Raw genomic sequence first — 144179 nt, forward strand, 5'->3', positions numbered from 1 at the left:
AAAGCTGTAACTCTGTGAGATGATTTCACAGAACACAAAGAAGTTTCTCAGAAAGCTTCTTTCTCTTTGTTATCGGAGGATATTTCCTTTGGCCCTATAGTCTTCAAAGGGATCCGAAATATCTGTTCTCAGATTCCACAGAAATAAGGCTAGCAAAGAGATCCACGAAATACAGATGTAACTCTGTGAGTGGAAGTCACATATCACAGAGCAGTTTCTCAGAAAGCTTCTTTCCAGATTTCATCGGAGGATATTTCCTTTTTCACCGTAGCCCTCTAAGGGCTTCCAAATATCACTTTTCCAATTCCACAAGAACTGTCTTAGCGAAAGGCTTCTTGAGGGGAAAGCTGTAACTCTGTGAGATGATTTCACAGAACACAAAGAAGTTTCTCAGAAAGTTTCTTTCTCTTTGTTATGGGAGGATATTTCCTTTGGCCCTATATTATTCAAAGGGATTCTAAATATCTGCTCTCAGATTCCACAGAAATAAGGCTAGCAAAGAGATCCACGAAATAGAGATGTAACTCTGCGAGTGGAAGTCACATATCCCAGAGCAGTTTCTCAGAAAGCTTCTTTCCAGATTTCATCGGAGGATATTTCCTTTTTCACCATAGCCCTCTATGGGCTTCCAAATATCACTTTGCCAATTCCACAAGAACTGTCTTAGCGAAAGGCTTCTTGAGGGGAAAGCTGTAACTCTGTGAGATGATTTCACAGAACACAAAGAAGTTTCTCAGAAAGCTTCTTTCTCTTTGTTATCGGAGGATATTTCCTTTGGCCCTGTAGTCTTCAAAGGGATCCGAAATATCTGTTCTCAGATTCCACAGAAATAAGGCTAGCAAAGAGATCCACGAAATACAGATGTAACTCTGTGAGTGGAAGTCACATATCAAAGAGCAGTTTCTCAGAAAGCTTCCTTCCAGATTTCATCGGAGGATATTTCCTTTTTCACCATAGCCCTCCATGGGCTTCCAAATATCACTTTGCCAATTCCACAAGAACTGTCTTAGCGAAAGGCTTCTTGAGGGGAAAGCTGTAACTCTGTGAGATGATTTCACAGAACACAAAGAAGTTTCTCAGAAAGCTTCCTTCTCTTTGTTATTGGAGGATATTTCCTTTGGCCCTATAGTCTTCAAAGGGTTCCGAAATATCTGTTCTCAGATTCCACAGAAATAAGGCTAGCAAAGAGATCCACGAAATACAGATATAACTCTGTGAGTGGAAGTCACATATCACAGAGCAGTTTCTCAGAAAGCTTCTTTCCAGATTTCATCGGAGGATATTTCCTTTTTCACCGTAGCCCTCTAAGGGCTTCCAAATATCACTTTGCCAATTCCACAAGAACTGTCTTAGCGAAAGGCTTCTTGAGGGGAAAGCTGTAACTCTGTGAGATGATTTCACAGAACACAAAGAAGTTTCTCAGAAAGCTTCTTTCTCTTTGTTATGGGAGGATATTTCCTTTGGCCCTATATTCTTCAAAGGGATTCTTAATATCTGCTCTCAAATTCCACAGAAATAAGGCTAGCAAAGAGATCCACGAAATACAGATGTAACTCTGTGAGTGGAAGTCACATATCCCAGAGCAGTTTCTCAGAAAGCTTCTTTCCAGATTTCATCGGAGGATATTTCCTTTTTCACCGTAGCCCTCTATGGGCTTCCAAATATCACTTTGCCAATTCCACAAGAACTGTCTGAGCGAAAGGCTTCTTGAGGGGAAAGCTGTAACTCTGTGAGATGATTTCACAGAACACAAAGAAGTTTCTCAGAAAGCTTTTTCTCTTTGTTATCGGAGGATATTTCCTTTGGCCCTATAGTCTTCAAAGGGATCCGAAGTATCTGTTCTCAGATTCCACAGAAATAAGGCTAGCAAAGAGATCCACGAAATACAGATGTAACTCTGTGAGTGGAAGTCACATATCACAGAGCAGTTTCTCAGAAAGCTTCTTTCCAGATTTCATCGGAGGATATTTCCTTTTTCACCATAGCCCTATATGGGCTTCCAAATATCACTTTGCCAATTCCACAAGAACTGTCTTAGCGAAAGGCTTCTTTAGGGGAAAGCTGTAACTCTGTGAGATGATTTCACAGAACACAAAGAAGTTTCTCAGAAAGCTTCTTTCTCTTTGTTATGGGAGGATATATCCTTTGGCCCTATAGTCTTCAAAGGTTTCCGAAATATCTGTTCTCAGATTCCACAGAAATAAGGCTAGCAAAGAGATCCACGAAATACAGATGTAACTCTGTGAGTGGAAGTCACATATCACAGAGCAGTTTCTCAGAAAGCTTCTTTCCAGATTTCATCGGAGGAGATTTCCTTTTTCACCGTAGCCCTCTAATGGCTTCCAAATATCACTTTGCCAATTCCACAAGAACTGTCTTAGCGAAAGGCTTCTTGAGTGGAAAGCTGTAACTCTGTGAGATGATTTCACAGAACACAAAGAAGTTTCTCAGAAAGCTTCTTTCTCTTTGTTATGGGAGGATATTTACTTTGGCCCTATAGTCTTCAAAGGGATTCTAAATATCTGCTCTCAGATTCCACAGAAATAAGGCTAGCAAAGAGATCCACGAAATACAGATGTAACTCTGTGAGTGGAAGTCACATATCCCAGAGCAGTTTCTCAGAAAGCTTCTTTCCAGATTTCATCGGAGGATATTTCCTTTTTCACCGTAGCCCTCTATGGGCTTCCAAATATCACTTTGCAATTCCACAAGAACTGTCTTAGCGAAAGGCTTCTTGAGGGGAAAGCTGTAACTCTGTGAGATGATTTCACAGAACACAAAGAAGTTTCTCAGAAAGCTTCTTTCTCTTTGTTATCGGAGGATATTTCCTTTGGCCCTATAGTCTTCAAAGGGATCCGAAATATCTGTTCTCAGATTCCACAGAAATAAGGCTAGCAAAGAGATCCACGAAATACAGATGTAACTCTGTGAGTGGAAGTCACATATCACAGAGCAGTTTCTCAGAAAGCTTCTTTCCAGATTTCATCGGAGGATATTTCCTTTTTCACCGTAGCCCTCTAAGGGCTTCCAAATATCACTTTGCCAATTCCACAAGAACTGTCTTAGCGAAAGGCTTCTTGAGGGGAAAGCTGTAACTCTGTGAGATGATTTCACAGAACACAAAGAAGTTTCTCAGAAAGCTTCTTTCTCTTTGTTATGGGAGGATATTTCCTTTGGCCCTATATTCTTCAAAGGGATTCTAAATATCTGCTCTCAGATTCCACATAAATAAGGCTAGCAAAGAGATCCACAATATACAGATGTAACTCTGTGAGTGGAAGTCACATATCCCAGAGCAGTTTCTCAGAAAGCTTCTTTCCAGATTTCATCGGAGGATATTTCCTTTTTCACCATAGCCCTCCATGGGCTTCCAAATATCACTTTGCCAATTCCACAAGAACTGTCTTAGCGAAAGGCTTCTTGAGGGGAAAGCTGTAACTCTGTGAGATGATTTCACAGAACACAAAGAAGTTTCTCAGAAAGCTTCCTTCTCTTTGTTATTGGAGGATATTTCCTTTGGCCCTATAGTCTTCAAAGGGTTCCGAAATATCTGTTCTCAGATTCCACAGAAATAAGGCTAGCAAAGAGATCCACGAAATACAGATATAACTCTGTGAGTGGAAGTCACATATCACAGAGCAGTTTCTCAGAAAGCTTCTTTCCAGATTTCATCGGAGGATATTTCCTTTTTCACCATAGCCCTCTAAGGGCTTCCAAATATCACTTTGCCAATTCCACAAGAACTGTCTTAGCGAAAGGCTTCTTTAGGGGAAAGCTGTAACTCTGTGAGATGATTTCACGGAACACAAAGAAGTTTCTCAGAAAGCTTCTTTCTCTTTGTTATGGGAGGATATTTACTTTGGCCCTATAGTCTTCAAAGGGATTCTAAATATCTGCTCTCAGATTCCACAGAAATAAGGCTAGCAAAGAGATCCACGAAATACAGATGTAACTCTGTGAGTGGAAGTCACATATCCCAGAGCAGTTTCTCAGAAAGCTTCTTTCCAGATTTCATCGGAGGATATTTCCTTTTTCACCGTAGCCCTCTATGGGCTTCCAAATATCACTTTGCAATTCCACAAGAACTGTCTTAGCGAAAGGCTTCTTGAGGGGAAAGCTGTAACTCTGTGAGATGATTTCACAGAACACAAAGAAGTTTCTCAGAAAGCTTCTTTCTCTTTGTTATCGGAGGATATTTCCTTTGGCCCTATATTCTTCAAAGGGATTCTAAATATCTGCTCTCAGATTCCACAGAAATAAGGCTAGCAAAGAGATCCACGAAATACAGATGTAACTCTGTGAGTGGAAGTCACATATCCCAGAGCTGTTTCTCAGAAAGCTTCTTTCCAGATTTCATCGGAGGATATTTCCTTTTTCACCGTAGCCCTCTATGGGCTTCCAAATATCACTTTGCCAATTCCACAAGAACTGTCTTAGCGAAAGGCTTCTTGAGGGGAAAGCTGTAACTCTGTGAGATGATTTCACAGAACACAAAGAAGTTTCTCAGAAAGCTTCTTTCTCTTTGTTATCGGAGGATATTTCCTTTGGCCCTATAGTCTCAAAGGGATCCGAAATATCTGTTCTCAGATTCCACAGAAATAAGGCTAACAAAGAGATCCACGAAATACAGATGTAACTCTGTGAGTGGAAGTCACATATCACAGAGCAGTTTCTCAGAAAGCTTCTTTCCATATTTCATCGGAGGATATTTCCTTTTTCACCATAGCCCTCTACGGGCTTCCAAATATCACTTTGCCAAATCCACAAGAACTGTCTTAGTGAAAGGCTTCTTGAGGGGAAAGCTGTAATTCTGTGAGATGATTTCACAGAACACAAAGAAGTTTCTCAGAAAGCTTCTTTCTCTTTGTTATGGGAGGATATTTCCTTTGGCCCTATAGTCTTCAAGGGGATTCTAAATATCTGCTTTCAGATTCCACAGAAATAAGGCTAGCAAAGAGATCCACGAAATACAGATGTAACTCTGTGAGTGGAAGTCACATATCACAGAGCAGTTTCTCAGAAAGCTTCTTTCCAGATTTCATCGGAGGATATTTCCTTTTTCACCATAGCCCTCTATGGGGTTCCAAATATCACTTTGCCAATTCCACAAGAACTGTCTTAGCGAAAGGCTTTTTGAGGGGAAAGCTGTAATTCTGTGAGATGATTTCACAGAACACAAAGAAGTTTCTCAGAAAGCTTCTTTCTCTTTGTTATGGGAGGATATTTCCTTTGGCCCTATAGTCTTCAAGGGGATTCTAAATATCTGCTTTCAGATTCCACAGAAATAAGGCTAGCAAAGAGATCCACGATATACAGATGTAACTCTGTGAGTGGAAGTCACATATCCCAGAGCAGTTTCTCAGAAAGCTTCTTTCCAGATTTCATCGGAGGATATTTCCTTTTTCACCATAGCCCTCTATGGGCTTCCAAATATCACTTTGCCAATTCCACAAGAACTGTCTTAGCGAAAGGCTTCTTGAGGGGAAAGCTGTAACTCTGTGAGATGATTTCACAGAACACAAAGAAGTTTCTCAGAAAGCTTCCTTCTCTTTGTTATTGGAGGATATTTCCTTTGGCCCTATAGTCTTCAAAGGGTTCCGAAATATCTGTTCTCAGATTCCACAGAAATAAGGCTAGCAAAGAGATCCACGAAATACAGATGTAACTCTGTGAGTGGAAGTCACATATCACAGAGCAGTTTCTCAGAAAGCTTCTTTCCAGATTTCATCGGAGGATATTTCCTTTTTCACCGTAGCCCTCTAAGGGCTTCCAAATATCACTTTGCCAATTCCACAAGAACTGTCTTAGCGAAAGGCTTCTTGAGGGGAAAGCTGTAACTCTGTGAGATGATTTCACAGAACACAAAGAAGTTTCTCAGAAAGCTTCTTTCTCTTTGTTATGGGAGGATATTTCCTTTGGCCCTATATTCTTCAAAGGGATTCTAAATATCTGCTCTCAGATTCCACAGAAATAAGGCTAGCAAAGAGATCCACGAAATACAGATGTAACTCTGTGAGTGGAAGTCACATATCCCAGAGCTGTTTCTCAGAAAGCTTCTTTCCAGATTTCATCGGAGGATATTTCCTTTTTCACCGTAGCCCTCTATGGGCTTCCAAATATCACTTTGCCAATTCCACAAGAACTGTCTTAGCGAAAGGCTTCTTGAGGGGAAAGCTGTAACTCTGTGAGATGATTTCACAGAACACAAAGAAGTTTCTCAGAAAGCTTCTTTCTCTTTGTTATCGGAGGATATTTCCTTTGGCCCTATAGTCTCAAAGGGATCCGAAATATCTGTTCTCAGATTCCACAGAAATAAGGCTAACAAAGAGATCCACGAAATACAGATGTAACTCTGTGAGTGGAAGTCACATATCACAGAGCAGTTTCTCAGAAAGCTTCTTTCCATATTTCATCGGAGGATATTTCCTTTTTCACCATAGCCCTCTACGGGCTTCCAAATATCACTTTGCCAAATCCACAAGAACTGTCTTAGTGAAAGGCTTCTTGAGGGGAAAGCTGTAATTCTGTGAGATGATTTCACAGAACACAAAGAAGTTTCTCAGAAAGCTTCTTTCTCTTTGTTATGGCAGGATATTTCCTTTGGCCCTATAGTCTTCAAGGGGATTCTAAATATCTGCTTTCAGATTCCACAGAAATAAGGCTAGCAAAGAGATCCACGAAATACAGATGTAACTCTGTGAGTGGAAGTCACATATCACAGAGCAGTTTCTCAGAAAGCTTCTTTCCAGATTTCATCGGAGGATATTTCCTTTTTCACCATAGCCCTCTATGGGGTTCCAAATATCACTTTGCCAATTCCACAAGAACTGTCTTAGCGAAAGGCTTCTTGAGGGGAAAGCTGTAATTCTGTGAGATGATTTCACAGAACACAAAGAAGTTTCTCAGAAAGCTTCTTTCTCTTTGTTATGGGAGGATATTTCCTTTGGCCCTATAGTCTTCAAGGGGATTCTAAATATCTGCTTTCAGATTCCACAGAAATAAGGCTAGCAAAGAGATCCACGAAATACAGATGTAACTCTGTGAGTGGAAGTCACATATCACAGAGCAGTTTCTCAGAAAGCTTCTTTCCAGATTTCATCTGAGGATATTTCCTTTTTCACCATAGCCCTCTAAGGGCTTCCAAATATCAATTTGCCAATTCCACAAGAACTGACTTAGCGAAAGGCTTCTTGAGGGGAAACCTGTAACTCTGTGAGATGATTTCACACAACACAAAGAAGTTTCTCAGAAAGCTTCTTTCTCTTTGTTATCGGAGGATATTTCCTTTGGCCCTATAGTCTTCAAAGGGATCCGAAATATCTGTTCTCAGATTCCACAGAAATAAGGCTAGCAAAGAGATCCACGAAATACAGATGTAACTCTGTGAGTGGAAGTCACATATCCCAGAGCAGTTTCTCAGAAAGCTTCTTTCCAGATTTCATCGGAGGATATTTCCTTTTTCACTGTAGCCCTCTAGGGCAACCAAATATCACTTTGCCAATTCCACAAGAACTGTCTTAGCGAAAGGCTTCTTGAGGGGAATGCTGTAACTCTGTGAGATGATTTCACAGAACACAAAGAAGTTTCTCAGAAAGCTTCTTTCTCTTTGTTATCGGAGGATATTTCCTTTGGCCCTATATTCTTCAAAGGGATTCTAAATATCTGCTCTCAGATTCCACAGAAATAAGCCTAGCAAAGAGATCCACGAAATACAGATGTAACTCTGTGAGTGGAAGTCACATATCACAGAGCAGTTTCTCAGAAAGCTTCTTTCCAGATTTCCTCTGAGGATATTTCCTTTTTCACCATAGCCCTCTAGGGGCTTCCAAATATCACTTTGCCAATTCCACAAGAACTGTCTTAGCGAAAGGCTTCTTGAGGGGAAAGCTGTAACTCTGTGAGATGATTTCACAGAACACAAAGAAGTTTCTCAGAAAGCTTCTTTCTCTTTGTTATCGTTGTATATTTCCTTTGGTCCTATAGTCTTCAAAGGGATCCGAAATATCTCTTCTCAGATTCCACAGAAATAAGGCTAGCAAAGAGATCCACGAAATACAGATGTAACTCTGTGGGTGGAAGTCACATATCCCAGAGCAGTTTCTCAGAAAGCTTCTTTCCAGATTTCATCTGAGGATATTTCCTTTTTCACCATAGCCCTCTATGGGCAACCAAATATCACTTTGCCAATTCCACAAGAACTGTCTTAGCGAAAGGCTTCTTGAGGGGAAAGCTGTAATTCTGTGAGATGATTTCACAGAACACAAAGAAGTTTCTCAGAAACCTTCTTTCTCTTTGTTATGGGAGGATATTTCCTTTGGCCCTATAGTCTTCAAGGGGATTCAAAATATCTGCTTTCAGATTCCACAGAAATAAGGCTAGCAAAGAGATCCACGAAATACTGATGTAACTCTGTGAGTGGAAGTCACATATCACAGAGCAGTTTCTCAGAAAGCTTCTTTCCAGATTTCATCGGAGGATATTTCCTTTTTCACCGTAGCCCACTAAGGGCTTACAAATATCACTTTGCCAATTCCACAAGAACTGTCTTAGCGAAAGGCTTCTTTAGGGGAAAGCTGTAACTCTGTGAGACGATTTCACAGAACACAAAGAAGTTTCTCAGAAAGCTTCTTTCTCTTTGTTATGGGAGGATATATCCTTTGGCCCTATAGTCTTCAAAGAGATCCGAAATATCTGTTCTCAGATTCCACAGAAATAAGGCTAGCAAAGAGATCCACGAAATACAGATGTAACTCTGTGAGTGGAAGTCACATATCACAGAGCAGTTTCTCAGAAAGCTTCTTTCCAGATTTCATCGGAGGATATTTCCTTTTTCACCATAGCCGTCTATGGGCTTCCAAATATCACTTTGCCAATTCCACAAGAACTGTCTTAGCGAAAGGCTTCTTCAGGGGAAAGCTGTAACTCTGTGAGATGATTTCACAGAACACAAAGAAGTTTCTCAGAAAGCTTCTTTCTCTTTGTTATCGGAGGATATTTCCTTTGGCCCTGTAGTCTTCAAAGGTATCCGAAATATCTGTTCTCAGATTCCACAGAAATAAGGCTAGCAAAGAGATCCACGAAATACAGATGTAACTCTGTGAGTGGAAGTCACATATCAAAGAGCAGTTTCTCAGAAAGCTTCCTTCCAGATTTCATCGGAGGATATTTCCTTTTTCACCATAGCCCTCTATGGGCTTCCAAATATCACTTTGCCAATTCCACAAGAACTGTCTTAGCGAAAGGCTTCTTGAGGGGAAAGCTGTAACTCTGTGAGATGATTTCACAGAACACAAAGAAGTTTCTCAGAAAGCTTCCTTCTCTTTGTTATTGGAGGATATTTCCGTTGGCCCTATAGTCTTCAAAGGGTTCCGAAATATCTGTTCTCAGATTCCACAGAAATAAGGCTAGCAAAGAGATCCACGAAATACAGATGTAACTCTGTGAGTGGAAGTCACATATCACAGAGCAGTTTCTCAGAAAGCTTCTTTCCAGATTTCATCGGAGGATATTTCCTTTTTCACCGTAGCCCTCTAAGGGCTTCCAAATATCACTTTGCCAATTCCACAAGAACTGTCTTAGCGAAAGGCTTCTTGAGGGGAAAGCTGTAACTCTGTGAGATGATTTCACAGAACACAAAGAAGTTTCTCAGAAAGCTTCTTTCTCTTTGTTATGGGAGGATATTTCCTTTGGCCCTATAGTCTTCAAAGGGATTCTAAATATCTGCTCTCAGATTCCACAGAAATAAGGCTAGCAAAGAGATCCACGAAATACAGATGTAACTCTGTGAGTGGAAGTCACATATCAAAGAGCAGTTTCTCAGAAAGCTTCCTTCCAGATTTCATCGGAGGATATTTCCTTTTTCACCATAGCCCTCTATGGGGTTCCAAATATCACTTTGCCAATTCCACAAGAACTGTCTTAGCGAAAGGCTTCTTGAGGGGAAAGCTGTAATTCTGTGAGATGATTTCACAGAACACAAAGAAGTTTCTCAGAAAGCTTCTTTCTCTTTGTTATGGGAGGATATTTCCTTTGGCCCTATAGTCTTCAAGGGGATTCTAAATATCTGCTTTCAGATTCCACAGAAATAAGGCTAGCAAAGAGATCCACGAAATACAGATGTAACTCTGTGAGTGGAAGTCACATATCACAGAGCAGTTTCTCAGAAAGCTTCTTTCCAGATTTCATCTGAGGATATTTCCTTTTTCACCATAGCCCTCTAAGGGCTTCCAAATATCAATTTGCCAATTCCACAAGAACTGACTTAGCGAAAGGCTTCTTGAGGGGAAACCTGTAACTCTGTGAGATGATTTCACAGAACACAAAGAAGTTTCTCAGAAAGCTTCTTTCTCTTTGTTATCGGAGGATATTTCCTTTGGCCCTATAGTCTTCAAAGGGATCCGAAATATCTGTTCTCAGATTCCACAGAAATAAGGCTAGCAAAGAGATCCACGAAATACAGATGTAACTCTGTGAGTGGAAGTCACATATCCCAGAGCAGTTTCTCAGAAAGCTTCTTTCCAGATTTCATCGGAGGATATTTCCTTTTTCACTGTAGCCCTCTAGGGCAACCAAATATCACTTTGCCAATTCCACAAGAACTGTCTTAGCGAAAGGCTTCTTGAGGGGAATGCTGTAACTCTGTGAGATGATTTCACAGAACACAAAGAAGTTTCTCAGAAAGCTTCTTTCTCTTTGTTATCGGAGGATATTTCCTTTGGCCCTATATTCTTCAAAGGGATTCTAAATATCTGCTCTCAGATTCCACAGAAATAAGCCTAGCAAAGAGATCCACGAAATACAGATGTAACTCTGTGAGTGGAAGTCACATATCACAGAGCAGTTTCTCAGAAAGCTTCTTTCCAGATTTCCTCTGAGGATACTTCCTTTTTCACCATAGCCCTCTAGGGGCTTCCAAATATCACTTTGCCAATTCCACAAGAACTGTCTTAGCGAAAGGCTTCTTGAGGGGAAAGCTGTAACTCTGTGAGATGATTTCACAGAACACAAAGAAGTTTCTCAGAAAGCTTCTTTCTCTTTGTTATCGTTGTATATTTCCTTTGGTCCTATAGTCTTCAAAGGGATCCGAAATATCTCTTCTCAGATTCCACAGAAATAAGGCTAGCAAAGAGATCCACGAAATACAGATGTAATTCTGTGGGTGGAAGTCACATATCCCAGAGCAGTTTCTCAGAAAGCTTCTTTCCAGATTTCATCTGAGGATATTTCCTTTTTCACCATAGCCCTCTATGGGCAACCAAATATCACTTTGCCAATTCCACAAGAACTGTCTTAGCGAAAGGCTTCTTGAGGGGAAAGCTGTAATTCTGTGAGATGATTTCACAGAACACAAAGAAGTTTCTCAGAAAGCTTCTTTCTCTTTGTTATGGGAGGATATTTCCTTTGGCCCTTTAGTCTTCAAGGGGATTCAAAATATCTGCTTTCAGATTCCACAGAAATAAGGCTAGCAAAGAGATCCACGAAATACAGATGTAACTCTGTGAGTGGAAGTCACATATCACAGAGCAGTTTCTCAGAAAGCTTCTTTCCAGATTTCATCGGAGGATATTTCCTTTTTCACCGTAGCCCTCTAAGGGCTTACAAATATCACTTTGCCAATTCCACAAGAACTGTCTTAGCGAAAGGCTTCTTTAGGGGAAAGCTGTAACTCTGTGAGACGATTTCACAGAACACAAAGAAGTTTCTCAGAAAGCTTCTTTCTCTTTGTTATGGGAGGATATATCCTTTGGCCCTATAGTCTTCAAAGAGATCCGAAATATCTGTTCTCAGATTCCACAGAAATAAGGCTAGCAAAGAGATCCACGAAATACAGATGTAACTCTGTGAGTGGAAGTCACATATCACAGAGCAGTTTCTCAGAAAGCTTCTTTCCAGATTTCATCGGAGGATATTTCCTTTTTCACCATAGCCGTCTATGGGCTTCCAAATATCACTTTGCCAATTCCACAAGAACTGTCTTAGCGAAAGGCTTCTTCAGGGGAAAGCTGTAACTCTGTGAGATGATTTCACAGAACACAAAGAAGTTTCTCAGAAAGCTTCTTTCTCTTTGTTATCGGAGGATATTTCCTTTGGCCCTGTAGTCTTCAAAGGGATCCGAAATATCTGTTCTCAGATTCCACAGAAATAAGGCTAGCAAAGAGATCCACGAAATACAGATGTAACTCTGTGAGTGGAAGTCACATATCAAAGAGCAGTTTCTCAGAAAGCTTCCTTCCAGATTTCATCGGAGGATATTTCCTTTTTCACCATAGCCCTCTATGGGCTTCCAAATATCACTTTGCCAATTCCACAAGAACTGTCTTAGCGAAAGGCTTCTTGAGGGGAAAGCTGTAACTCTGTGAGATGATTTCACAGAACACAAAGAAGTTTCTCAGAAAGCTTCCTTCTCTTTGTTATTGGAGGATATTTCCGTTGGCCCTATAGTCTTCAAAGGGTTCCGAAATATCTGTTCTCAGATTCCACAGAAATAAGGCTAGCAAAGAGATCCACGAAATACAGATGTAACTCTGTGAGTGGAAGTCACATATCACAGAGCAGTTTCTCAGAAAGCTTCTTTCCAGATTTCATCGGAGGATATTTCCTTTTTCACCGTAGCCCTCTAAGGGCTTCCAAATATCACTTTGCCAATTCCACAAGAACTGTCTTAGCGAAAGGCTTCTTGAGGGGAAAGCTGTAACTCTGTGAGATGATTTCACAGAACACAAAGAAGTTTCTCAGAAAGCTTCTTTCTCTTTGTTATGGGAGGATATTTCCTTTGGCCCTATAGTCTTCAAAGGGATTCTAAATATCTGCTCTCAGATTCCACAGAAATAAGGCTAGCAAAGAGATCCACGAAATACAGATGTAACTCTGTGAGTGGAAGTCACATATCAAAGAGCAGTTTCTCAGAAAGCTTCCTTCCAGATTTCATCGGAGGATATTTCCTTTTTCACCATAGCCCTCTATGGGCTTCCAAATATCACTTTGCCAATTCCACAAGAACTGTCTTAGCGAAAGGCTTCTTGAGGGGAAAGCTGTAACTCTGTGAGATGATTTCACAGAACACAAAGAAGTTTCTCAGAAAGCTTCCTTCTCTTTGTTATTGGAGGATATTTCCGTTGGCCCTATAGTCTTCAAAGGGTTCCGAAATATCTGTTCTCAGATTCCACAGAAATAAGGCTAGCAAAGAGATCCACGAAATACAGATGTAACTCTGTGAGTGGAAGTCACATATCACAGAGCAGTTTCTCAGAAAGCTTCTTTCCAGATTTCATCGGAGGATATTTCCTTTTTCACCGTAGCCCTCTAAGGGCTTCCAAATATCACTTTGCCAATTCCACAAGAACTGTCTTAGCGAAAGGCTTCTTGAGGGGAAAGCTGTAACTCTGTGAGATGATTTCACAGAACACAAAGAAGTTTCTCAGAAAGCTTCTTTCTCTTTGTTATGGGAGGATATTTCCTTTGGCCCTATAGTCTTCAAAGGGATTCTAAATATCTGCTCTCAGATTCCACAGAAATAAGGCTAGCAAAGAGATCCACGATATACAGATGTAACTCTGTGAGTGGAAGTCACATATCACAGAGCAGTTTCTCAGAAAGCTGCTTTCCAGATTTCATCGGAGGATATTTCCTTTTTCACCATAGCCCTCTATGGGCTTCCAAATATCACTTTGCCAATTCCACAAGAACTGTCTTAGCGAAAGGCTTCTTGAGGGGAAAGCTGTAACTCTGTGAGATGATTTCACAGAACACAAAGAAGTTTCTCAGAAAGCTTCCTTCTCTTTGTTTTTGGAGGATATTTCCTTTGGCCCTATAGTCTTCAAAGGGTTCCGAAATATCTGTTCTCAGATTCCACAGAAATAAGGCTAGCAAAGAGATCCACGAAATACAGATGTAACTCTGTGAGTGGAAGTCACATATCACAGAGAAGTTTCTCAGAAAGCTTCTTTCCAGATTTCATCGGAGGATATTTCCTTTTTCACCGTAGCCCTCTAAGGGCTTCCAAATATCACTTTGCCAATTCCACAAGAACTGTCTTAGCGAAAGGCTTCTTGAGGGGAAAGCTGTAACTCTGTGAGATGATTTCACAGAACACAAAGAAGTTTCTCAGAAAGCTTCTTTCTCTTTGTTATGGGAGGATATTTCCTTTGGCCCAATATTCTTCAAAGGGATTCTAAATATCTGCTCTCAGATTCCACAGAAATAAGGCTAGCAAAGAGATCCACGAAATACAGATGTAACTCTGTGAGTGGAAGTCACATATCCCAGAGCTGTTTCTCAGAAAGCTTCTTTCCAGATTTCATCGGAGGATATTTCCTTTTTCACCGTAGCCCTCTATGGGCTTCCAAATATCACTTTGCCAATTCCACAAGAACTGTCTTAGCGAAAGGCTTCTTGAGGGGAAAGCTGTAACTCTGTGAGATGATTTCACAGAACACAAAGAGGTTTCTCAGAAAGCTTCTTTCTCTTTGTTATCGGAGGATATTTCCTTTGGCCCTATAGTCTTCAAAGGGATCCGAAATATCTGGTCTCAGATTCCACAGAAATAAGGCTAGCAAAGAGATCCACGAAATACAGGTGTAACTCTGTGAGTGGAAGTCACATATCACAGAGCAGTTCCTCAGAAAGCTTCTTTCCATATTTCATCGGAGGATATTTCCTTTTTCACCATAGCCCTGTATGGGCTTCCAAATATCACTTTGCCAATTCCACAAGAACTGTCTTAGTGAAAGGCTTATTGAGGGGAAAGCTGTAACTCTGTGAGATGATTTCACAGAACACAAAGAAGTTTCTCAGAAAGCTTTTTTCTCTTTGTTATGGGAGGATATTTCCTTTGGCCCTATAGTCTTCAAGGGGATTCTAAATATCTGCTTTCAGATTCCACAGAAATAAGGCTAGCAAAGAGATCCACGAAATACAGATGTAACTCTGTGAGTGGAAGTCACATATCACAGAGCAGTTTCTCAGAAAGCTTCTTTCCAGATTTCATCGGAGGATATTTCCTTTTTCACCATAGCCCTCTATGGGGTTCCAAATATCACTTTGCCAATTCCACAAGAACTGTCTTAGCGAAAGGCTTCTTGAGGGGAAAGCTGTAATTCTGTGAGATGATTTCACAGAACACAAAGAAGTTTCTCAGAAAGCTTCTTTCTCTTTGTTATGGGAGGATATTTCCTTTGGCCCTATAGTCTTCAAGGGGATTCTAAATATCTGCTTTCAGATTCCACAGAAATAAGGCTAGCAAAGAGATCCACGAAATTCAGATGTAACTCTGTGAGTGGAAGTCACATATCACAGAGCAGTTTCTCAGAAAGCTTCTTTCCAGATTTCATCTGAGGATATTTCCTTTTTCACCATAGCCCTCTAAGGGCTTCCAAATATCAATTTGCCAATTCCACAAGAACTGTCTTAGCGAAAGGCTTCTTGAGGGGAAAGCTGTAACTCTGTGAGATGATTTCACAGAACACAAAGAAGTTTCTCAGAAAGCTTCTTTCTCTTTGTTATCGGAGGACATTTCCTTTGGCCCTATAGTCTTCAAAGGGATCCGAAATATCTGTTCTCAGATTCCACAGAAATAAGGCTGGCAAAGAGATCCACGAAATACAGATGTAACTCTGTGAGTGGAAGTCACATATCACAGAGCAGTTTCTCAGAAAGCTTCTTTCCAGATTTCATCGGAGGATATTTCCTTTTTCACCGTAGCCCTCTAGGGCAACGAAATATCACTTTGCCAATTCCACAAGAACTGTCTTAGCGAAAGGCTTCTTGAGGGGAATGCTGTAACTCTGTGAGATGATTTCTAAAAACACAAAGAAGTTTCTCAGAAAGCTTCTTTCTCTTTGTTATCAGAGGATATTTACTTTGGCCCTATATTCTTCAAAGGGATTCTAAATATCTGCTCTCAGATTCCACAGAAATAAGGCTAGCAAAGAGATCCACGAAATACAGATGTAACTCTGTGAGTGGAAGTCACATATCACAGAGCAGTTTCTCAGAAAGCTTCTTTCCAGATTTCCTCTGAGGATATTTCCTTTTTCACCATAGCCCTCTATGGGCTTCCAAATATCACTTTGCCAATTCCACAAGAACTGTCTTAGCGAAAGGCTTCTTGAGGGGAAAGCTGTAACTCTGTGAGATGATTTCACAGAACACAAAGAAGTTTCTCAGAAAGCTTCTTTCTCTTTGTTATCGGAGGATATTTCCTTTGGCCCTATAGTCTTCAAAGGGATCCGAAATATCTGTTCTCAGATTCCACAGAAATAAGGCTAGCAAAGAGATCCACGAAATACAGATGTAACTCTGTGAGTGGAAGTCACATATCACAGAGCAGTTTCTCAGAAAGCTTCTTTCCAGATTTCATCGGAGGATATTTCCTTTTTCACCGTAGCCCTCTAAGGGCTTCCAAATATCACTTTTCCAATTCCACAAGAACTGTCTTAGCGAAAGGCTTCTTGAGGGGAAAGCTGTAACTCTGTGAGATGATTTCACAGAACACAAAGAACTTTCTCAGAAAGTTTCTTTCTCTTTGTTATGGGAGGATATTTCCTTTGGCCCTATATTATTCAAAGGGATTCTAAATATCTGCTCTCAGATTCCACAGAAATAAGGCTAGCAAAGAGATCCACGAAATAGAGATGTAACTCTGCGAGTGGAAGTCACATATCCCAGAGCAGTTTCTCAGAAAGCTTCTTTCCAGATTTCATCGGAGGATATTTCCTTTTTCACCATAGCCCTCTATGGGCTTCCAAATATCACTTTGCCAATTCCACAAGAACTGTCTTAGCGAAAGGCTTCTTGAGGGGAAAGCTGTAACTCTGTGAGATGATTTCACAGAACACAAAGAAGTTTCTCAGAAAGCTTCCTTCTCTTTGTTATTGGAGGATATTTCCGTTGGCCCTATAGTCTTCAAAGGGTTCCGAAATATCTGTTCTCAGATTCCACAGAAATAAGGCTAGCAAAGAGATCCACGAAATACAGATGTAACTCTGTGAGTGGAAGTCACATATCACAGAGCAGTTTCTCAGAAAGCTTCTTTCCAGATTTCATCGGAGGATATTTCCTTTTTCACCGTAGCCCTCTAAGGGCTTCCAAATATCACTTTGCCAATTCCACAAGAACTGTCTTAGCGAAAGGCTTCTTGAGGGGAAAGCTGTAACTCTGTGAGATGATTTCACAGAACACAAAGAAGTTTCTCAGAAAGCTTCTTTCTCTTTGTTATGGGAGGATATTTCCTTTGGCCCTATAGTCTTCAAAGGGATTCTAAATATCTGCTCTCAGATTCCACAGAAATAAGGCTAGCAAAGAGATCCACGATATACAGATGTAACTCTGTGAGTGGAAGTCACATATCACAGAGCAGTTTCTCAGAAAGCTGCTTTCCAGATTTCATCGGAGGATATTTCCTTTTTCACCATAGCCCTCTATGGGCTTCCAAATATCACTTTGCCAATTCCACAAGAACTGTCTTAGCGAAAGGCTTCTTGAGGGGAAAGCTGTAACTCTGTGAGATGATTTCACAGAACACAAAGAAGTTTCTCAGAAAGCTTCCTTCTCTTTGTTTTTGGAGGATATTTCCTTTGGCCCTATAGTCTTCAAAGGGTTCCGAAATATCTGTTCTCAGATTCCACAGAAATAAGGCTAGCAAAGAGATCCACGAAATACAGATGTAACTCTGTGAGTGGAAGTCACATATCACAGAGAAGTTTCTCAGAAAGCTTCTTTCCAGATTTCATCGGAGGATATTTCCTTTTTCACCGTAGCCCTCTAAGGGCTTCCAAATATCACTTTGCCAATTCCACAAGAACTGTCTTAGCGAAAGGCTTCTTGAGGGGAAAGCTGTAACTCTGTGAGATGATTTCACAGAACACAAAGAAGTTTCTCAGAAAGCTTCTTTCTCTTTGTTATGGGAGGATATTTCCTTTGGCCCAATATTCTTCAAAGGGATTCTAAATATCTGCTCTCAGATTCCACAGAAATAAGGCTAGCAAAGAGATCCACGAAATACAGATGTAACTCTGTGAGTGGAAGTCACATATCCCAGAGCTGTTTCTCAGAAAGCTTCTTTCCAGATTTCATCGGAGGATATTTCCTTTTTCACCGTAGCCCTCTATGGGCTTCCAAATATCACTTTGCCAATTCCACAAGAACTGTCTTAGCGAAAGGCTTCTTGAGGGGAAAGCTGTAACTCTGTGAGATGATTTCACAGAACACAAAGAGGTTTCTCAGAAAGCTTCTTTCTCTTTGTTATCGGAGGATATTTCCTTTGGCCCTATAGTCTTCAAAGGGATCCGAAATATCTGGTCTCAGATTCCACAGAAATAAGGCTAGCAAAGAGATCCACGAAATACAGATGTAACTCTGTGAGTGGAAGTCACATATCACAGAGCAGTTCCTCAGAAAGCTTCTTTCCATATTTCATCGGAGGATATTTCCTTTTTCACCATAGCCCTGTATGGGCTTCCAAATATCACTTTGCCAATTCCACAAGAACTGTCTTAGTGAAAGGCTTATTGAGGGGAAAGCTGTAACTCTGTGAGATGATTTCACAGAACACAAAGAAGTTTCTCAGAAAGCTTTTTTCTCTTTGTTATGGGAGGATATTTCCTTTGGCCCTATAGTCTTCAAGGGGATTCTAAATATCTGCTTTCAGATTCCACAGAAATAAGGCTAGCAAAGAGATCCACGAAATACAGATGTAACTCTGTGAGTGGAAGTCACATATCACAGAGCAGTTTCTCAGAAAGCTTCTTTCCAGATTTCATCGGAGGATATTTCCTTTTTCACCATAGCCCTCTATGGGGTTCCAAATATCACTTTGCCAATTCCACAAGAACTGTCTTAGCGAAAGGCTTCTTGAGGGGAAAGCTGTAATTCTGTGAGATGATTTCACAGAACACAAAGAAGTTTCTCAGAAAGCTTCTTTCTCTTTGTTATGGGAGGATATTTCCTTTGGCCCTATAGTCTTCAAGGGGATTCTAAATATCTGCTTTCAGATTCCACAGAAATAAGGCTAGCAAAGAGATCCACGAAATTCAGATGTAACTCTGTGAGTGGAAGTCACATATCACAGAGCAGTTTCTCAGAAAGCTTCTTTCCAGATTTCATCTGAGGATATTTCCTTTTTCACCATAGCCCTCTAAGGGCTTCCAAATATCAATTTGCCAATTCCACAAGAACTGTCTTAGCGAAAGGCTTCTTGAGGGGAAAGCTGTAACTCTGTGAGATGATTTCACAGAACACAAAGAAGTTTCTCAGAAAGCTTCTTTCTCTTTGTTATCGGAGGACATTTCCTTTGGCCCTATAGTCTTCAAAGGGATCCGAAATATCTGTTCTCAGATTCCACAGAAATAAGGCTGGCAAAGAGATCCACGAAATACAGATGTAACTCTGTGAGTGGAAGTCACATATCACAGAGCAGTTTCTCAGAAAGCTTCTTTCCAGATTTCATCGGAGGATATTTCCTTTTTCACCGTAGCCCTCTAGGGCAACGAAATATCACTTTGCCAATTCCACAAGAACTGTCTTAGCGAAAGGCTTCTTGAGGGGAATGCTGTAACTCTGTGAGATGATTTCTAAAAACACAAAGAAGTTTCTCAGAAAGCTTCTTTCTCTTTGTTATCAGAGGATATTTACTTTGGCCCTATATTCTTCAAAGGGATTCTAAATATCTGCTCTCAGATTCCACAGAAATAAGGCTAGCAAAGAGATCCACGAAATACAGATGTAACTCTGTGAGTGGAAGTCACATATCACAGAGCAGTTTCTCAGAAAGCTTCTTTCCAGATTTCCTCTGAGGATATTTCCTTTTTCACCATAGCCCTCTATGGGCTTCCAAATATCACTTTGCCAATTCCACAAGAACTGTCTTAGCGAAAGGCTTCTTGAGGGGAAAGCTGTAACTCTGTGAGATGATTTCACAGAACACAAAGAAGTTTCTCAGAAAGCTTCTTTCTCTTTGTTATCGGAGGATATTTCCTTTGGCCCTATAGTCTTCAAAGGGATCCGAAATATCTGTTCTCAGATTCCACAGAAATAAGGCTAGCAAAGAGATCCACGAAATACAGATGTAACTCTGTGAGTGGAAGTCACATATCACAGAGCAGTTTCTCAGAAAGCTTCTTTCCAGATTTCATCGGAGGATATTTCCTTTTTCACCGTAGCCCTCTAAGGGCTTCCAAATATCACTTTTCCAATTCCACAAGAACTGTCTTAGCGAAAGGCTTCTTGAGGGGAAAGCTGTAACTCTGTGAGATGATTTCACAGAACACAAAGAACTTTCTCAGAAAGTTTCTTTCTCTTTGTTATGGGAGGATATTTCCTTTGGCCCTATATTATTCAAAGGGATTCTAAATATCTGCTCTCAGATTCCACAGAAATAAGGCTAGCAAAGAGATCCACGAAATAGAGATGTAACTCTGCGAGTGGAAGTCACATATCCCAGAGCAGTTTCTCAGAAAGCTTCTTTCCAGATTTCATCGGAGGATATTTCCTTTTTCACCATAGCCCTCTATGGGCTTCCAAATATCACTTTGCCAATTCCACAAGAACTGTCTTAGCGAAAGGCTTCTTGAGGGGAAAGCTGTAACTCTGTGAGATGATTTCACAGAACACAAAGAAGTTTCTCAGAAACCCTCTTTCTCTTTGTTATTGGAGGATATTTCCTTTGGCCCTGTAGTCTTCAAAGGGATCCGAAATATCTGTTCTCAGATTCCACAGAAATAAGGCTAGCAAAGAGATCCACGAAATACAGATGTAACTCTGTGAGTGGAAGTCACATATCAAAGAGCAGTTTCTCAGAAAGCTTCCTTCCAGATTTCATCGGAGGATATTTCCTTTTTCACCATAGCCCTCCATGGGCTTCCAAATATCACTTTGCCAATTCCACAAGAACTGTCTTAGCGAAAGGCTTCTTGAGGGGAAAGCTGTAACTCTGTGAGATGATTTCACAGAACACAAAGAAGTTTCTCAGAAAGCTTCTTTCTCTTTGTTATGGGAGGATATTTCCTTTGGCCCTATAGTCTTCAAAGGGTTCCGAAATATCTGTTCTCAGATTCCACAGAAATAAGGCTAGCAAAGAGATCCACGAAATACAGATATAACTCTGTGAGTGGAAGTCACATATCACAGAGCAGTTTCTCAGAAAGCTTCTTTCCAGATTTCATCGGAGGATATTTCCTTTTTCACCGTAGCCCTCTAAGGGCTTCCAAATATCACTTTGCCAATTCCACAAGAACTGTCTTAGCGAAAGGCTTCTTGAGGGGAAAGCTGTAACTCTGTGAGATGATTTCACAGAACACAAAGAAGTTTCTCAGAAAGCTTCTTTCTCTTTGTTATGGGAGGATATTTCCTTTGGCCCTATATTCTTCAAAGGGATTCTTAATATCTGCTCTCAAATTCCACAGAAATAAGGCTAGCAAAGAGATCCACGAAATACAGATGTAACTCTGTGAGTGGAAGTCACATATCCCAGAGCAGTTTCTCAGAAAGCTTCTTTCCAGATTTCATCGGAGGATATTTCCTTTTTCACCGTAGCCCTCTATGGGCTTCCAAATATCACTTTGCCAATTCCACAAGAACTGTCTGAGCGAAAGGCTTCTTGAGGGGAAAGCTGTAACTCTGTGAGATGATTTCACAGAACACAAAGAAGTTTCTCAGAAAGCTTTTTCTCTTTGTTATCGGAGGATATTTCCTTTGGCCCTATAGTCTTCAAAGGGATCCGAAGTATCTGTTCTCAGATTCCACAGAAATAAGGCTAGCAAAGAGATCCACGAAATACAGATGTAACTCTGTGAGTGGAAGTCACATATCACAGAGCAGTTTCTCAGAAAGCTTCTTTCCAGATTTCATCGGAGGATATTTCCTTTTTCACCATAGCCCTATATGGGCTTCCAAATATCACTTTGCCAATTCCACAAGAACTGTCTTAGCGAAAGGCTTCTTTAGGGGAAAGCTGTAACTCTGTGAGATGATTTCACAGAACACAAAGAAGTTTCTCAGAAAGCTTCTTTCTCTTTGTTATGGGAGGATATATCCTTTGGCCCTATAGTCTTCAAAGGTTTCCGAAATATCTGTTCTCAGATTCCACAGAAATAAGGCTAGCAAAGAGATCCACGAAATACAGATGTAACTCTGTGAGTGGAAGTCACATATCACAGAGCAGTTTCTCAGAAAGCTTCTTTCCAGATTTCATCGGAGGAGATTTCCTTTTTCACCGTAGCCCTCTAATGGCTTCCAAATATCACTTTGCCAATTCCACAAGAACTGTCTTAGCGAAAGGCTTCTTGAGGGGAAAGCTGTAACTCTGTGAGATGATTTCACAGAACACAAAGAAGTTTCTCAGAAAGCTTCTTTCTCTTTGTTATGGGAGGATATTTCCTTTGGCCCTATATTCTTCAAAGGGATTCTAAATATCTGCTCTCAGATTCCACATAAATAAGGCTAGCAAAGAGATCCACAATATACAGATGTAACTCTGTGAGTGGAAGTCACATATCCCAGAGCAGTTTCTCAGAAAGCTTCTTTCCAGATTTCATCGGAGGATATTTCCTTTTTCACCATAGCCCTCCATGGGCTTCCAAATATCACTTTGCCAATTCCACAAGAACTGTCTTAGCGAAAGGCTTCTTGAGGGGAAAGCTGTAACTCTGTGAGATGATTTCACAGAACACAAAGAAGTTTCTCAGAAAGCTTCCTTCTCTTTGTTATTGGAGGATATTTCCTTTGGCCCTATAGTCTTCAAAGGGTTCCGAAATATCTGTTCTCAGATTCCACAGAAATAAGGCTAGCAAAGAGATCCACGAAATACAGATATAACTCTGTGAGTGGAAGTCACATATCACAGAGCAGTTTCTCAGAAAGCTTCTTTCCAGATTTCATCGGAGGATATTTCCTTTTTCACCATAGCCCTCTAAGGGCTTCCAAATATCACTTTGCCAATTCCACAAGAACTGTCTTAGCGAAAGGCTTCTTTAGGGGAAAGCTGTAACTCTGTGAGATGATTTCACGGAACACAAAGAAGTTTCTCAGAAAGCTTCTTTCTCTTTGTTATGGGAGGATATTTACTTTGGCCCTATAGTCTTCAAAGGGATTCTAAATATCTGCTCTCAGATTCCACAGAAATAAGGCTAGCAAAGAGATCCACGAAATACAGATGTAACTCTGTGAGTGGAAGTCACATATCCCAGAGCAGTTTCTCAGAAAGCTTCTTTCCAGATTTCATCGGAGGATATTTCCTTTTTCACCGTAGCCCTCTATGGGCTTCCAAATATCACTTTGCAATTCCACAAGAACTGTCTTAGCGAAAGGCTTCTTGAGGGGAAAGCTGTAACTCTGTGAGATGATTTCACAGAACACAAAGAAGTTTCTCAGAAAGCTTCTTTCTCTTTGTTATCGGAGGATATTTCCTTTGGCCCTATATTCTTCAAAGGGATTCTAAATATCTGCTCTCAGATTCCACAGAAATAAGGCTAGCAAAGAGATCCACGAAATACAGATGTAACTCTGTGAGTGGAAGTCACATATCCCAGAGCTGTTTCTCAGAAAGCTTCTTTCCAGATTTCATCGGAGGATATTTCCTTTTTCACCGTAGCCCTCTATGGGCTTCCAAATATCACTTTGCCAATTCCACAAGAACTGTCTTAGCGAAAGGCTTCTTGAGGGGAAAGCTGTAACTCTGTGAGATGATTTCACAGAACACAAAGAAGTTTCTCAGAAAGCTTCTTTCTCTTTGTTATCGGAGGATATTTCCTTTGGCCCTATAGTCTCAAAGGGATCCGAAATATCTGTTCTCAGATTCCACAGAAATAAGGCTAACAAAGAGATCCACGAAATACAGATGTAACTCTGTGAGTGGAAGTCACATATCACAGAGCAGTTTCTCAGAAAGCTTCTTTCCATATTTCATCGGTGGATATTTCCTTTTTCACCATAGCCCTCTACGGGCTTCCAAATATCACTTTGCCAAATCCACAAGAACTGTCTTAGTGAAAGGCTTCTTGAGGGGAAAGCTGTAATTCTGTGAGATGATTTCACAGAACACAAAGAAGTTTCTCAGAAAGCTTCTTTCTCTTTGTTATGGGAGGATATTTCCTTTGGCCCTATAGTCTTCAAGGGGATTCTAAATATCTGCTTTCAGATTCCACAGAAATAAGGCTAGCAAAGAGATCCACGAAATACAGATGTAACTCTGTGAGTGGAAGTCACATATCACAGAGCAGTTTCTCAGAAAGCTTCTTTCCAGATTTCATCGGAGGATATTTCCTTTTTCACCATAGCCCTCTATGGGGTTCCAAATATCACTTTGCCAATTCCACAAGAACTGTCTTAGCGAAAGGCTTCTTGAGGGGAAAGCTGTAATTCTGTGAGATGATTTCACAGAACACAAAGAAGTTTCTCAGAAAGCTTCTTTCTCTTTGTTATGGGAGGATATTTCCTTTGGCCCTATAGTCTTCAAGGGGATTCTAAATATCTGCTTTCAGATTCCACAGAAATAAGGCTAGCAAAGAGATCCACGATATACAGATGTAACTCTGTGAGTGGAAGTCACATATCCCAGAGCAGTTTCTCAGAAAGCTTCTTTCCAGATTTCATCGGAGGATATTTCCTTTTTCACCATAGCCCTCTATGGGCTTCCAAATATCACTTTGCCAATTCCACAAGAACTGTCTTAGCGAAAGGCTTCTTGAGGGGAAAGCTGTAACTCTGTGAGATGATTTCACAGAACACAAAGAAGTTTCTCAGAAAGCTTCCTTCTCTTTGTTATTGGAGGATATTTCCTTTGGCCCTATAGTCTTCAAAGGGTTCCGAAATATCTGTTCTCAGATTCCACAGAAATAAGGCTAGCAAAGAGATCCACGAAATACAGATGTAACTCTGTGAGTGGAAGTCACATATCACAGAGCAGTTTCTCAGAAAGCTTCTTTCCAGATTTCATCGGAGGATATTTCCTTTTTCACCGTAGCCCTCTAAGGGCTTCCAAATATCACTTTGCCAATTCCACAAGAACTGTCTTAGCGAAAGGCTTCTTGAGGGGAAAGCTGTAACTCTGTGAGATGATTTCACAGAACACAAAGAAGTTTCTCAGAAAGCTTCTTTCTCTTTGTTATGGGAGGATATTTCCTTTGGCCCTATATTCTTCAAAGGGATTCTAAATATCTGCTCTCAGATTCCACAGAAATAAGGCTAGCAAAGAGATCCACGAAATACAGATGTAACTCTGTGAGTGGAAGTCACATATCCCAGAGCTGTTTCTCAGAAAGCTTCTTTCCAGATTTCATCGGAGGATATTTCCTTTTTCACCGTAGCCCTCTATGGGCTTCCAAATATCACTTTGCCAATTCCACAAGAACTGTCTTAGCGAAAGGCTTCTTGAGGGGAAAGCTGTAACTCTGTGAGATGATTTCACAGAACACAAAGAAGTTTCTCAGAAAGCTTCTTTCTCTTTGTTATCGGAGGATATTTCCTTTGGCCCTATAGTCTTCAAGGGGATTCTAAATATCTGCTTTCAGATTCCACAGAAATAAGGCTAGCAAAGAGATCCACGAAATACAGATGTAACTCTGTGAGTGGAAGTCACATATCACAGAGCAGTTTCTCAGAAAGCTTCTTTCCAGATTTCATCTGAGGATATTTCCTTTTTCACCATAGCCCTCTAAGGGCTTCCAAATATCAATTTGCCAATTCCACAAGAACTGACTTAGCGAAAGGCTTCTTGAGGGGAAACCTGTAACTCTGTGAGATGATTTCACAGAACACAAAGAAGTTTCTCAGAAAGCTTCTTTCTCTTTGTTATCGGAGGATATTTCCTTTGGCCCTATAGTCTTCAAAGGGATCCGAAATATCTGTTCTCAGATTCCACAGAAATAAGGCTAGCAAAGAGATCCACGAAATACAGATGTAACTCTGTGAGTGGAAGTCACATATCCCAGAGCAGTTTCTCAGAAAGCTTCTTTCCAGATTTCATCGGAGGATATTTCCTTTTTCACTGTAGCCCTCTAGGGCAACCAAATATCACTTTGCCAATTCCACAAGAACTGTCTTAGCGAAAGGCTTCTTGAGGGGAATGCTGTAACTCTGTGAGATGATTTCACAGAACACAAAGAAGTTTCTCAGAAAGCTTCTTTCTCTTTGTTATCGGAGGATATTTCCTTTGGCCCTATATTCTTCAAAGGGATTCTAAATATCTGCTCTCAGATTCCACAGAAATAAGCCTAGCAAAGAGATCCACGAAATACAGATGTAACTCTGTGAGTGGAAGTCACATATCACAGAGCAGTTTCTCAGAAAGCTTCTTTCCATATTTCCTCTGAGGATATTTCCTTTTTCACCATAGCCCTCTAGGGGCTTCCAAATATCACTTTGCCAATTCCACAAGAACTGTCTTAGCGAAAGGCTTCTTGAGGGGAAAGCTGTAACTCTGTGAGATGATTTCACAGAACACAAAGAAGTTTCTCAGAAAGCTTCTTTCTCTTTGTTATCGTTGTATATTTCCTTTGGTCCTATAGTCTTCAAAGGGATCCGAAATATCTGTTCTCAGATTCCACAGAAATAAGGCTAGCAAAGAGATCCACGAAATACAGATGTAACTCTGTGAGTGGAAGTCACATATCAAAGAGCAGTTTCTCAGAAAGCTTCCTTCCAGATTTCATCGGAGGATATTTCCTTTTTCACCATAGCCCTCTATGGGCTTCCAAATATCACTTTGCCAATTCCACAAGAACTGTCTTAGCGAAAGGCTTCTTGAGGGGAAAGCTGTAACTCTGTGAGATGATTTCACAGAACACAAAGAAGTTTCTCAGAAAGCTTCCTTCTCTTTGTTATTGGAGGATATTTCCGTTGGCCCTATAGTCTTCAAAGGGTTCTGAAATATCTGTTCTCAGATTCCACAGAAATAAGGCTAGCAAAGAGATCCACGAAATACAGATGTAACTCTGTGAGTGGAAGTCACATATCACAGAGCAGTTTCTCAGAAAGCTTCTTTCCAGATTTCATCGGAGGATATTTCCTTTTTCACCGTAGCCCTCTAAGGGCTTCCAAATATCACTTTGCCAATTCCACAAGAACTGTCTTAGCGAAAGGCTTCTTGAGGGGAAAGCTGTAACTCTGTGAGATGATTTCACAGAACACAAAGAAGTTTCTCAGAAAGCTTCTTTCTCTTTGTTATGGGAGGATATTTCCTTTGGCCCTATAGTCTTCAAAGGGATTCTAAATATCTGCTCTCAGATTCCACAGAAATAAGGCTAGCAAAGAGATCCACGAAATACAGATGTAACTCTGTGAGTGGAAGTCACATATCAAAGAGCAGTTTCTCAGAAAGCTTCCTTCCAGATTTCATCGGAGGATATTTCCTTTTTCACCATAGCCCTCTATGGGGTTCCAAATATCACTTTGCCAATTCCACAAGAACTGTCTTAGCGAAAGGCTTCTTGAGGGGAAAGCTGTAATTCTGTGAGATGATTTCACAGAACACAAAGAAGTTTCTCAGAAAGCTTCTTTCTCTTTGTTATGGGAGGATATTTCCTTTGGCCCTATAGTCTTCAAGGGGATTCTAAATATCTGCTTTCAGATTCCACAGAAATAAGGCTAGCAAAGAGATCCACGAAATACAGATGTAACTCTGTGAGTGGAAGTCACATATCACAGAGCAGTTTCTCAGAAAGCTTCTTTCCAGATTTCATCTGAGGATATTTCCTTTTTCACCATAGCCCTCTAAGGGCTTCCAAATATCAATTTGCCAATTCCACAAGAACTGACTTAGCGAACGGCTTCTTGAGGGGAAACCTGTAACTCTGTGAGATGATTTCACAGAACACAAAGAAGTTTCTCAGAAAGCTTCTTTCTCTTTGTTATCGGAGGATATTTCCTTTGGCCCTATAGTCTTCAAAGGGATCCGAAATATCTGTTCTCAGATTCCACAGAAATAAGGCTAGCAAAGAGATCCACGAAATACAGATGTAACTCTGTGAGTGGAAGTCACATATCCCAGAGCAGTTTCTCAGAAAGCTTCTTTCCAGATTTCATCGGAGGATATTTCCTTTTTCACTGTAGCCCTCTAGGGCAACCAAATATCACTTTGCCAATTCCACAAGAACTGTCTTAGCGAAAGGCTTCTTGAGGGGAATGCTGTAACTCTGTGAGATGATTTCACAGAACACAAAGAAGTTTCTCAGAAAGCTTCTTTCTCTTTGTTATCGGAGGATATTTCCTTTGGCCCTATATTCTTCAAAGGGATTCTAAATATCTGCTCTCAGATTCCACAGAAATAAGCCTAGCAAAGAGATCCACGAAATACAGATGTAACTCTGTGAGTGGAAGTCACATATCACAGAGCAGTTTCTCAGAAAGCTTCTTTCCAGATTTCCTCTGAGGATATTTCCTTTTTCACCATAGCCCTCTAGGGGCTTCCAAATATCACTTTGCCAATTCCACAAGAACTGTCTTAGCGAAAGGCTTCTTGAGGGGAAAGCTGTAACTCTGTGAGATGATTTCACAGAACACAAAGAAGTTTCTCAGAAAGCTTCTTTCTCTTTGTTATCGTTGTATATTTCCTTTGGTCCTATAGTCTTCAAAGGGATCCGAAATATCTCTTCTCAGATTCCACAGAAATAAGGCTAGCAAAGAGATCCACGAAATACAGATGTAACTCTGTGGGTGGAAGTCACATATCCCAGAGCAGTTTCTCAGAAAGCTTCTTTCCAGATTTCATCTGAGGATATTTCCTTTTTCACCATAGCCCTCTATGGGCAACCAAATATCACTTTGCCAATTCCACAAGAACTGTCTTAGCGAAAGGCTTCTTGAGGGGAAAGCTGTAATTCTGTGAGATGATTTCACAGAACACAAAGAAGTTTCTCAGAAAGCTTCTTTCTCTTTGTTATGGGAGGATATTTCCTTTGGCCCTATAGTCTTCAAGGGGATTCAAAATATCTGCTTTCAGATTCCACAGAAATAAGGCTAGCAAAGAGATCCACGAAATACAGATGTAACTCTGTGAGTGGAAGTCACATATAACAGAGCAGTTTCTCAGAAAGCATCTTTCCAGATTTCATCGGAGGATATTTCCTTTTTCACCGTAGCCCTCTAAGGGCTTACAAATATCACTTTGCCAATTCCACAAGAACTGTCTTAGCGAAAGGCTTCTTTAGGGGAAAGCTGTAACTCTGTGAGACGATTTCACAGAACACAAAGAAGTTTCTCAGAAAGCTTCTTTCTCTTTGTTATGGGAGGATATATCCTTTGGCCCTATAGTCTTCAAAGAGATCCGAAATATCTGTTCTCAGATTCCACAGAAATAAGGCTAGCAAAGAGATCCACGAAATACAGATGTAACTCTGTGAGTGGAAGTCACATATCACAGAGCAGTTTCTCAGAAAGCTTCTTTCCAGATTTCATCGGAGGATATTTCCTTTTTCACCATAGCCGTCTATGGGCTTCCAAATATCACTTTGCCAATTCCACAAGAACTGTCTTAGCGAAAGGCTTCTTCAGGGGAAAGCTGTAACTCTGTGAGATGATTTCACAGAACACAAAGAAGTTTCTCAGAAAGCTTCTTTCTCTTTGTTATCGGAGGATATTTCCTTTGGCCCTGTAGTCTTCAAAGGGATCCGAAATATCTGTTCTCAGATTCCACAGAAATAAGGCTAGCAAAGAGATCCACGAAATACAGATGTAACTCTGTGAGTGGAAGTCACATATCAAAGAGCAGTTTCTCAGAAAGCTTCCTTCCAGATTTCATCGGAGGATATTTCCTTTTTCACCATAGCCCTCTATGGGCTTCCAAATATCACTTTGCCAATTCCACAAGAACTGTCTTAGCGAAAGGCTTCTTGAGGGGAAAGCTGTAACTCTGTGAGATGATTTCACAGAACACAAAGAAGTTTCTCAGAAAGCTTCCTTCTCTTTGTTATTGGAGGATATTTCCGTTGGCCCTATAGTCTTCAAAGGGTTCCGAAATATCTGGTCTCAGATTCCACAGAAATAAGGCTAGCAAAGAGATCCACGAAATACAGATGTAACTCTGTGAGTGGAAGTCACATATCACAGAGCAGTTTCTCAGAAAGCTTCTTTCCAGATTTCATCGGAGGATATTTCCTTTTTCACCGTAGCCCTCTAAGGGCTTCCAAATATCACTTTGCCAATTCCACAAGAACTGTCTTAGCGAAAGGCTTCTTGAGGGGAAAGCTGTAACTCTGTGAGATGATTTCACAGAACACAAAGAAGTTTCTCAGAAAGCTTCTTTCTCTTTGTTATGGGAGGATATTTCCTTTGGCCCTATAGTCTTCAAAGGGATTCTAAATATCTGCTCTCAGATTCCACAGAAATAAGGCTAGCAAAGAGATCCACGAAATACAGATGTAACTCTGTGAGTGGAAGTCACATATCAAAGAGCAGTTTCTCAGAAAGCTTCCTTCCAGATTTCATCGGAGGATATTTCCTTTTTCACCATAGCCCTCTATGGGCTTCCAAATATCACTTTGCCAATTCCACAAGAACTGTCTTAGCGAAAGGCTTCTTGAGGGGAAAGCTGTAACTCTGTGAGATGATTTCACAGAACACAAAGAAGTTTCTCAGAAAGCTTCCTTCTCTTTGTTATTGGAGGATATTTCCGTTGGCCCTATAGTCTTCAAAGGGTTCCGAAATATCTGTTCTCAGATTCCACAGAAATAAGGCTAGCAAAGAGATCCACGAAATACAGATGTAACTCTGTGAGTGGAAGTCACATATCACAGAGCAGTTTCTCAGAAAGCTTCTTTCCAGATTTCATCGGAGGATATTTCCTTTTTCACCGTAGCCCTCTAAGGGCTTCCAAATATCACTTTGCCAATTCCACAAGAACTGTCTTAGCGAAAGGCTTCTTGAGGGGAAAGCTGTAACTCTGTGAGATGATTTCACAGAACACAAAGAAGTTTCTCAGAAAGCTTCTTTCTCTTTGTTATGGGAGGATATTTCCTTTGGCCCTATAGTCTTCAAAGGGATTCTAAATATCTGCTCTCAGATTCCACAGAAATAAGGCTAGCAAAGAGATCCACGATATACAGATGTAACTCTGTGAGTGGAAGTCACATATCACAGAGCAGTTTCTCAGAAAGCTGCTTTCCAGATTTCATCGGAGGATATTTCCTTTTTCACCATAGCCCTCTATGGGCTTCCAAATATCACTTTGCCAATTCCACAAGAACTGTCTTAGCGAAAGGCTTCTTGAGGGGAAAGCTGTAACTCTGTGAGATGATTTCACAGAACACAAAGAAGTTTCTCAGAAAGCTTCCTTCTCTTTGTTTTTGGAGGATATTTCCTTTGGCCCTATAGTCTTCAAAGGGTTCCGAAATATCTGTTCTCAGATTCCACAGAAATAAGGCTAGCAAAGAGATCCACGAAATACAGATGTAACTCTGTGAGTGGAAGTCACATATCCCAGAGCAGTTTCTCAGAAAGCTTCTTTCCAGATTTCATCGGAGGATATTTCCTTTTTCACCGTAGCCCTCTAAGGGCTTCCAAATATCACTTTGCCAATTCCACAAGAACTGTCTTAGCGAAAGGCTTCTTGAGGGGAAAGCTGTAACTCTGTGAGATGATTTCACAGAACACAAAGAAGTTTCTCAGAAAGCTTCTTTCTCTTTGTTATGGGAGGATATTTCCTTTGGCCCAATATTCTTCAAAGGGATTCTAAATATCTGCTCTCAGATTCCACAGAAATAAGGCTAGCAAAGAGATCCACGAAATACAGATGTAACTCTGTGAGTGGAAGTCACATATCCCAGAGCTGTTTCTCAGAAAGCTTCTTTCCAGATTTCATCGGAGGATATTTCCTTTTTCACCGTAGCCCTCTATGGGCTTCCAAATATCACTTTGCCAATTCCACAAGAACTGTCTTAGCGAAAGGCTTCTTGAGGGGAAAGCTGTAACTCTGTGAGATGATTTCACAGAACACAAAGAAGTTTCTCAGAAAGCTTCTTTCTCTTTGTTATCGGAGGATATTTCCTTTGGCCCTATAGTCTTCAAAGGGATCCGAAATATCTGGTCTCAGATTCCACAGAAATAAGGCTAGCAAAGAGATCCACGAAATACAGATGTAACTCTGTGAGTGGAAGTCACATATCACAGAGCAGTTCCTCAGAAAGCTTCTTTCCATATTTCATCGGAGGATATTTCCTTTTTCACCATAGCCCTGTATGGGCTTCCAAATATCACTTTGCCAATTCCACAAGAACTGTCTTAGTGAAAGGCTTATTGAGGGGAAAGCTGTAACTCTGTGAGATGATTTCACAGAACACAAAGAAGTTTCTCAGAAAGCTTTTTTCTCTTTGTTATGGGAGGATATTTCCTTTGGCCCTATAGTCTTCAAGGGGATTCTAAATATCTGCTTTCAGATTCCACAGAAATAAGGCTAGCAAAGAGATCCACGAAATACAGATGTAACTCTGTGAGTGGAAGTCACATATCACAGAGCAGTTTCTCAGAAAGCTTCTTTCCAGATTTCATCGGAGGATATTTCCTTTTTCACCATAGCCCTCTATGGGGTTCCAAATATCACTTTGCCAATTCCACAAGAACTGTCTTAGCGAAAGGCTTCTTGAGGGGAAAGCTGTAATTCTGTGAGATGATTTCACAGAACACAAAGAAGTTTCTCAGAAAGCTTCTTTCTCTTTGTTATGGGAGGATATTTCCTTTGGCCCTATAGTCTTCAAGGGGATTCTAAATATCTGCTTTCAGATTCCACAGAAATAAGGCTAGCAAAGAGATCCACGAAATTCAGATGTAACTCTGTGAGTGGAAGTCACATATCACAGAGCAGTTTCTCAGAAAGCTTCTTTCCAGATTTCATCTGAGGATATTTCCTTTTTCACCATAGCCCTCTAAGGGCTTCCAAATATCAATTTGCCAATTCCACAAGAACTGACTTAGCGAAAGGCTTCTTGAGGGGAAACCTGTAACTCTGTGAGATGATTTCACAGAACACAAAGAAGTTTCTCAGAAAGCTTCTTTCTCTTTGTTATCGGAGGATATTTCCTTTGGCCCTATAGTCTTCAAAGGGATCCGAAATATCTGTTCTCAGATTCCACAGAAATAAGGCTAGCAAAGAGATCCACGAAATACAGATGTAACTCTGTGAGTGGAAGTCACATATCACAGAGCAGTTTCTCAGAAAGCTTCTTTCCAGATTTCATCGGAGGATATTTCCTTTTTCACTGTAGCCCTCTAGGGCAACCAAATATCACTTTGCCAATTCCACAAGAACTGTCTTAGCGAAAGGCTTCTTGAGGGGAATGCTGTAACTCTGTGAGATGATTTCAAAGAACACAAAGAAGTTTCTCAGAAAGCTTCTTTCTCTTTGTTATCGGAGGATATTTCCTTTGGCCCTATATTCTTCAAAGGGATTCTTAATATCTGCTCTCAGATTCCACAGAAATAAGCCTAGCAAAGAGATCCACGAAATACAGATGTAACTCTGTGAGTGGAAGTCACATATCACAGAGCAGTTTCTCAGAAAGCTTCTTTCCAGATTTCCTCTGAGGATATTTCCTTTTTCACCATAGCCCTCTAGGGGCTTCCAAATATCACTTTGCCAATTCCACAAGAACTGTCTTAGCGAAAGGCTTCTTGAGGGGAAAGCTGTAACTCTGTGAGATGATTTCACAGAACACAAAGAAGTTTCTCAGAAAGCTTCTTTCTCTTTGTTATCGTTGGATATTTCCTTTGGTCCTATAGTCTTCAAAGGGATCCGAAATATCTGTTCTCAGATTCCACAGAAATAAGGCTAGCAAAGAGATCCACGAAATACAGATGTAACTCTGTGGGTGGAAGTCACATATCCCAGAGCAGTTTCTCAGAAAGCTTCTTTCCAGATTTCATCTGAGGATATTTCCTTTTTCACCATAGCCCTCTATGGGCTTCCAAATATCACTTTGCCAATTCCACAAGAACTGTCTTAGCGAAAGGCTTCTTGAGGGGAAAGCTGTAATTCTGTGAGATGATTTCACAGAACACAAAGAAGTTTCTCAGAAAGCTTCTTTCTCTTTGTTATGGGAAGATATTTCGTTTGGCCCTATAGTCTTCAAGGGGATTCAAAATATCTGCTTTCAGATTCCACAGAAATAAGGCTAGCAAAGAGATCCACGAAATACAGATGTAACTCTGTGAGTGGAAGTCACATATCACAGAGCAGTTTCTCAGAAAGCTTCTTTCCAGATTTCATCGGAGGATATTTCCTTTTTCACCATAGCCCTCTATGGGCTTCCAAATATCACTTTGCCAATTCCACAAGAACTGTCTTAGCGAAAGGCTTCTTGAGGGGAAAGCTGTAACTCTGTGAGATGATTTCACAGAACACAAAGAAGTTTCTCAGAAAGCTTCTTTCTCTTTGTTATCGGAGGATATTTCCTTTGGCCCTATAGTCTTCAAAGGGATCCGAAATATCTGTTCTCAGATTCCACAGAAATAAGGCTAGCAAAGAGATCCACGAAATACAGATGTAACTCTGTGAGTGGAAGTCACATATCACAGAGCAGTTTCTCAGAAAGCTTCTTTCCAGATTTCATCAGAGGAGATTTCCTTTTTCACCGTAGCCCTCTAATGGCTTCCAAATATCACTTTGCCAATTCCACAAGAACTGTCTTAGCGAAAGGCTTCTTGAGGGGAAAGCTGTAACTCTGTGAGATGATTTCACAGAACACAAAGAAGTTTCTCAGAAAGCTTCTTTCTCTTTGTTATCGGAGGATATTTCCTTTGGCCCTATAGTCTTCAAAGGGATCCGAAATATCTGTTCTCAGATTCCACAGAAATAAGGCTAGCAAAGAGATCCACGAAATACAGATGTAACTCTGTGAGTGGAAGTCACATATCACAGAGCAGTTTCTCAGAAAGCTTCTTTCCAGATTTCATCAGAGGAGATTTCCTTTTTCACCGTAGCCCTCTAATGGCTTCCAAATATCACTTTGCCAATTCCACAAGAACTGTCTTAGCGAAAGGCTTCTTGAGGGGAAAGCTGTAACTCTGTGAGATGATTTCACAGAACACAAAGAAGTTTCTCAGAAAGCTTCTTTCTCTTTGTTATGGGAGGATATTTCCTTTGGCCCTATAGTCTTCAAAGGGATTCTAAATATCTGCTCTCAGATTCCACAGAAATAAGGCTAGCAAAGAGATCCACGAAATACAGATGTAACTCTGTGAGTGGAAGTCACATATCCCAGAGCAGTTTCTCAGAAAGCTTCTTTCCAGATTTCATCGGAGGATATTTCCTTTTTCACCGTAGCCCTCTATGGGCTTCCAAATATCACTTTGCAATTCCACAAGTACTGTCTTAGCGAAAGGCTTCTTGAGGGGAAAGCTGTAACTCTGTGAGATGATTTCACAGAACACAAAGAAGTTTCTCAGAAAGCTTCTTTCTCTTTGTTATCGGAGGATATTTCCTTTGGCCCTATAGTCTTCAAAGGGATGCGAAATATCTGTTCTCAGATTCCACAGAAATAAGGCTAGCAAAGAGATCCACGAAATACAGATGTAACTCTGTGAGTGGAAGTCACATATCACAGAGCAGTTTCTCAGAAAGCTTCTTTCCAGATTTCATCGGAGGATATTTCCTTTTTCACCGTAGCCCTCTAAGGGCTTCCAAATATCACTTTGCCAATTCCACAAGAACTGTCTTAGCGAAAGGCTTCTTGAGGGGAAAGCTGTAACTCTGTGAGATGATTTCACAGAACACAAAGAAGTTTCTCAGAAAGCTTCTTTCTCTTTGTTATGGGAGGATATTTCCTTTGGCCCTATATTCTTCAAAGGGATTCTAAATATCTGCTCTCAGATTCCACAGAAATAAGGCTAGCAAAAAGATCCACGATATACAGATGTAACTCTGTGAGTGGAAGTCACATATCCCAGAGCAGTTTCTCAGAAAGCTTCTTTCCAGATTTCATCGGAGGATATTTCCTTTTTCACCATAGCCCTCTATGGGCTTCCAAATATCACTTTGCCAATTCCACAAGAACTGTCTTAGCGAAAGGCTTCTTGAGGGGAAAGCTGTAACTCTGTGAGATGATTTCACAGAACACAAAGAAGTTTCTCAGAAAGCTTCCTTCTCTTTGTTATTGGAGGATATTTCCTTTGGCCCTATAGTCTTCAAAGGGTTCCGAAATATCTGTTCTCAGACTCCATAGAAATAAGGCTAGCAAAGAGATCCACGAAATACAGATGTAACTCTGTGAGTGGAAGTCACATATCACAGAGCAGTTTCTCAGAAAGCTTCTTTCCAGATTTCATCGGAGGATATTTCCTTTTTCACCGTAGCCCTCTAAGGGCTTCCAAATATCACTTTGCCAATTCCACAAGAACTGTCTTAGCGAAAGGCTTCTTGAGGGGAAAGCTGTAACTCTGTGAGATGATTTCACAGAACACAAAGAAGTTTCTCAGAAAGCTTCTTTCTCTTTGTTATGGGAGGATATTTCCTTTGGCCCTATATTCTTCAAAGGGATTCTAAATATCTGCTCTCAGATTCCACAGAAATAAGGCTAGCAAAGAGATCCACGAAATACAGATGTAACTCTGTGAGTGGAAGTCACATATCCCAGAGCTGTTTCTCAGAAAGCTTCTTTCCAGATTTCATCGGAGAATATTTCCTTTTTCACCGTAGCCCTCTATGGGCTTCCAAATATCACTTTGCCAATTCCACAAGAACTGTCTTAGCGAAAGGCTTCTTGAGGGGAAAGCTGTAACTCTGTGAGATGATTTCACAGAACACAAAGAAGTTTCTCAGAAAGCTTCTTTCTCTTTGTTATCGGAGGATATTTCCTTTGGCCATATAGTCTCAAAGGGATCCGAAATATCTGTTCTCAGATTCCACAGAAAAAAGGCTAACAAAGAGATCCACGAAATACAGATGTAACTCTGTGAGTGGAAGTCACATATCACAGAGCAGTTTCTCAGAAAGCTTCTTTCCATATTTCATCGGAGGATATTTCCTTTTTCACCATAGCCCTCTATGGGCTTCCAAATATCACTTTGCCAATTCCACAAGAACTGTCTTAGTGAAAGGCTTCTTGAGGGGAAAGCTGTAACTCTGTGAGATGATTTCACAGAACACAAAGAAGTTTCTCAGAAAGCTTCTTTCTCTTTGTTATGGGAGGATATTTCCTTTGGCCCTATAGTCTTCAAGGGGATTCTAAATATCTGCTTTCAGATTCCACAGAAATAAGGCTAGCAAAGAGATCCACGAAATACAGATGTAACTCTGTGAGTGGAAGTCACATATCACAGAGCAGTTTCTCAGAAAGCTTCTTTCCAGATTTCATCGGAGGATATTTCCTTTTTCACCATAGCCCTCTATGGGGTTCCAAATATCACTTTGCCAATTCCACAAGAACTGTCTTAGCGAAAGGCTTCTTGAGGGGAAAGCTGTAATTCTGTGAGATGATTTCACAGAACACAAAGAAGTTTCTCAGAAAGCTTCTTTCTCTTTGCTATGGGAGGATATTTCCTTTGGCCCTATAGTCTTCAAGGGGATTCTAAATATCTGCTTTCAGATTCCACAGAAATAAGGCTAGCAAAGAGATCCACGAAATACAGATGTAACTCTGTGAGTGGTAGTCACATATCACAGAGCAGTTTCTCAGAAAGCTTCTTTCCAGATTTCATCTGAGGATATTTCCTTTTTCACCATAGCCCTCTAAGGGCTTCCAAATATCAATTTGCCAATTCCACAAGAACTGACTTAGCGAAAGGCTTCTTGAGGGGAAACCTGTAACTCTGTGAGATGATTTCACAGAACACAAAGAAGTTTCTCAGAAAGCTTCTTTCTCTTTGTTATCGGAGGATATTTCCTTTGGCCCTATAGTCTTCAAAGGGATCCGAAATATCTGTTCTCAGATTCCACAGAAATAAGGCTAGCAAAGAGATCCACGAAATACAGATGTAACTCTGTGAGTGGAAGTCACATATCACAGAGCAGTTTCTCAGAAAGCTTCTTTCCAGATTTCATCGGAGGATATTTCCTTTTTCACTGTAGCCCTCTAGGGCAACCAAATATCACTTTGCCAATTCCACAAGAACTGTCTTAGCGAAAGGCTTCTTGAGGGGAATGCTGTAACTCTGTGAGATGATTTCACAGAACACAAAGAAGTTTCTCAGAAAGCTTCTTTCTCTTTGTTATCGGAGGATATTTCCTTTGGCCCTATATTCTTCAAAGGGATTCTAAATATCTGCTCTCAGATTCCACAGAAATAAGCCTAGCAAAGAGATCCACGAAATACAGATGTAACTCTGTGAGTGGAAGTCACATATCACAGAGCAGTTTCTCAGAAAGCTTCTTTCCAGATTTCCTCTGAGGATATTTCCTGTTTCACCATAGACCTCTAGGGGCTTCCAAATATCACTTTGCCAATTCCACAAGAACTGTCTTAGCGAAAGGCTTCTTGAGGGGAAAGCTGTAACTCTGTGAGATGATTTCACAGAACACAAAGAAGTTTCTCAGAAAGCTTCTTTCTCTTTGTTATCGTTGTATATTTCCTTTGGTCATATAGTCTTCAAAGGGATCCGAAATATCTGTTCTCAGATTCCACAGAAATAAGGCTAGCAAAGAGATCCACGAAATACAGATGTAACTCTGTGGGTGGAAGTCACATATCCCAGAGCAGTTTCTCAGAAAGCTTCTTTCCAGATTTCATCTGAGGATATTTCCTTTTTCACCATAGCCCTCTATGGGCTTCCAAATATCACTTTGCCAATTCCACAAGAACTGTCTTAGCGAAAGGCTTCTTGAGGGGAAAGCTGTAATTCTGTGAGATGATTTCACAGAACACAAAGAAGTTTCACAGAAAGCTTCTTTCTCTTTGTTATGGGAGGATATTTCCTTTAGCCCTATAGTCTTCAAGGGGATTCAAAATATCTGCTTTCAGATTCCACAGAAATAAGGCTAGCAAAGAGATCCACGAAATACAGATGTAACTCTGTGAGTGGAAGTCACATATCACAGAGCAGTTTCTCATAAAGCTTCTTTCCAGATTTCATCGGAGGATATTTCCTTTTTCACCGTAGCCCTCTAAGGGCTTCCAAATATCACTTTGCCAATTCCACAAGAACTGTCTTAGCGAAAGGCTTCTTTAGGGGAAAGCTGTAACTCTGTGAGACGATTTCACAGAACACAAAGAAGTTTCTCAGAAAGCTTCTTTCTCTTTGTTATGGGAGGATATATCCTTTGGCCCTATAGTCTTCAAAGAGATCCGAAATATCTGTTCTCAGATTCCACAGAAATAAGGCTAGCAAAGAGATCCACGAAATACAGATGTAACTCTGTGAGTGGAAGTCACATATCACAGAGCAGTTTCTCAGAAAGCTTCTTTCCAGATTTCATCGGAGGATATTTCCTTTTTCACCATAGCCGTCTATGGGCTTCCAAATATCCCTTTGCCAATTCCACAAGAACTGTCTTAGCGAAAGGCTTCTTCAGGGGAAAGCTGTAACTCTGTGAGATGATTTCACAGAACACAAATAAGTTTCTCAGAAAGCTTCCTTCTCTTTGTTATCGGAGGATATTTCCTTTGGCCCTGTAGTCTTCAAAGGGATCCGAAATATCTGTTCTCAGATTCCACAGAAATAAGGCTAGCAAAGAGATCCACGAAATACAGATGTAACTCTGTGAGTGGAAGTCACATATCAAAGAGCAGTTTCTCAGAAAGCTTCCTTCCAGATTTCATCGGAGGATATTTCCTTTTTCACCATAGCCCTCTATGGGCTTCCAAATATCACTTTGCCAATTCCACAAGAACTGTCTTAGCGAAAGGCTTCTTGAGGGGAAAGCTGTAACTCTGTGAGATGATTTCACAGAACACAAAGAAGTTTCTCAGAAAGCTTCCTTCTCTTTGTTATTGGAGGATATTTCCGTTGGCCCTATAGTCTTCAAAGGGTTCCGAAATATCTGTTCTCAGATTCCACAGAAATAAGGCTAGCAAAGAGATCCACGAAATACAGATGTAACTCTGTGAGTGGAAGTCACATATCACAGAGCAGTTTCTCAGAAAGCTTCTTTCCAGATTTCATCGGAGGATATTTCCTTTTTCACCGTAGCCCTCTAAGGGCTTCCAAATATCACTTTGCCAATTCCACAAGAACTGTCTTAGCGAAAGGCTTCTTGAGGGGAAAGCTGTAACTCTGTGAGATGATTTCACAGAACACAAAGAAGTTTCTCAGAAAGCTTCTTTCTCTTTGTTATGGGAGGATATTTCCTTTGGCCCAATATTCTTCAAAGGGATTCTAAATATCTGCTCTCAGATTCCACAGAAATAAGGCTAGCAAAGAGATCCACGAAATACAGATGTAACTCTGTGAGTGGAAGTCACATATCCCAGAGCTGTTTCTCAGAAAGCTTCTTTCCAGATTTCATCGGAGGATATTTCCTTTTTCACCGTAGTCCTCTATGGGCTTCCAAATATCACTTTGCCAATTCCACAAGAACTGTCTTAGCGAAAGGCTTCTTGAGGGGAAAGCTGTAACTCTGTGAGATGATTTCACAGAACACAAAGAAGTTTCTCAGAAAGCTTCTTTCTCTTTGTTATCGGAGGATATTTCCTTTGGCCCTATAGTCTTCAAAGGGATCCGAAATATCTGTTCTCAGATTCCACAGAAATAAGGCTAGCAGAGAGATCCACGAAATACAGATGTAACTCTGTGAGTGGAAGTCACATATCACAGAGCAGTTTCTCAGAAAGCTTCTTTCCAGATTTCATCGGAGGATATTTCCTTTTTCACTGTAGCCCTCTAGGGCAACCAAATATCACTTTGCCAATTCCACAAGAATTGTCTTAGCGAAAGGCTTCTTGAGGGGAATGCTGTAACTCTGTGAGATGATTTCACAGAACACAAAGAAGTTTCTCAGAAAGCTTCTTTCTCTTTGTTATCGGAGGATATTTCCTTTGGCCCTATATTCTTCAAAGGGATTCTAAATATCTGCTCTCAGATTCCACAGAAATAAGCCTAGCAAAGAGATCCACGAAATACAGATGTAACTCTGTGAGTGGAAGTCACATATCACAGAGCAGTTTCTCAGAAAGCTTCTTTCCATATTTCCTCTGAGGATATTTCCTTTTTCACCATAGCCCTCTAGGGGTTTCCAAATATCATTTTGCCAATTACACAAGAACTGTCTTAGCGAAAGGCTTCTTGAGGGGAAAGCTGTAACTCTGTGAGATGATTTCACAGAACACAAAGAAGTTTCTCAGAAACCTTCTTTCTCTTTGTTATCTTTGGATATTTCCTTTGGTCCTATAGTCTTCAAAGGGATCCGAAATATCTGTTCTCAGATTCCACAGAAATAAGGCTAGCAAAGAGATCCACGAAATACAGATGTAACTCTGTGGGTGGAAGTCACATATCCCAGAGCAGTTTCTCAGAAACCTTCTTGCCAGATTTCATCTGAGGATATTTCCTTTTTCACCATAGCCCTCTAAGGGGTTCCAAATATCACTTTGCCAATTCCACAAGAACTGTCTTAGCGAAAGGCTTCTTGAGGGGAAAGCTGTAATTCTGTGAGATGATTTCACAGAACACAAAGAAGTTTCTCAGAAAGCTTCTTTCTCTTTGTTATGGGAGGATATTTCGTTTGGCCGTATAGTCTTCAAGGGGATTCAAAATATCTGCTTTCAGAATCCACAGAAATAAGGCTAGCAAAGAGATCCATGAAATACAGATGTAACTCTGTGAGTGGAAGTCACATATCACAGAGCAGTTTCTCAGAAAGCTTCTTTCCAGATTTCATCGGAGGATATTTCCTTTTTCACCATAGCCCTCTATGGGCTTCCAAATATCACTTTGCCAATTCCACAAGAACTGTCTTAGCGAAAGGCTTCTTGAGGGGAAAGCTGTAACTCTGTGAGATGATTTCACAGAACACAAAGAAGTTTCTCAGAAAGCTTCTTTCTCTTTGTTATCGGAGGATATTTCCTTTGGACCTATATTCTTCAAAGGGATTCTAAATATCTGCTCTCAGATTCCACAGAAATAAGGCTAGCAAAGAGATCCACGACATACAGATGTAACTCTGTGAGTGGAAGTCACATATCACAGAGCAGTTTCTCAGAAAGCTTCTTTCCAGATTTCCTCTGAGGATATTTCCATTTTCACCATAGCCCTCTATGGGCTTCCAAATATCACTTTGCCAATTCCACAAGAACTGTCTTAGCGAAAGGCTTCTTGAGGGGAAAGCTGTAACTCTGTGAGACGATTTCACAGAACACAAAGAAGTTTCTCAGAAAGCTTTTTTCTCTTTGTTATCGTTGGATATTTCCTTTGGTCCTATAGTCTTCAAAGGGATCCGAAATATCTCTTCTCAGATTCCACAGAAATAAGGCTAGCAAAGAGATCCACGAAATACAGATGTAACTCTGTGAGTGGAAGTCAAATATCCCAGAGCAGTTTCTCAGAAAGCTTCTTTCCAGATTTCATCTGAGGATATTTCCTTTTTCACCATAGCCCTCTATGGGCTTCCAAATATCACTTTGCCAATTCCACAAGAACTGTCTTAGCGAAAGGCTTCTTGAGGGGAAAGCTGTAACTCTGTGAGATGATTTCACAGAACACAAAGAAGTTTCTCAGAAAGCTTCTTTCTCTTTGCTATCGGAGGATATTTCCTTTGGCCCTATAGTCTTCAAAGGGATCCGAAATATCTGTTCTCAGATTCCACAGAAATAAGGCTAGCAAAGACATCCACGAAATACAGATGTAACTCTGTGAGTGGAAGTCACATATCACAGAGCAGTTTCTCAGAAAGCTTCTTTCCAGATTTCATCGGAGGATATTTCCTTTTTCACCGTAGCCCTCTAAGGGCTTCCAAATATCACTTTGCCAATTCCACAAGAAGTGTCTTAGCGAAAGGCTTCTTGAGGGGAAAGCTGTAACTCTGTGAGATGATTTCACAGAACAAAAAGAAGTTTCTCAGAAAGCTTCTTTCTCTTTGTTATGGGAGGATATTTCCTTTGGCCCTATATTCTTCAAAGGGATTCTAAATATCTGCTCTCAGATTCCACAGAAATAAGCCTAGCAAAGAGATCCACGAAATACAGATGTAACTCTGTGAGTGGAAGTCACATATCACAGAGCAGTTTCTCAGAAAGCTTCTTTCCAGATTTCCTCTGAGGATATTTCCTTTTTCACCATAGACCTCTAGGGGCTTCCAAATATCACTTTGCCAATTCCACAAGAACTGTCTTAGCGAAAGGCTTCTTGAGGGGAAAGCTGTAACTCTGGGAGATGATTTCACAGAACACAAAGAAGTTTCTCAGAAAGCTTCTTTCTCTTTGTTATCGTTGTATATTTCCTTTGGTCCTATAGTCTTCAAAGGGATCCGAAATATCTGTTCTCAGATTCCACAGAAATAAGGCTAGCAAAGAGATCCACGAAATACAGATGTAACTCTGTGGGTGGAAGTCACATATCCCAGAGCAGTTTCTCAGAAAGCTTCTTTCCAGATTTCATCTGAGGATATTTCCTTTTTCACCATAGCCCTCTATGGGCTTCCAAATATCACTTTGCCAATTCCACAAGAACTGTCTTAGCGAAAGGCTTCTTGAGGGGAAAGCTGTAATTCTGTGAGATGATTTCACAGAACACAAAGAAGTTTCACAGAAAGCTTCTTTCTCTTTGTTATGGGAGGATATTTCCTTTGGCCCTATAGTCTTCAAGGTGATTCAAAATATCTGCTTTCAGATTCCACAGAAATAAGGCTAGCAAAGAGATCCACGAAATACAGATGTAACTCTGTGAGTGGAAGTCACATATCACAGAGCAGTTTCTCATAAAGCTTCTTTCCAGATTTCATCGGAGGATATTTCCTTTTTCACCGTAGCCCTCTAAGGGCTTCCAAATATCACTTTGCCAATTCCACAAGAACTGTCTTAGCGAAAGGCTTCTTTAGGGGAAAGCTGTAACTCTGTGAGACGATTTCACAGAACACAAAGAAGTTTCTCAGAAAGCTTCTTTCGCTTTGTTATGGGAGGATATATCCTTTGGCCCTATAGTCTTCAAAGAGATCCGAAATATCTGTTCTCAGATTCCACAGAAATAAGGCTAGCAAAGAGATCCACGAAATACAGATGTAACTCTGTGAGTGGAAGTCACATATCACAGAGCAGTTTCTCAGAAAGCTTCTTTCCAGATTTCATCGGAGGATATTTCCTTTTTCACCGTAGCCCTCTAAGGGCTTCCAAATATCACTTTGCCAATTCCACAAGAACTGTCTTAGCGAAAGGCTTCTTGAGGGGAAAGCTGTAACTCTGTGAGATGATTTCACAGAACACAAAGAAGTTTCTCAGAAAGCTTCTTTCTCTTTGTTATGGGAGGATATTTCCTTTGGCCCTATAGTCTTCAAAGGGATTCTAAATATCTGCTCTCAGATTCCACAGAAATAAGGCTAGCAAAGAGATCCACGATATACAGATGTAACTCTGTGAGTGGAAGTCACATATCACAGAGCAGTTTCTCAGAAAGCTGCTTTCCAGATTTCATCGGAGGATATTTCCTTTTTCACCATAGCCCTCTATGGGCTTCCAAATATCACTTTGCCAATTCCACAAGAACTGTCTTAGCGAAAGGCTTCTTGAGGGGAAAGCTGTAACTCTGTGAGATGATTTCACAGAACACAAAGAAGTTTCTCAGAAAGCTTCCTTCTCTTTGTTTTTGGAGGATATTTCCTTTGGCCCTATAGTCTTCAAAGGGTTCCGAAATATCTGTTCTCAGATTCCACAGAAATAAGGCTAGCAAAGAGATCCACGAAATACAGATGTAACTCTGTGAGTGGAAGTCACATATCACAGAGAAGTTTCTCAGAAAGCTTCTTTCCAGATTTCATCGGAGGATATTTCCTTTTTCACCGTAGCCCTCTAAGGGCTTCCAAATATCACTTTGCCAATTCCACAAGAACTGTCTTAGCGAAAGGCTTCTTGAGGGGAAAGCTGTAACTCTGTGAGATGATTTCACAGAACACAAAGAAGTTTCTCAGAAAGCTTCTTTCTCTTTGTTATGGGAGGATATTTCCTTTGGCCCAATATTCTTCAAAGGGATTCTAAATATCTGCTCTCAGATTCCACAGAAATAAGGCTAGCAAAGAGATCCACGAAATACAGATGTAACTCTGTGAGTGGAAGTCACATATCCCAGAGCTGTTTCTCAGAAAGCTTCTTTCCAGATTTCATCGGAGGATATTTCCTTTTTCACCGTAGCCCTCTATGGGCTTCCAAATATCACTTTGCCAATTCCACAAGAACTGTCTTAGCGAAAGGCTTCTTGAGGGGAAAGCTGTAACTCTGTGAGATGATTTCACAGAACACAAAGAAGTTTCTCAGAAAGCTTCTTTCTCTTTGTTATCGGAGGATATTTCCTTTGGCCCTATAGTCTTCAAAGGGATCCGAAATATCTGGTCTCAGATTCCACAGAAATAAGGCTAGCAAAGAGATCCACGAAATACAGATGTAACTCTGTGAGTGGAAGTCACATATCACAGAGCAGTTCCTCAGAAAGCTTCTTTCCATATTTCATCGGAGGATATTTCCTTTTTCACCATTGCCCTGTATGGGCTTCCAAATATCACTTTGCCAATTCCACAAGAACTGTCTTAGTGAAAGGCTTATTGAGGGGAAAGCTGTAACTCTGTGAGATGATTTCACAGAACACAAAGAAGTTTCTCAGAAAGCTTTTTTCTCTTTGTTATGGGAGGATATTTCCTTTGGCCCTATAGTCTTCAAGGGGATTCTAAATATCTGCTTTCAGATTCCACAGAAATAAGGCTAGCAAAGAGATCCACGAAATACAGATGTAACTCTGTGAGTGGAAGTCACATATCACAGAGCAGTTTCTCAGAAAGCTTCTTTCCAGATTTCATCGGAGGATATTTCCTTTTTCACCATAGCCCTCTATGGGGTTCCAAATATCACTTTGCCAATTCCACAAGAACTGTCTTAGCGAAAGGCTTCTTGAGGGGAAAGCTGTAATTCTGTGAGATGATTTCACAGAACACAAAGAAGTTTCTCAGAAAGCTTCTTTCTCTTTGTTATGGGAGGATATTTCCTTTGGCCCTATAGTCTTCAAGGGGATTCTAAATATCTGCTTTCAGATTCCACAGAAATAAGGCTAGCAAAGAGATCCACGAAATTCAGATGTAACTCTGTGAGTGGAAGTCACATATCACAGAGCAGTTTCTCAGAAAGCTTCTTTCCAGATTTCATCTGAGGATATTTCCTTTTTCACCATAGCCCTCTAAGGGCTTCCAAATATCAATTTGCCAATTCCACAAGAACTGACTTAGCGAAAGGCTTCTTGAGGGGAAACCTGTAACTCTGTGAGATGATTTCACAGAACACAAAGAAGTTTCTCAGAAAGCTTCTTTCTCTTTGTTATCGGAGGATATTTCCTTTGGCCCTATAGTCTTCAAAGGGATCCGAAATATCTGTTCTCAGATTCCACAGAAATAAGGCTAGCAAAGAGATCCACGAAATACAGATGTAACTCTGTGAGTGGAAGTCACATATCACAGAGCAGTTTCTCAGAAAGCTTCTTTCCAGATTTCATCGGAGGATATTTCCTTTTTCACTGTAGCCCTCTAGGGCAACCAAATATCACTTTGCCAATTCCACAAGAACTGTCTTAGCGAAAGGCTTCTTGAGGGGAATGCTGTAACTCTGTGAGATGATTTCAAAGAACACAAAGAAGTTTCTCAGAAAGCTTCTTTCTCTTTGTTATCGGAGGATATTTCCTTTGGCCCTATATTCTTCAAAGGGATTCTAAATATCTGCTCTCAGATTCCACAGAAATAAGCCTAGCAAAGAGATCCACGAAATACAGATGTAACTCTGTGAGTGGAAGTCACATATCACAGAGCAGTTTCTCAGAAAGCTTCTTTCCAGATTTCCTCTGAGGATATTTCCTTTTTCACCATAGCCCTCTAGGGGCTTCCAAATATCACTTTGCCAATTCCACAAGAACTGTCTTAGCGAAAGGCTTCTTGAGGGGAAAGCTGTAACTCTGTGAGATGATTTCACAGAACACAAAGAAGTTTCTCAGAAAGCTTCTTTCTCTTTGTTATCGTTGGATATTTCCTTTGGTCCTATAGTCTTCAAAGGGATCCGAAATATCTGTTCTCAGATTCCACAGAAATAAGGCTAGCAAAGAGATCCACGAAATACAGATGTAACTCTGTGGGTGGAAGTCACATATCCCAGAGCAGTTTCTCAGAAAGCTTCTTTCCAGATTTCATCTGAGGATATTTCCTTTTTCACCATAGCCCTCTATGGGCTTCCAAATATCACTTTGCCAATTCCACAAGAACTGTCTTAGCGAAAGGCTTCTTGAGGGGAAAGCTGTAATTCTGTGAGATGATTTCACAGAACACAAAGAAGTTTCTCAGAAAGCTTCTTTCTCTTTGTTATGGGAAGATATTTCGTTTGGCCCTATAGTCTTCAAGGGGATTCAAAATATCTGCTTTCAGATTCCACAGAAATAAGGCTAGCAAAGAGATCCACGAAATACAGATGTAACTCTGTGAGTGGAAGTCACATATCACAGAGCAGTTTCTCAGAAAGCTTCTTTCCAGATTTCATCGGAGGATATTTCCTTTTTCACCATAGCCCTCTATGGGCTTCCAAATATCACTTTGCCAATTCCACAAGAACTGTCTTAGCGAAAGGCTTCTTGAGGGGAAAGCTGTAACTCTGTGAGATGATTTCACAGAACACAAAGAAGTTTCTCAGAAAGCTTCTTTCTCTTTGTTATCGGAGGATATTTCCTTTGGCCCTATAGTCTTCAAAGGGATCCGAAATATCTGTTCTCAGATTCCACAGAAATAAGGCTAGCAAAGAGATCCACGAAATACAGATGTAACTCTGTGAGTGGAAGTCACATATCACAGAGCAGTTTCTCAGAAAGCTTCTTTCCAGATTTCATCAGAGGAGATTTCCTTTTTCACCGTAGCCCTCTAATGGCTTCCAAATATCACTTTGCCAATTCCACAAGAACTGTCTTAGCGAAAGGCTTCTTGAGGGGAAAGCTGTAACTCTGTGAGATGATTTCACAGAACACAAAGAAGTTTCTCAGAAAGCTTCTTTCTCTTTGTTATCGGAGGATATTTCCTTTGGCCCTATAGTCTTCAAAGGGATCCGAAATATCTGTTCTCAGATTCCACAGAAATAAGGCTAGCAAAGAGATCCACGAAATACAGATGTAACTCTGTGAGTGGAAGTCACATATCACAGAGCAGTTTCTCAGAAAGCTTCTTTCCAGATTTCATCAGAGGAGATTTCCTTTTTCACCGTAGCCCTCTAATGGCTTCCAAATATCACTTTGCCAATTCCACAAGAACTGTCTTAGCGAAAGGCTTCTTGAGGGGAAAGCTGTAACTCTGTGAGATGATTTCACAGAACACAAAGAAGTTTCTCAGAAAGCTTCTTTCTCTTTGTTATGGGAGGATATTTCCTTTGGCCCTATAGTCTTCAAAGGGATTCTAAATATCTGCTCTCAGATTCCACAGAAATAAGGCTAGCAAAGAGATCCACGAAATACAGATGTAACTCTGTGAGTGGAAGTCACATATCCCAGAGCAGTTTCTCAGAAAGCTTCTTTCCAGATTTCATCGGAGGATATTTCCTTTTTCACCGTAGCCCTCTATGGGCTTCCAAATATCACTTTGCAATTCCACAAGTACTGTCTTAGCGAAAGGCTTCTTGAGGGGAAAGCTGTAACTCTGTGAGATGATTTCACAGAACACAAAGAAGTTTCTCAGAAAGCTTCTTTCTCTTTGTTATCGGAGGATATTTCCTTTGGCCCTATAGTCTTCAAAGGGATGCGAAATATCTGTTCTCAGATTCCACAGAAATAAGGCTAGCAAAGAGATCCACGAAATACAGATGTAACTCTGTGAGTGGAAGTCACATATCACAGAGCAGTTTCTCAGAAAGCTTCTTTCCAGATTTCATCGGAGGATATTTCCTTTTTCACCGTAGCCCTCTAAGGGCTTCCAAATATCACTTTGCCAATTCCACAAGAACTGTCTTAGCGAAAGGCTTCTTGAGGGGAAAGCTGTAACTCTGTGAGATGATTTCACAGAACACAAAGAAGTTTCTCAGAAAGCTTCTTTCTCTTTGTTATGGGAGGATATTTCCTTTGGCCCTATATTCTTCAAAGGGATTCTAAATATCTGCTCTCAGATTCCACAGAAATAAGGCTAGCAAAAAGATCCACGATATACAGATGTAACTCTGTGAGTGGAAGTCACATATCCCAGAGCAGTTTCTCAGAAAGCTTCTTTCCAGATTTCATCGGAGGATATTTCCTTTTTCACCATAGCCCTCTATGGGCTTCCAAATATCACTTTGCCAATTCCACAAGAACTGTCTTAGCGAAAGGCTTCTTGAGGGGAAAGCTGTAACTCTGTGAGATGATTTAACAGAACACAAAGAAGTTTCTCAGAAAGCTTCCTTCTCTTTGTTATTGGAGGATATTTCCTTTGGCCCTATAGTCTTCAAAGGGTTCCGAAATATCTGTTCTCAGACTCCATAGAAATAAGGCTAGCAAAGAGATCCACGAAATACAGATGTAACTCTGTGAGTGGAAGTCACATATCACAGAGCAGTTTCTCAGAAAGCTTCTTTCCAGATTTCATCGGAGGATATTTCCTTTTTCACCGTAGCCCTCTAAGGGCTTCCAAATATCACTTTGCCAATTCCACAAGAACTGTCTTAGCGAAAGGCTTCTTGAGGGGAAAGCTGTAACTCTGTGAGATGATTTCACAGAACACAAAGAAGTTTCTCAGAAAGCTTCTTTCTCTTTGTTATGGGAGGATATTTCCTTTGGCCCTATATTCTTCAAAGGGATTCTAAATATCTGCTCTCAGATTCCACAGAAATAAGGCTAGCAAAGAGATCCACGAAATACAGATGTAACTCTGTGAGTGGAAGTCACATATCCCAGAGCTGTTTCTCAGAAAGCTTCTTTCCAGATTTCATCGGAGAATATTTCCTTTTTCACCGTAGCCCTCTATGGGCTTCCAAATATCACTTTGCCAATTCCACAAGAACTGTCTTAGCGAAAGGCTTCTTGAGGGGAAAGCTGTAACTCTGTGAGATGATTTCACAGAACACAAAGAAGTTTCTCAGAAAGCTTCTTTCTCTTTGTTATCGGAGGATATTTCCTTTGGCCATATAGTCTCAAAGGGATCCGAAATATCTGTTCTCAGATTCCACAGAAAAAAGGCTAACAAAGAGATCCACGAAATACAGATGTAACTCTGTGAGTGGAAGTCACATATCACAGAGCAGTTTCTCAGAAAGCTTCTTTCCATATTTCATCGGAGGATATTTCCTTTTTCACCATAGCCCTCTATGGGCTTCCAAATATCACTTTGCCAATTCCACAAGAACTGTCTTAGTGAAAGGCTTCTTGAGGGGAAAGCTGTAACTCTGTGAGATGATTTCACAGAACACAAAGAAGTTTCTCAGAAAGCTTCTTTCTCTTTGCTATGGGAGGATATTTCCTTTGGCCCTATAGTCTTCAAGGGGATTCTAAATATCTGCTTTCAGATTCCACAGAAATAAGGCTAGCAAAGAGATCCACGAAATACAGATGTAACTCTGTGAGTGGTAGTCACATATCACAGAGCAGTTTCTCAGAAAGCTTCTTTCCAGATTTCATCTGAGGATATTTCCTTTTTCACCATAGCCCTCTAAGGGCTTCCAAATATCAATTTGCCAATTCCACAAGAACTGACTTAGCGAAAGGCTTCTTGAGGGGAAACCTGTAACTCTGTGAGATGATTTCACAGAACACAAAGAAGTTTCTCAGAAAGCTTCTTTCTCTTTGTTATCGGAGGATATTTCCTTTGGCCCTATAGTCTTCAAAGGGATCCGAAATATCTGTTCTCAGATTCCACAGAAATAAGGCTAGCAAAGAGATCCACGAAATACAGATGTAACTCTGTGAGTGGAAGTCACATATCACAGAGCAGTTTCTCAGAAAGCTTCTTTCCAGATTTCATCGGAGGATATTTCCTTTTTCACTGTAGCCCTCTAGGGCAACCAAATATCACTTTGCCAATTCCACAAGAACTGTCTTAGCGAAAGGCTTCTTGAGGGGAATGCTGTAACTCTGTGAGATGATTTCACAGAACACAAAGAAGTTTCTCAGAAAGCTTCTTTCTCTTTGTTATCGGAGGATATTTCCTTTGGCCCTATATTCTTCAAAGGGATTCTAAATATCTGCTCTCAGATTCCACAGAAATAAGCCTAGCAAAGAGATCCACGAAATACAGATGTAACTCTGTGAGTGGAAGTCACATATCACAGAGCAGTTTCTCAGAAAGCTTCTTTCCAGATTTCCTCTGAGGATATTTCCTGTTTCACCATAGACCTCTAGGGGCTTCCAAATATCACTTTGCCAATTCCACAAGAACTGTCTTAGCGAAAGGCTTCTTGAGGGGAAAGCTGTAACTCTGTGAGATGATTTCACAGAACACAAAGAAGTTTCTCAGAAAGCTTCTTTCTCTTTGTTATCGTTGTATATTTCCTTTGGTCCTATAGTCTTCAAAGGGATCCGAAATATCTGTTCTCAGATTCCACAGAAATAAGGCTAGCAAAGAGATCCACGAAATACAGATGTAACTCTGTGGGTGGAAGTCACATATCCCAGAGCAGTTTCTCAGAAAGCTTCTTTCCAGATTTCATCTGAGGATATTTCCTTTTTCACCATAGCCCTCTATGGGCTTCCAAATATCACTTTGCCAATTCCACAAGAACTGTCTTAGCGAAAGGCTTCTTGAGGGGAAAGCTGTAATTCTGTGAGATGATTTCACAGAACACAAAGAAGTTTCACAGAAAGCTTCTTTCTCTTTGTTATGGGAGGATATTTCCTTTAGCCCTATAGTCTTCAAGGGGATTCAAAATATCTGCTTTCAGATTCCACAGAAATAAGGCTAGCAAAGAGATCCACGAAATACAGATGTAACTCTGTGAGTGGAAGTCACATATCACAGAGCAGTTTCTCATAAAGCTTCTTTCCAGATTTCATCGGAGGATATTTCCTTTTTCACCGTAGCCCTCTAAGGGCTTCCAAATATCACTTTGCCAATTCCACAAGAACTGTCTTAGCGAAAGGCTTCTTTAGGGGAAAGCTGTAACTCTGTGAGACGATTTCACAGAACACAAAGAAGTTTCTCAGAAAGCTTCTTTCTCTTTGTTATGGGAGGATATATCCTTTGGCCCTATAGTCTTCAAAGAGATCCGAAATATCTGTTCTCAGATTCCACAGAAATAAGGCTAGCAAAGAGATCCACGAAATACAGATGTAACTCTGTGAGTGGAAGTCACATATCACAGAGCAGTTTCTCAGAAAGCTTCTTTCCAGATTTCATCGGAGGATATTTCCTTTTTCACCATAGCCGTCTATGGGCTTCCAAATATCCCTTTGCCAATTCCACAAGAACTGTCTTAGCGAAAGGCTTCTTCAGGGGAAAGCTGTAACTCTGTGAGATGATTTCACAGAACACAAATAAGTTTCTCAGAAAGCTTCCTTCTCTTTGTTATCGGAGGATATTTCCTTTGGCCCTGTAGTCTTCAAAGGGATCCGAAATATCTGTTCTCAGATTCCACAGAAATAAGGCTAGCAAAGAGATCCACGAAATACAGATGTAACTCTGTGAGTGGAAGTCACATATCAAAGAGCAGTTTCTCAGAAAGCTTCCTTCCAGATTTCATCGGAGGATATTTCCTTTTTCACCATAGCCCTCTATGGGCTTCCAAATATCACTTTGCCAATTCCACAAGAACTGTCTTAGCGAAAGGCTTCTTGAGGGGAAAGCTGTAACTCTGTGAGATGATTTCACAGAACACAAAGAAGTTTCTCAGAAAGCTTCCTTCTCTTTGTTATTGGAGGATATTTCCGTTGGCCCTATAGTCTTCAAAGGGTTCCGAAATATCTGTTCTCAGATTCCACAGAAATAAGGCTAGCAAAGAGATCCACGAAATACAGATGTAACTCTGTGAGTGGAAGTCACATATCACAGAGCAGTTTCTCAGAAAGCTTCTTTCCAGATTTCATCGGAGGATATTTCCTTTTTCACCGTAGCCCTCTAAGGGCTTCCAAATATCACTTTGCCAATTCCACAAGAACTGTCTTAGCGAAAGGCTTCTTGAGGGGAAAGCTGTAACTCTGTGAGATGATTTCACAGAACACAAAGAAGTTTCTCAGAAAGCTTCTTTCTCTTTGTTATGGGAGGATATTTCCTTTGGCCCAATATTCTTCAAAGGGATTCTAAATATCTGCTCTCAGATTCCACAGAAATAAGGCTAGCAAAGAGATCCACGAAATACAGATGTAACTCTGTGAGTGGAAGTCACATATCCCAGAGCTGTTTCTCAGAAAGCTTCTTTCCAGATTTCATCGGAGGATATTTCCTTTTTCACCGTAGTCCTCTATGGGCTTCCAAATATCACTTTGCCAATTCCACAAGAACTGTCTTAGCGAAAGGCTTCTTGAGGGGAAAGCTGTAACTCTGTGAGATGATTTCACAGAACACAAAGAAGTTTCTCAGAAAGCTTCTTTCTCTTTGTTATCGGAGGATATTTCCTTTGGCCCTATAGTCTTCAAAGGGATCCGAAATATCTGTTCTCAGATTCCACAGAAATAAGGCTAGCAGAGAGATCCACGAAATACAGATGTAACTCTGTGAGTGGAAGTCACATATCACAGAGCAGTTTCTCAGAAAGCTTCTTTCCAGATTTCATCGGAGGATATTTCCTTTTTCACTGTAGCCCTCTAGGGCAACCAAATATCACTTTGCCAATTCCACAAGAATTGTCTTAGCGAAAGGCTTCTTGAGGGGAATGCTGTAACTCTGTGAGATGATTTCACAGAACACAAAGAAGTTTCTCAGAAAGCTTCTTTCTCTTTGTTATCGGAGGATATTTCCTTTGGCCCTATATTCTTCAAAGGGATTCTAAATATCTGCTCTCAGATTCCACAGAAATAAGCCTAGCAAAGAGATCCACGAAATACAGATGTAACTCTGTGAGTGGAAGTCACATATCACAGAGCAGTTTCTCAGAAAGCTTCTTTCCATATTTCCTCTGAGGATATTTCCTTTTTCACCATAGCCCTCTAGGGGTTTCCAAATATCATTTTGCCAATTACACAAGAACTGTCTTAGCGAAAGGCTTCTTGAGGGGAAAGCTGTAACTCTGTGAGATGATTTCACAGAACACAAAGAAGTTTCTCAGAAACCTTCTTTCTCTTTGTTATCTTTGGATATTTCCTTTGGTCCTATAGTCTTCAAAGGGATCCGAAATATCTGTTCTCAGATTCCACAGAAATAAGGCTAGCAAAGAGATCCACGAAATACAGATGTAACTCTGTGGGTGGAAGTCACATATCCCAGAGCAGTTTCTCAGAAACCTTCTTGCCAGATTTCATCTGAGGATATTTCCTTTTTCACCATAGCCCTCTAAGGGGTTCCAAATATCACTTTGCCAATTCCACAAGAACTGTCTTAGCGAAAGGCTTCTTGAGGGGAAAGCTGTAATTCTGTGAGATGATTTCACAGAACACAAAGAAGTTTCTCAGAAAGCTTCTTTCTCTTTGTTATGGGAGGATATTTCGTTTGGCCGTATAGTCTTCAAGGGGATTCAAAATATCTGCTTTCAGATTCCACAGAAATAAGGCTAGCAAAGAGATCCATGAAATACAGATGTAACTCTGTGAGTGGAAGTCACATATCACAGAGCAGTTTCTCAGAAAGCTTCTTTCCAGATTTCATCGGAGGATATTTCCTTTTTCACCATAGCCCTCTATGGGCTTCCAAATATCACTTTGCCAATTCCACAAGAACTGTCTTAGCGAAAGGCTTCTTGAGGGGAAAGCTGTAACTCTGTGAGATGATTTCACAGAACACAAAGAAGTTTCTCAGAAAGCTTCTTTCTCTTTGTTATCGGAGGATATTTCCTTTGGACCTATATTCTTCAAAGGGATTCTAAATATCTGCTCTCAGATTCCACAGAAATAAGGCTAGCAAAGAGATCCACGACATACAGATGTAACTCTGTGAGTGGAAGTCACATATCACAGAGCAGTTTCTCAGAAAGCTTCTTTCCAGATTTCCTCTGAGGATATTTCCATTTTCACCATAGCCCTCTATGGGCTTCCAAATATCACTTTGCCAATTCCACAAGAACTGTCTTAGCGAAAGGCTTCTTGAGGGGAAAGCTGTAACTCTGTGAGACGATTTCACAGAACACAAAGAAGTTTCTCAGAAAGCTTTTTTCTCTTTGTTATCGTTGGATATTTCCTTTGGTCCTATAGTCTTCAAAGGGATCCGAAATATCTCTTCTCAGATTCCACAGAAATAAGGCTAGCAAAGAGATCCACGAAATACAGATGTAACTCTGTGAGTGGAAGTCAAATATCCCAGAGCAGTTTCTCAGAAAGCTTCTTTCCAGATTTCATCTGAGGATATTTCCTTTTTCACCATAGCCCTCTATGGGCTTCCAAATATCACTTTGCCAATTCCACAAGAACTGTCTTAGCGAAAGGCTTCTTGAGGGGAAAGCTGTAACTCTGTGAGATGATTTCACAGAACACAAAGAAGTTTCTCAGAAAGCTTCTTTCTCTTTGCTATCGGAGGATATTTCCTTTGGCCCTATAGTCTTCAAAGGGATCCGAAATATCTGTTCTCAGATTCCACAGAAATAAGGCTAGCAAAGACATCCACGAAATACAGATGTAACTCTGTGAGTGGAAGTCACATATCACAGAGCAGTTTCTCAGAAAGCTTCTTTCCAGATTTCATCGGAGGATATTTCCTTTTTCACCGTAGCCCTCTAAGGGCTTCCAAATATCACTTTGCCAATTCCACAAGAAGTGTCTTAGCGAAAGGCTTCTTGAGGGGAAAGCTGTAACTCTGTGAGATGATTTCACAGAACAAAAAGAAGTTTCTCAGAAAGCTTCTTTCTCTTTGTTATGGGAGGATATTTCCTTTGGCCCTATATTCTTCAAAGGGATTCTAAATATCTGCTCTCAGATTCCACAGAAATAAGCCTAGCAAAGAGATCCACGAAATACAGATGTAACTCTGTGAGTGGAAGTCACATATCACAGAGCAGTTTCTCAGAAAGCTTCTTTCCAGATTTCCTCTGAGGATATTTCCTTTTTCACCATAGACCTCTAGGGGCTTCCAAATATCACTTTGCCAATTCCACAAGAACTGTCTTAGCGAAAGGCTTCTTGAGGGGAAAGCTGTAACTCTGGGAGATGATTTCACAGAACACAAAGAAGTTTCTCAGAAAGCTTCTTTCTCTTTGTTATCGTTGTATATTTCCTTTGGTCCTATAGTCTTCAAAGGGATCCGAAATATCTGTTCTCAGATTCCACAGAAATAAGGCTAGCAAAGAGATCCACGAAATACAGATGTAACTCTGTGGGTGGAAGTCACATATCCCAGAGCAGTTTCTCAGAAAGCTTCTTTCCAGATTTCATCTGAGGATATTTCCTTTTTCACCATAGCCCTCTATGGGCTTCCAAATATCACTTTGCCAATTCCACAAGAACTGTCTTAGCGAAAGGCTTCTTGAGGGGAAAGCTGTAATTCTGTGAGATGATATCACAGAACACAAAGAAGTTTCACAGAAAGCTTCTTTCTCTTTGTTATGGGAGGATATTTCCTTTGGCCCTATAGTCTTCAAGGTGATTCAAAATATCTGCTTTCAGATTCCACAGAAATAAGGCTAGCAAAGAGATCCACGAAATACAGATGTAACTCTGTGAGTGGAAGTCACATATCACAGAGCAGTTTCTCATAAAGCTTCTTTCCAGATTTCATCGGAGGATATTTCCTTTTTCACCGTAGCCCTCTAAGGGCTTCCAAATATCACTTTGCCAATTCCACAAGAACTGTCTTAGCGAAAGGCTTCTTTAGGGGAAAGCTGTAACTCTGTGAGACGATTTCACAGAACACAAAGAAGTTTCTCAGAAAGCTTCTTTCTCTTTGTTATGGGAGGATATATCCTTTGGCCCTATAGTCTTCAAAGAGTTCCGAAATATCTGTTCTCAGATTCCACAGAAATAAGGCTAGCAAAGAGATCCACGAAATACAGATGTAACTCTGTGAGTGGAAGTCACATATCACAGAGCAGTTTCTCAGAAAGCTTCTTTCCAGATTTCATCGGAGGATATTTCCTTTTTCACCATAGCCGTCTATGGGCTTCCAAATATCCCTTTGCCAATTCCACAAGAACTGTCTTAGCGAAAGGCTTCTTCAGGGGAAAGCTGTAACTCTGTGAGATGATTTCACAGAACACAAAGAAGTTTCTCAGAAAGCTTCCTTCTCTTTGTTATCGGAGGATATTTCCTTTGGCCCTGTAGTCTTCAAAGGGATCCGAAATATCTGTTCTCAGATTCCACAGAAATAAGGCTAGCAAAGAGATCCACGAAATACAGATGTAACTCTGTGAGTGGAAGTCACATATCAAAGAGCAGTTTCTCAGAAAGCTTCCTTCCAGATTTCATCGGAGGATATTTCCTTTTTCACCATAGCCCTCTATGGGCTTCCAAATATCACTTTGCCAATTCCACAAGAACTGTCTTAGCGAAAGGCTTCTTGAGGGGAAAGCTGTAACTCTGTGAGATGATTTCACAGAACACAAAGAAGTTTCTCAGAAAGCTTCCTTCTCTTTGTTATTGGAGGATATTTCCGTTGGCCCTATAGTCTTCAAAGGGTTCCGAAATATCTGTTCTCAGATTCCACAGAAATAAGGCTAGCAAAGAGATCCACGAAATACAGATGTAACTCTGTGAGTGGAAGTCACATATCACAGAGCAGTTTCTCAGAAAGCTTCTTTCCAGATTTCATCGGAGGATATTTCCTTTTTCACCGTAGCCCTCTAAGGGCTTCCAAATATCACTTTGCCAATTCCACAAGAACTGTCTTAGCGAAAGGCTTCTTGAGGGGAAAGCTGTAACTCTGTGAGATGATTTCACAGAACACAAAGAAGTTTCTCAGAAAGCTTCTTTCTCTTTGTTATGGGAGGATATTTCCTTTGGCCCAATATTCTTCAAAGGGATTCTAAATATCTGCTCTCAGATTCCACAGAAATAAGGCTAGCAAAGCGATCCACGAAATACAGATGTAACTCTGTGAGTGGAAGTCACATATCACAGAGCAGTTTCTCAGAAAGCTTCTTTCCAGATTTCATCGGAGGATATTTCCTTTTTCACCATAGCCCTCTATGGGCTTCCAAATATCACTTTGCCAATTCCACAAGAACTGTCTTAGCGAAAGGCTTCTTGAGGGGAAAGCTGTAACTCTGTGAGATGATTTCACAGAACACAAAGAAGTTTCTCAGAAAGCTTCTTTCTCTTTGTTATCGGAGGATATTTCCTTTGGCCCTATAGTCTTCAAAGGGATCCGAAATATCTGTTCTCAGATTCCACAGAAATAAGGCTAGCAAAGAGATCCACGAAATACAGATGTAACTCTGTGAGTGGAAGTCACATATCACAGAGCAGTTTCTCAGAAAGCTTCTTTCCAGATTTCATCGGAGGATATTTCCTTTTTCACCATAGCCCTCTAGGGCAACCAAATATCACTTTGCTAATTCCACAAGAACTGTCTTAGCGAAAGGCTTCTTGAGGGGAAAGCTGTAACTCTGTGAGATGATTTCACAGAACACAAAGAAGTTTCTCAGAAAGCTTCTTTCTCTTTGTTATCGTTGTATATTTCCTTTGGTCCTATAGTCTTCAAAGGGATCCGAAATATCTGTTCTCAGATTCCACAGAAATAAGGCTAGCAAAGAGATCCACGAAATACAGATGTAACTCTGTGGGTGGAAGTCACATATCCCAGAGCAGTTTCTCAGAAAGCTTCTTTCCAGATTTCATCTGAGGATATTTCCTTTTTCACCATAGCCCTCTATGGGCTTCCAAATATCACTTTGCCAATTCCACAAGAACTGTCTTAGCGAAAGGCTTCTTGAGGGGAAAGCTGTAATTCTGTGAGATGATTTCACAGAACACAAAGAAGTTTCACAGAAAGCTTCTTTCTCTTTGTTATGGGAGGATATTTCCTTTGGCCCTATAGTCTTCAAGGGGATTCAAAATATCTGCTTTCAGATTCCACAGAAATAAGGCTAGCAAAGAGATCCACGAAATACAGATGTAACTCTGTGAGTGGAAGTCACATATCACAGAGCAGTTTCTCATAAAGCTTCTTTCCAGATTTCATCGGAGGATATTTCCTTTTTCACCGTAGCCCTCTAAGGGCTTCCAAATATCACTTTGCCAATTCCACAAGAACTGTCTTAGCGAAAGGCTTCTTTAGGGGAAAGCTGTAACTCTGTGAGACGATTTCACAGAACACAAAGAAGTTTCTCAGAAAGCTTCTTTCTCTTTGTTATGGGAGGATATATCCTTTGGCCCTATAGTCTTCAAAGAGATCCGAAATATCTGTTCTCAGATTCCACAGAAATAAGGCTAGCAAAGAGATCCACGAAATACAGATGTAACTCTGTGAGTGGAAGTCACATATCACAGAGCAGTTTCTCAGAAAGCTTCTTTCCAGATTTCATCGGAGGATATTTCCTTTTTCACCATAGCCGTCTATGGGCTTCCAAATATCCCTTTGCCAATTCCACAAGAACTGTCTTAGCGAAAGGCTTCTTCAGGGGAAAGCTGTAACTCTGTGAGATGATTTCACAGAACACAAAGAAGTTTCTCAGAATGCTTCCTTCTCTTTGTTATCGGAGGATATTTCCTTTGGCCCTGTAGTCTTCAAAGGGATCCGAAATATCTGTTCTCAGATTCCACAGAAATAAGGCTAGCAAAGAGATCCACGAAATACAGATGTAACTCTGTGAGTGGAAGTCACATATCAAAGAGCAGTTTCTCAGAAAGCTTCCTTCCAGATTTCATCGGAGGATATTTCCTTTTTCACCATAGCCCTCTATGGGCTTCCAAATATCACTTTGCCAATTCCACAAGAACTGTCTTAGCGAAAGGCTTCTTGAGGGGAAAGCTGTAACTCTGTGAGATGATTTCACAGAACACAAAGAAGTTTCTCAGAAAGCTTCCTTCTCTTTGTTATTGGAGGATATTTCCGTTGGCCCTATAGTCTTCAAAGGGTTCCGAAATATCTGTTCTCAGATTCCACAGAAATAAGGCTAGCAAAGAGATCCACGAAATACAGATGTAACTCTGTGAGTGGAAGTCACATATCACAGAGCAGTTTCTCAGAAAGCTTCTTTCCAGATTTCATCGGAGGATATTTCCTTTTTCACCGTAGCCATCTAAGGGCTTCCAAATATCACTTTGCCAATTCCACAAGAACTGTCTTAGCGAAAGGCTTCTTGAGGGGAAAGCTGTAACTCTGTGAGATGATTTCACAGAACACAAAGAAGTTTCTCAGAAAGCTTCTTTCTCTTTGTTATGGGAGGATATTTCCTTTGGCCCAATATTCTTCAAAGGGATTCTAAATATCTGCTCTCAGATTCCACAGAAATAAGGCTAGCAAAGAGATCCACGAAATACAGATGTAACTCTGTGAGTGGAAGTCACATATCCCAGAGCAGTTTCTCAGAAAGCTTCTTTCCAGATTTCATCGGAGGATATTTCCTTTTTCACCGTAGTCCTCTATGGGCTTCCAAATATCACTTTGCCAATTCCACAAGAACTGTCTTAGCGAAAGGCTTCTTGAGGGGAAAGCTGTAACTCTGTGAGATGATTTCACAGAACACAAAGAAGTTTCTCAGAAAGCTTCTTTCTCTTTGTTATCGGAGGATATTTCCTTTGGCCCTATAGTCTTCAAAGGGATCCGAAATATCTGTTCTCAGATTCCACAGAAATAAGGCTAGCAGAGAGATCCACGAAATACAGATGTAACTCTGTGAGTGGAAGTCACATATCACAGAGCAGTTTCTCAGAAAGCTTCTTTCCAGATTTCATCGGAGGATATTTCCTTTTTCACTGTAGCCCTCTAGGGCAACCAAATATCACTTTGCCAATTCCACAAGAATTGTCTTAGCGAAAGGCTTCTTGAGGGGAATGCTGTAACTCTGTGAGATGATTTCACAGAACACAAAGAAGTTTCTCAGAAAGCTTCTTTCTCTTTGTTATCGGAGGATATTTCCTTTGGCCCTATATTCTTCAAAGGGATTCTAAATATCTGCTCTCAGATTCCACAGAAATAAGCCTAGCAAAGAGATCCACGAAATACAGATGTAACTCTGTGAGTGGAGGTCACATATCACAGAGCAGTTTCTCAGAAAGCTTCTTTCCAGATTTCCTCTGAGGATATTTCCTTTTTCACCATAGCCCTCTAGGGGCTTCCAAATATCACTTTGCCAATTCCACAAGAACTGTCTTAGCGAAAGGCTTCTTGAGGGGAAAGCTGTAACTCTGTGAGATGATTTCACAGAACACAAAGAAGTTTCTCAGAAACCTTCTTTCTCTTTGTTATCTTTGGATATTTCCTTTGGTCCTATAGTCTTCAAAGGGATCCGAAATATCTGTTCTCAGATTCCACAGAAATAAGGCTAGCAAAGAGATCCACGAAATACAGATGTAACTCTGTGGGTGGAAGTCACATATCCCAGAGCAGTTTCTCAGAAAGCTTCTTGCCAGATTTCATCTGAGGATATTTCCCTTTTCACCATAGCCCTCTAAGGGGTTCCAAATATCACTTTGCCAATTCCACAAGAACTGTCTTAGCGAAAGGCTTCTTGAGGGGAAAGCTGTAATTCTGTGAGATGATTTCACAGAACACAAAGAAGTTTCTCAGAAAGCTTCTTTCTCTTTGTTATGGGAGGATATTTCGTTTGGCCCTATAGTCTTCAAGGGGATTCAAAATATCTGCTTTCAGATTCCACAGAAATAAGGCTAGCAAAGAGATCCATGAAATACAGATGTAACTCTGTGAGTGGAAGTCACATATCACAGAGCAGTTTCTCAGAAAGCTTCTTTCCAGATTTCATCGGAGGATATTTCCTTTTTCACCATAGCCCTCTATGGGCTTCCAAATATCACTTTGCCAATTCCACAAGAACTGTCTTAGCGAAAGGCTTCTTGAGGGGAAAGCTGTAACTCTGTGAGATGATTTCACAGAACACAAAGAAGTTTCTCAGAAAGCTTCTTTCTCTTTGTTATCGGAGGATATTTCCTTTGGCCCTATAGTCTTCAAAGGGATCCGAAATATCTGTTCTCAGATTCCACAGAAATAAGGCTAGCAAAGAGATCCACGAAATACAGATGTAACTCTGTGAGTGGAAGTCACATATCACAGAGCAGTTTCTCAGAAAGCTTCTTTCCAGATTTCATCGGAGGATATTTCCTTTTTCACCGTAGCCCTCTAGGGCAACCAAATATCACTTTGCTAATTCCACAAGAACTGTCTTAGCGAAAGGCTTCTTGAGGGGAAAGCTGTAACTCTGTGAGATGATTTCACAGAACACAAAGAAGTTTCTCAGAAAGCTTCTTTCTCTTTGTTATCGGAGGATATTTCCTTTGGCCCTATATTCTTCAAAGGGATTCTAAATATCTGCTCTCAGATTCCACAGAAATAAGGCTAGCAAAGAGATCCACGACATACAGATGTAACTCTGTGAGTGGAAGTCACATATCACAGAGCAGTTTCTCAGAAAGCTTCTTTCCAGATTTCCACTGAGGATATTTCCATTTTCACCATAGCCCTCTTAGGGCTTCCAAATATCACTTTGCCAATTCCACAAGAACTGTCTTAGCGAAAGGCTTCTTGAGGGGAAAGCTGTAACTCTGTGAGATGATTTCACAGAACACAAAGAAGTTTCTCAGAAAGCTTTTTTCTCTTTGTTATCGTTGGATATTTCCTTTGGTCCTATAGTCTTCAAAGGGATCCGAAATATCTCTTCTCAGATTCCACAGAAATAAGGCTAGCAAAGAGATCCACGAAATACAGATGTAACTCTGTGAGTGGAAGTCAAATATCCCAGAGCAGTTTCTCAGAAAGCTTCTTTCCAGATTTCATCTGAGGATATTTCCTTTTTCACCATAGCCCTCTATGGGCTTCCAAATATCACTTTGCCAATTCCACAAGAACTGTCTTAGCGAAAGGCTTCTTGAGGGGAAAGCTGTAACTCTGTGAGATGATTTCACAGAACACAAAGAAGTTTCTCAGAAAGCTTCTTTCTCTTTGCTATCGGAAGATATTTCCTTTGGCCCTATAGTCTTCAAAGGGATCCGAAATATCTGTTCTCAGATTCCACAGAAATAAGGCTAGCAAAGACATCCACGAAATACAGATGTAACTCTGTGAGTGGAAGTCACATATCACAGAGCAGTTTCTCAGAAAGCTTCTTTCCAGATTTCATCGGAGGATATTTCCTTTTTCACCGTAGCCCTCTAATGGCTTCCAAATATCACTTTGCCAATTCCACAAGAAGTGTCTTAGCGAAAGGCTTCTTGAGGGGAAAGCTGTAACTCTGTGAGATGATTTCACAGAACAAAAAGAAGTTTCTCAGAAAGCTTCTTTCTCTTTGTTATGGGAGGATATTTCCTTTGGCCCTATATTCTTCAAAGGGATTCTAAATATCTGCTCTCAGATTCCACAGAAATAAGGCTATCAAAGAGATCCACGAAATACAGATGTAACTCTGTGAGTGGAAGTCACATATCACAGAGCAGTTTCTCAGAAAGCTTCTTTCCAGATTTCATCGGAGGATATTTCCTTTTTCACCATAGCCCTCTATGGGCTTCCAAATATCACTTTGCCAATTCCACAAGAACTGTCTTAGCGAAAGGCTTCTTGAGGGGAAAGCTGTAACTCTGTGAGATGATTTCACAGAACACAAAGAAGTTTCTCAGAAAACTTCTTTCTCTTTGTTATGGGAGGATATTTCCTTTGGCCCTATAGTCTTCAAAGGGATTCTAAATATCTGCTCTCAGATTCCACAGAAATAAGGCTAGCAAAGAGATCCACGAAATACAGATGTAACTCTGTGAGTGGAAGTCACATATCACAGAGCAGTTTCTCAGAAAGCTTCTTTCCAGATTTCATTGGAGGATATTTCATTTTTCACCATAGCCCTCTAAGGGGTACCAAATATCACTTTGCCAATTCCACAAGAACTGTCTTAGCGAAAGGCTTCTTGAGGGGAAAGCTGTTACTTTGTGAGATGATTTCACAGAACACAAAGAAGTTTCTCAGAAAGCTTCTTTCTCTTTGTTATCGGAGGATATTTCCTTTGGCCCTATAGTCTACAAGGGGATTCTAAATAACTGCTTTCAGATTCCACAGAAATAAGGCTAGCAAAGAGATCCACGAAATACAGATGTAACTCTGTGAGTGGAAGTCACATATCACAGAGCAGTTTCTCAGAAAGCTTCTTTCCAGATTTCATTAGAGGATATTTCCTTTTTCACCATAGCCCTCTATGGGCTTCTAAATATCACTTTGCCAATTCCACAAGAACTGTCTTAGCGAAAGGCTTCTTGAGGGGAAAGCTGTAACTCTGTGAGATGATTTCACAGAACACAAAGAAGTTTCTCAGAAAGCTTCTTTCTCTTTGTTATGGGAGGATATTTCCTTTGGCCCTATAGTGTTCAAAGGGATCCGAAATATCTGTTCTCAGATTCCACAGAAATAAGGCTAGCAAAGAGATCCACGAAATACAGATGTAACTCTGTGAGTGGAAGTCACATATCACAGAGCAGTTTCTCAGAAAGCTTCTTTCCAGATTTCATCGGAGGATATTTCCTTTTTCACCGTAGCCCTCTAAGGGCTTCCAAATATCACTTTGCCAATTCCACAAGAACTGTCTTAGCGAAAGGCTTCTTGAGGGGAAAGCTGTAACTCTGTGAGATGATTTCACAGAACACAAAGAAGTTTCTCAGAAAGCTTCTTTCTCTTTGTTATGGGAGGATATTTCCTTTGGCCCTATATTCTTCAAAGGGATTCTAAATATCTGCTCTCAGATTCCACAGAAATAAGGCTAGCAAAGAGATCCACGAAATACAGATGTAACTCTGTGAGTGGAAGTCACATATCCCAGAGCAGTTTCTCAGAAAGCTTCTTTCCATATTTCATCGGAGGATATTTCCTTTTTCACCATAGCCCTCTATGGGCTTCCAAATATCACTTTGCCAATTCCACAAGAACTGTCTTAGCGAAAGGCTTCTTGAGGGGAAAGCTGTAACTCTGTGATATGATTTCACAGAACACAAAGAAGTTTCTCAGAAAGCTTCTTTCTCTTTGTTATCGGAGGATATTTCCTTTGGCCCTATAGTCTTCAAAGGGATCCGAAATATCTGTTCTCAGATTCCACAGAAATAAGGCTAGCAAAGAGATCCACGAAATACAGATGTAACTCTGTGAGTGGAAGTCACATATCACAGAGCAGTTTCTCAGACAGCTTCTTTCCAGATTTCATCGGAGGATATTTCCTTTTTCACCGTAGCCCTCTAAGGGCTTCCAAATATCACTTTGCCAATTCCACAAGAACTGTCTTAGCGAAAGGCTTCTTGAGGGGAAAGCTGTAACTGTGTGAGATGATTTCACAGAACACAAAGAAGTTTCTCAGAAAGCTTCTTTCTCTTTGTTATCGGAGGATATTTCCTTTGGCCCTATAGTCTACAAGGGGATTCTAAATATCTGCTTTCAGATTCCACAGAAATAAGGCTAGCAAAGAGATCCACGAAATACAGATGTAACTCTGTGAGTGGAAGTCACATATCACAGAGCAGTTTCTCAGAAAGCTTCTTTCCAGATTTCATTGGAGGATATTTCCTTTTTCACCATAGCCCTCTATGGGCTTCCAAATATCACTTTGCCAATTCCACAAGAACTGTCTTAGCGAAAGGCTTCTTGAGGGGAAAGCTGTAACTCTGTGAGATGATTTCACAGAACACAAAGAAGTTTCTTAGAAAGCTTCTTTCTCTTTGTTATCAGAGGATATTTCCTTTGGCCCTATAGTCTTCAAAGGGATCCGAAATATCTGTTCTCAGATTCCACAGAAATAAGGCTAGCAAAGAGATCCACGAAATACAGATGTAACTCTGTGAGTGGAAGTCACATATCACAGAGCAGTTTCTCAGAAAGCTTCTTTCCAGATTTCATCGGAGGATATTTCCTTTTTCACCGTAGCCCTCTAAGGGCTTCCAAATATCACTTTGCCAATTCCACAAGAACTGTCTTAGCGAAAGGCTTCTTGAGGGGAAAGCTGTAACTCTGTGAGATGATTTCACAGAACACAAAGAAGTTTCTCAGAAAGCTTCTTTCTCTTTGTTTTGGGAGGATATTTCCTTTGGCCCTATAGTCTTCAAAGAGATCCGTAATATCTGTTCTCAGATTCCACAGAAATAAGGCTAGCAAAGAGATCCACGAAATACAGATGTAACTCTGTGAGTGGAAGTCATATATCACAGAGCAGTTTCTCAGAAAGCTTCTTTCCATATTTCATCGGAGGATATTTCCTTTTTCACCGTAGCCCTCTAAGGGCTTCCAAATATTACTTTGCCAATTCCACAAGAACTGTCTTAGTGAAAGGCTTCTTGAGGGTAAAGCTGTAACTCTGTGAGATGATTTCACAGAACACAAAGAAGTTTCTCAGAAAGCTTCTATCTCTTTGTTATGTGAGGATATTTCCTTTGGCCCTATATTCTTCAAAGGGATTCTAAATATCTGCTCTCAGATTCCACAGAAATAAGGCTAGCAAAGAGATCCACGAAATACAGATGTAACTCTGTGAGTGGAAGTCACATATCACAGAGCAGTTTCTCAGAAAGCTTCTTTCCAGATTTCATTGGAGGATATTTCCTTTTTCACCATAGCTCTCTAAGGGGTTCCAAATATCACTTTGCCAATTCCACAAGAACTGTCTTAGCGAAAGGCTTCTTCAGGGGAAAGCTATAACTCTGTGAGATGATTTCACAGAACACAAAGAAGTTTCTCAGAAAGCTTCTTTCTCTTTGTTATCGGAGGATATTTCCTTTGGCCCTATAGTCTACAAGGGGATTCTAAATATCTGCTTTCAGATTCCACAGAAATAAGGCTAGCAAAGAGATCCACGAAATACAGATGTAACTCTGTGAGTGGAAGTCACATATCACAGAGCAGTTTCTCAGAAAGCTTCTTTCCAGATTTCATTGGAGGATATTTCCTTTTTCACCATAGCCCTCTATGGGCTTCCAAATATCACTTTGCCAATTCCACAAGAACTGTCTTAGCGAAAGGCTTCTTGAGGGGAAAGCTGTAACTCTGGGAGATGATTTCACAGAACACAAAGAAGTTTCTCAGAAAGCTTCTTTCTCTTTGTTATCGGAGGATATTTCCTTTGTCCCTATAGTCTTCAAAGGGTTCCGAAATATCTGTTCTCAGATTCCACAGAAATAAGGCTAGCAAAGAGATGCACGAAATACATATGTAACTTTGTGAGTGGAAGTCACATATCACAGAGCAGTTTCTCAGAAAGCTTCTTTCCAGATTTCATCGGAGGATATTTCCTTTTTCACCGTAGCCCTCTAAGGGATTCCAAATATCACTTTGCCAATTCCACAAGAACTGTCTTAGCGAAAGGCTTCTTGAGGGGAAAGCTGTAACTCTGTGAGATGATTTCACAGAACACAAAGAAGTTTCTCAGAAAGCTTCTTTCTCTTTGTTATCGGAGGATATTTCCTTTGGCCCTATAGTCTTCAAAGGGATCCGAAATATCTGTTCTCAGATTCCACAGAAATAAGGCTAGCAAAGAGATCCACGAAATACAGATGTAACTCTGTGAGTGGAAGTCACATATCACAGAGCAGTTTCTCAGAAAGCTTCTTTCCAGATTTCATCGGAGGATATTTCCTTTTACACCGTAGCCCTCTAGGGCAACCAAATATCACTTTGCCAATTCCACAAGAACTGTCTTAGCGAAAGGCTTCTTGAGGGGAATGCTGTAACTCTGTGAGATGATTTCACAGAACACAAAGAAGTTTCTCAGAAAGCTTCTTTCTCTTTGTTATCGGAGGATATTTCCTTTGGCCCTATATTCTTCAAAGGGATTCTAAATATCTGCTCTCAGATTCCACAGAAATAAGGCTAGCAAAGAGATCCACGAAATACAGATGTAACTCTGTGAGTGGAAGTCACATATCACAGAGCAGTTTCTCAGAAAGCTTCTTTCCAGATTTCCTCTGAGGATATTTCCTTTTTCACCATAGCCCTCTATGGGCTTCCAAATATCACTTTGCCAATTCCACAAGAACTGTCTTAGTGAAAGGCTTCTTGAGGGGAAAGCTGTAGCTCTGTGAGATGATTTCACAGAACACAAAGAAGTTTCTCAGAAAGATTTTTTCTCTTTGTTATCGTTGGATATTTCCTTTGGTCCTATAGTCTTCAAAGGGATCCGAAATATCTGTTCTCAGATTCCACAGAAATAAGGCTAGCAAAGAGATCCACGAAATACAGATGTAACTCTGTGAGTGGAAGTCACATATCCCAGAGCAGTTTCTCAGAAAGCTTCTTTCCAGATTTCATCTGAGGATATTTCCTTTTTCACCATAGCCCTCTATGGGCTTCCAAATATCACTTTGCCAATTCCACAAGAACTGTCTTAGCGAAAGGCTACTTGAGGGGAAAGCTGTAACTCTGTGAGATGATTTCACAGAACACAAAGAAGTTTCTCAGAAAGCTTCTTTCTCTTTGTTATCGGAGGATATTTCCTTTGGCCCTATAGTCTTCAAAGGGATCCGAAATATCTGTACTCAGATTCCACAGAAATAAGGCTAGCAAAGAGATCCACGAAATACAGATGTAACTCTGTGAGTGGAAGTCACATATCACAGAGCAGTTTCTCAGAAAGCTTCTTTCCAGATTTCATCGGAGGATATTTCCTTTTACACCGTAGCCCTCTAGGGCAACCAAATATCACTTTGCCAATTCCACAAGAAGTGTCTTAGCGAAAGGCTTCTTGAGCGGAATGCTGTAACTCTGTGAGATGATTTCACAGAACACAAAGAAGTTTCTCAGAAAGCTTCTTTCTCTTTGTTATCGGAGGATATTTCCTTTGGCCCTATATTCTTCAAAGGGATTCTAAATATCTGCTCTCAGATTCCACAGAAATAAGGCTAGCAAAGAGATCCACGAAATACAGATGTAACTCTGTGAGTGGAAGTCACATATCACAGAGCAGTTTCTCAGAAAGCTTCTTTCCAGATTTCCTCTGAGGATATTTCCTTTTTCACCATAGCCCTCTATGGGCTTCCAAATATCACTTTGCCAATTCCACAAGAACTGTCTTAGTGAAAGGCTTCTTGAGGGGAAAGCTGTAGCTCTGTGAGATGATTTCACAGAACACAAAGAAGTTTCTCAGAAAGATTTTTTCTCTTTGTTATCGTTGGATATTTCCTTTGGTCCTATAGTCTTCAAAGGGATCCGAAATATCTGTTCTCAGATTCCACAGAAATAAGGCTAGCAAAGAGATCCACGAAATACAGATGTAACTCTGTGAGTGGAAGTCACATATCCCAGAGCAGTTTCTCAGAAAGCTTCTTTCCAGATTTCATCTGAGGATATTTCCTGTTTCACCATAGCCCTCTATGGGCTTCCAAATATCACTTTGCCAATTCCACAAGAACTGTCTTAGCGAAAGGCTACTTGAGGGGAAAGCTGTAACTCTGTGAGATGATTTCACAGAACACAAAGAAGTTTCTCAGAAAGCTTCTTTCTCTTTGTTATGGGAGGATATTTCCTTTGGCCCTATAGTCTTCAAGGGGATTCTAAATATCTGCTTTCAGATTCCACAGAAATAAGGCTAGCAAAGAGATCCACGAAATACAGATGTAACTCTGTGAGTGGAAGTCACATATCACAGAGCAGTTTCTCAGAAAGCTTCTTTCCAGATTTCATCGGTGGATATTTCCTTTTTCACCATAGCCCTCTATGGGGTTCCAAATATCACTTTGCCAATTCCACAAGAACTGTCTTAGCGAAAGGCTTCTTGAGGGGAAAGCTGTAATTCTGTGAGATGATTTCACAGAACACAAAGAAATTTCTCAGAAAGCTTCTTTCTCTTTGTTATGGGAGGATATTTCCTTAGGCCCTATAGTCTTCAAGGGGATTCTAAATATCTGCTTTCAGATTCCACAGAAATAAGGCTAGCAAAGAGATCCACGAAATACAGATGTAACTCTGTGAGTGGAAGTCACATATCCCAGAGCAGTTTCTCAAAAAGCTTCTTTCCAGATTTCATCGGAGGATATTTCCTTTTTCACCATAGCCCTCTAAGGGCTTCCAAATATCACTTTGCCAATTCCACAAGAACTGTCTTAGCGAAAGGCTTCTTGAGGGGAAAGCTGTAACTCTGTGAGGTGATTTCACAGAACACAAAGAAGTTTCTCAGAAAGCTTCTTTCTCTTTGTTATCGGAGGATATTTCCTTTGGCCCTATAGTCTTCAAAGGGATCCGAAATATCTGTTCTCAGATTCCACAGAAATAAGGCTAGCAAAGAGATCCACGAAATACAGATGTAACTCTGTGAGTGGAAGTCCCATATCACAGAGCAGTTTCTCAGAAAGCTTCTTTCCAGATTTCATCGGAGGATATTTCCTTTTTCACCGTAGCCCTCTAAGGGCTTCCAAATATCACTTTGCCAATTTCACAAGAACTGTCTTAGCGAAAGGCTTCTTGAGGGGAAAGCTGTAACTCTGTGAGATGATTTCACAGAACACAAAGAAGTTTCTCAGAAAGCTTCTTTCTCTTTGTTATGGGAGGATATGTCCTTTGGCCCTATATTCTTCAAAGGGATTCTAAATATCTGCTCTCAGATTCCACAGAAATAAGGCTAGCAAAGAGATCCACGAAATACAGATGTAACTCTGTGAGTGGAAGTCACATATCCCAGAGCAGTTTCTCAGAAAGCTTCTTTCCAGATTTCATCGGAGGATATTTCCTTTTTCACCATAGCCCTCTATGGGCTTCGAAATATCACTTTGCCAATTCCACAAGAACTGTCTTAGCGAAAGGCTTCTTGAGGGGAAAGCTGTAACTCTGTGAGATGACTTCACAGAACACAAAGAAGTTTCTCAGAAAACTTCTTTCTCTTTGTTATGGGAGGATATTTCTTTGGCCCTATAGTCTTCAAAGGGATTCTAAATATCTGCTCTCAGATTCCACAGAAATAAGGCTAGCAAAGAGATCCACGAAATACAGATGTAACTCTGTGAGTGGAAGTCACATATCACAGAGCAGTTTCTCAGAAAGCTTCTTTCCAGATTTCATTGGAGGATATTTCATTTTTCACCATAACCCTCTAAGGGGTTCCAAATATCACTTTGCAATTCCACAAGAACTGTCTTAGCGAAAGGCTTCTTGAGGGGAAAGCTGTAACTGTGTGAGATGATTTCACTGAACACAAAGAAGTTTCTCAAGAAGCTTCTTTCTCTTTGTTATCGGAGGATATTTCCTTTGGCCCTATAGTCTACAAGGGGATTCTAAATATCTGCTTTCAGATTCCACAGAAATAAGGCTAGCCAAGAGATCCACGAAATACAGATGTAACTCTGTGAGTGGAAGTCACATATCACAGAGCAGTTTCTCAGAAAGCTTCTTTCCAGATTTCATTGGAGGATATTTCCTTTTTCACCATAGCCCTCTATGGGCTTCCAAATATCACTTTGCCAATTCCACAAGAACTGTCTTAGCGAAAGGCTTCTTGAGGGGAAAGCTGTAACTCTGTGAGATGATTTCACAGAACACAAAGAAGTTTCTTAGAAAGCTTCTTTCTCTTTGTTATCGGAGGATATTTCCTTTGGCCCTATAGTCTTCAAAGGGATCCGAAATATCTGTTCTCAGATTCCACAGAAATAAGGCTAGCAAAGAGATCCACGAAATACAGATGTAACTCTGTGAGTGGAAGTCACATATCACAGAGCAGTTTCTCAGAAGGCTTCTTTCCAGATTTCATCGGAGGATATTTCCTTTTTCACCGTAGCCCTCTAAGGGCTTCCAAATATCACTTTGCCAATTCCACAAGAACTGTCTTAGCGAAAGGCTTCTTGAGGGGAAAGCTGTAACTCTGTGAGATGATTTCACAGAACACAAAGAAGTTTCTCAGAAAGCTTCTTTCTCTTTGTTATGGGAGGATATTTCCTTTGGCCCTATATTCTTCAAAGGGATTCTAAATATCTGCTCTCAGATTCCACAGAAATAAGGCTAGCAAAGAGATCCACGATATACAGATGTAACTCTGTGAGTGGAAGTCACATATCCCAGAGCAGTTTCTCAGAAAGCTTCTTTCCAGATTTCATCGGAGGATATTTCCTTTTCACCATAGCCCTCTATGGGCTTCCAAATATCACTTTGCCAATTCCACAAGAACTGTCTTAGCGAAAGGCTTCTTGAGGGGAAAGCTGTAACTCTGTGAGATGATTTCACAGAACACAAAGAAGTTTCTCAGAAAGCTTCTTTCTCTTTGTTATCGGAGGATATTTCCTTTGGCCCTATAGTCTTCAAAGGGATCCGAAATATCTGTTCTCAGATTCCACGGAAATAAGGCTAGCAAAGAGATCCACGAAATACAGATGTAACTCTGTGAGTGGAAGTCACATATCACAGAGCAGTTTCTCAGAAAGCTTCTTTCCAGATTTCATCGGAGGATATTTCCTTTTTCACCGTAGCCCTCTAAGGGCTTCCAAATATCACTTTGCCAATTCCACAAGAACTGTCTTAGCGAAAGGCTTCTTGAGGTTAAAGCTGTAACTCTGTGAGATGATTTCACAGAACAAAAAGAAGTTTCTCAGAAAGCTTCTTTCTCTTTGTTATGGGAGGATATTTCCTTTGGCCCTATATTCTTCAAAGGGATTCTAAATATCTGCTCTCAGATTCCACAGAAATAAGGCTAGCAAAGAGATCCACGAAATACAGATGTAACTCTGTGAGTGGAAGTCACATATCCCAGAGCAGTTTCTCAGAAAGCTTCTTTCCAGATTTCATCGGAGGATATTTCCTTTTTCACCATAGCCCTCTATGGGCTTCCAAATATCACTTTGCCAATTCCACAAGAACTGTCTTAGCGAAAGGCTTCTTGAGGGGAAAGCTGTAACTCTGGGAGATGATTTCACAGAACACAAAGCAGTTTCTCAGAAAGCTTCTTTCTCTTTGTTATCGGAGGATATTTCCTTTGGCCCTATAGTCTTCAAAGGGATCCGAAATATCTGTTCTCAGATTCCACAGAAATAAGGCTAGCAAAGAGATCCACGAAATACAGATGTAACTCTGTGAGTGGAAGTCACATATCACAGAGCAGTTTCTCAGAAAGCTTCTTTCCAGATTTCATCGGAGGATATTTCCTTTTTCACCGTAGCCCTCTAAGGGCTTCCAAATATCACTTTGCCAATTCCACAAGAACTGTCTTAGTGAAAGCCTTCTTGAGGGGAAAGCTGTAGCTCTGTGAGATGATTTCACAGAACACAAAGAAGTTTCTCAGAAAGATTTTTTCTCTTTGTTATCGTTGGATATTTCCTTTGGTCCTATAGTCTTCAAAGGGATCCGAAATATCTGTTCTCAGATTCCACAGAAATAAGGCTAGCAAAGAGATCCACGAAATACAGTTGTAACTCTGTGAGTGGAAGTCACATATCCCAGAGCAGTTTCTCAGAAAGCTACTTTCCAGATTTCATCTGAGGATATTTCCTTTTTCACCATAGCCCTCTATGGGCTTCCAAATATCACTTTGCCAATTCCACAAGAACTGTCTTAGCGAAAGGCTACTTGAGGGGAAAGCTGTAACTCTGTGAGATGATTTCACAGAACACAAAGAAGTTTCTCAGAAAGCTTCTTTCTCTTTGTTATCGGAGGATATTTCCTTTGGCCCTATAGTCTTCAAAGGGATCCGAAATATCTGTACTCAGATTCCACAGAAATAAGGCTAGCAAAGAGATCCACGAAATACAGATGTAACTCTGTGAGTGGAAGTCACATATCACAGAGCAGTTTCTCAGAAAGCTTCTTTCCAGATTTCATCGGAGGATATTTCCTTTTTCACAGTAGCCCTCTAAGGGCTTCCAAATAACACTTTGCCAATTCCACAAGAACTGTCTTAGCGAAAGGCTTCTTGAGGGGAAAGCTGTAACTCTGTGAGATGATTTCACAGAACACAAAGAAGTTTCTCAGAAAGCTTCCTTCTCTTTGTTATGGGAGGATATTTCCTTTGGCCCTATATTCTTCAAAGGGATTCTAAATATCTGCTCTCAGATTCCACAGAAATAAGGCTAGCAAAGAGATCCACGAAATACAGATGTAACTCTGAGAGTGGAAGTCACATATCACAGAGCAGTTTCTCAGAAAGCTTCTTTCCAGATTTCATCGGAGGATATTTCCTTTTTCACCATAGCCCTCTATGGGCTTCCAAATATCACTTTGCCAATTCCACAAGAACTGTCTTAGCGAAAGGCTTCTTGAGGGGAAAGCTGTAACTCTGTGAGATGATTTCACAGAACACAAAGAAGTTTCTCAGAAAACCTCTTTCTCTTTTTTATGGGAGGATATTTCCCTTGGCCCTATAGTCTTCAAAGGGATTCTAAATATCTGCTCTCAGATTCCACAGAAATAAGGCTAGCAAAGAGATGCACGAAATACAGATGTAACTCTGTGAGTGGAAGTCACATATCACAGAGCAGTTTCTCAGAAAGCTACTTTCCAGATTTCATCGGAGGATATTTCCTTTTTCACCATAGCCCTCTATGGGCTTCCAAATATCACTTTGCCAATTCCACAAGAACTGTCTTAGCGAAAGGCTTCTTGAGGGGAAAGCTGTAACTCTGTGAGATGATTTCACAGAACACAAAGAAGTTTCTCAGAAAACCTCTTTCTCTTTGTTATGGGAGGATATTTCCCTTGGCCCTATAGTCTTCAAAGGGATTCTAAATATCTGCTCTCAGATTCCACAGAAATAAGACTAGCAAAGAGATGCACGAAATACAGATGTAACTCTGTGAGTGGAAGTCACATATCACAGAGCAGTTTCTCAGAAAGCTTCTTTCCAGATTTCATTGGAGGATATTTCCTTTTTCACCATAGCTCTCTAAGGGGTTCCAAATATCACTTTGCCAATTCCACAAGAACTGTCTTAGCGAAAGGCTTCTTGAGGGGAAAGCTGTACTTTGTGAGATGATTTCACAGAACACAAAGAAGTTTCTCAGAAAGCTTCTTTCTCTTTGTTATCGGAGGATATTTCCTTTGGCCCTATAGTCTTCAAAGGGATCCGAAATATCTGTTCTCAGATTCCACAGAAATAAGGCTAGCAAAGAGATCAACGAAATACAGATGTAAATCTGTGAGTGGAAGTCACATATCCCAGAGCAGTTTCTCAGAAAGCTTCTTTCCAGATTTCATCGGAGGATAATTCCTTTTTCACCGTACCCCTCTAAGGGCTTCCAAATATCACTTTGCCAATTCCACAAGAACTGTCTTAGCGAAAGGCTTCTTGAGGAGAAAGCTGTAACTCTGTGAGATGATTTCACAGAACACAAAGAAGTTTCTCAGAAAGCTTCTTTCTCTTTGTTATGGGAGGATATTTCCTTTGGCCCTATATTCTTCAAAGGGATTCTAAATATCTGCTCTCAGATTCCACAGAAATAAGGCTAGCAAAGAGATCCACGAAATACAGATGTAACTCTGTGAGTGGAAGTCACATATCCCAGAGCAGTTTCTCAGAAAGCTTCTTTCCAGATTTCATCGGAGGATATTTCCTTTTTCACCATAGCCCTCTATGGGCTTCCAAATATCACTTTGCCAATTCCAGAAGAACTGTCTTAGCGAAAGGCTTCTTGAGGGGAAAGCTGTAACTCTGTGAGATGATTTCACAGAACACAAAGAAGTTTCTCAGAAAGCTTCTTTCTCTTTGTTATCGGAGGATATTTCCTTTGGCACTATAGTCTTCAAAGGGATCCGAAATATCTGTTCTCAGATTCCACAGAAAGAAGGCTAGCAAAGAGATCCACGAAATACAGATGTAACTCTGTGAGTGGAAGTCACATATCACAGAGCAGTTTCTCAGAAAGCTTCTTTCCAGATTTCATCGGAGGATATTTCCTTTTTCACCGTAGCCCTCTAAGGGCTTCCAAATATCACTTTGCCAATTCCACAAGAACTGTCTTAGCGAAAGGCTTCTTGAGGGGAAAGCTGTAACTCTGTGAGATGATTTCACAGAAGACAAAGAAGTTTCTCAGAAAGCTTCTTTCTCTTTGTTATGGGAGGATATTTCCTTTGTCCCTGTAGTCTTCAAAGAGATCCGAAATATCTGTTCTCAGATTCCACAGAAATAAGGCTAGCAAAGAGATCCACGAAATACAGATGTAACTCTGTGAGTGGAAGTCACATATCACAGAGCAGTTTCTCAGAAAGCTTCTTTCCAGATTTCATCGGAGGATATTTCCTTTTTCACCATAGCCGTCTATGGGCTTCCCAATATCACTTTGCCAATTCCACAAGAACCGTCTTAGAGAAAGGCTTCTTCAGGGGAAAGCTGTAGCTCTGTGAGATGATTTCACAGAACACAAAGAAGTTTCTCAGAAAGCTTCTTTCTCTTTGTAATCGGAGGATATTTCCTTTGGCCCTGTAGTCTTCAAAGGGATCCGAAGAATCTGTTCTCAGATTCCACAGAAATAAGGCTAGCAAAGAGATCCACGAAATACAGATGTAACTCTGTGAGTGGAAGTCACATATCACAGAGCAGTTTCTCAGAAAGCTTCTTTCCAGATTTCATTGGAGGATATTTCCTTTTTCACCATAGCCCTCTAAGCGGTTCCAAATATCACTTTGCCAATTCCACAAGAACTGTCTTAGCGAAAGGCTTCTTGAGGGGGAAGCTGTAACTCTGTGAGATGATTTCACAGAACACAAAGAAGTTTCTCAGAAAGCTTCTTTCTCTTTGTTATCGGAGGATATTTCCTTTGGCCCTATAGTCTTCAAAGGGATCCGAAATATCTGTTCTCAGATTCCACAGAAATAAGGCTAGCAAAGAGATCCACGAAATACAGATGTAACTCTGTGAGTGGAAGTCACATATCCCAGAGCAGTTTCTCAGAAAGCTTCTTTCCATATTTCATCGGAGGATATTTCCTTTTTCACCATAGCCCTCTATGGGCTTCCAAATATCACTTTGCCAATTCCACAAGAACTGTCTTAGCGAAAGGCTTCTTGAGGGGAAAGCTGTAACTCTGTGAGATGATTTCACAGAACACAAAGAAGTTTCTCAGAAAGCTTCTTCCTCTTTGTTATCGGAGGATATTTCCTTTGGCCCTATAGTCTACAAGGGGATTCTAAATATCTGCTTTCAGATTCCACAGAAATAAGGCTAGCAAAGAGATCCACGAAATACAGATGTAACTCTGTGAGTGGAAGTCACATATCACAGAGCAGTTTCTCAGAAAGCTTCTTTCCAGATTTCATCGGAGGATATTTCCTTTTTCACCATAGCCCTCTATGGGCTTCCAAATATCACTTTGCCAATTCCACAAGAACTCTCTTAGCGCAAGGCTTCTTGAGGCGAAAGCTGTAACTCTGTGAGATGATTTCACAGAACACAAAGAAGTTTCTCAGAAAGCTTCTTTCTCTTTGTTATGGGAGGATATTTCCTTTGGCCCTATAGTCTTCAAAGGGATCCGAAATATCTGTTCTCAGATTCCACAGAAATAAGGCTAGCAAAGAGATCCACGAAATACAGATGTAACTCTGTGAGTGGAAGTCACATATCCCAGAGCAGTTTCTCAGAAAGCTTCTTTCCAGATTTCATCGGAGGATATTTCCTTTTTCACCGTAGCCCTCTAAGGGCTTCCAAATATCACTTTGCCAATTCCACAAGAACTGTCTTAGCGAAAGGCTTCTTGAGGTTAAAGCTGTAACTCTGTGAGATGATTTCACAGAACACAAAGAAGTTTCTCAGAAAGCTTCTTTCTCTTTGTTATGGGAGGATATTTCCTTTGGCCCTGTAGTCTTCAAAGAGATCCGAAATATCTGTTCTCAGATTCCACAGAAATAAGGCTAGCAAAGAGATCCACGAAAAACAGATGTAACTCTGTGAGTGGAAGTCACATATCCCAGAGCAGTTTCTCAGAAAGCTTCTTTCCAGATTTCATCGGAGGATATTTCCTTTTTCACCATAGCCCTCTATGGGCTTCCAAATATCACTTTGCCAATTCCACAAGAACTGTCTTAGCGAAAGGCTTCTTGAGGGGAAAGCTGTAACTCTGTGAGATGATTTCACAGAACACAAAGAAGTTTCTCAGAAAACTTCTTTCTCTTTGTTATGGGAGGATATTTCCTTTGGCCCTATAGTCTTCAAAGGGATCCGAATTATCTGTTCTCAGATTCCACAGAAATAAGGCTAGCAAATAGATCCACGAAATACAGATGTAACTCTGTGAGTGGAAGTCACATATCACAGAGCAGTTTCTCAGAAAGCTTCTTTCCAGATTTCATCGGAGGATAATTCCTTTTTCACCGTAGCCCTCTAAGGGCTTCCAAATATCACTTTGCCAATTCCACAAGAACTGTCTTAGCGAAAGGCTTCTTGAGGGGAATGCTGTAACTCTGTGAGATGATTTCACAGAACACAAAGAAGTTTCTCAGAAAGCTTCTTTCTCTTTGTTATGGGAGGATATTTCCTTTGGCCCTATATTCTTCAAAGGGATTCTAAATATCTGCTCTCAGATTCCACAGAAATAAGGCTAGCAAAGAGATCCACGAAATACAGATGTAACTCTGTGAGTGGAAGTCACATATCCCAGAGCAGTTTCTCAGAAAGCTTCTTTCCAGATTTCATCGGAGGATATTTCCTTTTTCACCATAGCCCTCTATGGGCTTCCAAATATCACTTTGCCAATTCCAGAAGAACTGTCTTAGCGAAAGGCTTCTTGAGGGGAAAGCTGTAACTCTGTGAGATGATTTCACAGAACACAAAGAAGTTTCTCAGAAAGCTTCTTTCTCTTTGTTATCGGAGGATATTTCCTTTGGCCCTATAGTCTTCAAAGGGATCCGAAATATCTGTTCTCAGATTCCACAGAAATAAGGCTAGCAAAGAGATCCACGAAATACAGATGTAACTCTGTGAGTGGAAGTCACATATCACAGAGCAGTTTCTCAGAAAGCTTCTTTCCAGATTTCATCGGAGGATATTTCCTTTTTCACCGTAGCCCTCTAAGGGCTTCCAAATATCACTTTGCCAATTCCACAAGAACTGTCTTAGCGAAAGGCTTCTTTAGGGGAAAGCTGTAACTCTGTGAGATGATTTCACAGAACACAAAGAAGTTTCTCAGAAAGCTTCTTTCTCTTTGTTATGGGAGGATATTTCCTTTGGCCCTATATTCTTCAAAGGGATTCTAAATATCTGCTCTCAGATTCCACAGAAATAAGGCTAGCAAAGAGATCCACGAAATACAGATGTAACTCTGTGAGTGGAAGTCACATATCCCAGAGCAGTTTCTCAGAAAGCTTCTTTCCAGATTTCATCGGAGGATATTTCCTTTTTCACCATAGCCCTCTAAGGGCTTCCAAATATCACTTTGCCAATTCCACAAAAACTGTCTTAGCGAAAGGCTTCTTGAGGGGAAAGCTGTAACTCTGTGAGATGATTTCACAGAACACAAAGAAGTTTCTCAGAAAACTTCTTTCTCTTTGTTATGGGAGGATATTTCCTTTGGCCCTATAGTCTTCAAAGGGATTCTAAATATCTGCTCTCAGATTCCACAGAAATAAGGCTAGCAAAGAGATCCACGAAATACAGATGTAACACTGTGAGTGGAAGTCACATATCACAGAGCAGTTTCTCAGAAAGCTTCTTTCCAGATTTCATTGGAGGATATTTCCTTTTTCACCATAGCCCTCTAAGCGGTTCCAAATATCACTTTGCCAATTCCACAAGAACTGTCTTAGCGAAAGGCTTCTTGAGGGGAAAGCTGTAACTCTGTGAGATGATTTCACAGAACACAAAGAAGTTTCTCAGAAAGCTTCTTCCTCTTTGTTATCGGAGGATATTTCCTTTGGCCCTATAGTCTACAAGGGGATTCTAAATATCTGCTTTCAGATTCCACAGAAATAAGGCTAGCAAAGAGATCCACGAAATACAGATGTAACTCTGTGAGTGGAAGTCACATATCATAGAGCAGTTTCTCAGAAAGCTTCTTTCCAGATTTCATTGGAGGATATTTCCTTTTTCACCATAGCCCTCTATGGGCTTCCAAATATCACTTTGCCAATTCCACAAGAACTGTCTTAGCGCAAGGCTTCTTGAGGCGAAAGCTGTAACTCTGTGAGATGATTTCACAGAACACAAAGAAGTTTCTCAGAAAGCTTCTTTCTCTTTGTTATGGGAGGATATTTCCTTTGGCCCTATAGTCTTCAAAGGGATCCGAAATATCTGTTCTCAGATTCCACAGAAATAAGGCTAGCAAAGAGATCCACGAAATACAGATGTAACTCAGTGAGTGGAAGTCACATATCACAGAGCAGTTTCTCAGAAAGCTTCTTTCCAGATTTCATCGGAGGATATTTCCTTTTTCACCGTAGCCCTCTAAGGGCTTCCAAATATCACTTTGCCAATTCCACAAGAACTGTCTTAGCGAAAGGCTTCTTGAGGTTAAAGCTGTAACTCTGTCAGATGATTTCATAGAACACAAAGAAGTTTCTCAGAAAGCTTCTTTCTCTTTGTTATGGGAGGATATTTCCTTTGGCCTTATATTCTTCAAAGGGATTCTAAATATCTGCTCTCAGATTCCACAGAAATAAGGCTAGCAAAGAGATCCACGAAATACAGATGTAACTCTGTGAGTGGAAGTCACATATCCCAGAGCAGTTTCTCAGAAAGCTTCTTTCCAGATTTCATCGGAGGATATTTCCTTTTTCACCATAGTCCTCTATGGGCTTCCAAATATCACTTTGCCAATTCCACAAGAAGTGTCTTAGCGAAAGGCTTCTTGAGGGGAAAGCTGTAACTCTGTGAGATGATTTCACAGAACACAAAGAAGTTTCTCAGAAAGCTTCTTTCTCTTTGTTATCGGAGGATATTTCCTTTGGCCCTATAGTCTTCAAAGGGATCCGAAATATCTGTTCTCAGATTCCAAAGAAATAAGGCTAGCAAAGAGATCCACGAAATACAGATGTAACTCTGTGAGTGGAAGTCACATATCACAGAGCAGTTTCTCAGAAAGCTTCTTTCCAGATTTCATCGGAGGATATTTCCTTTTTCACCGTAGCCCTCTAAGGGCTTCCAAATATCACTTTGCCAATTCCACAAGAACTGTCTTAGCGAAAGGCTTCTTTAGGGGAAAGCTGTAACTCTCTGAGATGATTTCACAGAAGACAAAGAAGTTTCTCAGAAAGCTTCTTTCTCTTTGTTATGGGAGGATATTTCCTTTGTCCCTGTAGTCTTCAAAGAGATCCGAAATATCTGTTCTCAGATTCCAGAGAAATAAGGCTAACAAAGAGATGCACGAAATACAGATGTAACTCTGTGAGTGGAAGTCACATATCACAGAGCAGTTTCTCAGAAAGCTTCTTTCCAGATTTCATCGGAGGATATTTCCTTTTTCACCATAGCCCTCTATGGGCTTCCAAATATCACTTTGCCAATTCCACAAGAACTGTCTTAGCGAAAGGCTTCTTGAGGGGAAAGCTGTAACTCTGTGAGATGATTTCACAGAACACAAAGAAGTTTCTCAGAAAGCTTCTTTCTCTTTGTTATGGGAGGATATTTCCTTTGGCCCTATAGTCTTCAAGGGGATTCTAAATATCTGCTTTCAGATTCCACAGAAATAAGGCTAGCAAAGAGATCCACGAAATACAGATGTAACTCTGTGAGTGGAAGTCACATATCCCAGAGCAGTTTCTCAGAAAGCTTCTTTCCAGATTTCATTGGAGGATATTTCCTTTTTCACCATAGCCCTCTATGGGCTTCCAAATATCACTTTGCCAATTCCACAAGAACTCTCTTAGCGCAAGGCTTCTTGAGGCGAAAGCTGTAACTCTGTGAGATGATTTCACAGAACACAAAGAAGTTTCTCAGAAAGCTTCTTTCTCTTTGTTATGGGAGGATATTTCCTTTGGCCCTATAGTCTTCAAAGGGATCCGAAATATCTGTTCTCAGATTCCACAGAAATAAGGCTAGCAAAGAGATCCACGAAATACAGATGTAACTCTGTGAGTGGAAGTCACATATCACAGAGCAGTTTCTCAGAAAGCTTTTTTCCAGATTTCATCGGAGGATATTTCCTTTTTCACCGTAGCCCTCTAAGGGCTTCCAAATATCACTTTGCCAATTCCACAAGAACTGTCTTAGCGAAAGGCTTCTTGAGGTTAAAGCTGTAACTCTGTGAGATGATTTCACAGAACACAAAGAAGTTTCTCAGAAAGCTTCTTTCTCTTTGTTATGGGAGGATATTTCCTTTGGCCCTGTAGTCTTCAAAGAGATCCGAAATATCTGTTCTCAGATTCCACAGAAATAAGGCTAGCAAAGAGATCCACGAAATACAGATGTAACTCTGTGAGTGGAAGTCACATATCACAGAGCAGTTTCTCAGAAAGCTTCTTTCCAGATTTCATCGGAGGATATTTCCTTTTTCACCATAGCCGTCTATGGGCTTCCCAATATCACTTTGCCAATTCCACAATAACTGTCTTAGAGAAAGGCTTCTTCAGGGGAAAGCTGTAACTCTGTGAGATGATTTCACAGAACACAAAGAAGTTTCTCAGAAAGCTTCTTTCACTTTGTTATCGGAGGATATTTCCTTTGGCCCTGTAGTCTTCAAAGGGATCCGAAATATCTGTTCTCAGATTCCACAGAAATAAGGCTAGCAAAGAGATCCACGAAATACAGATGTAACTCTGTGAGTGGAAGTCACATATCACAGAGCAGTTTCTCAGAAAGCTTCCTTCCAGATTTCATCGGAGGATATTTCCTTTTTCACCATAGCCCTCTATGGGCTTCCAAATATCACTTTGCCAATTCCACAAGAACTGTCTTAGCGAAAGGCTTCTTGAGGGGAAAGCTGTAACTCTGTGAGATGATTTCACAGAACACAAAGAAGTTTCTCAGAAAGCTTCTTTCTCTTTGTTATCGGAGGATATTTCCTTTGGCCCTATAGTCTTCAAAGGGATCCGAAATATCTGTTCTCAGATTCCACAGAAATAAGGCTAGCAAAGAGATCCACGAAATACAGATGTAACTCTGTGAGTGGAAGTCACATATCCCAGAGCAGTTTCTCAGAAAGCTTCTTTCCATATTTCATCGGAGGATATTTCCTTTTTCACCGTAGCCCTCTATGGGCTTCCAAATATCACTTTGCCAATTCCACAAGAACTGTCTTAGCGAAAGGCTTCTTGAGGGGAAAGCTGTAACTCTGTGAGATGATTTCACAGAACACAAAGAAGTTTCTCAGAAAGCTTCTTTCTCTTTGTTATCGGAGGATATTTCCTTTGGCCCTATAGTCTTCAAAGGGATCCGAAATATCTGTTCTCAGATTCCACAGAAATAAGGCTAGCAAAGAGATCCACGAAATACAGATGTAACTCTGTGAGTGGAAGTCACATATCCCAGAGCAGTTTCTCAGAAAGCTTCTTTCCATATTTCATCGGAGGATATTTCCTTTTTCACCATAGCCCTCTATGGGCTTCCAAATATCACTTTGCCAATTCCACAAGAACTGTCTTAGCGAAAGGCTTCTTGAGGGGAAAGCTGTAACTCTGTGAGATGATTTCACAGAACACAAAGAAGTTTCTCAGAAAGCTTCTTTCTCTTTGTTATGGGAGGATATTTCCTTTGGCCCTATAGTCTTCAAGGGGATTCTAAATATCTGCTTTCAGATTCCACAGAAATAAGGCTAGCAAAGAGATCCACGAAATACAGATGTAACTCTGTGAGTGGAAGTCACATATCACAGAGCAGTTTCTCAGAAAGCTTCTTTCCAGATTTCATCGGAGGATATTTCCTTTTTCACCATAGCCCTCTATGGGGTTCCAAATATCACTTTGCCAATTCCACAAGAACTGTCTTAGCGAAAGGCTTCTTGAGGGGAAAGCTGTAACTCTATGAGATGATTTCACAGAACACAAAGAAGTTTCTCAGAAAGCTTTTTTCTCTTTGTTATCGTTGGATATTTCCTTTGGTCCTATAGTCTTCAAAGGGATCCGAAATATCTGTTCTCAGATTCCACAGAAATAAGGCTAGCAAAGAGATCCACGAAATACAGATGTAACTCTGTGAGTGGAAGTCACATATCCCAGAGCAGTTTCTCAGAAAGCTTCTTTCCAGATTTCATCGGAGGATATTTCCTTTTTCACCATAGCCCTCTATGGGCTTCCAAATATCACTTTGCCAATTCCACAAGAACTGTCTTAGCGAAAGGCTTCTTGAGGGGAAAGCTGTAAGTCTGTGAGATGATTTCACAGAACACAAAGAAGTTTCTCAGAAAGCTTCTTTCTCTTTGTTATCGGAGGATATTTCCTTTGGCCCTATAGTCTTCAAAGGGATCCGAAATATCTGTTCTCAGATTCCACAGAAATAAGGCTAGCAAAGAGATCCACGAAATACAGATGTAACTCTGTGAGTGGAAGTCACATATCACAGAGCAGTTTCTCAGAAAGCTTCTTTCCAGATTTCATCGGAGGATATTTCCTTTTTCACCGTAGCCCTCTAAGGGCTTCCAAATATCACTTTGCCAATTCCAGAAGAACTGTCTTAGCGAAAGGCTTCTTTAGGGGAAAGCTGTAACTCTGTGAGATGATTTCACAGAACACAAAGAAGTTTCTCAGAAAGCTTCTTTCTCTTTGTTATGGGAGGATATTTCCTTTGGCCCTGTAGTCTTCAAAGAGATCCGAAATATCTGTTCTCAGATTCCACAGAAATAAGGCTAGCAAAGAGATCCACGAAATACAGATGTAACTCTGTGAGTGGAAGTCACATATCACAGAGCAGTTTCTCAGAAAGCTTCTTTCCAGATTTCATCGGAGGATATTTCCTTTTTCACCATAGCCCTCTATGGGCTTCCAAATATCACTTTGCCAATTCCACAACAACTGTCTTAGCGAAACGCTTCTTGAGGGGAAAGCTGTAACTCTGGGAGATGATTTCACAGAACACAAAGAAGTTTCTCAGAAAACTTCTTTCTCTTTGTTATGGGAGGATATTTCCTTTGGCCCTATAGTCTTCAAAGGGATCCGAAATATCTGTTCTCAGATTCCACAGAAATAAGGCTAGCAAAGAGATCCACGAAATACAGATGTAACTCTGTGAGTGGAAGTCACATATCACAGAGCAGTTTCTCAGAAAGCTTCTTTCCAGATTTCATCGGAGGATAATTCCTTTTTCACCGTAGCCCTCTAAGGGCTTCCAAATATCACTTTGCCAATTCCACAAGAACTGTCTTAGCGAAAGGCTTCTTGAGGGGAAAGCTGTAACTCTGTGAGATGATTTCACAGAACACAAAGAAGTTTCTCAGAAAGCTTCTTTCTCTTTGTTATGGGAGGATATTTCCTTTGGCCCTATAGTCTTCAAGGGGATTCTAAATATCTGCTTTCAGATTCCACAGAAATAAGGCTAGCAAAGAGATCCACGAAATACAGATGTAACTCTGTGAGTGGAAGTCACATATCACAGAGCAGTTTCTCAGAAAGCTTCTTTCCAGATTTCATCGGAGGATATTTCCTTTTTCACCATAGCCCTCTATGGGGTTCCAAATATCACTTTGCCAATTCCACAAGAACTGTCTTAGCGAAAGGCTTCTTGAGGGGAAAGCTGTAACTCTATGAGATGATTTCACAGAACACAAAGAAGTTTCTCAGAAAGCTTTTTTCTCTTTGTTATCGTTGGATATTTCCTTTGGTCCTATAGTCTTCAAAGGGATCCGAAATATCTGTTCTCAGATTCCACAGAAATAAGGCTAGCAAAGAGATCCACGAAATACAGATGTAACTCTGTGAGTGGAAGTCACATATCCCAGAGCAGTTTCTCAGAAAGCTTCTTTCCAGATTTCATCGGAGGATATTTCCTTTTTCACCATAGCCCTCTATGGGCTTCCAAATATCACTTTGCCAATTCCAGAAGAACTGTCTTAGCGAAAGGCTTCTTGAGGGGAAAGCTGTAATTCTGTGAGATGATTTCACAGAACACAAAGAAGTTTCTCAGAAAGCTTCTTTCTCTTTGTTATCGGAGGATATTTCCTTTGGCCCTATAGTCTTCAAAGGGATCCGAAATATCTGTTCTCAGATTCCACAGAAATAAGGCTAGCAAAGAGATCCACGAAATACAGATGTAACTCTGTGAGTGGAAGTCACATATCACAGAGCAGTTTCTCAGAAAGCTTCTTTCCAGATTTCATCGGAGGATATTTCCTTTTTCACCGTAGCCCTCTAAGGGCTTCCAAATATCACTTTGCCAATTCCAGAAGAACTGTCTTAGCGAAAGGCTTCTTTAGGGGAAAGCTGTAACTCTGTGAGATGATTTCACAGAACACAAAGAAGTTTCTCAGAAAGCTTCTTTCTCTTTGTTATGGGAGGATATTTCCTTTGGCCCTGTAGTCTTCAAAGAGATCCGAAATATCTGTTCTCAGATTCCACAGAAATAAGGCTAGCAAAGAGATCCACGAAATACAGATGTAACTCTGTGAGTGGAAGTCACATATCACAGAGCAGTTTCTCAGAAAGCTTCTTTCCAGATTTCATCGGAGGATATTTCCTTTTTCACCATAGCCCTCTATGGGCTTCCAAATATCACTTTGCCAATTCCACAACAACTGTCTTAGCGAAACGCTTCTTGAGGGGAAAGCTGTAACTCTGGGAGATGATTTCACAGAACACAAAGAAGTTTCTCAGAAAACTTCTTTCTCTTTGTTATGGGAGGATATTTCCTTTGGCCCTATAGTCTTCAAAGGGATCCGAAATATCTGTTCTCAGATTCCACAGAAATAAGGCTAGCAAAGAGATCCACGAAATACAGATGTAACTCTGTGAGTGGAAGTCACATATCACAGAGCAGTTTCTCAGAAAGCTTCTTTCCAGATTTCATCGGAGGATAATTCCTTTTTCACCGTAGCCCTCTAAGGGCTTCCAAATATCACTTTGCCAATTCCACAAGAACTGTCTTAGCGCAAGGCTTCTTGAGAGGAAAGCTGTAACTCTGTGAGATGATTTCACAGAACACAAAGAAGTTTCTCAGAAAGCTTCTTTCTCTTTGTTATGGGAGGATATTTCCTTTGGCCCTATAGTCTTCAAAGGGATCCGAAATATCTGTTCTCAGATTCCACAGAAATAAGGCTAGCAAAGAGATCCACGAAATACAGATGTAACTCAGTGAGTGGAAGTCACATATCACAGAGCAGTTTCTCAGAAAGCTTCTTTCCAGATTTCATCGGAGGATATTTCCTTTTTCACCGTAGCCCTCTAAGGGCTTCCAAATATCACTTTGCCAATTCCACAAGAACTGTCTTAGCGAAAGGCTTCTTGAGGTTAAAGCTGTAACTCTGTCAGATGATTTCATAGAACACAAAGAAGTTTCTCAGAAAGCTTCTTTCTCTTTGTTATGGGAGGATATTTCCTTTGGCCTTATATTCTTCAAAGGGATTCTAAATATCTGCTCTCAGATTCCACAGAAATAAGGCTAGCAAAGAGATCCACGAAATACAGATGTAACTCTGTGAGTGGAAGTCACATATCCCAGAGCAGTTTCTCAGAAAGCTTCTTTCCAGATTTCATCGGAGGATATTTCCTTTTTCACCATAGTCCTCTATGGGCTTCCAAATATCACTTTGCCAATTCCACAAGAAGTGTCTTAGCGAAAGGCTTCTTGAGGGGAAAGCTGTAACTCTGTGAGATGATTTCACAGAACACAAAGAAGTTTCTCAGAAAGCTTCTTTCTCTTTGTTATCGGAGGATATTTCCTTTGGCCCTATAGTCTTCAAAGGGATCCGAAATATCTGTTCTCAGATTCCAAAGAAATAAGGCTAGCAAAGAGATCCACGAAATACAGATGTAACTCTGTGAGTGGAAGTCACATATCACAGAGCAGTTTCTCAGAAAGCTTCTTTCCAGATTTCATCGGAGGATATTTCCTTTTTCACCGTAGCCCTCTAAGGGCTTCCAAATATCACTTTGCCAATTCCACAAGAACTGTCTTAGCGAAAGGCTTCTTTAGGGGAAAGCTGTAACTCTCTGAGATGATTTCACAGAAGACAAAGAAGTTTCTCAGAAAGCTTCTTTCTCTTTGTTATGGGAGGATATTTCCTTTGTCCCTGTAGTCTTCAAAGAGATCCGAAATATCTGTTCTCAGATTCCAGAGAAATAAGGCTAACAAAGAGATCCACGAAATACAGATGTAACTCTGTGAGTGGAAGTCACATATCACAGAGTAGTTTCTCAGAAAGCTTCTTTCCAGATTTCATCGGAGGATATTTCCTTTTTCACCATAGCCCTCTATGGGCTTCCAAATATCACTTTGCCAATTCCACAAGAACTGTCTTAGCGAAAGGCTTCTTGAGGGGAAAGCTGTAACTCTGTGAGATGATTTCACAGAACACAAAGAAGTTTCTCAGAAAGCTTCTTTCTCTTTGTTATGGGAGGATATTTCCTTTGGCCCTATAGTCTTCAAGGGGATTCTAAATATCTGCTTTCAGATTCCACAGAAATAAGGCTAGCAAAGAGATCCACGAAATACAGATGTAACTCTGTGAGTGGAAGTCACATATCCCAGAGCAGTTTCTCAGAAAGCTTCTTTCCAGATTTCATTGGAGGATATTTCCTTTTTCACCATAGCCCTCTATGGGCTTCCAAATATCACTTTGCCAATTCCACAAGAACTCTCTTAGCGCAAGGCTTCTTGAGGCGAAAGCTGTAACTCTGTGAGATGATTTCACAGAACACAAAGAAGTTTCTCAGAAAGCTTCTTTCTCTTTGTTATGGGAGGATATTTCCTTTGGCCCTATAGTCTTCAAAGGGATCCGAAATATCTGTTCTCAGATTCCACAGAAATAAGGCTAGCAAAGAGATCCACGAAATACAGATGTAACTCTGTGAGTGGAAGTCACATATCACAGAGCAGTTTCTCAGAAAGCTTTTTTCCAGATTTCATCGGAGGATATTTCCTTTTTCACCGTAGCCCTCTAAGGGCTTCCAAATATCACTTTGCCAATTCCACAAGAACTGTCTTAGCGAAAGGCTTCTTGAGGTTAAAGCTGTAACTCTGTGAGATGATTTCACAGAACACAAAGAAGTTTCTCAGAAAGCTTCTTTCTCTTTGTTATGGGAGGATATTTCCTTTGGCCCTGTAGTCTTCAAAGAGATCCGAAATATCTGTTCTCAGATTCCACAGAAATAAGGCTAGCAAAGAGATCCACGAAATACAGATGTAACTCTGTGAGTGGAAGTCACATATCACAGAGCAGTTTCTCAGGAAGCTTCTTTCCAGATTTCATCGGAGGATATTTCCTTTTTCACCATAGCCGTCTATGGGCTTCCCAATATCACTTTGCCAATTCCACAATAACTGTCTTAGAGAAAGGCTTCTTCAGGGGAAAGCTGTAACTCTGTGAGATGATTTCACAGAACACAAAGAAGTTTCTCAGAAAGCTTCTTTCACTTTGTTATCGGAGGATATTTCCTTTGGCCCTGTAGTCTTCAAAGGGATCCGAAATATCTGTTCTCAGATTCCACAGAAATAAGGCTAGCAAAGAGATCCACGAAATACAGATGTAACTCTGTGAGTGGAAGTCACATATCACAGAGCAGTTTCTCAGAAAGCTTCCTTCCAGATTTCATCGGAGGATATTTCCTTTTTCACCATAGCCCTCTATGGGCTTCCAAATATCACTTTGCCAATTCCACAAGAACTGTCTTAGCGAAAGGCTTCTTGAGGGGAAAGCTGTAACTCTGTGAGATGATTTCACAGAACACAAAGAAGTTTCTCAGAAAGCTTCTTTCTCTTTGTTATCGGAGGATATTTCCTTTGGCCCTATAGTCTTCAAAGGGATCCGAAATATCTGTTCTCAGATTCCACAGAAATAAGGCTAGCAAAGAGATCCACGAAATACAGATGTAACTCTGTGAGTGGAAGTCACATATCCCAGAGCAGTTTCTCAGAAAGCTTCTTTCCATATTTCATCGGAGGATATTTCCTTTTTCACCGTAGCCCTCTATGGGCTTCCAAATATCACTTTGCCAATTCCACAAGAACTGTCTTAGCGAAAGGCTTCTTGAGGGGAAAGCTGTAACTCTGTGAGATGATTTCACAGAACACAAAGAAGTTTCTCAGAAAGCTTCTTTCTCTTTGTTATCGGAGGATATTTCCTTTGGCCCTATAGTCTTCAAAGGGATCCGAAATATCTGTTCTCAGATTCCACAGAAATAAGGCTAGCAAAGAGATCCACGAAATACAGATGTAACTCTGTGAGTGGAAGTCACATATCCCAGAGCAGTTTCTCAGAAAGCTTCTTTCCATATTTCATCGGAGGATATTTCCTTTTTCACCATAGCCCTCTATGGGCTTCCAAATATCACTTTGCCAATTCCACAAGAACTGTCTTAGCGAAAGGCTTCTTGAGGGGAAAGCTGTAACTCTGTGAGATGATTTCACAGAACACAAAGAAGTTTCTCAGAAAGCTTCTTTCTCTTTGTTATGGGAGGATATTTCCTTTGGCCCTATAGTCTTCAAGGGGATTCTAAATATCTGCTTTCAGATTCCACAGAAATAAGGCTAGCAAAGAGATCCACGAAATACAGATGTAACTCTGTGAGTGGAAGTCACATATCACAGAGCAGTTTCTCAGAAAGCTTCTTTCCAGATTTCATCGGAGGATATTTCCTTTTTCACCATAGCCCTCTATGGGGTTCCAAATATCACTTTGCCAATTCCACAAGAACTGTCTTAGCGAAAGGCTTCTTGAGGGGAAAGCTGTAACTCTATGAGATGATTTCACAGAACACAAAGAAGTTTCTCAGAAAGCTTTTTTCTCTTTGTTATCGTTGGATATTTCCTTTGGTCCTATAGTCTTCAAAGGGATCCGAAATATCTGTTCTCAGATTCCACAGAAATAAGGCTAGCAAAGAGATCCACGAAATACAGATGTAACTCTGTGAGTGGAAGTCACATATCCCAGAGCAGTTTCTCAGAAAGCTTCTTTCCAGATTTCATCGGAGGATATTTCCTTTTTCACCATAGCCCTCTATGGGCTTCCAAATATCACTTTGCCAATTCCACAAGAACTGTCTTAGCGAAAGGCTTCTTGAGGGGAAAGCTGTAAGTCTGTGAGATGATTTCACAGAACACAAAGAAGTTTCTCAGAAAGCTTCTTTCTCTTTGTTATCGGAGGATATTTCCTTTGGCCCTATAGTCTTCAAAGGGATCCGAAATATCTGTTCTCAGATTCCACAGAAATAAGGCTAGCAAAGAGATCCACGAAATACAGATGTAACTCTGTGAGTGGAAGTCACATATCACAGAGCAGTTTCTCAGAAAGCTTCTTTCCAGATTTCATCGGAGGATATTTCCTTTTTCACCGTAGCCCTCTAAGGGCTTCCAAATATCACTTTGCCAATTCCAGAAGAACTGTCTTAGCGAAAGGCTTCTTTAGGGGAAAGCTGTAACTCTGTGAGATGATTTCACAGAACACAAAGAAGTTTCTCAGAAAGCTTCTTTCTCTTTGTTATGGGAGGATATTTCCTTTGGCCCTGTAGTCTTCAAAGAGATCCGAAATATCTGTTCTCAGATTCCACAGAAATAAGGCTAGCAAAGAGATCCACGAAATACAGATGTAACTCTGTGAGTGGAAGTCACATATCACAGAGCAGTTTCTCAGAAAGCTTCTTTCCAGATTTCATCGGAGGATATTTCCTTTTTCACCATAGCCCTCTATGGGCTTCCAAATATCACTTTGCCAATTCCACAAGAACTGTCTTAGCGAAAGGCTTCTTGAGGGGAAAGCTGTAACTCTGGGAGATGATTTCACAGAACACAAAGAAGTTTCTCAGAAAACTTCTTTCTCTTTGTTATGGGAGGATATTTCCTTTGGCCCTATAGTCTTCAAAGGGATCCGAAATATCTGTTCTCAGATTCCACAGAAATAAGGCTAGCAAAGAGATCCACGAAATACAGATGTAACTCTGTGAGTGGAAGTCACATATCACAGAGCAGTTTCTCAGAAAGCTTCTTTCCAGATTTCATCGGAGGATAATTCCTTTTTCACCGTAGCCCTCTAAGGGCTTCCAAATATCACTTTGCCAATTCCACAAGAACTGTCTTAGCGAAAGGCTTCTTGAGAGGAAAGCTGTAACTCTGTGAGATGATTTCACAGAACACAAAGAAGTTTCTCAGAAAGCTTCTTTCTCTTTGTTATCGGAGGATATTTCCTTTGGCACTATAGTCTTCAAAGGGATCCGAAATATCTGTTCTCAGATTCCACAGAAATAAGGCTAGCAAAGAGATCCACGAAATACAGATGTAAGTCTGTGAGTGGAAGTCACATATCACAGAGCAGTTTCTCAGAAAGCTTCTTTCCAGATTTCATCGGAGGATATTTCCTTTTTCACCGTAGCCCTCTAAGGGCTTCCAAATATCACTTTGCCAATTCCACAAGAACTGTCTTAGCGAAAGGCTTCTTGAGGGGAAAGCTGTAACTCTGTGAGATGATTTCACAGAACACAAAGAAGTTTCTCAGAAAGCTTCTTTCTCTTTGTTATGGGAGGATATTTCCTTTGGCCCTATATTCTTCAAAGGGATTCTAAATATCTGCTCTCAGATTCCACAGAAATAAGGCTAGCAAAGAGATCCACGAAATACAGATGTAACTCTGTGAGTGGAAGTCACATATCACAGAGCAGTTTCTCAGAAAGCTTCTTTCCAGATTTCATCGGAGGATATTTCCTTTTTCACCATAGCCCTCTATGGGCTTCCAAATATCACTTTGCCAATTCCACAAGAACTGTCTTAGCGAAAGGCTTCTTGAGGGGAAAGCTGTAACTCTGTGAGATGATTTCACAGAACACAAAGAAGTTTCTCAGAAAACTTCTTTCTCTTTGTTATGGGAGGATATTTCCTTTGGCCCTATAGTCTTCAAAGGGATTCTAAATATCTGCTCTCAGATTCCACAGAAATAAGGCTAGCAAAGAGATCCACGAAATACAGATGTAACACTGTGAGTGGAAGTCACATATCACAGAGCAGTTTCTCAGAAAGCTTCTTTCCAGATTTCATTGAAGGATATTTCCTTTTTCACCATAGCCCTCTAAGCGGTTCCAAATATCACTTTGCCAATTCCACAAGAACTGTCTTAGCGAAAGGCTTCTTGAGGGGAAAGCTGTAACTCTGTGAGATGATTTCACAGAACACAAAGAAGTTTCTCAGAAAGCTTCTTCCTCTTTGTTATCGGAGGATATTTCCTTTGGCCCTATAGTCTACAAGGGGATTCTAAATATCTGCTTTCAGATTCCACAGAAATAAGGCTAGCAAAGAGATCCACGAAATACAGATGTAACTCTGTGAGTGGAAGTCACATATCATAGAGCAGTTTCTCAGAAAGCTTCTTTCCAGATTTCATTGGAGGATATTTCCTTTTTCACCATAGCCCTCTATGGGCTTCCAAATATCACTTTGCCAATTCCACAAGAACTGTCTTAGCGCAAGGCTTCTTGAGGCGAAAGCTGTAACTCTGTGAGATGATTTCACAGAACACAAAGAAGTTTCTCAGAAAGCTTCTTTCTCTTTGTTATGGGAGGATATTTCCTTTGGCCCTATAGTCTTCAAAGGGATCCGAAATATCTGTTCTCAGATTCCACAGAAATAAGGCTAGCAAAGAGATCCACGAAATACAGATGTAACTCAGTGAGTGGAAGTCACATATCACAGAGCAGTTTCTCAGAAAGCTTCTTTCCAGATTTCATCGGAGGATATTTCCTTTTTCACCATAGCCCTCTAAGGGCTTCCAAATATCACTTTGCCAATTCCACAAGAACTGTCTTAGCGAAAGGCTTCTTGAGGTTAAAGCTGTAACTCTGTCAGATGATTTCATAGAACACAAAGAAGTTTCTCAGAAAGCTTCTTTCTCTTTGTTATGGGAGGATATTTCCTTTGGCCTTATATTCTTCAAAGGGATTCTAAATATCTGCTCTCAGATTCCACAGAAATAAGGCTAGCAAAGAGATCCACGAAATACAGATGTAACTCTGTGAGTGGAAGTCACATATCCCAGAGCAGTTTCTCAGAAAACTTCTTTCCAGATTTCATCGGAGGATATTTCCTTTTTCACCATAGTCCTCTATGGGCTTCCAAATATCACTTTGCCAATTCCACAAGAACTGTCTTAGCGAAAGGCTTCTTGAGGGGAAAGCTGTAACTCTGTGAGATGATTTCACAGAACACAAAGAAGTTTCTCAGAAAGCTTCTTTCTCTTTGTTATGGGAGGATATTTCCTTTGGCCCTGTAGTCTTCAAAGAGATCCGAAATATCTGTTCTCAGATTCCACAGAAATAAGGCTAGCAAAGAGATCCACGAAATACAGATGTAACTCTGTGAGTGGAAGTCACATATCCCAGAGCAGTTTCTCAGAAAGCTTCTTTCCAGATTTCATCGGAGGATATTTCCTTTTTCACCATAGCCCTCTATGGGCTTCCAAATATCACTTTGCCAATTCCACAAGAACTGTCTTAGCGAAAGGCTTCTTGAGGGGAAAGCTGTAACTCTGTGAGATGATTTCACAGAACACAAAGAAGTTTCTCAGAAAACTTCTTTCTCTTTGTTATGGGAGGATATTTCCTTTGGCCCTATAGTCTTCAAAGGGATCCGAAATATCTGTTCTCAGATTCCACAGAAATAAGGCTAGCAAAGAGATCCACGAAATACAGATGTAACTCTGTGAGTGGAAGTCACATATCACAGAGCAGTTTCTCAGAAAGCTTCTTTCCAGATTTCATCGGAGGATAATTCCTTTTTCACCGTAGCCCTCTAAGGGCTTCCAAATATCACTTTGCCAATTCCACAAGAACTGTCTTAGCGAAAGGCTTCTTGAGAGGAAAGCTGTAACTCTGTGAGATGATTTCACAGAACACAAAGAAGTTTCTCAGAAAGCTTCTTTCTCTTTGTTATCGGAGGATATTTCCTTTGGCACTATAGTCTTCAAAGGGATCCGAAATATCTGTTCTCAGATTCCACAGAAATAAGGCTAGCAAAGAGATCCACGAAATACAGATGTAAGTCTGTGAGTGGAAGTCACATATCACAGAGCAGTTTCTCAGAAAGCTTCTTTCCAGATTTCATCGGAGGATATTTCCTTTTTCACCGTAGCCCTCTAAGGGCTTCCAAATATCACTTTGCCAATTCCACAAGAACTGTCTTAGCGAAAGGCTTCTTGAGGGGAAAGCTGTAACTCTGTGAGATGATTTCACAGAACACAAAGAAGTTTCTCAGAAAGCTTCTTTCTCTTTGTTATGGGAGGATATTTCCTTTGGCCCTATATTCTTCAAAGGGATTCTAAATATCTGCTCTCAGATTCCACAGAAATAAGGCTAGCAAAGAGATCCACGAAATACAGATGTAACTCTGTGAGTGGAAGTCACATATCACAGAGCAGTTTCTCAGAAAGCTTCTTTCCAGATTTCATCGGAGGATATTTCCTTTTTCACCATAGCCCTCTATGGGCTTCCAAATATCACTTTGCCAATTCCACAAGAACTGTCTTAGCGAAAGGCTTCTTGAGGGGAAAGCTGTAACTCTGTGAGATGATTTCACAGAACACAAAGAAGTTTCTCAGAAAACTTCTTTCTCTTTGTTATGGGAGGATATTTCCTTTGGCCCTATAGTCTTCAAAGGGATTCTAAATATCTGCTCTCAGATTCCACAGAAATAAGGCTAGCAAAGAGATCCACGAAATACAGATGTAACACTGTGAGTGGAAGTCACATATCACAGAGCAGTTTCTCAGAAAGCTTCTTTCCAGATTTCATTGGAGGATATTTCCTTTTTCACCATAGCCCTCTAAGCGGTTCCAAATATCACTTTGCCAATTCCACAAGAACTGTCTTAGCGAAAGGCTTCTTGAGGGGAAAGCTGTAACTCTGTGAGATGATTTCACAGAACACAAAGAAGTTTCTCAGAAAGCTTCTTCCTCTTTGTTATCGGAGGATATTTCCTTTGGCCCTATAGTCTACAAGGGGATTCTAAATATCTGCTTTCAGATTCCACAGAAATAAGGCTAGCAAAGAGATCCACGAAATACAGATGTAACTCTGTGAGTGGAAGTCACATATCATAGAGCAGTTTCTCAGAAAGCTTCTTTCCAGATTTCATTGGAGGATATTTCCTTTTTCACCATAGCCCTCTATGGGCTTCCAAATATCACTTTGCCAATTCCACAAGAACTGTCTTAGCGCAAGGCTTCTTGAGGCGAAAGCTGTAACTCTGTGAGATGATTTCACAGAACACAAAGAAGTTTCTCAGAAAGCTTCTTTATCTTTGTTATGGGAGGATATTTCCTTTGGCCCTATAGTCTTCAAAGGGATCCGAAATATCTGTTCTCAGATTCCACAGAAATAAGGCTAGCAAAGAGATCCACGAAATACAGATGTAACTCAGTGAGTGGAAGTCACATATCACAGAGCAGTTTCTCAGAAAGCTTCTTTCCAGATTTCATCGGAGGATATTTCCTTTTTCACCATAGCCCTCTAAGGGCTTCCAAATATCACTTTGCCAATTCCACAAGAACTGTCTTAGCGAAAGGCTTCTTGAGGTTAAAGCTGTAACTCTGTCAGATGATTTCATAGAACACAAAGAAGTTTCTCAGAAAGCTTCTTTCTCTTTGTTATGGGAGGATATTTCCTTTGGCCTTATATTCTTCAAAGGGATTCTAAATATCTGCTCTCAGATTCCACAGAAATAAGGCTAGCAAAGAGATCCACGAAATACAGATGTAACTCTGTGAGTGGAAGTCACATATCCCAGAGCAGTTTCTCAGAAAGCTTCTTTCCAGATTTCATCGGAGGATATTTCCTTTTTCACCATAGTCCTCTATGGGCTTCCAAATATCACTTTGCCAATTCCACAAGAACTGTCTTAGCGAAAGGCTTCTTGAGGGGAAAGCTGTAACTCTGTGAGATGATTTCACAGAACACAAAGAAGTTTCTCAGAAAGCTTCTTTCTCTTTGTTATCGGAGGATATTTCCTTTGGCCCTATAGTCTTCAAAGGGATCCGAAATATCTGTTCTCAGATTCCAAAGAAATAAGGCTAGCAAAGAGATCCACGAAATACAGATGTAACTCTGTGAGTGGAAGTCACATATCACAGAGCAGTTTCTCAGAAAGCTTCTTTCCAGATTTCATCGGAGGATATTTCCTTTTTCACCGTAGCCCTCTAAGGGCTTCCAAATATCACTTTGCCAATTCCACAAGAACTGTCTTAGCGAAAGGCTTCTTTAGGGGAAAGCTGTAACTCTCTGAGATGATTTCACAGAAGACAAAGAAGTTTCTCAGAAAGCTTCTTTCTCTTTGTTATGGGAGGATATTTCCTTTGTCCCTGTAGTCTTCAAAGAGATCCGAAATATCTGTTCTCAGATTCCACAGAAATAAGGCTAGCAAAGAGATCCACGAAATACAGATGTAACTCTGTGAGTGGAAGTCACATATCACAGAGCAGTTTCTCAGAAAGCTTCTTTCCAGATTTCATCGGAGGATATTTCCTTTTTCACCATAGCCCTCTATGGGCTTCCAAATATCACTTTGCCAATTCCACAAGAACTGTCTTAGCGAAAGGCTTCTTGAGGGGAAAGCTGTAACTCTGTGAGATGATTTCACAGAACACAAAGAAGTTTCTCAGAAAGCTTCTTTCTCTTTGTTATGGGAGGATATTTCCTTTGTCCCTGTAGTCTTCAAAGAGATCCGAAATATCTGTTCTCAGATTCCACAGAAATACGGCTAGCAAAGAGATCCACGAAATACAGATGTAACTCTGTGAGTGGAAGTCACATATCACAGAGCAGTTTCTCAGAAAGCTTCTTTCCAGATTTCATCGGAGGATATTTCCTTTTTCACCATAGCCCTCTATGGGCTTCCAAATATCACTTTGCCAATTCCACAAGAACTGTCTTAGCGAAAGGCTTCTTGAGGGGAAAGCTGTAAGTCTGTGAGATGATTTCACAGAACACAAAGAAGTTTCTCAGAAAGCTTCTTTCTCTTTGTTATGGGAGGATATTTCCTTTGGCCCTATAGTCTTCAAAGGGATCCGAAATATCTGTTCTCAGATTCCACAGAAATAAGGCTAGCAAAGAGATCCACGAAATACAGATGTAACTCTGTGAGTGGAAGTCACATATCCCAGAGCAGTTTCTCAGAAAGCTTCTTTCCAGATTTCATCGGAGGATATTTCCTTTTTCACCATAGCCCTCTATGGGCTTCCAAATATCACTTTGCCAATTCCACAAGAACTGTCTTAGCGAAAGGCTTCTTGAGGGGAAAGCTGTAAGTCTGTGAGATGATTTCACAGAACACAAAGAAGTTTCTCAGAAAGCTTCTTTCTCTTTGTTATCGGAGGATATTTCCTTTGGCCCTATAGTCTTCAAAGGGATCCGAAATATCTGTTCTCAGATTCCACAGAAATAAGGCTAGCAAAGAGATCCACGAAATACAGATGTAACTCTGTGAGTGGAAGTCACATATCACAGAGCAGTTTCTCAGAAAGCTTCTTTCCAGATTTCATCGGAGGATATTTCCTTTTTCACCGTAGCCCTCTAAGGGCTTCCAAATATCACTTTGCCAATTCCAGAAGAACTGTCTTAGCGAAAGGCTTCTTTAGGGGAAAGCTGTAACTCTGGGAGATGATTTCACAGAACACAAAGAAGTTTCTCAGAAAGCTTCTTTCTCTTTGTTATGGGAGGATATTTCCTTTGGCCCTATATTCTTCAAAGGGTTTCTAAATATCTGCTCTCAGATTCCACAGAAATAAGGCTAGCAAAGAGATCCACGAAATACAGATGTAAATCTGTGAGTGGAAGTCACATATCACAGAGCAGTTTTTCAGAAAGCTTCTTTCCAGATTTCATTGGAGGATATTTCCTTTTTCACCATAGCCCTCTAAGGGGTTCCAAATATCACTTTGCCAATTCCACAAGAACTGTATTAGCGAAAGGCTTCTTGAGGGGAAAGCTGTAACTCTGTGAGATGATTTCACAGAACACAAAGAAGTTTCTCAGAAAGCTTCTTCCTCTTTGTTATCGGAGGATATTTCCTTTGGCCCTATAGTCTACAAGGGGATTCTAAATATCTGCTTTCAGATTCCACAGAAATAAGGCTAGCAAAGAGATCCACGAAATACAGATGTAACTCTGTGAGTGGAAGTCACATATCACAGAGCAGTTTCTCAGAAAGCTTCTTTCCAGATTTCATTGGAGGATATTTCCTTTTTCACCATAGCCCTCTATGGGCTTCCAAATATCACTTTGCCAATTCCACAAGAACTCTCTTAGCGCAAGGCTTCTTGAGGCGAAAGCTGTAACTCTGTGAGATGATTTCACAGAACACAAAGAAGTTTCTCAGAAAGCTTCTTTCTCTTTGTTATGGGAGGATATTTCCTTTGGCCCTATAGTCTTCAAAGGGATCCGAAATATCTGTTCTCAGATTCCACAGAAATAAGGCTAGCAAAGAGATCCACGAAATACAGATGTAACTCTGTGAGTGGAAGTCACATATCACAGAGCAGTTTCTCAGAAAGCTTCTTTCCAGATTTCATCGGAGGATATTTCCTTTTTCACCGTAGCCCTCTAAGGGCTTCCAAATATCACTTTGCCAATTCCACAAGAACTGTCTTAGCGAAAGGCTTCTTGAGGTTAAAGCTGTAACTCTGTGAGATGATTTCACAGAACACAAAGAAGTTTCTCAGAAAGCTTCTTTCTCTTTGTTATGGGAGGATATTTCCTTTGGCCCTGTAGTCTTCAAAGAGATCCGAAATATCTGTTCTCAGATTCCACAGAAATAAGGCTAGCAAAGAGATCCACGAAATACAGATGTAACTCTGTGAGTGGAAGTCACATATCCCAGAGCAGTTTCTCAGAAAGCTTCTTTCCAGATTTCATCGGAGGATATTTCCTTTTTCACCATAGCCCTCTATGGGCTTCCAAATATCACTTTGCCAATTCCACAAGAACTGTCTTAGCGAAAGGCTTCTTGAGGGGAAAGCTGTAACTCTGTGAGATGATTTCACAGAACACAAAGAAGTTTCTCAGAAAACTTCTTTCTCTTTGTTATGGGAGGATATTTCCTTTGGCCCTATAGTCTTCAAAGGGATCCGAAATATCTGTTCTCAGATTCCACAGAAATAAGGCTAGCAAAGAGATCCACGAAATACAGATGTAACTCTGTGAGTGGAAGTCACATATCACAGAGCAGTTTCTCAGAAAGCTTCTTTCCAGATTTCATCGGAGGATAATTCCTTTTTCACCGTAGCCCTCTAAGGGCTTCCAAATATCACTTTGCCAATTCCACAAGAACTGTCTTAGCGAAAGGCTTCTTGAGAGGAAAGCTGTAACTCTGTGAGATGATTTCACAGAACACAAAGAAGTTTCTCAGAAAGCTTCTTTCTCTTTTTTATGGGAGGATATTTCCTTTGGCCCTATATTCTTCAAAGGGATTCTAAATATCTGCTCTCAGATTCCACAGAAATAAGGCTAGCAAAGAGATCCACGAAATACAGATGTTACTCTGTGAGTGGAAGTCACATATCCCAGAGCAGTTTCTCAGAAAGCCTCTTTCCAGATTTCATCGGAGGATATTTCCTTTTTCAGCATAGCCCTCTATGGGCTTCCAAATATCACTTTGCCAATTCCAGAAGAACTGTCTTAGCGAAAGGCTTCTTGAGGGGAAAGCTGTAACTCTGTGAGATGATTTCACAGAACACAAAGAAGTTTCTCAGAAAGCTTCTTTCTCTTTGTTATGGGAGGATATTTCCTTTGGCACTATAGTCTTCAAAGGGATCCGAAATATCTGTTCTCAGATTCCACAGAAATAAGGCTAGCAAAGAGATCCACGAAATACAGATGTAAGTCTGTGAGTGGAAGTCACATATCCCAGAGCAGTTTCTCAGAAAGCTTCTTTCCAGATTTCATCGGAGGATATTTCCTTTTTCACCGTAGCCCTCTAAGGGCTTCCAAATATCACTTTGCCAATTCCACAAGAACTGTCTTAGCGAAAGGCTTCTTTAGGGGAAAGCTGTAACTCTGTGAGATGATTTCACAGAACACAAAGAAGTTTCTCAGAAAGCTTCTTTCTCTTTGTTATGGGAGGATATTTCCTTTGGCCCTATATTCTTCAAAGGGATTCTAAATATCTGCTCTCAGATTCCACAGAAATAAGGCTAGCAAAGAGATCCACGAAATACAGATGTAACTCTGTGAGTGGAAGTCACATATCCCAGAGCAGTTTCTCAGAAAGCTTCTTTCCAGATTTCATCGGAGGATATTTCCTTTTTCACCATAGCCCTCTATGGGCTTCCAAATATCACTTTGCGAATTCCACAAGAACTGTCTTAGCGAAAGGCTTCTTGAGGGGAAAGCTGTAACTCTGTGAGATGATTTCACAGAACACAAAGAAGTTTCTCAGAAAACTTCTTTCTCTTTGTTATGGGAGGATATTTCCTTTGGCCCTATAGTCTTCAAAGGGATTCTAAATATCTGCTCTCAGATTCCACAGAAATAAGGCTAGCAAAGAGATCCACGAAATACAGATGTAACACTGTGAGTGGAAGTCACATATCACAGAGCAGTTTCTCAGAAAGCTTCTTTCCAGATTTCATTGGAGGATATTTCCTTTTTCACCATAGCCCTCTAAGCGGTTCCAAATATCACTTTGCCAATTCCACAAGAACTGTCTTAGCGAAAGGCTTCTTGAGGGGAAAGCTGTAACTCTGTGAGATGATTTCACAGAACACAAAGAAGTTTCTCAGAAAGCTTCTTCCTCTTTGTTATCGGAGGATATTTCCTTTGGCCCTATAGTCTACAAGGGGATTCTAAATATCTGCTTTCAGATTCCACAGAAATAAGGCTAGCAAAGAGATCCACGAAATACAGATGTAACTCTGTGAGTGGAAGTCACATATCATAGAGCAGTTTCTCAGAAAGGGTCTTTCCAGATTTCAGCTGAGGGTATTTCCTTTTTCACCATAGCCCTCTATGGGCTTCCAAATATCACTTTGCCAATTCCACAAGAACTGTCTTAGCGAAAGGCTTCTTGAGGGGAAAGCTGTAACTCTGTGAGATGATTTCACAGAACACAAAGGAGTTTCTCAGAAAGCTTCTTTCTCTTTGTTATCGGAGGATATTTCCTTTGGCCCTATAGTCTTCAAAGGGATCCGAAATATCTGTTCTCAGATTCCAAAGAAATAAGGCTAGCAAAGAGATCCACGAAATACAGATGTAACTCTGTGAGTGGAAGTCACATATCACAGAGCAGTTTCTCAGAAAGCTTCTTTCCAGATTTCATCGGAGGATATTTCCTTTTTCACCGTAGCCCTCTAAGGGCTTCCAAATATCACTTTGCCAATTCCACAAGAACTGTCTTAGCGAAAGGCTTCTTTAGGGGAAAGCTGTAACTCTCTGAGATGATTTCACAGAAGACAAAGAAGTTTCTCAGAAAGCTTCTTTCTCTTTGTTATGGGAGGATATTTCCTTTGTCCCTGTAGTCTTCAAAGAGATCCGAAATATCTGTTCTCAGATTCCACAGAAATAAGGCTAGCAAAGAGATCCACGAAATACAGATGTAACTCTGTGAGTGGAAGTCACATATCACAGAGCAGTTTCTCAGAAAGCTTCTTTCCAGATTTCATCGGAGGATATTTCCTTTTTCACCATAGCCCTCTAGGGGCTTCCAAATATCACTTTGCCAATTCCACAAGAACTGTCTTAGCGAAAGGCTTCTTGAGGGGAAAGCTGTAACTCTGTGAGATGATTTCACAGAACACAAAGAAGTTTCTCAGAAAGCTTCTTTCTCTTTGTTATGGGAGGATATTTCCTTTGTCCCTGTAGTCTTCAAAGAGATCCGAAATATCTGTTCTCAGATTCCACAGAAATACGGCTAGCAAAGAGATCCACGAAATACAGATGTAACTCTGTGAGTGGAAGTCACATATCACAGAGCAGTTTCTCAGAAAGCTTCTTTCCAGATTTCATCGGAGGATATTTCCTTTTTCACCATAGCCCTCTATGGGCTTCCAAATATCACTTTGCCAATTCCACAAGAACTGTCTTAGCGAAAGGCTTCTTGAGAGGAAAGCTGTAACTCTGTGAGATGATTTCACAGAACACAAAGAAGTTTCTCAGAAAGCTTCTTTCTCTTTGTTATCGGAGGATATTTCCTTTGGCCCTATAGTCTTCAAAGGGATCCGAAATATCTGTTCTCAGATTCCACAGAAATAAGGCTAGCAAAGAGATCCACGAAATACAGATGTAACTCTGTGAGTGGAAGTCACATATCACAGAGCAGTTTTTCAGAAAGCTTCTTTCCAGATTTCATCGGAGGATATTTCCTTTTTCACCGTAGCCCTCTAAGGGCTTCCAAATATCACTTTGCCAATTCCAGAAGAACTGTTTTAGCGAAAGGCTTCTTTAGGGGAAAGCTGTAACTCTGTGAGATGATTTCACAGAACACAAAGAAGTTTCTCAGAAAGCTTCTTTCTCTTTGTTATGGGAGGATATTTCCTTTGGCCCTATATTCTTCAAAGGGATTCTAAATATCTGCTCTCAGATTCCACAGAAATAAGGCTAGCAAAGAGATCCACGAAATACAGATGTAACTCTGTGAGTGGAAGTCACATATCCCAGAGCAGTTTCTCAGAAAGCTTCTTTCCAGATTTCATCGGAGGATATTTCCTTTTTCACCATAGCGCTCTATGGGCTTCCAAATATCACTTTGCCAATTCCACAAGAACTGTCTTAGCGAAAGGCTTCTTGAGGGGAAAGCTGTAACTCTGTGAGATGATTTCACAGAACACAAAGAAGTTTCTCAGAAAGCTTCTTTCTCTTTGTTATCGGAGGATATTTCCTTTGGCCCTATAGTCTTCAAAGGGATCCGAAATATCTGTTCTCAGATTCCACAGAAGTAAGGCTAGCAAAGAGATCCACGAAATACAGATGTAACTCTGTGAGTGGAAGTCACATATCACAGAGCAGTTTCTCAGAAAGCTTCTTTCCAGATTTCATCTGAGGATATTTCCTTTTTCAACATAGCCCTCTATGGGCTTCCAAATACCACTTTGCCAATTCCACAAGAACTGTCTTAGCGAAAGGCTTCTTTAGGGGAAAGCTGTAACTCTGGCGATGATTTCACAGAACACAAAGATGTTTCTCAGAAAGCTTCTTTCTCTTTGTTATCGGAGGATATTTCCTTTGGCCCTATAGTCTTCAAAGGGATCCGAAATATCTGTTCTCAGATTCCACAGAAATAAGGCTAGCAAAGAGATCCACGAAATACAGATGTAACTCTGTGAGTGGAAGTCACATATCACACAGCAGTTTCTCAAAAAGCTTCTTTCCAGATTTCATCGGAGGATATTTCCTTTTTCACCATAGCCCTCTATGGGCTTCCAAATATCACTTTGCCAATTCCAGAAGAACTGTCTTAGCGAAAGGCTTCTTGAGGGGAAAGCTGTAACTCTGTGAGATGATTTCACAGAACACAAAGAAGTTTCTCAGAAAGCTTCTTTCTCTTTGTTATCGGAGGATATTTCCTTTGGCCCTATAGTCTTCAAAGGGATTCGAAATATCTGTTCTCAGATTCAACAGAAATAAGGCTAGCAAAGAGATCCACGAAATACAGATGTAACTCTGTGAGTGGAAGTCACATATCACAGAGCAGTTTCTCAGAAAGCTTCTTTCCAGATTTCATCGGAGGATAATTCCTTTTTCACCATAGCCCTCTATGGGCTTCCAAATATCACTTTGCCAATTCCACAAGAACTGTCTTAGCGAAAGGCTTCTTGAGGGGAAAGCTGCAACTCTGGGAGATGATTTCACAGAACACAAAGGAGTTTCTCAGAAAGCTTCTTTCTCTTTGTTATCGGAGGATATTTCCTTTGGCCCTATAGTCTTCAAAGGGATCCGAAATATCTGTTCTCAGATTCCACAGAAATAAGGCTAGCAAAGAGATCCACGAAATACAGATGTAACTCTGTGAGTGGAAGTCACATATCACAGAGCAGTTTCTCAGAAAGCTTCTTTCCAGATTTCATCGGAGGATATTTCCTTTTTCACCGTAGCCCTCTAAGGGCTTCCAAATATCACTTTGCCAATTCCACAAGAACTGTCTTAGCGAAAGGCTTCTTGAGGTTAAAGCTGTAACTCTGTGAGATGATTTCACAGAACACAAAGAAGTTTCTCAGAAAGCTTCTTTCTCTTTGTTATGGGAGGATATTTCCTTTGGCCCTGTAGTCTTCAAAGAGATCCGAAATATCTGTTCTCAGATTCCATAGAAATAAGGCTAGCAAAGAGATCCACGAAATACAGATGTAACTCTGTGAGTGGAAGTCACATATCACAGAGCAGTTTCTCAGAAAGCTTCTTTCCAGATTTCATCGGAGGATATTTCCTTTTTCACCATAGCCGTCTATGGGCTTCCCAATATCACTTTGCCAATTCCACAATAACTGTCTTAGAGAAAGGCTTCTTCAGGGGAAAGCTGTAACTCTGTGAGATGATTTCACAGAACACAAAGAAGTTTCTCAGAAAGCTTCTTTCACTTTGTTATCGGAGGATATTTCCTTTGGCCCTGTAGTCTTCAAAGGGATCCGAAATATCTGTTCTCAGATTCCACAGAAATAAGGCTAGCAAAGAGATCCACGAAATACAGATATAACTCTGTGAGTGGAAGTCACATATCACAGAGCAGTTTCTCAGAAAGCTTCCTTCCAGATTTCATCGGAGGATATTTCCTTTTTCACCATAGCCCTCTATGGGCTTCCAAATATCACTTTGCCAATTCCACAAGAACTGTCTTAGCGAAAGGCTTCTTGAGGGGAAAGCTGTAACTCTGTGAGATGATTTCACAGAACACAAAGAAGTTTCTCAGAAAGCTTCTTTCTCTTTGTTATCGGAGGATATTTCCTTTGGCCCTATAGTCTTCAAAGGGATCCGAAATATCTGTTCTCAGATTCCACAGAAATAAGGCTAGCAAAGAGATCCACGAAATACAGATGTAACTCTGTGAGTGGAAGTCACATATCACAGAGCAGTTTCTCAGAAAGCTTCTTTCCATATTTCATCGGAGGATATTTCCTTTTTCACCATAGACCTCTATGGGCTTCCAAATATCACCTTGTCAATTCCACAAGAACTGTCTTAGCGAAAGGCTTCTTGAGGGGAAAGCTGTAACTCTGTGAGATGATTTCACAGAACACAAAGAAGTTTCTCAGAAAGCTTCTTTCTCTTTGTTATGGGAGGATATTTCCTTTGGCCCTATAGTCTTCAAGGGGATTCTAAATATCTGCTTTCAGATTCCACAGAAATAAGGCTAGCAAAGAGATCCACGAAATACAGATGTAACTCTGTGAGTGGAAGTCACATATCCCAGAGCAGTTTCTCAGAAAGCTTCTTTCCATATTTCATCGGAGGATATTTCCTTTTTCACCGTAGCCCTCTATGGGCTTCCAAATATCACTTTGCCAATTCCACAAGAACTGTCTTAGCGAAAGGCTTCTTGAGGGGAAAGCTGTAAGTCTGTGAGATGATTTCACAGAACACAAAGAAGTTTCTCAGAAAGCTTCTTTCTCTTTGTGATCGGAGGATATTTCCTTTGGCCCTATAGTCTTCAAAGGGATCCGAAATATCTGTTCTCGGATTCCACAGAAATAAGGCTAGCAAAGAGATCCACGAAATACAGATGTAACTCTGTGAGTGGAAGTCACATATCACAGAGCAGTTTCTCAGAAAGCTTCTTTCCAGATTTCATCGGAGGATATTTCCTTTTTCACCGTAGCCCTCTAAGGGCTTCCAAATATCACTTTGCCAATTCCACAAGAACTGTCTTAGCGAAAGGCTTCTTGAGTGGAAAGCTGTAACTCTGTGAGATGATTTCACAGAACACAAAGAAGTTTCTCAGAAAGCTTCTTTCTCTTTGTTATGGGAGGATATTTCCTTGGGCCCTATATTCTTCAAAGGGATTCTAAATATCTGCTCTCAGATTCCACAGAAATAAGGCTAGCAAAGAGATCCACGAAATACAGATGTAACTCTGTGAGTGAAAGTCACATATCACAGAGCAGTTTCTCAGAAAGCTTCTTTCCAGATTTCCTCTGAGGATATTTCCTTTTTCACCATAGCCCTCTTTGGGCTTCCAAATATCACTTTGCCAACTCCACAAGAACTGTCTTAGCGAAAGGCTTCTTGAGGGGAAAGCTGTAACTCTGTGAGATGATTTCACAGAACACAAAGAAGTTTCTCAGAAAGCTTTTTTCTCTTTGTTATCGTTGGATATTTCCTTTGGTCCTATAGTCTTCAAAGGGATCCGAAATATCTGTTCTCAGATTCCACAGAAATAAGGCTAGCAAAGAGATCCACGAAATACAGATGTAACTCTGTGAGTGGAAGTCACATATCACAGAGCACTTTCTCAGAAAGCTTCTCTCCAGATTTCATCAGAGGATATTTCCTTTTTCACCATAGCCGTCTATGGGCTTCCAAATATCACTTTGCCAATTCCACAAGAACTGTCTTAGCGAAAGGCTTCTTGAGGGGAAAGCTGCAACTCTGTGAGATGATTTCACAGAACACAAAGAAGTTTCTCAGAAAGCTTCTTTCTCTTTGTTATCGGAGGATATTTCCTTTGGCCCTATAGTCTTCAAAATGATCCGAAATATCTGTTCTCAGATTCCACAGAAATAAGGCTAGCAAAGAGATCCACGAAATACAGATGTAACTCTGTGAGTGGAAGTCACATAAAACAGAGCAGTTTCTCAGAAAGCTTCTTTCCAGATTTCATCTGAGGATATTTCCTTTTTCACCTTAGCTCTCTATGGGCTTCCAAATATCACTTTGCCAATTCCACAAGAACTGTCTTAGCGAAAGGATTCTTGAGGGGAAAGCTGTAACTCTATGAGATGATTTCACAGAACACAAAGAAGTTTCTCAGAAAGCTTCTTTCTCTTTCTTATCGGAGGATATTTCCTTTGGCAATATAGTCTTCAAAGGGATCCGAAATATCTGTTCTCAGATTCCACAGAAATAAGGATAGCAAAGAGATCCACGAAATACAGATGTAACTCTGTGAGTGGAAGTCACATATCACAGAGCAGTTTCTCAGAAAGCTTCTTTCCAGATTTCATCGGAGGATATTTCCTTTTTCACCATAGCCCTCTATGGGCTTCCAAATATCACTTTGGCAATTCCACAAGAACTGTCTTAGCGAAAGGCTTCTTGAGGGGAAAGCTGTAACTCTGTGAGATGATTTCACAGAACACAAAGGAGTTTCTCAGAAAGCTTCTTTCTCTTTGTTATCGGAGGATATTTCCTTTGGCCCTATAGTCTTCAATGGGATCCGAAATATCTGTTCTCAGATTCCACAGAAATAAGGCTAGCAAAGAGATCCACGAAATACAGATGTAACTCTGTGAGTGGAAGTCACATATCACAGAGCAGTTTCTCAGAAAGCTTCTTTCCAGATTTCATCGGAGGATATTTCCTTTTTCACCATAGCCCTCTATGGGCTTCCAAATATCACTTTGCCAATTCCACAAGAACTGTCTTAGAGAAAGGCTTCTTGAGGGGAAAGCTGTAACTCTGTGAGATGATTTCACAGAACACAAAGAAGTTTCTCAGAAAGCTTCTATCTCTTTGTTATCGGAGGATATTTACTTTGGCCCTATAGTCTTCAAAGGGATCCGAAATATCTGTTCTCAGATTCCACAGAAATAAGGCTAGCAAAGAGATCCACGAAATACAGATGTAACTCTGTGAGTGGAAGTCACATATCACAGAGCAGTTTCTCAGAAAGCTTCTCTCCAGATTTCATCAGAGGATAATTCCTTTTTCACCATAGCCGTCTATGGGCTTCCAAATATCACTTTGCCAATTCCACAAGAACTGTCTTAGCGAAAGGCTTCTTGAGGGGAAAGCTGCAACTCTGGGAGATGATTTCACAGAACACAATGAAGTTTCTCAGAAAGCTTCTTTCTCTTTGTTATCGGAGGATATTTCCTTTGGCCCTATAGTCTTCAAAGGGATCCGAAATATCTGTTCTCAGATTCCACAGAAATAAGGCTAGCAAAGAGATCCACGAAATACAGATGTAACTCTGTGAGTGGAAGTCACATATCACAAGCAGTTTCTCAGAAAGATTCTTTCCAGATTTCATCTGAGGATATTTCCTTTTTCACCATAGCTCTCTATGGGCTTCCAAATATCACTTTGCCAATTCCAAAGAACTGTGTTAGCGAAAGGCTTCTTGAGGGGAAAGCTGTAACTCTATGAGATGATTTCACAGAACACAAAGAAGTTTCTCAGAAAGCTTCTTTCTCTTTCTTATCGGAGGATATTTCTTTTGGCACTATAGTCTTCAAAGGGATCCGAAATATCTGTTCTCAGATTCCACAGAAATAAGGATAGCAAAGAGATCCACGAAATACAGATGTAACTCTGTGAGTGGAAGTCACATATCACAGAGCAGTTTCTCAGAAAGCTTCTTTCCAGATTTCATCGGAGGATATTTCCTTTTTCACCATAGCCCTCTATGGGCTTCCAAATATCACTTTGCCAATTCCACAAGAACTGTGTTAGCGAAAGGCTTCTTGAGGGGATAGCTGTAACTCTGTGAGATGATTTCACAGAACACAAAGAAGTTTCTCAGAAAGCTTCTTTCTCTTTGTTATGGGAGGATATTTCCTTTGGCCCTATAGTCTTCAAAGGGATTCTTAATATCTGCTCTCAGATTCCACAGAAATAAGGCTAGCAAAGAGATCCACGAAATACAGATGTAACACTGTGAGTGGAAGTCACATATCACAGAGCAGTTTCTCAGAAAGCTTCTTTCCAGATTTCATTGGAGGATATTTCCTTTTTCACCATAGCCCTCTTTGGGCTTCCAAATATCACTTTGCCAATTCCACAAGAACTGTCTTAGCGAAAGGCTTCTTGAAGGGAAAGCTGTAACTCTGTGAGATGATTTCACAGAACACAAAGAAGTTTCTCAGAAAGCTTCTTTCTCTTTGTTAACGGAGCATATTTCCTTTGGCCCTATAGTCTTCAAAGGGATCCGAAATATCTGTTCTCAGATTCCACAGAAATAAGACTAGCAAAGAGATCCACGAAATACAGATGTAACTCTGTGAGTGGAAGTCTCATATCACAGAGCAGTTTCTCAGAAAGCTTCTTTCCAGATTTCATCGGAGGATATTTCCTTTTTCACCATAGCCGTCTATGTGCTTCCAAATATCACTTTGCCAATTCGACAAGAACTGTCTTAGCGAAAGGCTTCTTGAGGGGAAAGCTGCAACTCTGGGAGATGATTTCACAGAACACAAAGAAGTTTCTCAGAAAGCTTCTTTCTCTTTGTTATCGTTGGATATTTCCTTTGGCCCTATAGTCTTCAAAGGGATCCGAAATATCTGTTCTCAGATTCCACAGAAATAAGGCTAGCAAAGAGATCCACGAAATACAGATGTAACTCTGTGAGTGGAAGTCACATATCCCAGAGTAGTTTCTCAGAAAGCTTCTTTCCAGATTTCATCTGAAGATATTTCCTTTTTCACCATAGCCCTCTATGGGCTTCCAAATATCACTTTGCCAATTCCACAAGAACTGTCTTAGCGAAAGGCTTCTTGAGGGGAAAGCTGTAACTCTGTGAGATGATTTCACAGAACACAAAGGAGTTTCTCAGAAAGCTTCTTTCTCTTTGTTATCGGAGGATATTTCCTTTGGCCCTATAGTCTTCAATAGGATCCGAAATATCTGTTCTCAGATTCCACAGAAATAAGGCTAGCAAAGAGATCCACGAAATACAGATGTAACTCTGTGAGTGGAAGTCACATATCACAGAGCAGTTTCTCAGAAAGCTTCTTTCCAGATTTCATCGGAGGATATTTCCTTTTTCACCATAGCCCTCTATGGGGTTCCAAATATCACTTTGCCAATTCCACAAGAACTGTCTTAGCGAAAGGCTTCTTGAGGGGAAAGCTGTAACTCTGTGAGATGATTTCACAGAACACAAAGAAGTTTCTCAGAAAGCTTCTTTCTCTTTGTTATGGGAGGATATTTCCTTTGGCCCTATAGTCTTCAAAGGGATTCTAAATATCTGCTCTCAGATTCCACAAAAATAAGGCTAGCAAAGAGATCCACGAAATACAGATGTAACTCTGTGAGTGGAAGTCACATATCACAGAGCAGTTTCTCAGAAAGCTTCTTTCCAGATTTCATCTGAGGATATTTCCTTTTTCACCATAGCCCTCTATGGGCTTCCAAATATCACTTTGCCAATTCCACAGGAACTGTCTTAGCGAAAGGCTTCTTGAGGGGAAAGCTGTAACTCTGTGGGATGATTTCACAGAACACAAAAAAAAGTTTCTCAGAAAGCTTCTTTCTCTTTGTTATCGTTGGATATTTCATTTGGCCCTATAGTCTTCAAAGGGATCCGAAATATCTGTTCTCAGATTCCACAGAAATAAGGCTAGCAAAGAGATCCACGAAATACAGATGTAACTCTGTGAGTGGAAGTCACATATCACAGAGCAGTTTCTCAGAAAGCTTCTTTCCAGATTTCATCTGAAGATATTTCCTTTTTCACCATAGCCCTCTATGGGCTTCCAAATATCACTTTGCCAATTCCACAAGAACTGTCTTAGCGAAAGGTTTCTTGAGGGGAAAGCTGTAACTCTGTGAGATGATTTCACAGAACACAAAGAAGTTTCTCAGAAAGCTTCTTTCTCTTTGTTATCGGAGGATATTTCCTTTGGCCCTATAGTCTTCAAAGGGATCCGAAATATCTGTTCTCAGATTCCACAGAAATAAGGCTAGCAAAGAGATCCACGAAATACAGATGTAACTCTGTGAGTGGAAGTCACATATCCCAGAGCAGTTTCTCAGAAAGCTTCTTTCCAGATTTCATCGGAGGATATTTCCTTTTTCACCATAGCCCTCTATTGGCTTCCAAATATCACTTTGCCAATTCCACAAGAACTGTCTTAGCGAAAGGCTTCTTGAGGGGAAAGCTGTAACTCTGTGAGATGATTTCACAGAACACAAAGAAGTTTCTCAGAAAGCTTCTTTCTCTTTGTTATGGGAGGATATTTCGTTTGGCCCTATAGTCTTCAAAGGGATTCTAAATATCTGCTCTCAGATTCCACAGAAATAAGGCTAGCAAAGAGATCCACGAAATACAGATGTAACTCTGTGAGTGGAAGTAACATATCACAGAGCAGTTTCTCAGAAAACTTCTTTCCAGATTTCATCGGAGGATATTTCCTTTTTCACCATAGCCCTCTAGGGGCTTCCAAATATCACTTTGCCAATTCCACAAGAACTGTCTTAGCGAAAGGCTTCTTGAGGGGAAAGCTGTAACTCTGTGAGATGATTTCACAGAACACAAAAAAAAGTTTCTCAGAAAGCTTCTTTCTCTTTGTTATCGTTGGATATTTCCTTTGTCCCTATAGTCTTCAAAGGGATCCGAAATATCTGTTCTCAGATTCCACAGAAATAAGGCTAGCAAAGAGATCCACGAAATACAGATGTAACTCTGTGAGTGGAAGTCACATATCACAGAACAGTTTCTCAGAAAGCTTCTTTCCAGATTTCATCTGAAGATATTTCCTTTTTCACCACAGCCCTCAATGGGCTTCCAAATATCACTTTGCCAATTCCACAAGAACTGTCTTAGCGAAAGGCTTCTTGAGGGGAAAGCTGTAACTCTGTGAGATGATTTCACAGAACACAAAGGAGTTTCTCAGAAAGCTTCTTTCTCTTTGTTATAGGAGGATATTTCCTTTGGCCCTATAGTCTTCAATAGGATCCGAAATATCTGTTCTCAGATTCCACAGAAATAAGGCTAGCAAAGAGATCCACGAAATACAGATGTAACTCTGTGAGTGGAAGTCACATATCACAGAGCAGTTTCTCAGAAAGCTTCTTTGCAGATTTCATCGGAGGATATTTCCTTTTTCACCATAGCCCTCTACGGGCTTCCAAATATCACTTTGCCAATTCCACAAGAACTGTCTTAGCGAAAGGCTTCTTGAGGGGAAAGCTCTAACTCTGTGAGTTGATTTCACAGAACACAAAGAAGTTTCTCAGAAAGCTTCTTTCTCTTTGTTATGGGAGGATATTTCGTTTGGCCCTATAGTCTTCAAAGGGATCCGAAGTATCTGTTCTCAGATTCCACAGAAATAAGGCTAGCAAAGAGATCCACGAAATACAGATGTAACTCTGTGAGTGGAAGTCACATATCACAGAGCAGTTTCTCAGAAAGCTTCTTTCCAGATTTCATCGGAGGATATTTCCTTTTTCACCATAGCCCTCTAGGGGCTTCCAAATATCACTTGGCCAATTCCAGAAGAACTGTCTTAGCGAAAGGCTTCCTGAGGGGAAAGCTGTAACTCTGTGAGATGATTTCACAGAACACAAAGAAGTTTCTCAGGAAGCTTCTTTCTCTTTGTTATGGGAGGATATTTCCTTCGGCCCTATAGACTTAAAGGGATTCTAAATATCTGCTCTCAGATTCCACAGAAATAAGGCTAGCAAAGAGATCCACGAAATGCTGATGTAACTCTGTGAGTGGAAATCACATATCACAGAGCAGTTTCTCAGAAACCTTCTTTCCAGATTTCATTCGAGGATATTTCCTTTTTCACCATAGCCCTCTATGGGCTTCCAAATATCACTTTGCCAATTCCACAAGAACTGACTTAGCGAAAGGCTTCTTGAGGGGAAAGGTGTAACTCTGTGAGATGATTTCACAGAACACAAAGAAGTTTCTCAGAAAGCTTCTTTCTCTTTGTTATCGGAGGATATTTCCTTTGGCCCTATAGTCTTCAAAGGGATCCGAAATATCTGTTCTCAGATTCCACAGAAATAAGGCTAGCAAAGAGATCCACGAAATACAGATGTAACTCTGTGAGTGGAAGTCACATATCCCAGAGCAGTTTCTCAGAAAGCTTCTTTCCAGATTTCATCGGAGGATATTTCCTTTTTCACCGTAGCCCTCTATGGGCTTCCAAATATCACTTTGCCAATTCCACAAGAAATGTCTTAGCGAAAGGCTTCTTGAGGGGAAAGCTGCAACTCTGTGAGATGATTTCACAGAACACAAAGAAGTTTCTCAGAAAGCTTCTTTCTCTTTGTTATCGGAGGATATTTCCTTTGGCCCTATAGTCTTCAAAGGGATCCGAAATATCTGTTCTCAGATTCCCCAGAAATAAGGCTAGCAAAGAGATCCACGAAATACAGATGTAACTCTGTGAGTGGAAGTCACATATCACAGAGCAGTTTCTCAGAAAGCTTCTTTCCAGATTTCATTGGAGGGTATTTCCTTTATCACAATAGCCCTCTATGGGCTTCCAAATATCACTTTGCCAATTCCACAAAAACTGTCTTAGCGAAAGGCTTCTTCAGGGGAAAGCTGTAACTCTGGGAGATGATTTCACAGAACACAAAGAAGTTTCTCAGAAAGCTTCTTTCTCTTTGTTATCGGAGTATATATACTTTTGCCCTATAGTCTTCAAAGGGATCCTAAATATCTGTTCTCAGACTCCACAGTAATAAGGCTAGCAAAGACATCCACGAAATACAGATGAAATTCTGTGAGTGGAAGTCTCATATCACAGAGCAGTTTCTCAGAATGCTTCTTTCCAGATTCCATCGGAGGATATTTCCTTTTTCACCATAGCCCTCTAAGGGCTTCCAAATATCACTTTGCCAATTCCACAAGAACTGTCTTAGCGAAAGGCTTCTTGAGGGGAAAGCTGTAACTCTGGGAGATGATTTCACAGAACACAAAGAAGTTTCTCAGAAAGCTTCTTTCTCTTTGTTATCGTTGGATATTTCCTTTGGCCCTATAGTCTTCAAAGGGATCCGAAATATCTGTTCTCAGATTCCACAGAAATAAGGCTAGCAAAGAGATCCACGAAATACAGATGTAACTCTGTGAGTGGAAGTCACATATCACAGAGCAGTTTCTCAGAAAGCTTCTTTCCAGATTTCATCTGAGGATATTTCCTTTTTCACCATAGCCCTCTATGGGCTTCCAAATATCACTTTGCCAATTCCACAAGAACTGTCTTAGCGAAAGGCTTCTTGAGGGGAAAGCTGTAACTCTGTGAGATGATTTCACAGAACACAAAGAAGTTTCTCAGAAAGCTTCTATCTCTTTGTTATCGGAGGATATTTCCTTTGGCCCTATAGTCTTCAAAGGGATCCGAAATATCTGTTCTCAGATTCCACAGAAATAAGACTAGCAAAGAGATCCACGAAATACAGATGTAACTCTGTGAGTGGAAGTCTCATATCACAGAGCAGTTTCTCAGAAAGCTTCTTTCCAGATTTCATCGGAGGATATTTCCTTTTTCACCATAGCCGTCTATGGTCTTCCAAATATCACTTTGCCAATTCGACAAGAACTGTCTTAGCGAAAGGCTTCTTGAGGGGAAAGCTGCAACTCTGGGAGATGATTTCACAGAACACAAAGAAGTTTCTCAGAAAGCTTCTTTCTCTTTGTTATCGGAGGATATTTCCTTTGGCCCTATAGTGTTCAAAGGGATTCTAAATATCTGCTTTCAGATTCCACAGAAATAAGGCTAGCAAAGAGATCCACGAAATACAGATGTAACTCTGTGAGTGGAAGTCACATATCACAGAGCAGTTTCTCAGAAAGCTTCTTTCCAGATTTCATCTGAGGATATTTCCTTTTTCACCATAGCCCTCTATGGGCTTCCAAATATCACTTTGCCAATTCCACAAGAACTGTCTTAGCGAAAGGTTTCTTGAGGGGAAAGCTGTAACTCTGTGAGATGATTTCACAGAACACAAAGAAGTTTCTCAGAAAGCTTCTTTCTCTTTGTTATCGGAGGATATTTCCTTTGGCCCTATAGTCTTCAAAGGGATCCGAAATATCTGTTCTCAGATTCCACAGAAATAAGGCTAGCAAAGAGATCCACGAAATACAGATGTAACTCTGTGAGTGGAAGTCACATATCCCAGAGCAGTTTCTCAGAAAGCTTCTTTCCAGGTTTCATCGGAGGATATTTCCTTTTTCAACATAGCCCTCCATGGGCTTCCAAATATCACTTTGCCAATTCCACAAGAACTGTCTTAGCGAAAGGCTTCTTGAGGGGAAAGCTGTAACTCTGTGAGATGATTTCACAGAACACAAAGGAGTTTCTCAGAAAGCTTCTTTCTCTTTGTTATCGGCGGATATTTCCTTTGGCCCTATAGTCTTCAAAGGGATCCGAAGTATCTGTTCTCAGATTCCACAGAAATAAGGCTAGCAAAGAGATCCACGAAATACAGATGTAACTCTGTGAGTGGAAGTCACATATCACAGAGCAGTTTCTCAGAAAGCTTCTTTCCAGATTTCATCGGAGGATATTTCCTTTTTCACCATAGCCCTCTAGGGGCTTCCAAATATCACTTTGCCAATTCCAGAAGAACTGTCTTAGCGAAAGGCTTCCTGAGGGGAAAGCTGTAACTCTGTGAGATGATTTCACAGAACACAAAGAAGTTTTTCAGGAAGCTTCTTTCTCTTTGTTATGGGAGGATATTTCCTTTGGCCCTATAGTCTTAAAGGGATTCTAAATATCTGCTCTCAGATTCCACAGAAATAAGGCTAGCAAAGAGATCCACGAAATGCTGATGTAACTCTGTGAGTGGAAATCACATATCACAGAGCAGTTTCTCAGAAAGCTTCTTTCCAGATTTCATTCGAGGATATTTCCTTTTTCACCATAGCCCTCTATGGGCTTCCAAATATCACTTTGCCAATTCCACAAGAACTGTCTTAGCGAAAGGCTTCTTGAGGGGAAAGCTGTAACTCTGTGAGATGATTTCACAGAACACAAAGAAGTTTCTCAGAAAGCTTCTTTCTCTTTGTTATCGGAGGATATTTCCTTTGGCCCTATAGTCTTCAAAGGGATCCGAAATATCTGTTCTCAGATTCCACAGAAATAAGGGTAGCAAAGAGATCCACGAAATACAGATGTAACTCTGTGAGTGGAAGTCACATATCACAGAGCAGTTTCTCAGAAAGCTTCTTTCCAGATTTCATCTGAGGATATTTCCTTTTTCACCATAGCAATCTATGGGCTTCCAAATATCACTTTGCCAATTCCACAAGAACTGTCTTTGCGAAAGGCTTCTTGAGGGGAAAGCTGTAACTCTATGAGATGATTTCACAGAACACAAAGAAGTTTCTCAGAAAGCTTCTTTCTCTTTCTTATCGGATGATATTTCCTTTGGCCCTATAGTCTTCAAAGGGATCCGAAATATCTGTTCTCAGATTCCACAGAAATAAGGCTAGCAAAGAGATCCACGAAAAACAGATGTAACTCTGTGAGTGGAAGTCACATATCCCAGAGCAGTTTCTCAGAAAGCTTCTTTCCAGATTTCATCGGAGGATATTTCCTTTTTCACCATAGCCCTCTATGGGCTTCCAAATATCACTTTGCCAATTCCACAAAAACTGTCTTAGCGAAAGGCTTCTTCAGGGGAAAGCTGTAACTCTGGGAGATGATTTCACAGAACACAAAGAAGATTCTCAGAAAGCTTCTTTCTCTTTGTTATCGGAGTTTATATCCTTTTGCCCTATAGTCTTCAAAGGGATCCTAAATATCTGTTCTCAGACTCCACAGAAATAAGGCTAGCAAAGACATCCACGAAATACAGATGAAACTCTGTGAGTGGAAGTCTCATATCACAGAGCAGTTTCTCAGAATGCTTGTTTCCAGATTTCATCGGAGGATATTTCCTTTTTCACCATAGCCCTCTAAGGGCTTCCAAATATCACTTTGCCAATTCCACAAGAACTGTCTTAGCGAAAGGCTTCTTGAGGGGAAAGCTGTAACTCTGGGAGATGATTTCACAGAACACAAAGAAGTTTCTCAGAAAGCTTCTTTCTCTTTGTTATCGGAGGATATTTCCTTTGGCCCTATAGTCTTCAAAGGGATCCGAAATATCTGTTCTCAGATTCCACAGAAATAAGGCTAGCAAAGAGATCCACGAAATACAGATGTAACTCTGTGAGTGGAAGTCACATAAAACAGAGCAGTTTCTCAGAAAGCTTCTTTCCAGATTTCATCTGAGGATATTTCCTTTTTCACCATAGCTCTCTATGGGCTTCCAAATATCACTTTGCCAATTCCACAAGAACTGTCTTAGCGAAAGGATTCTTGAGGGGAAAGCTGTAACTCTATGAGATGATTTCACAGAACACAAAGAAGTTTCTCAGAAAGCTTCTTTCTCTTTCTTATCGGAGGATATTTCCTTTGGCAATATAGTCTTCAAAGGGATCCGAAATATCTGTTCTCAGATTCCACAGAAATAAGGCTAGCAAAGAGATCCACGAAATACAGATGTAACTCTGTGAGTGGAAGTCACATATCACAGAGCAGTTTCTCAGAAAGCTTCTTTCCAGATTTCATCGGAGGATATTTCCTTTTTCACCATAGCCCTCTATGGGCTTCCAAATATCACTTTGGCAATTCCACAAGAACTGTCTTAGCGAAAGGCTTCTTGAGGGGAAAGCTGTAACTCTGTGAGATGATTTCACAGAACACAAAGGAGTTTCTCAGAAAGCTTCTTTCTCTTTGTTATCGGAGGATATTTCCTTTGGCCCTATAGTCTTCAATGGGATCCGAAATATCTGTTCTCAGATTCCACAGAAATAAGGCTAGCAAAGAGATCCACGAAATACAGATGTAACTCTGTGAGTGGAAGTCACATATCACAGAGCAGTTTCTCAGAAAGCTTCTTTCCAGATTTCATCGGAGGAAATTTCCTTTTTCACCATAGCCGTCTACGGGCTTCCAAATATCACTTTGCCAATTCCACAAGAACTGTCTTAGCGAAAGGCTTCTTGAGGGGAAAGCTGTAACTCTGTGAGATGATTTCACAGAACACAAAGAAGTTTCTCAGAAAGCTTCTATCTCTTTGTTATCGGAGGATATTTACTTTGGCCATATAGTCTTCAAAGGGATCCGAAATATCTGTTCTCAGATTCCACAGAAATAAGGCTAGCAAAGAGATCCACGAAATACAGATGTAACGCTGTTAGTGGAAGTCACATATCACAGAGCAGTTTCTCAGAAAGCTTCTCTCCAGATTTCATCAGAGGATAATTCCTTTTTCACCATAGCCGTCTATGGGCTTCCAAATATCACTTTGCCAATTCCACAAGAACTGTCTTAGCGAAAGGCTTCTTGAGGGGAAAGCTGCAACTCTGGGAGATGATTTCACAGAACACAATGAAGTTTCTCAGAAAGCTTCTTTCTCTTTGTTATCGGAGGATATTTCCTTTGGCCCTATAGTCTTCAAAGGGATCCGAAATATCTGTTCTCAGATTCCACAGAAATAAGGCTAGCAAAGAGATCCACGAAATACAGATGTAACTCTGTGAGTGGAAGTCACATATCACAAGCAGTTTCTCAGAAAGATTCTTTCCAGATTTCATCTGAGGATATTTCCTTTTTCACCATAGCTCTCTATGGGCTTCCAATATCACTTTGCCAATTCCACAAGAACTGTGTTAGCGAAAGGCTTCTTGAGGGGAAAGCTGTAACTCTATGAGATGATTTCACAGAACACAAAGAAGTTTCTCAGAAAGCTTCTTTCTCTTTCTTATCGGAGGATATTTCCTTTGGCACTATAGTCTTCAAAGGGATCCGAAATATCTGTTCTCAGATTCCACAGAAATAAGGATAGCAAAGAGATCCACGAAATACAGATGTAACTCTGTGAGTGGAAGTCACATATCACAGAGCAGTTTCTCAGAAAGCTTCTTTCCAGATTTCATCGGAGGATATTTCCTTTTTCACCATAGCCCTCTAGGGGTTCAAAATATCACTTTGCCAATTCCACAAGAACTGTCTTAGCGAAAGGCTTCTTGAGGGGAAAGCTGTAACTCTGTGAGATGATTTCACAGAACACAAAGAAGTTTCTCAGAAAGCTTCTTTCTCTTTGTTATCGGAGGATATTTCCTTTGGCCCTATAGTCTTCAAAGGGATTCTTAATATCTGCTCTCAGATTCCACAGAAATAAGGCTAGCAAAGAGATCCACGAAATACAGATGTAACTCTGTGAGTGGAAGTCACATATCACAGAGCAGTTTCTCAGAAAGCTTCTTTCCAGATTTCATCGGAGGATATTTCCTTTTTCACCGTAGCCCTCTAAGGGCTTCCAAATATCACTTTGCCAATTCCACAAGAACTGTCTTAGCGAAAGGCTTCTTGAAGGGAAAGCTGTAACTCTGTGAGATGATTTCACAGAACACAAAGAAGTTTCTCAGAAAGCTTCTTTCTCTTTGTTAACGGAGCATATTTCCTTTGGCCCTATAGTCTTCAAAGGGATCCGAAATATCTGTTCTCAGATTCCACAGAAATAAGACTAGCAAAGAGATCCACGAAATACAGATGTAACTCTGTGAGTGGAAGTCTCATATCACAGAGCAGTTTCTCAGAAAGCTTCTTTCCAGATTTCATCGGAGGATATTTCCTTTTTCACCATAGCCGTCTATGGGCTTCCAAATATCACTTTGCCAATTCCACAAGAACTGTCTTAGCGAAAGGCTTCTTGAGGGGAAAGCTGCAACTCTGGGAGATGATTTCACAGAACACAAAGAAGTTTCTCAGAAAGCTTCTTTCTCTTTGTTATCGTTGGATATTTCCTTTGGCCCTATAGTCTTCAAAGGGATCCGAAATATCTGTTCTCAGATTCCACAGAAATAAGGCTAGCAAAGAGATCCACGAAATACAGATGTAACTCTGTGAGTGGAAGTCACATATCCCAGAGTAGTTTCTCAGAAAGCTTCTTTCCAGATTTCATCTGAAGATATTTCCTTTTTCACCATAGCCCTCTACGGGCTTCCAAATATCACTTTGCCAATTCCACAAGAACTGTCTTAGCGAATGGCTTCTTGAGGGGAAAGCTGTAACTCTGTGAGATGATTTCACAGAACACAAAGGAGTTTCTCAGAAAGCTTCTTTCTCTTTGTTATCAGAGGATATTTCCTTTCGCCCTATAGTCTTCAATAGGATCCGAAATATCTGTTCTCAGATTCCACAGAAATAAGGCTAGCAAAGAGATCCACGAAATACAGATGTAACTCTGTGAGTGGAAGTCACATATCACAGAGCAGTTTCTCAGAAAGCTTCTTTCCAGATTTCATCGGAGGATATTTCCTTTTTCACCATAGCCCTCTATGGGGTTCCAAATATCACTTTGCCAATTCCACAAGAACTGTCTTAGCGAAAGGCTTCTTGAGGGGAAAGCTGTAACTCTGTGAGATGATTTCACAGAACACAAAGAAGTTTCTCAGAAAGCTTCTTTCTCTTTGTTATGGGAGGATATTTCCTTTGGCCCTATAGTCTTCAAAGGGATTCTAAATATCTGCTCTCAGATTCCACAAAAATAAGGCTATCAAAGAGATCCACGAAATACAGATGTAACTCTGTGAGTGGAAGTCACATATCACAGAGCAGTTTCTCAGAAAGCTTCTTTCCAGATTTCATCTGAGGATATTTCCTTTTTCACCATAGCCCTCTATGGGCTTCCAAATATCACTTTGCCAATTCCACAAGAACTGTCTTAGCGAAAGGCTTCTTGAGGGGAAAGCTGTAACTCTGTGAGATGATTTCACAGAACACAAAAAAGTTTCTCAGAAAGCTTCTTTCTCTTTGTTATCGTTGGATATTTCATTTGGCCCTATAGTCTTCAAAGGGATCCGAAATATCTGTTCTCAGATTCCACAGAAATAAGGCTAGCAAAGAGATCCACGAAATACAGATATAACTCTGTGAGTGGAAGTCACATATCACAGAGCAGTTTCTCAGAAAGCTTCTTTCCAGATTTCATCTGAAGATATTTCCTTTTTCACCATAGCCCTCTATGGGCTTCCAAATATCACTTTGCCAATTCCACAAGAACTGTCTTAGCGAAAGGCTTCTTGAGGGGAAAGCTGTAACTCTGTGAGATGATTTCACAGAACACAAAGGAGTTTCTCAGAAAGCTTCTTTCTCTTTGTTATCGGAGATTATTTCCTTTGGCCCTATAGTCTTCAATAGGATCCGAAATATCTGTTCTCAGATTCCACAGAAATAAGGATAGCAAAGAGATCCACGAAATACAGATGTAACTCTGTGAGTGGAAGTCACATATCACAGAGCAGTTTCTCAGAAAGCTTCTTTCCAGATTTCATCGGAGGATATTTCCTTTTTCACCATAGCCCTCTATGGGCTTCCAAATATCACTTTGCCAATTCCACAAGAACTGTCTTAGCGAAAGGCTTCTTGAGGGGAAAGCTGTAACTCTGTGAGATGATTTCACAGAACACAAAGAAGTTTCTCAGAAAGCTTCTTTCTCTTTGTTATCGGAGGATATTTCCTTTGGCCCTATAGTCTTCAAAGGGATCAGAAATATCTGTTCTCAGATTCCACAGAAATAAGGCTAGCAAAGAGATCCATAAAATACAGATGTAACTCTGTGAGTGGAAGTCACATATCACAGAGCAGTTTCTCAGAAAGCTTCTTTCCAGATTTCATTGGAGGGTATTTCCTTTATCACAATAGCCCTCTACGGGCTTCCAAATATCACTTTGCCAATTCCACAAAAACTGTCTTAGCGAAAGGCTTCTTCAGGGGAAAGCTGTAACTCTGGGAGATGATTTCACAGAACACAAAGAAGTTTCTCAGAAAGCTTCTTTCTCTTTGTTATCGGAGGATATTTCCTTTGGCCCTATAGTCTTCAAAGGGATCCGAAATATCTGTTCTCAGATTCCACAGAAATAAGGCTAGCAAAGAGATCCACGAAATACAGATGTAACTCTGTGAGAGGAAGTCTCATATCACAGAGCAGTTTCTCAGAAATCTTCTTTGCAGATTTCATCGTAGGATATTTCCTTATTCACCATAGCCATCTATGGGCTTCCAAATATCACTTTGCCAATTGCACAAGAACTTTCTTAGCGAAAGGCTTCTTGAGGGGAAAGCTGTAACTCTGTGAGATGATTTCACAGAACACAAAGAAGTTTCTCAGAAAGCTTCTTTCTCTTTCTTATCGGAGGATATTTCCTTTGGCCCTATAGTCTTCAAAGGGATCCGAAATATCTGTTCTCAGATTCCACAGAAATAAGGCTAGCAAAGAGATCCACGAAATACAGATGTAACTCTGTGAGTGGAAGTCACATATCCCAGAGCAGTTTCTCAGAAAGCTTCTTTCCAGATTTCATCGGAGGATATTTCCTTTTTCACCATAGCCCTCTATGGGCTTCCAAATATCACTTTGCCAATTCCACAAGAACTGTCTTAGCGAAAGGCTTCTTGAGGGGAAAGCTGTAACTCTGTGAGATGATTTCACAGAACACAAAGAAGTTTCTCAGAAAGCTTCTTTCTCTTTGTTATGGGAGGATATTTCCTTTGGCACTATAGTCTTCAAAGGGATTCTAAATATCTGCTCTCAGATTCCACAGAAATAAGGCTAGCAAAGAGATCCACGACATACAGATGTAACTCTGTGAGTGGAAGTAACATATCACAGAGCAGTTCCTCAGAAAGCTTCTTTCCAGATTTCATCTGAGGATATTTCCTTTTTCACCATAGCCCTCTAGGGGCTTCCAAATATCACTTTGCCAATTCCACAAGAACTGTCTTAGCGAAAGGCTTCTTGAGGGGAAAGCTGTAACTCTGTGAGATGATTTCACAGAACACAAAGAAAAGTTTCTCAGAAAGCTTCTTTCTCTTTTTTATCGTTGGATATTTCATTTGGCCCTATAGTCTTCAAAGGGATCCGAAATATCTGTTCTCAGATTCCACAGAAATAAGGCTAGCAAAGAGATCCACGAAATACAGATGTAACTCTGTGAGTGGAAGTCACATATCACAGAACAGTTTCTCAGAAAGCTTCTTTCCAGATTTCATCTGAAGATATTTCCTTTTTCACCATAGCCCTCTATGGGCTTCCAAATATCACTTTGCCAATTCCACAAGAACTGTCTTAGCGAAAGGCTTCTTGAGGGGAAAGCTGTAACTCTGTGAGATGATTTCACAGAACACAAAGGAGTTTCTCAGAAAGCTTCTTTCTCTTTGTTATAGGAGGATATTTCCTTTGGCCCTATAGTCTTCAATAGGATCCGAAATATCTGTTCTCAGATTCCACAGAAATAAGGCTAGCAAAGAGATCCACGAAATACAGATGTAACTCTGTGAGTGGAAGTCACATATCACAGAGCAGTTTCTCAGAAAGCTTCTTTGCAGATTTCATCGGAGGATATTTCCTTTTTCACCATAGCCCTCTACGGGCTTCCAAATATCACTTTGCCAATTCCACAAGAACTGTCTTAGCGAAAGGCTTCTTGAGGGGAAAGCTCTAACTCTGTGAGTTGATTTCACAGAACACAAAGAAGTTTCTCAGAAAGCTTCTTTCTCTTTGTTATCGGAGGATATTTCCTTTGGCCCTATAGTCTTCAAAGGGATCCGAAGTATCTGTTCTCAGATTCCACAGAAATAAGGCTAGCAAAGAGATCCACGAAATACAGATGTAACTCTGTGAGTGGAAGTCACATATCACAGAGCAGTTTCTCAGAAAGCTTCTTTCCAGATTTCATCGGAGGATATTTCCTTTTTCACCATAGCCCTCTAGGGGCTTCCAAATATCACTTTGCCAATTCCAGAAGAACTGTCTTAGCGAAAGGCTTCCTGAGGGGAAAGCTGTAACTCTGTGAGATGATTTCACAGAACACAAAGAAGATTTTCAGGAAGCTTCTTTCTCTTTGTTATGGGAGGATATTTCCTTTGGCCCTATAGACTTAAAGGGATTCTAAATATCTGCTCTCAGATTCCACAGAAATAAGGCTAGCAAAGAGATCCACGAAATGCTGATGTAACTCTGTGAGTGGAAATCACATATCACAGAGCAGTTTCTCAGAGAGCTTCTTTCCAGATTTCATTCGAGGATATTTCCTTTTTCACCATAGCCCTCTATGGGCTTCCAAATATCACTTTGCCAATTCCACAAGAACTGACTTAGCGAAAGGCTTCTTGAGGGGAAAGGTGTAACTCTGTGAGATGATTTCACAGAACACAAAGAAGTTTCTCAGAAAGCTTCTTTCTCTTTGTTATCGGAGGATATTTCCTTTGGCCCTATAGTCTTCAAGGGGATCCGAAATATCTGTTCTCAGATTCCACAGAAATAAGGCTAGCAAAGAGATCCACGAAATACAGATGTAACTCTGTGAGTGGAAGTCACATATCCCAGAGCAGTTTCTCAGAAAGCTTCTTTCCAGATTTCATCGGAGGATATTTCCTTTTTCACCGTAGCCCTCTATGGGCTTCCAAATATCACTTTGCCAATTACACAAGAAATGTCTTAGTGAAAGGCTTCTTGAGGGGAAAGCTGTAACTCTGTGAGATGATTTCACAGAACACAAAGAAGTTTCTCAGAAAGCTTCTTTCTCTTTGTTATCGTTGGATATTTCCTTTGGCCCTATAGTCTTCAAAGGGATCCGAAATATCTGTTCTCAGATTCCACAGAAATAAGGCTAGCAAAGAGATCCACGAAATACAGATGTAACTCTGTGAGTGGAAGTCACATATCACAGAGCAGTTTCTCAGAAAGCTTCTTTCCAGATTTCATTGGAGGGTATTTCCTTTATCACAATAGCCCTCTATGGGCTTCCAAATATCACTTTGCCAATTCCACAAAAACTGTCTTAGCGAAAGGCTTCTTCAGGGGAAAGCTGTAACTCTGGGAGATGATTTCACAGAACACAAAGAAGTTTCTCAGAAAGCTTCTTTCTCTTTGTTATCGGAGTATATATCCTTTTGCCCTATAGTCTTCAAAGGGATCCTAAATATCTGTTCTCAGACTCCACAGTAATAAGGCTAGCAAAGACATCCACGAAATACAGATGAAATTCTGTGAGTGGAAGTCTCATATCACAGAGCAGTTTCTCAGAATGCGTCTTTCCAGATTCCATCGGAGGATATTTCCTTTTTCACCATAGCCCTCTAAGGGCTTCCAAATATCACTTTGCCAATTCCACAAGAACTGTCTTAGCGAAAGGCTTCTTGAGGGGAAAGCTGTAACTCTGGGAGATGATTTCACAGAACACAAAGAAGTTTCTCAGAAAGCTTCTTTCTCTTTGTTATCGGAGGATATTTCCTTTGGCCCTATAGTGTTCAAAGGGATTCTAAATATCTGCTTTCAGATTCCACAGAAATAAGGCTAGCAAAGAGATCCACGAAATACAGATGTAACTCTGTGAGTGGAAGTCACATATCACAGAGCAGTTTCTCAGAAAGCTTCTTTCCAGATTTCATCTGAGGATATTTCCTTTTTCACCATAGCCCTCTATGGGCTTCCAAATATCACTTTGCCAATTCCACAAGAACTGTCTTAGCGAAAGGTTTCTTGAGGGGAAAGCTGTAACTCTGTGAGATGATTTCACAGAACACAAAGAAGTTTCTCAGAAAGCTTCTTTCTCTTTGTTATCGGAGGATATTTCCTTTGGCCCTATAGTCTTCAAAGGGATCCGAAATATCTGTTCTCAGATTCCACAGAAATAAGGCTAGCAAAGAGATCCACGAAATACAGATGTAACTCTGTGAGTGGAAGTCACGTATCCCAGAGCAGTTTCTCAGAAAGCTTCTTTCCAGATTTCATCGGAGGATATTTCCTTTTTCACCATAGCCCTCTATGGGCTTCCAAATATCACTTTGCCAATTCCACAAGAACTGTCTTAGCGAAAGGCTTCTTGAGGGGAAAGCTGTAACTCTGTGAGATGATTTCACAGAACACAAAGGAGTTTCTCAGAAAGCTTCTTTCTCTTTGTTATGGGAGGATATTTCCTTTGGCCCTATAGTCTTCAAAGGGATCCGAAGTATCTGTTCTCAGATTCCACAGAAATAAGGCTAGCAAAGAGATCCACGAAATACAGATGTAACACTGTGAGTGGAAGTCACATATCACAGAGCAGTTTCTCAGAAAGCTTCTTTCCAGATTTCATCGGAGGATATTTCCTTTTTCACCATAGCCCTCTAGGGGCTTCCAAATATCACTTTGCCAATTCCAGAAGAACTGTCTTAGCGAAAGGCTTCCTGAGGGGAAAGCTGTAACTCTGTGAGATGATTTCACAGAACACAAAGAAGTTTTTCAGGAAGCTTCTTTCTCTTTGTTATGGGAGGATATTTCCTTTGGCCCTATAGTCTTAAAGGGATTCTAAATATCTGCTCTCAGATTCCACAGAAATAAGGCTAGCAAAGAGATCCACGAAATGCTGATGTAACTCTGTGAGTGGAAATCATATATCTCAGAGCAGTTTCTCAGAAAGCTTCTTTCCAGATTTCATTCGAGGATATTTCCTTTTTCACCATAGCCCTCTATGGGCTTCCAAATATCACTTTGCCAATTCCACAAGAACTGTCTTAGCGAAAGGCTTCTTGAGGGGAAAGCTGTAACTCTGTGAGATGATTTCACAGAACACAAAGAAGTTTCTCAGAAAGCTTCTTTCTCTTTGTTATCGGAGGATATTTCCTTTGGCCCTATAGTCTTCAAAGGGATCCGAAATATCTGTTCTCAGATTCCACAGAAATAAGGCTAGCAAAGAGATCCACGAAATACAGATGTAACTCTGTGAGTGGAAGTCACATATCACAGAGCAGTTTCTCAGAAAGCTTCTTTCCAGATTTCATCGGAGGATAATTCCTTTTTCACCGTAGCCCTCTAAGGGCTTCCAAATATCACTTTGCCAATTCCACAAGAACTGTCTTAGCGAAAGGCTTCTTGAGGGGAAAGCTGTAACTCTGTGAGATGATTTCACAGAACACAAAGAAGTTTCTCAGAAAGCTTCTTTCTCTTTCTTATCGGATGATATTTCCTTTGGCCCTATAGTATTCAAAGGGATCCGAAATATCTGTTCTCAGATTCCACAGAAATAAGGCTAGCAAAGAGATCCACGAAATACAGATGTAACTCTGTGAGTGGAAGTCACATATCCCAGAGCAGTTTCTCAGAAAGCTTCTTTCCAGATTTCATCGGAGGATATTTCCTTTTTCACCATAGCCCTCTATGGGCTTCCAAATATCACTTTGCCAATTCCACAAGAAATGTCTTAGCGAAAGGCTTCTTGAGGGGAAAGCTGTAACTCTGTGAGATGATTTCACAGAACACAAAGAAGTTTCTCAGAAAGCTTCTTTCTCTTTGTTATCGGAGGATATTTCCTTTGGCCCTATAGACTTCAAAGGGATCAGAAATATCTGTTCTCAGATTCCACAGAAATAAGGCTAGCAAAGAGATCCACAAAATACAGATGTAACTATGTGAGTGGAAGTCACATATCACAGAGCAGTTTCTCAGAAAGCTTCTTTCCAGATTTCATTGGAGGGTATTTCCTTTATCACAATAGTCCTCTATGGGCTTCCAAATATCACTTTGCCAATTCCACAAAAACTGTCTTAGCGAAAGGCTTCTTCAGGGGAAAGCTGTAACTCTGGGAGATGATTTCACAGAACACAAAGAAGATTCTCAGAAAGCTTCTTTCTCTTTGTTATCGGAGTTTATATCCTTTTGCCCTATAGTCTTCAAAGGGATCCTAAATATCTGTTCTCAGACTCCACAGAAATAAGGCTAACAAAGACATCCACGAAATACAGATGAAACTCTGTGAGTGGAAGTCTCATATCACAGAGCAGTTTCTCAGAATGCTTCTTTCCAGATTTCATCGGAGGATATTTCCTTTTTCACCATAGCCCTCTATGGGCTTCCAAATATCACTTTGCCAATTCCACAAGAACTGTCTTAGCGAAAGGTTTCTTGAGGGGAAAGCTGTAACTCTGTGAGATGATTTCACAGAACACAAAGAAGTTTCTCAGAAAGCTTCTTTCTCTTTGTTATCGGAGGATATTTCCTTTGGCCCTATAGTCTTCAAAGGGATCCGAAATATCTGTTCTCAGATTCCACAGAAATAAGGCTAGCAAAGAGATCCACGAAATACAGATGTAACTCTGTGAGTGGAAGTCACATATCACAGAGCAGTTTCTCAGAAAGCTTCTTTCCAGATTTCATCGGAGGATATTTCCTTTTTCACCATAGCCCTCTATGGGCTTCCAAATATCACTTTGCCAATTCCACAAGAACTGTCTTAGCGAAAGGCTTCTTGAGGGGAAAGCTGTACCTCTGTGAGATGATTTCACAGAACACAAAGAAGTTTCTCAGAAAGCTTCTTTCTCTTTGTTATCGGAGGATATTTCTTTTGGCTACATAGTCTTCAAAGGGATCAGAAATATCTGTTCTCAGATTCCACAGAAGTAAGGCTAGCAAAGAGATCCACGAAATACAGATGTAACTCTGTGAGTGGAAGTCACATATCACAGAGCAGTTTCTCAGAAAGCTTCTTTCCAGATTTCATTTGAGGGTATTTCCTTTATCACAATAGCCCTCTATGGGCTTCCAAATATCACTTTGCCAATTCCACAAAAACTGTCTTAGCGAAAGGCTTCTTCAGGGGAAAGCTGTAACTCTGGGAGATGATTTCACAGAACACAAAGAAGTTTCTCAGAAAGCTTCTTTCTCTTTGTTATCGGAGTTTATATCCTTTTGCCCTATAGTCTTCAAAGGGATCCTAAATATCTGTTCACAGACTCCACAGAAATAAGGCTAGCAAAGAGAACCACGAAATACAGATGAAACTCTGTGAGTGGAAGTCTCATATCACAGAGCAGTTTCTCAGAATGCTTCTTTCCAGATTTCATCGGAGGATATTTCCTTTTTCAGCATTGCCCTCTATGGACTTCCAAATATCACTTTGCCAATTCCACAAGAACTGTCTTAGCGAAAGGCTTCTTGAGGGGAAAGCTGTAACTCTGAGAGATGATTTCACAGAACACAAAGAAGTTTCTCTGAAATCTTCTTTCTCTTTCTTATCGGAGGATATTTCCTTTGGCCCTATAGTCTTCAAAGGGATCCGAAATATCTGTTCTCAGATTCCACAGAAATAAGGCTAGCAAAGAGATCCACGAAATACAGATGTAACTCTGTGAGTGGAAGTCACATATCACAGAGCAGTTTCTCAGAAAGCTTCTTTCCAGATTTCATCTGAGGATATTTCCTTTTTCACCATAGCCCTCTATGGGCTTCCAAATATCACTTTGCCAATTCCACAAGAACTGTCTAAGCGAAAGGCTTCTTGAGGGGAAAGCTGTAACTCTATGAGATGATTTCACAGAACACAAAGAAGTTTCTCAGAAATCTTCTTTCTCTTAGTTATCGGAGGATATTTCCTTTGGCCCTATAGTCTTCAAAGGGATCCGAAATATCTGTTCTCAGATTCCACAGAAATAAGGCTAGCAAAGAGTACCACGAGATACAGATGTAACTCTGTGAGTGGAAGTCTCATATCACAGAGCAGTTTCTCAGAATGCTTCTTTCCAGATTTCATCGGAGGATATTTCCTTTTTCACCATAGCCCTCTATGGGCTTCCAAATATCACTTTGCCAATTCCACAAGAACTGTCTTAGCGAAAGGCTTCTTGAGGCGAAAGCTGTAACTCGGTGAGATGATTTCACAGAACACAAAGAAGTTTTTCAGGAAGCTTCTTTCTCTTTGTTATGGGAGGATATTTCCTTTGGCCCTATAGTCTTCAAAGGGATTCTAAATATCTGCTCTCAGATTCCACAGAAATAAGGCTAGCAAAGAGATCCACGAAATGCTGATGTAACTCTGTGAGTGGAAATCACATATCACAGAGCAGTTTCTCAGAAAGCTTCTTTCCAGATTTCATTCGATGATATATTCTTTTTCACCATAGCCCTCTATGGGCTTCCAAATATCACTTTGCCAATTCCACAAGAACTGTCTTAGCGAAAGGCTTCTTGAGGCGAAAGCTGTAACTCTGTGAGATGATTTCACAGAACACATAGAAGTTTCTCAGAAAGCTTCTTTCTCTTTGTTATCGGAGGATATTTCCTTTGGCCCTATAGTTTTCAAAGGGATCCGAAATATCTGTTCTCAGATTCCACAGAAATAAGGCTAGCAAAGAGATCGACGAAATACAGATGTAACTCTGTGAGTGGAAATCGCATATCACAGAGCAGTTTCTCAGAAAGCTTCTTTCCAGATTTCATTCGAGGATATTTCCTTTTTCACCATAGCCCTCTATGGGCTTCCAAATATCACTTTGAAAATTCCACAAAAACTGTCTTAGCGAAAGGCTTCTTGAGGGGAAAGCTGTAACTCTGGGAGATGATTTCACAGAACACAAAGATGTTTCTCAGAAAGCTTCTTTCTCTTTGTTATCGGAGGATATTTCCTTTGGCCCTATAGTCTTCAAAGGGATCTGAAATATCTGTTCTCAGATTCCACAGAAATAAGGCTAGCAAAGAGATCCACGAAATACAGATGTAACTATGTGAGTGGAAGTCACATATCACAGAGCAGTTTCTCAGAAAGCTTCTTTCAAGATTTCATCTGAAGATATTTCCTTTTTCACCATAGCCCTCTATGGGCTTCCAAATATCACTTTGCCAATTCCAGAAGAACTGTCTTAGCGAAAGGCTTCTTGAGGGGAAAGCTGTAACTCTGTGAGATGATTTCACAGAACACAAAGAAGTTTTTCTGGAAGCTTCTTTCTCTTTGTTATGGGAGGATATTTCCTTTGGCCCTATAGTCTTCAAAGGGATTTTAAATATCTGCTCTGAGATTACACAGAAATAAGGCTAGCAAAGAGATCCACGAAATACAGATGTAACTCTGTGAGTGGAAGTCACATATCACAGAGCAGTTTCTCAGAAAGCTTCTTTCCAGATTTCATCGGAGGATATTTCCTTTTTCACCATAGCCCTCTATGGGCTTCCAAATATCACTTTGCCAATTCCACAAGAACTGTCTTAGCGAAAGGCTTCTTGAGGGGAAAGCTGTAACTCTATGAGATGATTTCACAGAACACAAAGAAGTTTCTCAGAAAGCTTCTTTCTCTTTCTTATCGGAGGATATTTCCTTTGGCCCTATAGTCTTCAAAGGGATCCGAAATATCTGTTCTCAGATTCCACAGAAATAAGGCTAGCAAAGAGATCCACAAAATACAGATGTAACTCTGTGAGTGGAAGTCACATATCCCAGAGCAGTTTCTCAGAAAGCTTCTTTCCAGATTTCATCGGAGGATATTTCCTTTTTCACCATAGCCCTCTATGGGCTTCCAAATATCACTTTGCCAATTCCACAAGAACTGTCTTAGCGAAAGGCTTCTTGAGGAGAAACCTGTAACTCTGTGAGATGATTTCACAGAACATAAAGAAGTTTCTCAGAAAGCTTCTTTCTCTTTGTTATCGGAGGATATTTCCTTTGGCCCTATACTCTTCAAAGGGATTCTAAATATCTGCTCTCAGATTCCACAGAAATAAGGCTAGCAAAGAGATCCACAAAATACAGATGTAACTCTGTGAGTGGAAGTCACATATCACAGAGCAGTTTCTCAGAAAGCTTCTTTCCAGATTTCATTGGAGGGTATTTCCTTTATCACAATAGCCCTCTATGAACTTCCAAATATCACTTTGCCAATTCCACAAAAACAGTCTTAGCGAAAGGTTTCTTCAGGGGAAAGCTGTAACTCTGGGAGATGATTTCACAGAACACAAAGGAGTTTCTCAGAAAGCATCTTTCTCTTTGTTATCGGAGTTTATATACTTTTGCCCTATTGTCTTCAAAGGGATCCTAAATATCTGTTCTCAGACTCCACAGAAATAAGGCTAGCAAACACATCCACGAAATACAGATGAAACTCTGTGAGTGGAAGTCTCATATCACAGAGCAGTTTCTCAGAATGCTTCTTTCCAGATTTCATCGGAGGATATTTCCTTTTTCACCATAGCCCTCTATGGGCTTCCAAATATCACTTTGCCAATTCCACAAGAACTGTCTTAGCGAAAGGTTTCTTGAGGGGAAAGCTGTAACTCTGTGAGATGATTTCACAGAACACAAAGAAGTTTCTCAGAAAGCTTCTTTCTCTTTGTTATCGGAGGATATTTCCTTTGGCCCTATAGTCTTCAAAGGGATCCGAAATATCTGTTCTCAGATTCCACAGAAATAAGGCTAGCAAAGAGATCCACGAAATACAGATGTAACTCTGTGAGTGGAAGTCACATATCCCAGAGCAGTTTCTCAGAAAGCTTCTTTCCAGATTTCATCGGAGGATATTTCCTTTTTCACCATATCCCTCTATGGGCTTCCAAATATCACTTTGCCAATTCCACAAGAACTGTCTTAGCGAAAGGCTTCTTGAGGGGAAAGCTGTAACTCTGTGAGATGATTTCACAGAACACAAAGAAGTTTCTCAGAAAGCTTCTTTCTCTTTGTTATGGGAGGATATTTCCTTTGGCCCTATAGTCTTCAAAGGGATTCTAAATATCTGCTCTCAGATTCCACAGAAATAAGGCTAGCAAAGAGATCCACGAAATACAGATGTAACTCTGTGAGTGGAAGTAACATATCACAGAGCAGTTTCTCAGAAAGCTTCTTTCCAGATTTCATCTGAGGATATTTCCTTTTTCACCATAGCCCTCTATGGGCTTCCAAATATCACTTTGCCAATTCCACAAGAACTGTCTTAGCGAAAGGCTTCTTGAGGGGAAAGCTGTAACTCTGTGAGATGATTTCACAGAACACAAAAAAAAGTTTCTCAGAAAGCTTCTTTCTCTTTGTTATCGTTGGATATTTCATTTGGCCCTATAGACTTCAAAGGGATCCGAAATATCTGTTCTCAGATTCCACAGAAATAAGGCTAGCAAAGAGATCCACGAAATACAGATGTAACTCTGTGAGTGGAAGTCACATATCACAGAGCAGTTTCTCAGAAAGCTTCTTTCCAGATTTCATCTGAAGATATTTCCTTTTTCACCATAGCCCTCTATGGGCTTCCAAATATCACTTTGCCAATTCCACAAGAACTGTCTTAGCGAAAGGCTTCTTGAGGGGAAAGCTGTAACTCTGTGAGATGATTTCACAGAACACAAAGGAGTTTCTCAGAAATCTTCTTTCTCTTTGTTATCGGAGGATATTTCCTTTGGCCCTATAGTCTTCAATAGGATCCGAAATATCTGTTCTCAGATTCCACAGAAATAAGGCTAGCAAAGAGATCCACGAAATACAGATGTAACTCTGTGAGTGGAAGTCACATATCACAGAGCAGTTCCTCAGAAAGCTTCTTTGCAGATTTCATCGGAGGATATTTCCTTTTTCACCATAGCCCTCTAGGGGCTTCCAAATATCACTTTGCCAATTCCAGAAGAACTGTCTTAGCGAAAGGCTTCCTGAGGGGAAAGCTGTAACTCTGTGAGATGATTTCACAGAACACAAAGAAGTTTTTCAGGAAGCTTCTTTCTCTTTGTTATGGGAGGATATTTCCTTTGGCCCTATAGACTTAAAGGGATTCTAAATATCTGCTCTCAGATTCCACAGAAATAAGGCTAGCAAAGAGATCCACGAAATGCTGATGTAACTCTGTGAGTGGAAATCACATATCACAGAGCAGTTTCTCAGAAAGCTTCTTTCCAGATTTCATTCGAGGATTTTTCCTTTTTCACCATAGCCCTCTATGGTCTTCCAAACATCACTTTGCCCATTCCACAAGAACTGTCTTAGCGAAAGGCTTCTTGAGGGGAAAGGTGTAACTCTGTGAGATGATTTCACAGAACACAAAGAAGTTTCTCAGAAAGCTTCTTTCTCTTTGTTATCGGAGGATATTTCCTTTGGCCCTATAGTCTTCAAAGGGATCCGAAATATCTGTTCTCAGATTCCACAGAAATAAGGGTAGCAAAGAGATCCACGAAATACAGATGTAACTCTGTGAGTGGAAGTCACATATCACAGAGCAGTTTCTCAGAATGCTTCTTTCCAGATTTCATTGGAGGGTATTTCCTTTATCACAATAGCCCTCTATGGGCTTCCAAATATCACTTTGCCAATTCCACAAAAACTGTCTTAGCGAAAGGCTTCTTCAGGGGAAAGCTGTAACTCTGGGAGATGATTTCACAGAACACAAAGAACTTTCTCAGAAAGCTTCTTTCTCTTTGTTATCGGAGGATATTTCCTTTGGCTACATACTCTTCAAAGGGATCAGAAATATCTGTTCTCAGATTCCACAGAAGTAAGGCTAGCAAAAAGATCCACGAAATACAGATGTAACTCTGTGAGTGGAAGTCACATATCACAGAGCAGTTTCTCAGAAAGCTTCTTTCCAGATTTCATTTGAGGGTATTTCCTTTATCACAATAGCCCTCTATGGGCTTCCAAATATCACTTTGCCAATTCCACAAAAACTGTCTTAGCGAAAGGCTTCTTCAGGGGAAAGCTGTAACTCTGGGAGATGATTTCACAGAACACAAAGAAGTTTCTCAGAAAGCTTCTTTCTCTTTGTTATCGGAGTTTATATCCTTTTGCCCTATAGTCTTCAAAGGGATCCTAAATATCTGTTCACAGACTCCACAGAAATAAGGCTAGCAAAGAGAACCACGAAATACAGATGAAACTCTGTGAGTGGAAGTCTCATATCACAGAGCAGTTTCTCAGAATGCTTCTTTCCAGATTTCATCGGAGGATATTTCCTTTTTCACCATTGCCCTCTATGGGCTTCCAAATATCACTTTGCCAATTCCACAAGAACTGTCTTAGCGAAAGGCTTCTTGAGGGGAAAGCTGTAACTCTGAGAGATGATTTCACAGAACAGAAAGAAGTTTCTCAGAAATCTTCTTTCTCTTTCTTATCGGAGGATATTTCCTTTGGCCCTATAGTCTTCAAAGGGATCCGAAATATCTGCTCTCAGATTCCACAGAAATAAGGCTAGCAAAGAGATCCACGAAATACAGATGTAACTCTGTGAGTGGAAGTCACATATCACAGAGCAGTTTCTCAGAAAGCTTCTTTCCAGATTTCATCTGAGGATATTTCCTTTTTCACCATAGCCCTCTATGGGCTTCCAAATATCACTTTGCCAATTCCACAAAAACTGTCTTAGCGAAAGGCTTCTTCAGGGGAAAGCTGTAACTCTGGGAGATGATTTCACAGAACACAAAGAAGTTTCTCAGAAAGCTTCTTTCTCTTTGTTATCGGAGGATATTTCCTTTGGCTACATAGTCTTCAAAGGGATCAGAAATATCTGTTCTCAGATTCCACAGAAGTAAGGCTAGCAAAAAGATCCACGAAATACAGATGTAACTCTGTGAGTGGAAGTCACATATCACAGAGCAGTTTCTCAGAAAGCTTCTTTCCAGATTTCATTTGAGGGTATTTCCTTATCACAATAGCCCTCTATGGGCTTCCAAATATCACTTTGCCAATTCCACAAAAACTGTCTTAGCGAAAGGCTTCTTCAGGGGAAAGCTGTAACTCTGGGAGATGATTTCACAGAACACAAAGAAGTTTCTCAGAAAGCTTCTTTCTCTTTGTTATCGGAGTTTATATCCTTTTGCCCTATAGTCTTCAAAGGGATCCTAAATATCTGTTCACAGACTCCACAGAAATAAGGCTAGCAAAGAGAACCACGAAATACAGATGAAACTCTGTGAGTGGAAGTCTCATATCACAGAGCAGTTTCTCAGAATGCTTCTTTCCAGATTTCATCGGAGGATATTTCCTTTTTCACCATTGCCCTCTATGGGCTTCCAAATATCACTTTGCCAATTCCACAAGAACTGTCTTAACGAAAGGCTTTTTGAGGGGAAAGCTGTAACTCTATGAGATGATTTCACAGAACACAAAGAAGTTTCTCAGAAATCTTCTTTCTCTTAGTTATCGGAGGATATTTCCTTTGGCCCTATAGTCTTCAAAGGGATCCGAAATATCTGTTCTCAGATTCCACAGAAATAAGGCTAGCAAAGAGTTCCACGAGATACAGATGTAACTCTGTGAGTGGAAGTCTCATATCACAGAGCAGTTTCTCAGAATGCTTCTTTCCAGATTTCATCGGAGGATATTTCCTTTTTCACCATAGCCCTCTATGGGCTTCCAAATATCACTTTGCCAATTCCACAAGAACTGTCTTAGCGAAAGGCTTCTTGAGGGGAAAGCTGTAACTCTGTGAGATGATTTCACAGAACACAAAGAAGTTTTTCAGGAAGCTTCTTTCTCTTTGTTATGGGAGGATATTTCCTTTGGCCCTCTAGACTTAAAGGGATTCTAAATATCTGCTCTCAGATTCCACAGAAATAAGGTTAGCAAAGAGATCCACGAAATGCTGATGTAACTCTGTGAGTGGAAATCACATATCACAGAGCAGTTTCTCAGAAAGCTTCTTTCCAGATTTCATTCGAGGATTTTTCCTTTTTCACCATAGCCCTCTATGGGCTTCCAAATATCACTTTGCCAATTCCACAAGAACTGTCTTAGCGAAAGGCTTCTTGAGGGGAAAGGTGTAACTCTGTGAGATGATTTCACAGAACACAAAGAAGTTTCTCAGAAAACTTCTTTCTCTTTGTTATCGGAGGATATTTCCTTTGGCCCTATAGTCTTCAAAGGGATCCGAAATATCTGTTCTCAGATTCCACAGAAATAAGGGTAGCAAAGAGATCCACGAAATACAGATGTAACTCTGTGATTGGAAGTCACATATCACAGAGCAGTTTCTCAGAAAGCTTCTTTCCAGATTTCATTGGAGGGTATTTCCTTTATCACAATAGCCCTCTATGGGCTTCCAAATATCACTTTGCCAATTCCACAAAAACTGTCTTAGCGAAAGGCTTATTCAGGGGAAAGCTGTAACTCTGGGAGATGATTTCACAGAACACAAAGAAGTTTCTCAGAAAGCTTCTTTCTCTTTGTTATCGGAGGATATTTCCTTTGGCCCTATAGTGTTCAAAGGGATTCTAAATATCTGCTTTCAGATTCCACAGAAATAAGGCTAGCAAAGAGATCCACGAAATACAGATGTAACTCTGTGAGTGGAAGTCACATATCACAGAGCAGTTTCTCAGAAAGCTTCTTTCCAGATTTCATCTGAGGATATTTCCTTTTTCACCATAGCCCTCTATGGGCTTCCAAATATCACTTTGCCAATTCCACAAGAACTGTCTTAACGAAAGGCTTCTTCAGGGGAAAGCTGTAACTCTGTGAGATGATTTCACAGAACACAAAGAAGTTTCTCAGAAAGCTTCTATCTCTTTGTTATCGGAGGATATTTCCTTTGGCCCTATAGTCTTCAAAGGGATCCGAAATATCTGTTCTCAGATTCCACAGAAATAAGACTAGCAAAGAGATCCACGAAATACAGATGTAACTCTGTGAGTGGAAGTCTCATATCACAGAGCAGTTTCTCAGAAAGCTTCTTTCCAGATTTCATCGGAGGATATTTCCTTTTTCACCATAGCCGTCTATGGGCTTCCAAATATCACTTTGCCAATTCCACAAGAACTGTCTTAGCGAAAGGCTTCTTGAGGGGAAAGCTGCAACTCTGGGAGATGATTTCACAGAACACAAAGAAGTTTCTCAGAAAGCTTCTTTCTCTTTGTTATCGGAGGATATTTCCTTTGGCCCTATAGTCTTCAAAGGGATCCGAAATATCTGTTCTCAGATTCCACAGAAATAAGGCTAGCAAAGAGATCCACGAAATACAGATGTAACTCTGTGAGTGGAAGTCACATATCCCAGAGCAGTTTCTCAGAAAGCTTCTTTCCAGATTTCATCGGAGGATATTTCCTTTTTCACCATAGCCCTCTATGGGCTTCCAAATATCACTTTGCCAATTCCACAAGAACTGTCTTAGCGAAAGGCTTCTTGAGGGGAAAACTGTAACTCTGTGAGATGATTTCACAGAACACAAAGAAGTTTCTTAGAAAGCTTCTTTCTCTTTGTTATCGGAGGATATTTCCTTTGGCCCTATAGTCTTCAAAGGGATCAGAAATATCTGTTCTCAGATTCCACAGAAATAAGGCTAGCAAAGAGATCCACGAAATACAGATGTAACTCTGTGAGTGGAAGTCACATATCACAGAGCAGTTTCTCAGAAAGCTTCTTTGCAGATTTCATCGGAGGATATTTCCTTTTTCACCATAGCCCTCTAGTGGCTTCCAAATATCACTTTGCCAATTCCAGAAGAACTGTCTTAGCGAAAGGCTTCTTGAGGGGAAAGCTGTAACTCTGTGAGATGATTTCACAGAACACAAAGAAGTTTTTCAGGAAGCTTCTTTCTCTTTGTTATGGGAGGATATTTCCTTTGGCCCTATAGTCTTCAAAGGGATTCTAAATATCTGCTCTCAGATTCCACAGAAATAAGGCTAGCAAAGAGATCCACGAAATGCTGATGTAACTCTGTGAGTGGAAATCACATATCACAGAGCAGTTTCTCAGAAAGCTTCTTTCCAGATTTCATTCGAGGATATATTCTTTTTCACCATAGCCCTCTATGGGCTTCCAAATATCACTTTGCCAATTCCACAAGAACTGTCTTAGCGAAAGGCTTCTTGAGGCGAAAGCTGTAACTCTGTGAGATGATTTCACAGAACACATAGAAGTTTCTCAGAAAGCTTCTTTCTCTTTGTTATCGGAGGATATTTCCTTTGGCCCTATAGTTTTCAAAGGGATCCGAAATATCTGTTCTCAGATTCCACAGAAATAAGGCTAGCAAAGAGATCCACGAAATGCTGATGTAACTCTGAGAGTGGAAATCACATATCACAGAGCAGTTTCTCAGAAAGCTTCTTTCCAGATTTCATTCGAGGATATTTCCTTTTTCACCATAACCCTCTATGGGCTTCCAAATATCACTTTGCCAATTCCACAAGAACTGTCTTAGCGAAAGGCTTCTTGAGGGGAAAGGTGTAACTCTGGGAGATGATTTCACAGAACACAAAGAAGTTCTCAGAAAGCTTCTTTCTCTTTGTTATCGGAGGATATTTCCTTTGGCCCTATAGTCTTCAAAGGGATCTGAAATGTCTGTTCTCAGATTCCACAGAAATAAGGCTAGCAAAGAGATCCACGAAATACAGATGTAACTCTGTGAGTGGAAGTCACATATCACAGAGCAGTTTCTCAGAAAGCTTCTTTCAAGATTTCATCTGAAGATATTTCCTTTTTCACCATAGCCCTCTATGTTCTTCCAAATATCACTTTGCCAATTCCAGAAGAACTGTCTTAGCGAAAGGCTTCTTGAGGGGAAAGCTGTAACTCTGTGAGATGATTTCACAGAACACAAAGAAGTTTTTCTGGAAGCTTCTTTCTCTTTGTTATGTGAGAATATTTCCTTTGGCCCTATAGTCTTCAAAGGGATTTTAAATATCTGCTCTGAGATTACACAGAAATAAGGCTAGCAAAGAGATCCACGAAATACAGATGTAACTCTGTGAGTGGAAGTCACATATCACAGAGCAGTTTCTCAGAAAGCTTCTTTGCAGATTTCATCGGAGGATATTTCCTTTTTCACCATAGCCCTCTAGGGGCTTCCAAATATCACTTTGCCAATTCCAGAAGAACTGTCTTCTCTGTGAGATGATTTCACAGAACACAAAGAAGTTTTTCAGGAAGCTTCTTTCTCTTTGTTATGGGAGGATATTTCCTTTGGCCCTATAGACTTAAAGGGATTCTAAATATCTGCTCTCAGATTCCACAGAAATAAGGCTAGCAAAGAGATCCACGAAATGCTGATGTAACTCTGTGAGTGGAAATCACATATCACAGAGCAGTTTCTCAGAAAGCTTCTTTCCAGATTTCATTCGAGGATATATTCTTTTTCACCATAGCCCTCTATGGGCTTCCAAATATCACTTTGCCAATTCCACAAGAACTGTCTTAGCGAAAGGCTTCTTGAGGCGAAAGCTGTAACTCTGTGAGATGATTTCAAAGAACACAAAGAAGTTTCTCAGAAAGCTTCTATCTCTTTGTTATCGGAGGATATTTCCTTTGGCCCTATAGTCTTCAAAGGGATCCGAAATATCTGTTCTCAGATTCCACAGAAATAAGACTAGCAAAGAGATCCACGAAATACAGATGTAACTCTGTGAGTGGAAGTCTCATATCACAGAGCAGTTTCTCAGAAAGCTTCTTTCCAGATTTCATCGGAGGATATTTCCTTTTTCACCATAGCCGTCTATGGGCTTCCAAATATCACTTTGCCAATTCGACAAGAACTGTCTTAGCAAAAGGCTTCTTGAGGGGAAAGCTGCAACTCTGGGAGATGATTTCACAGAACACAAAGAAGTTTCTCAGAAAGCTTCTTTCTCTTTGTTATCGGAGGATATTTCCTTTGGCCCTATAGTGTTCAAAGGGATTCTAAATATCTGCTTTCAGATTCCACAGAAATAAGGCTAGCAAAGAGATCCACGAAATACAGATGTAACTCTGTGAGTGGAAGTCACATATCACAGAGCAGTTTCTCAGAAAGCTTCTTTCCAGATTTCATCTGAGGATATTTCCTTTTTCACCATAGCCCTCTATGGGCTTCCAAATATCACTTTGCCAATTCCACAAGAACTGTCTTAGCGAAAGGTTTCTCGAGGGGAAAGCTGTAACTCTGTGAGATGATTTCACAGAACACAAAGAAGTTTTTCAGGAAGCTTCTTTCTCTTTGTTATGGGAGGATATTTCCTTTGGCCCTATAGTCTTAAAGGGATTCTAAATATCTGCTCTCAGATTCCACAGAAATAAGGCTAGCAAAGTGATCCACGAAATGCTGATGTAACTCTGTGAGTGGAAATCACATATCACAGAGCAGTTTCTCAGAAAGCTTCTTTCCAGATTTCATTCGAGGATATTTCCTTTTTCACCATAGCCCTCTATGGGCTTCTAAATATCACTTTGCCAATTCCACAAGAACTGTCTTAGCGAAAGGCTTCTTGAGGGGAAAGCTGTAACTCTGTGAGATGATTTCACAGAACACAAAGAAGTTTCTCAGAAAGCTTCTTTCTCTTTGTTATCGGAGGATATTTCCTTTGGCCCTATAGTCTTCAAAGGGATCCGAAATATCTGTTCTCAGATTCCACAGAAATAAGGCTAGCAAAGAGATCCACGAAATACAGATGTAACTCTGTGAGTGGAAGTCACATATCACAGAGCAGTTTCACAGAAAGCTTCTTTCCAGATTTCATCTGAGGATATTTCCTTTTTCACCATAGCCCTCTATGGGCTTCCAAATATCACTTTGCCAATTCCACAAGAACTGTCTTTGCGAAAGGCTTCTTGAGGGGAAAGCTGTAACTCTATGAGATGATTTCACAGAACACAAAGAAGTTTCTCAGAAAGCTTCTTTCTCTTTCTTATCGGATGATATTTCCTTTGGCCCATAGTCTTCCAAGGGATCTGAAATATCTGTTCTCAGATTCCACAGAAATAAGGCTAGCAAAGAGATCCACGAAATACAGATGTAACTCTGTGAGTGGAAGTCACATATCCCAGAGCAGTTTCTCAGAAAGCTTCTTTCCAGATTTCATCGGAGGATATTTCCTTTTTCACCATAGCCCTCTATGGGCTTCCAAATATCACTTTGCCAATTCCACAAGAAATATCTTAGCGAAAGGCTTCTTGAGGGGAAAGCTGTAACTCTGTCAGATGATTTCACAGAACACAAAGAAGTTTCTCAGAAAGCTTCTTTCTCTTTGTTATCGGAGGATATTTCCTTTGGCCCTATAGTCTTCAAAGGGATCAGAAATATCTGTTCTCAGATTCCACAGAAATAAGGCTAGCAAAGAGATCCACAAACTACAGATGTAACTCTGTGAGTGGAAGTCACATATCACAGAGCAGTTTCTCAGAAAGCTTCTTTCCAGATTTCATTGGAGGGTATTTCCTTTATCACAATAGCCCTCTATGGGCTTCCAAATATCACTTTGCCAATTCCACAAAAACTGTCTTAGCGAAAGTCTTCTTCAGGGAAAAGCTGTAACTCTGGGAGATGATTTCACAGAACACAAAGAAGTTTCTCAGAATGCTTCTTTCTCTTTGTTATCGGAGTTTATATCCTTTTGCCCTATAGTCTTCAAAGGGATCCTAAATATCTGTTCTCAGACTCCACAGAAATAAGGCTAGCAAAGACATCCACGAAATACAGATGAAACTCTGTGAGTGGAAGTCTCATATCACAGAGCAGTTTCTCAGAAAGCTTCTTTCCAGATTTCATCTGAGGATATTTCCTTTTTCACCATAGCCCTCTATGGGCTTCCAAATATCACTTTGCCAATTCCACAAGAACTGTCTTAGCGAAAGGCTTCTTGAGGGGAAAGCTGTAACTCTGGGAGATGATTTCCCAGAACACAAAGAAGTTTCTCAGAAAGCTTCTTTCTCTTTGTTATCGGAGGATATTTCCTTTGGCCCTATAGTCTTCAAAGGGATCCGAAATATCTGTTCTCAGATTCCACAGAAATAAGGCTAGCAAAGAGATCCACGAAATACAGATGTAACTCTGTGAGTGGAAGTCACATATCACAGAGCAGTTTCTCAGAAAGCTTCTTTCCAGATTTCATCGGAGGATATTTCCTTTTTCACCATAGCCCTCTATGGGCTTCCAAATATCACTTTGCCAATTCCACAAGAACTGTCTTAGCGAAAGGCTTCTTGAGGGGAAAGCTGTAACTCTATGAGATGATTTCACAGAACACAAAGAAGTTTCTCAGAAAGCTTCTTTCTCTTTCTTATCGGAGGATATTTCCTTTGGCCCTATAGTCTTCAAAGGGATCCGAAATATCTGTTCTCAGATTCCACAGAAATAAGGCTAGCAAAGAGATCCACGAAATACAGATGTAACTCTGTGAGTGGAAGTCACATATCACAGAGCAGTTTCTCAGAAAGCTTCTTTCCAGATTTCATCGGAGGATATTTCCTTTTTCACCATAGCCCTCTATGGGCTTCCAAATATCACTTTGCCAATTCCACAAGAACTGTCTTAGCGAAAGGCTTCTTGAGGTGAAAGCTGTACCTCTGTGAGATGATTTCACAGAACACAAAGAAGTTTCTCAGAAAGCTTCTTTCTCTTTGTTATCGGAGGATATTTCATTTGGCCCTATAGTCTTCAAAGGGATCAGAAATATCTGTTCTCAGATTCCACAGAAATAAGGCTAGCAAAGAGATCCACGAAATACAGATGTAACTCTGTGAGTG

This window comes from Macaca mulatta, chromosome 12 (genome assembly GCF_049350105.2).
Source record: "Macaca mulatta isolate MMU2019108-1 chromosome 12, T2T-MMU8v2.0, whole genome shotgun sequence".
In the NCBI taxonomy this organism is placed as follows: Eukaryota; Metazoa; Chordata; class Mammalia; order Primates; family Cercopithecidae; genus Macaca; species Macaca mulatta.